This window comes from Talpa europaea (assembly GCF_964194135.1).
Source record: "Talpa europaea genome assembly, chromosome: 2".
Classification (NCBI taxonomy): domain Eukaryota; kingdom Metazoa; phylum Chordata; class Mammalia; order Eulipotyphla; family Talpidae; genus Talpa; species Talpa europaea.
In genome coordinates this window covers 25,076,642-25,220,820 of record NC_140068.1, presented here as the reverse complement: position 1 = coordinate 25,220,820, position 144,179 = coordinate 25,076,642, and the positions used below count along the sequence as shown (strand labels likewise).

The 144,179-nt window shown below is 37.9% G+C and overlaps 1 protein-coding gene across 1 annotated transcript; it reads right to left on the bottom strand.

Moving 5' to 3' along the window:
- Positions 1–56,885: 56,885 nt before the first annotated feature.
- MOXD1 (monooxygenase DBH like 1) lies at positions 56,886–128,677 on the bottom strand (the record flags this gene model as incomplete). Its single annotated transcript, XM_084258086.1, has 12 exons — positions 56,886–57,050; positions 57,546–57,714; positions 66,882–67,024; positions 69,904–69,963; positions 72,014–72,205; positions 73,610–73,776; positions 74,661–74,763; positions 75,052–75,231; positions 104,647–104,730; positions 104,860–105,027; positions 106,908–107,054; positions 128,414–128,677. 12 exons carry the CDS (start codon positions 128,675–128,677, stop codon positions 56,886–56,888), a joined length of 1,842 nt encoding a protein of 613 aa, XP_084114212.1.
- Positions 128,678–144,179: the final 15,502 nt, after the last annotated feature.

Below are 144,179 nucleotides of genomic sequence, written 5' to 3'. Positions count from 1 at the left end.
GAAGCCATAACTCACTTATGAAAACATACTTCTTGCTAATTTTAAAACAAAAAGGTCTTTTATGTGTTTGTCAGTACTTACATTTCAGGAAAATGTGTGCTTGTATATGTGTGTACACACCATAAATACACTTATATGTTATTATAGATGCATGTGTATATGTGTACATATTATATAAGTACATATTGTATATTACAAGTACATATTATATATTATATATAAACACTTGTAATATAATATGTACACATATACACATGCATATATATATATATATATATATATAAATTAGCCCTGGTTTCAAAAAAATTACATGTCTTTTTATTTCATAAGCTCAAACCCATTAGGTTTCACTAAATATTCTTAGGATGAAAGCATAATTCTGATTAAAAAGCATAATTCTCATTACCCCTCTGATTTCTATTTTACCTAGTATTGACATCTAATTATCCTTTCCTTTATTGGAAATTTTTTGATGCATTTATTATGCCTTATATTATTTAGCATTTTAGTTGCTTTTCATAGGAAGTTGGTTAGGAAATCAAGTCTACCATACCACCATATTAATAATTGTGGTCCATCTTTGTTTTTAAATAAAAACACTAAATATGACATCACATAGATGTATAATTAGTTGACTATTTTTGTGCTTATGTGTAAATTATCTAATATACTATTCACTTTGTTGTCACATCTAAAATGAAGATAATCCTAATGCCTGTTCTATGGGTTTGTAATGCAGTTTAAATGAGTTAATGCACATAAAATAGTATATATACTGCTTCACATGATATTAAGTGCTAATAAAAAGCTAGCTGCTATGATCTTTAGCCTATTTGCTACTTAGAAAAAAAAAGAAAATTGTGTTTCTAGAATAGCTCTCTATGAATGTCTAGAAAATTCTTAGACAAAGAAATACCATCTCACTAGTTTGAAACTAATAGAAGTCTAGAATTTGAAAGAGATTTTTTTTGTTAACCAAATTCCAGAAATTTCCATCAATGGTTTAAGTAAAACATTGACTATATATATAATGTGCATTCAAAATTACATAGCAATAGTAATAATAAAGAAAAATCAGAGTATGCTAAGAAATGAAAAGTAGATATACCAATTTTGAATACAGGGTATTTAATGCATTATTCCAGAATAATTGTTGCATGAGCTATGGTGCTTGTGTTTTATAGGAGGCTGTACATTTTGCATAAAAGACCTTTAAGCTTAATGAAAGACTCTTAAATATAGAGGTCCTTAACATCTATTGCTTCATGTCCTTTCTGGATTTAAACTGTTATGAATACTTTCTAATCCGAGACCCCAGGTATTTGAGCCAGGGATTTGTGAAGAATTATAAACCATGAGATTTATGTCAACAAAGCATGAAGTTATATTTATTGCTGGGTAGAGAACTAATTTTGAGAACAAGTTTATGAAACTCAAGGACAGCGATAAACTGATATTTTGAGTTTGCAAGAAACTTAGTAAAGAGATTGAGTTTCTCTCTCTGAATGCTAATGCCCACTGCCACTTCTTCTCTTGTGAATGTTGACAATAATAATGATGAGGAAAGTGTTTCCTTAATAACCTCTATCATCGTTAGGAAAAAAAATCAGATCAAGTCAGCATTTTATTTCCTTTATTTGAAAAAAAAAAACCTTAAGGGATGAAAGGTGATTTAGGGTAGGTATCTCTGGAATCAAGGATTGTTTGTTCACAGGTTAGTGACAGGTTTGTGGAGCTTGCATTTGCAGCTTCCCCCAATGTTATGGAAACACAAGTTAGCCTTGGCCTGGAAAAATGGTTTTCTGTCATTCTCTGGATGTGTGCATCTCCAGAGTGCACGCTGCCAAAACAAACAGGCACCATCAGATTCCTTTCCACCTCCCACATAAGAGTGGCCTTATTGAGAATGACCTCTAGGACAGTGAGAAAGGATTCATTCACCCATCACTGCTTTTGCCCTCCCCAAATTCTTCCACCCCCTACTTGCACCCTGCAGGGGATGCAGACAATCAGCAAAGGAATGTTTTCACAAACACAGCTTTTCAGACAGTCCTTCACCAGTGAGAAATAAGGACATACTGAGCCTTCCTCTGCCTGTGCTGTTGTGGACTGCTTCAGGATATTTGGGAAGGTTAGCATTTAAAATGCTGCCTTGCTGTTAAGCATGTATTGTAGAGACATGCACATAGATGCAAATATATCGATTCTATTGGAACTCACTGACAGGATGTGAGGTTTGCACTTGCTTTTCAATATGAGAAGGTGTCAGAATGTTGAGACCTGGGTGAGAACTCCCAAGCCTCTCTTCATATAGAACAAGTCTTGCTTGTGGCCCAATGATTCATAACCACTCAACAAAATGCTTAAAATGTGAAATTTCTCTGATATTTTCAAAAATTTGTCTACGCTCTCAAATCCTTCTGAAAACATTTCTTTTAAAGGGCAAGGGACCCAAATAACCTGTTAATAACTACAGTGTAAAATTCATCCTGGTGCATGCCTTCTGTGAGGTGACACTTTGAATTTGGGAGAAGAAAATGCAGTATAAAAAATTGTCATTATAGGTATCATTATCATAATCATCTAATTCTAAGAACATGTTTGGAGGGATGATGTTTTCATACAAATAAAACGAAAGTAAATGATTCTCATGGCCTGATAAGTTCTAAACCCTAAGCGTGGTACCTTAAAGAACATGAAATAAGTGAAAGGCAGTTCTTGCTCAGAGAGCTGGCAGGGGTGAAAGCACTGCAAACCCTTGTAAGTCAGAAACAGAGTGATATTTAATAGAGTACTAAATTGCAGAGCACCTATCCACGGGGAATCTAAGTAAAAAGGGAAATCAAGGATCATCAGGGAAGACCTTGTCTTTGACTATGATTGCAAAGGAAATGTTTTATCTTTACTTCCTTTGCCATGGCCTACCTTACATACACCTGAACTGGCATTAAAGAGTTCAGGTTCCTGAGCCTGAAATGGCATTAAAGAGCTATTTCTGACCATTTCACTGAATGAAAAAGCCAGCAAAGGAAAAATATGGGCCTGACCGGTACACACAAATAATAATTAGATCTTGTTGTCACGAAGTTATAGTATTTTACTTACCAGTTCTGCTTTTCTAAGTTGCAATGCAGTACCAGGGAGAAAAAAAAGTTGGTTTAGAAACACTGGCGTAACAGTGGGGTAAAAATCGTATCACTTCTACACCATGTTCTAGTGATTTAGGCCTCATATCCTGAAGTGTGCTGCTCAGTTTGGTTTTCCCATATATAGTTTATCATCAGTAGCTAGATCATTGAAAAAAAAAAAAGGTTTGCAACTTATTGATGATGTCACAACAAAAACATTGAAAGCAACTTCACAGACCATAAGGTCTTGACTGAAGTTTGTTTAGCAGCAAAGCAGAGTTACACATGGGAAAGCACTGGCTGCCCCTTTACAGGAAAAAGCATGTATGAAATTACACTGCACGTGGACAAGTCAGCACTCAGCCCAACAAATTTCCAAACATGTTTCAGCTCTATCCCGTTAGTGCTTTAGTCAAAGGCAGATTGGAATCATCACTTTCTCTGAAAAGAAAGATGAATAATTCACAGAAACCAAGGCTAATTTTATATAATACATATGAAATATATGTGTATGTATATATTTATAATACCCATGTATATATACATAAACTTAAAACAGCACATAAATCTATTTATAGTATACACACACCATGCACTTTTTCCTGAAATATCAGGATTGACTTAAACACATGAAAGACCTTTTTGTTATAGAATTAGCCTTTGAAGCAAACATGTTTGCATAAGTGAACAAAGGTTCCACGGTTCAGAAGAAGTCTCCAATTTATCTTGCAAATGAGTTGACCAGATCTAAAACTCTACGTGCACCCTCTCAGGATCTATATGACCTAGGGACCAAATCTAAGGGGATACAGTGAATGGGTGCTTAATTTATCTATTGCTGCATGACAAACTAGCCCAAAACACATGAATTAAAATAATAATCATTTATTATGTCTCACAGCTTCTGTGAGTCATTAGTTTGTACAGGGAAAGCAGGGACAGCTTGTGTTCATTGTACCATGTTAGGAGACTTAGTAGGAAGAGTGAAGGTTGTAAGTAGAATTATTTGGAACCCCTTTCACTCACATTTTTGGTATTCACCAGGAACTCAGTGGATATTGTCAACCAAAACATTTACACATGATCTCCCACAGTGGCCTGGCTTTTCATGAATGGAAATAAGGTTTCTAGCAAAGCACCCCAAAAGAAAAAAGCCAAAAAGCCTTCCTTTTTATGACCTAACAATCTCTGTAGTCACATAGCATCACCTCCATATACTACATTGATTGGGGTCTTCACACATCCCTCCGCATGTAAGTAACAGCAAACATCAATATGGGCCATAATTACTTCTGGTTCAGGAAGAAAGAACCCTCAGAGGTCTTCTAAGGTAATAAGTAATGTTCTATTTTTGAACTGGGGTGGGTGGGGAGGTGTGGAATCTTGTGAGTGTTCTCCCTTATATCCCTTCTCAAAACCCTAAAATCATATCATATCCAGCCCAAGGAATCACCATTGGTGAAAGTTCAAAGTTTAACCATTATAGTATGTCATAACATGCTATCCTCCTGCCCTGATTATCCCAGCAGCTCTAACTTTCACTTTCTATCCTGCACCTGATTTTATTACATAACAAATTTTTAATTTTAGAAAGAAAGTAGGCCCATACCAACTATAAATTAGTGGTTGGTGACTCAAAACCATTCCATTTTGGACTGCTTGACATAAACCCTTCCTTTACTATCTGGCTTTTGTTATTGTTATCATTGGCCTTACTGGCACCTCTTTGTTTAATCCTTGAGAATAAAGCCATGAAAACAACCCCTGAAATGAGGCCGATTCTTCAGTTCTGTCTTGGAAACTTACCAGAAAAAATATGTTTTGCACATTTAAAAAACTAGAAATAGCTTTTCACACTCTAGGTTAGTTCAAACCACTGGCATTGGACATAGAAGATCCCACTAAAACTTCTCTGAATTATGTATGTGTTTTTGGCCATTTCCTTGAAGGGCACTTCTAGTTAGCAGTACTTGTACCAGACATCCCCCTAGCTAAAGACATATCTCCGAACTGATTTTTTTTTTTTTTTTTTGTCAAAACAAAGTCCTGAGGTTCTATTCTGTCAACAAATATTTATTGTATGACCCTTGCTTGCTGGCCACTGTGCTAGGTCCTTGATATTCTGTGGGAAACAAGATTTCCATTGTTCCTGCCAATATTAAGTCATAGCCTATTGATTATACAGGAAGCCTTGGATTTTTGTATTTAAATCCAAAAAATAAGACTATTTTGGTGTTGTTTTGAAAACTTACAAAAAGATTTATTCCTTGGCAACTTCCTGTTTATACTTCAACTTTCTTTTTTTTTTAAGATTTATTTATTTATACAAGAACTGGGGCACAGGTCAGAGGCGCGGGATGGTGAAAGAATACACCAGAGATAGAGTGGGAAGCAGAATAGGCAGACCGACCGAAGACACTGCTGAGGGAAGCAGTGGGTGAGGCAGGAGAGGTCTGTCACGTCATGTGAGTATCTCTGCAGGCTGGCAGTGGTCAAACCAGCACTGTAGAGGCTATGTGCAGCTTCACAGTGCTGCACTCAACCCACTGCACCACCCGGGAGGCCCTATACTTCGACTTTCTACTTACACTTTCTTAGTGATATTGTTTCATGTTCTGATCTGTTTTACAATGCAGAAATTAGCTCAAAAGAAAGTACAGAAAATAAAGAAAAATAATACTAAGAATATATTAATAAATCAAGCTAAGTGATTATGGGTAATCTGCTTGGCAGCCATTTCTTCCATTTCAAAAAAATTTCAGTTTGGGAAATTATAGGGGTCCAATGGTAGAGTCACATACATCACATTTTTTGTATGATGTACATATCATACTGTATATTTTGGCTTCTTTCATTTCTGAAAAGCTATTTCTTATTTACATAGAGTAAGTGGAACTTTGATTAAGAATTTTTAATCAATCATAGTTGATTAAGTATTGACCCTTTTGATGCCACATGACTGTAGATATTTATAGCCACAAAGATGAAAAAAATCCATGCTATATAGGATTTTCATATTTGCAAGAGATGCCTAAAGTCTGTGCATCAATTTTTATAAACAAGTTAAATAGTTTATGATCTTTTCCCAGTCACAAACATTGCCACTTCTTTTCGTGTCAATGCTCTTCCAAACACAGGAGAGAAACAACGATAATAAGACTTAGTAATCCTACAATTATCCACTTTTTATTTCTTTTCTGGAATTACTGCGAAATAAGTGAAATCTATTAAGCTTTGGAAATTTGAATGGTTCACAGAAATATTCCCTCAGGTAAAAACAACAGTAAAAGAGAATGAAAATCTTATAATTCACTAGCTGACAGGTTGTCCTTTCCTTTAAAAACAAAACTCATAGAAAATTGACCTGAATTCAGTATTTCAGTCATTTCTCATATAGAAATAACTTTCCATGTAACCTTGAAGCAATTTGGAAGCTATTTCTCCCTTAATTAATTTTCCTAAGAGTTTTATGGAAATGTTAACCTCTTAAACTGGGGTCCACGCTACAGTTTTTTTTCTAATTATCTATTTATATACAATGTGTGCGTGTGTTTGCATATCTATATATAGGCATGTGTGTGTATACACACATATAATTTATTTATAAAATAGCAAATTGAAGAAAGGAAAATGGACAGTTTATTTTGCTGTCTACTCCTAAATACTATCAAAACATCCTCCTTTGCAACCTATTCAAACATTGGCAAATTACCTAGCAACAAAAGCATATATTTGGGGGGTATTTTTTTAGTTACCACATCAATGTCAGGGATAAGAAATATTATCAGGTAGGTACCTTCCAAAAATACCACATTATCAAAAAAAATATGTTGCACCAAGTAGGTCAATCATTCATTACAGTCTGGGGTAACAGCAGTCACAGACTAATGTCAAGAGAAAGTAGGTCTGGCACAGCATAGAGAAAAGCGCTTTGTCTGCAGTAGACCAAACACTAAAGGTTGGAATAGGAAGAGGAAATTACTTCCTCTTCAAGGCTTTTTAAAAAATCTTTAAGCATTTATTCATTCAACAAATATTTATTATGTGTCTACTATGTTAAAGACAGCAGGGACAGGGGGTGGGGGAAATAGGAAGTAGTTCAGTAGTTATAAAGTTTCTATTGTGTTAGATGAATAAGTTCTAGAGATGTGCAATATGGCATAGTGCCTGTTGTTGACAGTATGAAATTGTCACTTCAAAATTTATTAAGACAATTGGTCTCATTTTAAGTGTTTGTACCACAAGTGCACACGCACACACACACACTTACACACATACATACATGCAAGGGACCACAAGGAACCTTTAGGATGTGGTGGGCATATGTATCACCTTGATTGTAATGATGGTATCCTGGATATTTGCATAGATTCAAACTTAACAAATTGTATACATTAAATATATGTAGTTATTTCAATATTATTTATACCTCAATAAAGCTGCTAAATAATTTTAAAAAGAAAAAAGACACTGTTCTTTTGGGATATAAGAGCATTTGGGATATAAGAGAAACAGAAGCCTCTGCTCACGTGAATCTTACTTTCTACCTGGGTAGAAAAGATAAACATAATGGCATATCAGTTATTTCTATGCTACAATTACACTATTACCTGCATTGCAATTGCCATTTTTTTGATAAGAGAAAAAGGCATATAGAAGCTTATTAATAATAAACCTACCTCCTGTGTATCTGGGAGAGACCCAGCAGAACAGAGTAACTCACCTAATGGCTTTAGATGCCATCTTAAGTACCTTAGCTAGAACTGGAGATTTAGGGTAAAAAAAGAGAAACCAGAAATGTTAGTTAGGAAAGGAAAGGTACTTCTGTATTCTCCAGGGAAAACACATAAGGGGATTAGGTCTTCCTGAAATAGGCCCTACAGAGAGAAGTTAGATATGAATATTATCAAAAACAACCTATACCCAGCCTTCGGAGCTGAGGCAGTGTCCTTTGGAGTTCATATCGTTGTAGCTAAAAGTTCTGAGTGAGGAAGATGCTTGGGGTGATGTCATGAGCTGGAAATGAAATTTTAAAAATTGTGAGTCTCCATATTAAATAGAAACATGTCACCTGGAATTGACCACAAAAATAACCCATGAAATTATCAGATGATTTAACTGTCCCACAACACATCACAGGATCAGGGTCTCAAGGTGACAAAAAAGAGAGCAGGTAAAGTTGGATGGATGGAAAATAAAAGAGAGAAGGGGACAATCAAGTTATACAATCCAAAGAGGGTATGTGTGGATGGTATGTGAATGAGTGATCCTTGGGTACTTAAAGATGTCTTCATAAGACTGGGTACCCTTAGGAGGAGGAGACACTTGCTATATTGGCATCAAAGTGGGTGGATTAAAAAAAGGGGTGGGCACATTTACCTCTTTCTTAATGTCATTAGATACCAGACCTCTCTGTGTGACATGAACTTGAAAAATGTCAGTTTTCATCTGCATGCTTAACAACATAGATACAGCCTCGATGCTGCTGAACAAACAAGCAAGGCAAAAGATGAAAGCATAAAATGCAGAAGCCAGCAGAATCCTGAGACAGAAGGAGGAGCAAACAAATATTAAAAGGAATGAGCTGAACCCATCTCCCCAAGCCACATAGTCCTTTCTGGACATACTCAAAGACTCAACTCCTTGTCTTCCACAGGAAGGGGTCATGGCGCCTGCCAGTAAAACTATTTACCATGCCCTCTACGAGACCCCTATTCCATCCCAGAGGGTCCAGTTCTGTGCTCAAAAGCACAAGGAAAAGCAAATGGTTTGGAAAGATAAGTTGTTGATGTCTCTTTTCCCCAAAGGTACTTCAAGCAGTAAATGAACACACAATCTGTGTTTATTTTCTTTTAAATATATTTTTGAAAATATTATGTGATCCAAAATATGTGTTTTCAATTTTGCTTGCCATTCCCTGGCTGTGAGTGATGTATTTTATCCATATTCATAACCACGCACAAACTTTCTATTCATAGCTCACTCTGCTGTATAAATTCTGGTGGCAAAAGGAGGAATTTCCTGGTGTGGCCCACATATGGTGATCCTTTACCAGAAGTCTGGCTCCAGGTCAATGTTTGCATTCCTCTGATGGCTCAGGTTAAATGTAAAGGAATGAGGTATTTGGGTCTTCCTTCAAAAATTTAACCGCATTTACATGCCCAGGGAGGATAGGACAGTGTGTTCATAAGCTCCTGCTAGCTTCAGGAATGTCTAACCTGATTTCCTGTCATAAATATTTCATTTAAAAGAAAGACTTTATAAATATGCCAGTTCAAATTCGGTACAGACTCTTCCAGACCAGCTCGCTGCAGCAGCAGCAAGCCAGCACCTTCTGTGCCCAGCGAAGGAGGTCATGGCCATCCCCTCTGTTCCTCTTCATCCTCAGTGTGAGGGAAAATCATTCTCCCTTGGGGTTTCTTCTGGGTGGCACAGGTAGAATGGTGGGTGGTAACCCAGTATGTGTGCACAGCTTGGAGAAGAGGCCTGTTTACTAAGGGATGACTTCAAAAGCAGTCTCATGGAGAAAGTATCTGTCCCCACATCCACCCCTGTTCCAGAGAACAGGCTTTTGGTTCAAGGTAGGAATCGTGGCTGGATAGCCCTCCTTTGAGTGCTGACTGCCAGATCCTTTACTTTGCACTTTAGTGAGAGACACTGACGAATCACAGGCTCCTCCTGCCTCCCTGCTTGGAAGGATACCTTGCAATGCGTGCCTGTGGGCTGATACCCGAGATGGTCTGACATTTGGAATTGAGTGAAGGTGCCTCCTAGGTTAAAACAGTGAGCTTAAGGCATTTCACCTTTGAGAGTCCTTCCTCTAGTCACAGCTTCCCATTTGACATTGTTCCTAGGGCTCCAGGGAACTGAAATTCAGAGGCTATGAAAATATGCACAGGCCAGAGGTAATGGATGGGCATGGATTGTTCCCCTGGAATTTAGAATCATAACTTGCTCGAGTTTCTTGTTCTTGCCTTTCCTTACTAGGCAGTCCCATTCCAAATAAGGCATCCTCTTACTTCTTTGATTTGCCTTTATTGGAAATATACAGTTAACTTTGGTGAGGAAACAGATGTGTGGATGGAGCAGGGATATGTTTAAGTTCACCAGAAGCAGTCACAGAGTGCTCCTTCTTTTTTGATGGGTGGCATTTCTCTGGGGTGAAACAGGAGCAGAATTTCAGTGTTTCAATCATATATTTCCCAGATGCAGTACTCAGGTTTCCTGCAATGCAGCTCAGAAAGATCCTGTTTTTACTATTAAACTTGGATTCATTCATATCAAGTTGTTGCAATCACTGTTTTTGACAGTTTTCAAACTCACTGGCATAAAGTTAATAACATAGACCAAAGCCAGCTGTGTCAACAGAGGCCAAGAAATTATTGAATGGCCAATTCATTGATGATGATGTTTTATAACTTTTTATAGACGATGTGTTGGTAATTATCATAAACAACAAGTAGTGACGGTTGGTCTACATTCTGTGTGTAACAAAGACAAATTCATCAAGAACCTACATATTAAAAGGCTGGGTACATGTCTCTTTCCAGAACAAGTCTCCATTCTGCTTCACTTATCAATTATATACTCAATCATGTATCTAGGAAAGGATTAAGGAGCACCTACATTTTTCTGGGAATTGTGTGATACAGAGGACATAGAAAGACAGTTTTCTTCCTTAGCAGAATATATACATAATTGAGCCAACAATTATAGTACAATGCTATAAATATAATTTTGGAGATCTGTCTGAGGACAAATTTCTCTGTAGAAGATAAATTTCTCTGTAGAAGATTCATTGATTCCTTACGGATGAATAAGACTTAGCAGGCCTTGAAGAGCTTGGGGGCATAGGAAGTATGTTTGAATGTTTCAGCAAGTGCAAAGGCCTGAATATGAAAAGTATTAGAAATGTGAGTAGCCACTGTTTGCTAAGATTGTAATATAGTATGAATTTGGGGGATACCAAGAGTTGATGTGGAAGAATTACATAGAGAAGACTTTCATAAAAACTTAAATGCCACTCAAAGGAATTTGCAAGTATTCTCACATCATCACTTTCCTGGGGAAGCCAATGCAAGATTTTATTAGGAGAATTATCTACAGTTTTTATTTTAAAAAGATCATTCTCCATGTATTAAGGACTGATTAAGAAGGATAAGACTATACTTGGAGAAGCAAAGTAGTTCAGCAAAGTAGTTCAGCAAAGTAGTTCAGCAATTTCCCCGTTTTGTTTTCTTTTAATTATTATTAAATACATTTACTTATATGTATATACATATATATATATTACATTGTTAGGTTTCAAAGAAAAAGTAGAACTCTGAAGGGCAAATATGTTGTAAAGTTTTGTAGCCTATTTGGGGAAAGAATGGGTCAAGAATTATAAAATGTAGGAGATAATATCCTACTTGCAAGCTAACATTTACCCTCCAGAGTTTCGTGGATGTTCATGAATCTCCTGAGTTGGAGGAAAAGGAGGCTATATTATACATGGCAATACCAGAAGCAGAGCATCTGTGTTTTTGTGCCATTTCCTAAGCCTCTGAGTCCACAGGGTGGCACAAACAAGGATCAAATTATGGGAACTAGGTTGCACACAGAGTAGGCTGCATTATGGGAAAAGAACCTCAAAATTTCTGTGATGAGCATTAAGCATACCTGTCCTTTTCTCTGGAAGAAAACATTGTCTCTGTCTTCCAAGACTATATGCAAATTTGCTCTTTGCTCCATAAGGAAATACTATCTCTATCTCCCAAGACACTTTACCACAATCCTTCTGAAGACAATCTGCAGTGATGGACATTGGGTGCCTTGTTTGCCAAATTTTGAGAAGTACAAGACACCCCATGAAGAATTGTCTTACATCAGGGAACACCTACATCAAAGAAGAAAGTGGTGTGATGTCCATTTCTATGGGATGAAAAACCTGGTGGAGGAACTACAGTAGGAAGAGGAAGAGAGGATTCAGTTTTATGCTTGCATCCAAGAAAGTGACACAAATGAATCTTCAGTATCACTAGGCAGAAATATCAAATCATAAAGGACAACAGTTAACCCCTACTTTTGTAGAGTTTAGAGTTCTCTTCTCAGTGTTTTAGTGATGAATCTCCTTGACCAACATAATCCTTTCTGGAAGAAATTCAGAGCTGCTGCCAAGTTTGAACTAATAACCAACTTGGATATATTGATAGGATACCTGTCTTTCTAGTCTTTTAGGAGAAGCAGTGAAACTAAAGGAAACCATTTGTACAAGCAGAGTTGTAAGTCTGTGGTTACAATTTACTTCTCTTCCAATAAACCATAAGTTTCTTAAAACTAGGGAATGTCTTTTGTATTTTAAAAGGTCTTTTGTTCCCCATACCATATATCTTGGGTACTATTTCAAATGTTATCTTCAGAATTTAAATACAATGGTTCGAGCAGTTTTTATACGCAATGCTTAATAATATTATTTATGTGCCATTAATAGTTTAGTCTTGTATGAACATAATCCCTCCATACCTTTGTACCCAAAAAAAAAAAAAAGAATCAGTATAATCCATATTTTCCTTCTCAAAGTGATTATGACTTTAGGTACTTTGATGAAATAATAAGTTGCTTTGTAAATAAAATGGTGACATCACTATATTAACCTACAGATTAAGTATAAATTTTAGTTGCTCTGAATTTTAATAGCTCAATTAGCATTTGTTTTTGCTATTAGCCTTTTTAAAGATACAATCTATTTACATGTGTTAATGTTTTACAGTTGCTATAGTTTGCCTAGGCCCCAAGGCTTATTCACTAAAACCATTACAGCATTATAAAGTGATTTTGGTGTTATGCAGAGAACAATCATTGGCTTTGTATACCTCTGTTGATAAACATTTGAAAATCAAAGGTCTAGAGTTTTACTGAAATGTGGGATGGTAATAACAAAATTGGAATGGAAAGGAAGAGAGTTTTTTAGATACAATACCCATTAGGATGATTTGGGGCAAGGTTATAGAGACTTATCGGGAATTTTTAATCAAATGTTTCTTCCCTAAAGAGTTAAATTATTGAATTAGTTTCAAAATTTGCTGCAATAAAGTACCACAAACTGAATGGCTTAAACAATAGAAATTTATAGTCTCAACGTTCTAGGGCTGGCAGTCCAAGATCAAGGTATCAGCTGGGTTTGTTCCTTCTCAGGGCTATGAGGAAGAATCTGTCCCCCTCCGCCCCACCCTCTCTTCTGGGTTTGTTGAAAATCTTGGATGTTTCTTCTTGGATAGACACATTACCATAATCTGTACCTTGACATGCACATAAAGTTCTCCCTGTGTCTCTCTCTCTAGATTTCCTCTTCTTGTGAAACACTAGTCATATTGGATTGGACCGACCCCAGTTACCTCATTTTATCTTATCTCTGTAAAGACCCTAGCTCCAAATTAGGTCACATTCTAAAGTACTAGAAATAAGAACTTCAGCATGTAAATTTAGGGGATACATAACAACTCATAACAGCTCCTAAGACTCAAATATCCACTTTAACAGTCAATCCTTTTTTAATATGTTTGGGTTTTTTTTCTATGAAACTTATATACTTTTCAATGGCACAGATTAACCTGTGAGGAACAGGTAACTTTCAAATGAACTTGGTTGATTGGGAAATCATTTGTTTCTCAATTTTTATAATTAAGGATTTCATTTAAGGACAAAATCATTTGTTTCTCAATTTTTATAATTAAGGACTTTTAATTATATTAACTTTTATTGAAATAACAGTGGTTTATAACACTTCGTATATGATTTAGGCTCAACTTTTAAGCATAAGCAAGAAGTAAAATTCCAGTTGAAGTATAACTGTAGTTTGGTGCATTACCACAACTAATTTTCTTCCTTCAAATATGAAAAAAAGGGTACAGAATTATGTGCTTAAGTAGGTATCAGAATGCCTAGGATTATTCTGAGCACATACCAGATCCTTAATTGATATCAATTTATTTTCTTTACAGATAGCTTTACATATCTTAGACTATCCATTGGGTCAGACATCCTTTTGATAGGTTTCTAATGTTTTAGCACAGACACATCTTGCCGAGCAATCCCAATCTCATCTGTCAGGAACAGCTCTTTTTATTTCAAAAGGAAATTTCCCCTCACCTCACTCTTCTCAAATTTGTTAGTGTATGATTTAGGGGTACTCATAGACCCCAAACTCTAAGGTGCGTGTTCTAAAAAAGATTTGACTGTTCATGTGCCCAGAGGCAAAAGAACTATACTTTTATTATGATTAATTTTTAAGAGAATTGGTATTCATTTAGAGAGAAGCAAGGCTATTCCTAGTAAAACCCCCAAATTACCCATCCCATCATGTGAAAATGAGTGGTCCAACAGACTTTGCCTGCAGCAGGGCTACTAAAATCCAGAAGCTTATCACAAGTCTAAGGCACCCTCTGTCAAATATCCACAAGAAAGGAGTTAGGTAGTTCACAGAGAGCTCCCAGAGAACAGAAGAGACTCAACATTCAAAACATACCGCATAATCCAACATTCAGTCAAGATAATAGCTACCACTGTCTATGCCGAGAACCAGGAGCAGACTCCCCATGTGTCTTTCACTCATGAATCTCTTGCAAGTATTTCTTCCAAGTGTCTCTCTGTGTCTCTTCTTCACATGTATTATCTAAGCAATCAATACCAGGGTGCAAGTCAAAGCCAGGAAAGCAAGATATCAAGAACATGTGTTCAGTTATAAGCCAAGTATGGCTGCTGGACTCTGCCCCCAAACTTCCAGTGGTCCCCTATTCAGGAAGTCAGGTTCATGGCAAGATGTGAATTGTAATCCTTAGTTCCTGAGATCTCTTGCATGAAGATGAAGTGGAGAGGGAAGTCTGCAAAGTCATCAGGGATGAAGTTCACTCAGGACATCATGCGCTTCCTGAATTTGCTCCTGACTCTTCTTCTAAGGAAACCACTCCCTGACCTCAAATATTATTTAAGCAATAGATTTCATTCCATGGTATACTCAGAGTCTGACCCACTAACAATTAGGAAACTTGTTTTTTCCTTTAGAACAAAAGATCAAATATTCCCAAAAAATTTAAAAATATTTATAATATAGTCTTCTAGTAAATTAAATAGAAGGAAATAGACAAGTGAAATATACTGGTATGATTAAATTCACATCCAGTGCAGACTAGATTATAACTCTCCTAAGACAGGGAGTCAGACCTGTTGAACCTACCTCTCTCAACACAGTGAGTTGCTGAATGAATGAATAAAGGTAGTTTTTTATTGACATCAATGTGAGGAAAGCCCTCAAATATCATGAGGGAAAGGTTAAGGGGCTATGCAGTGTATTTCAGTTTGAAATGCATATTTTGGAGTAAGAAAACCAACCAATGTTCAAATTCCAACCCTTGCTGTTTAAACCACTTTAAACCTTAATTTCTGCAACTGTAAAATGAAGATAAAATCTTCTAAGATTCTTGTGAAATTCAGAGATGGTTCATCTCAACTATTTGACACATAAAAGTACCTCACATATTGGCAGCTGTGGTGTTCATTGTTATTGTTTTTGCTATTGTTTAACATTCCCAACATATCATAGATAGCTTGGCACATAGTTGCTGCTCATTGAAAGTTTTGACTCTGGGAAGCTGAAGCTTCCTCATGGTTTCTATCAATGTAGTATTGGCCTACATAATCCTAACCAGAAGTGCTTCATCAAAGACACTGTGGTTGATGGCATAATGCCCTCCAGAGATGACCATGTCACAATTCCCAGGACTGGTGAATATATTACCTTTTAAGGCAAAAAAGGACTATCTGTACATGAATGTTAAGGAATTTGATATGAAAGATTATGCTGGTAGACCCAATGTAATCACAAGCATCCTTTTAAAAGGGAGGCAAAAGGGTGAAAGTCATAGAGTAAGGAGAGAGGCAGAAGCAGAGGTTGGAATGATATGCTTGGAAAATGAATAATAGAATACCACAGGCTGGGTCATCTAGACAACAAAAATTTACCAAGCAACTTCATATACTTCATTGGCCTCAGGATCCTCTAATCTTTTGTTTTATTAACTTACATCTTCTACAAGTTGGCTGGGCATTATAGAAGACTGAAGGTGATGTTGAAAGAAATGATATTTCAGTTTATAGAGGGGAAATAAAGTAGGAAAGTCAGACAACTAGTGGATGGCAGCAGAGACAGAGTAGCCAATGGGACAGGAGAGAGCTGTGTGTAGACTCTATCCCGTGTATAGAGGATTTAATTGAGAGTGGTGATAGTTCTGATAAGATGCAGCCTGAGAGATATAACTGCCATATTTCAATAAAGTTAATTGGTATCTAATATAAGCATCTTTTTAATGTCCAGACACTGCTAGGTACTCAGGCATATAATCAGGCACATTTAAGTGTTTTACTTGGCATTCCCCCTTATTGTGAACAGGGATGGCAATGTGTCAATATTTACTTTCACTTGTAGTATTAACTCACCCCTCCTCTACTACCCTTTGCCTCATGCATCCTATCCTTCAGTTGTTACACACCCTTGAGTTTTCCCTGAACAATTCCACCCATGTGATTTTCTATATCACTTTCTTCTATCAGAAATATTTCCATCCTAGTCCAACCTCTGCTAAAACTCAAGTGCCTTTTCATCTATAAGAGTAGCCCCTTGTGTTTTTTCTTTGTTTTGTTTTTTTAACTAACATTTATTAAGGGAAATGGTGTGCTGCCGTGAGCTGACATTTTCCACACGTTTGTATTTAATTCTCAAAACAATCCAAGGTGGAAGGAAGAGTCCTTTATTATTCTCACTTTCCAGAAAAGGCACAAAGAAGAGAAATACATTGGCCAATGTTCACTAAATATTAAGCATTTGAGCTTGGTTTGCAATCTAGGTCTGTTGGCTGATTCCAGAACTGGAGATCTCTCCTTCCATAACACTCTCCTGTACCAATGCCCCTTTCCCCACCTGCCCACATCCTGCCTTCCCCTTCGAGCACCTGCTCTCCTCCTTCCTGGCACTTGTGTATGTGTAACTGTTTGCACATATTGTGTTTTAGGCAGACTTACAGATGCCTGTTCCCAATTTGAGTCTGAGTTCTTTGAGAAGCTACAGCTGTTCTCTTTTCCTCAATAGTATATTGTCATGCATGGTATGGGGGAGATTTCCTGTAGGATCCATAGTAGGTGCTTAGTGTCTGCTGACATTTTTTCTTCTCCAGAAATAAAAGACATCCTAAGCATTTTAACATTAATATAATATTAAATAATGAATATTCCATTGACCAGCAACACTTTCTGTCTGTCATATAAAAAAACATATTAATAAGACATTTCCTTCTAGTTCCAATTTTATAATGTAAGTCCCAAGGGTGACATCATTTACTGCTGTGCTTTTTTTAAGCTGGAGAGTTATGAAGGAAAAAAGGCAAAGGAAAACAAAACAGATTTTTGACTAATATTTTGATGCAATAGATGTAATTTGTAAAGAAATACTCATTTCAGTATGTGATATAAGGCAAAATGCTGAAGGGATGTTTGTCATATCTTAGTTTCCTATGCAACAGTAGATTAAAACTGTTTGTTCTACACTGACAGGTTTTTTCAAAGCTATGAAGGAAAAACTCTAACCCATTATTAAAATAACATTTTAGTGAAAACTTCATCAGGTTTTGGCAAGACAGACCTAGACCGTAAGCCCTTAATTAGAAAAAAAATCATCCATCTTTGTTTGTTCATATGAGAATCATATTTTTTCTATCTATGATGGTAAAAATAGGATACTTTGAAGTTCTGCAGACAGAAACACCAATTCCCATTGGCCCTCCCTTCTCCATAAGGTCTCCTCCCCCTGAAGTGTTCCTTCCTTCTGGCAGCCTCACCCTGTGCCTTAGCACTGCATGCCCAGTGGCATCAACTCAACCGACAAAGTCATGGTGCTCAGGACAAAGGCAGAAAACACAGCCATGCTCAACCACCTGGCCCACCAGCCAGTGTTTCTCTGGATAGATGACTTGGGAGTCTAATATTTTGTTGATGCCCTTAATTAGTGTCATTTGTCTGTTTCAAAAGTAATTAATTTGAACAGAAGTTCATCCAAATAGCATTTTATATTTTCTTGTTAAACAATAGTCAAATATTATTTGACATCTTTATCACTTAGTAGTATTGGTAGGAACATTACCTAGTGAGCACTGTTGCAAAGTTGATTAAATTTGCATTCAATGACCCTAAACAAACACTTTCAATGTGGTATTTTTTTTTTCCTTTAGTGTTTTCCCATCACTTCTTGTGTACTCACTACTACAACTACTACTACTACTGCTGCTGCTGCTGCCCCCGCTACTTAGTACTACTGCTACTTAGTATTACTGCTGCTTAATACTACTGCTACTTAGTACTACCATGGATATAAATGCCAATGACTGCAAATCTGCAATGCTTTGAATTTGGAAACCATTTACACCTACAGTAACAATAAGTTGTGTGAAGCAATAACTGATATATGAAATGTATGTCAGTGACAGTAAGCACAGTTAAAGTGAAGACCAAATATGGTCGCCCAAGAATACTGTATCTGTGCCTTGGTGCCTTGAATTGGTGTGGAGTTTCCTTTATTCTTTATTTTTTATTCCTTGTGTGTAATAATACTCCAAATACATCATAAGGTTGCCAAGTAGATGAGTTCCTAGTATAGGTGCTGAAGTAATGTGCTCACTTATTTTATGCCTATGTGATTATGTTCCTCTGCAGCATTGAAAGAACTGGTCCACTGTAGTGGTAACTGACTGCTTGCAAATCCATTCTCACCCACTTTGCAACTGTGTGGCTTTAGGTAAGTTGCTTGACCTTTCTGGGCCATATTACCTATATTATGTATTACCTATAAAATAGAAGTATTACCTATAAAATAGGTATTACCTATAAAATAGAAGTAACTCTGGTACCTGACTCATGGGGCCATTACACAGGTTAAATATAGAGCTCAAGTCTAGCAATATTAAGCACTCAGTGAATATTTACTTTGATTTTTTATCACCACTGCAGACCTGGAGTTGTGGATCCTCAGCATTAAATTGAGTCACTAGAGGTGCCAGTATCCATCGGCCATCTGCAATTCCATTTCATGCAAAGACCCTTTCCACATGCAGTGGTCCTTCTCTTTGAAATGACAGAGAATCTTTTTTTCTACTGTTCTTTGCATGCTTGTCATGTTGTACCTCCCAGGGTTGTCAGAGAAGAAAGCCCTGTGGAACAAGAACTACAGTATTGACCATGACAACCCAAAGCATCAGCACTGAAGATGAATAACTAGTCACCAATGAATAACTATCTTCCAACTGAATGTAGCTACATCTGTTAAGCAGGTCTTCTTCTCAAAAGGTATATTTAAAATTACTGCTTGAGGAGCATCCCTCATTAATGATAACTTTACAGAGGAAAATTTGCCCTGAGAGTGAGTCATGTTTACCAGGAAAATTAAGTTTTCTAAGTGCTTTTTGGGGTTGCTAAATCTCTGCTCTACCTATCAGCAGAGAAAGAAAAACCAACTATCCCGAAGAATGTGATTCTCAGTAACAACAGCAGGATGTTCTTCTCATGCCCAGACCTTTCTCTGGGAAAAGGAAAATTAATCCCCTGCAGGGGATTTTCCAGATTGATTCCCTCCCCTGTTGGCCAGCTCCGGCAGCACGCGCTGACAGCTCAGATGGAAAATGTGGAAATACTTACATGGATGCTCTTCCAACTTCAAGCTGAAGCTTGTGGAATATCTTTTCAATAAAACTACTTTTTTCAGACACTTACAATTCTCTAGTTAAGAAAGGCAGCAAGTGAATTCAATGTGCTCACTTCTCAGTGATAGCTGGCATGTGCGGTGGTTTAGCCATCCGAGTCCTTGAGAAGTTTAGACCGTGCAAATATTCACGGGCTTTTAACTCTGTTAGGGCTGAGGAAGAAAAGCTTCATGAGGTGGGTTGTAGTATTGTGTGGTTATTGTTAAGTGCAAAAATCATCTCTCTGGAGGTTTTGGAAAGCAAAGGAGGATTCATGTAGCTAAGTAGGAGATGTGGGAGATGCTGTCACAAGAGGAGGGACAACTCAATGTCTGAAGAAAACTACAGGTTTATACCACGTTTCTTGATGCACAGACTTTCCACTTCTGCTCTTGCATTGGCTTGGCCTCCTCTGATGCGGTCCCTTCCACTTCTCACCTTCCCTCAACCTCTCCTTGCTTAGGAGACAACCAAGCTAGATTGGACTCTTCATGCCACCTGGTGGCAAAGTCTAAAATCCTTTTGAAAGAGGTTTTTGATTCTTTTACCCACAAATATTCCCAAAGACTTCATGTGTCTCTTTTTCTTTTTTTTTTTTTTTTTTTTTAGAAGTTTGAAAATTCTTTATCATTGAAGTACTGACAGCTTTTATGACTAAAACATGTCTCTCATTTTTTTTTTCTTCAGAATTGGAGATCTAATTTCTATACCTTTATTGAGTATCACATTGCCTGAGTTAAAAACCCTAACATTCAGAAAGTCATTTTTTAAATTTTTTTTATAATAAATTTTATTTTTATATTTCCCATACAATTTCAACCCCCCCCATTTTGACCCCAATCCCTCCCCTCCTTCCACCCCCCCCCAAAAGTGTCTCTGGTTCATAGATTTTTGTTGATTTTGATTTTCACTTTCTTATATTCATTTTCCTGGTCCCTTATTTAAGTTTTCTAGATTCCTGCTATGAGTGAGACCATCCGGTATTTTTCTTTTTCATTCTGGCTTATTTCGCTGAGCATGATCCCTTCCAGCACCATCCATGTTGCTGCAAATTGCATGTGTTTATCTTTTTTGAATGCTGAGTAATATTCCATGGTATATATGTACCACATCTTCTTGATCCAGTCATCTATTTTTGGGCATTTGGGCTGTTTCCAAAGCTTAGCTATTGTAAACAGTGCTGCTATAAACATAGGGGTGCAGGTGTTCTTTGGAATTGATGTTTCTGTGTCCTTTGGGTAAATACCTAGGGGTGGAATTGCTGGATCATATGGAAGCTCTACGTTTAGTAGGTCCAGAAATCTCCACACAGCTCTCCACAGTGGTTGGACCAGTTTGCACTCCCACCAACAGTGCAGAAGAGTTCCTTTTTCTCCACACCCTCGCCAACATTTGTTGTTGCTAGTTTTTTTAATATGTGCCATTCTCACTGGTGTAAGATGGTATCTCATGGTAGTTTTGATTTGCATTTTCCTGATTACAAGTGATGTTGAACATTTTTTCATATGCCTGTTGGCCATTTGCATTTCCTCTTCAGAGAAGTTTCTTTTTAGCTCTTCTGCCCATTTTTTAACTGGATTATTTTCTTTGTTGTTGTTGAGTCTCATCAGCTCTTTGCAGATTTTTGTGATCAATCCTTTATCATTAGTGTTGTGTGCAAAAATGTTCTCCCAGTTGGTGGGGTTTCTCTTTGTTTTTGTTATTGTCTCTTTTGCTGTGCAGAAGCTCTTTAATTTGATGTAGTCCCAGCTGTTTATCTTTGCCTTCACTATCACTGCTTTGAGTGATGTGTCTGTAAAGATGTCTTTGATGTGCAAATCACGTAGTGTTTCGCCTATATTTCCTTCTATGTATTTTATGGTTTCAGGTTTTATGTCTAGTCCTTTAATCCATTTTGAGTTGGTTTTTGTGTATGGTGTGAGGTAGTAGTCAAGCTTCATTCTTTTGCATGTAGCGACCCAGTTTTCCCAGCACCATTTATTGAACAGACTTTCTTTGCTCCAATGCATATTCTTTGCTCCTTTGTCAAATATTAGTTGACCATAAATCTGTGGGTTTATTTCTGGATTTTCTATTCGATTCCATTGGTCTGTGTGTCTGTTCTTGTTCCAATACCATGCAGTTTTGATGATTATGGCTTTGTAGTATAGCCTGAAATCTGGGAGTTTGATGCCTCCATTCCCTTCTTTTTTTTTCAGGAGAGCTTTGGCTATTCGGGGTTTTTGGTGATTCCATATGAATTTCATCAATAATTGTTCTATTTCTTTGAAGAATAACATTGAAATTTTGATTGGAATAGCATTGAATCGGTATATTGCTTTTGGTAGGATGGCCATTTTAATAATGTTTATTCTTCCAATCATGAGCAGGGGATGTCTTTCCATTTCTTTGTATCTTCTTCTATTTCTTTTAACAGTGTTTTATAGTTTTCTTTGTAAAGGTCCTTTACCTCTTTTGTTAGATTTATTCCCAAATATTTGATTTTTTTGTTTCGATAATAAAGGGGATGGTTTTTTTCATTTCTTCTTCTTCAGATTTATTGTTATTGCATGTTGATTTTGAATCCTGCCACTTTGCTGAACTGATTGATGAGTTCAATTAGTTTTTCTATGGAGTTTTTGGGGTTCTCTATGTATATTATCATATCATCTGCAAATAGTGATAGTTTGACTTCTTCTTTTCCTATTTGGATTCTTTGTATGTCTTTCTCTTGTCTTATTGCTCTGGCTACGACTTCCAGTATTATATTGAAAAGCAGTGGTGAGAGTGGACATCCTTGTCTTGTTCCAGATCTTAATGGAAATGCTTTCAGCTTTTCACCATTGAGAATGATACTGGCTGTTGGCTTGTCGTATACGGCCTTTATGATGTTGAGGTATGTTCCTTGTATTCCAAGAATTTCAAGGGCTTTTATTATGAATGGGTGTTGCACTTTGTCGAAAGCTTTCTCAGCATCTATTGATATTATCATATGGTTTTTATATTTCTTTTTGTTGATGTGTTGGATAACGTTGATTGATTTTCGGATGTTGAACCATCCTTGTGTCCCTGGAATGAATCCTACTTGGTCGTGGTGAATTACCTTATGGATACACTGTTGGATTCTGATAGCTAAAATTTTATTGAGGATTTTTGCATCAGTGCTCATTAGGGAGATTGGCCTATAGTTTTCTTTTTTTGTGTTGTCCTTGTTCGGTTTTGGTATTAGTGTAATGTTGGCTTCATAGAACGTGTTAGGTATTATACCTTCCTTCTCAATTTTTTGGAAGAGTTTGTGAAGGATAGACACCAATTCGTCTCTGAATGTTTGGTAGAATTCATTTGTAAATCCATCAGGTCCTGGGCTTTTGTTTTTGGGGAGGTTTTTTATTACCATTTCAATTTTGCTAATTGTAATTGGTCTGTTTAGGTGTTCTATTTCTTCTTTATCTAGCTTTGGGTGATTGTAGAGTTGTAGGAATTTGTCCATCTCCTCTAGATTGTTGAACTTGTTTCCATATAACTGTTCATTGTAGTTATTAATTATTCTTTTGATTTCTGCTGTGTCCGTTGTGATTTCTCCTCTTTCATTTATTATCCTATTTATTTGTGCTTTCTCCCTTTTTGCCCTTGTGAGCCTGGCTAGGGGTTCATCTATTTTATTTATTTTTTTGAAGAACCAGCTCTTGGTTTCATTGATCTTTTGGATTGTTTTTTTAGTTTCGACTTCATTTATTTCTGCTTTGGTTTTTATTATTTCTTTTCTTCTACTGGTTTTGGGGTTTTTTTGTTGTTCTTTTTCTAGATCTTTGAGCTTCGAGATTAGGTTGTTTCTTTGAGTTCTTTCTTGTTTCTTGATGTGAGCATCTATTGCTATATATTTTCCTCTTATCACTGCTTTTGCTGCATCCCATACATTTAGGAAATTGGTGTCCTCCTTGTCATTCAATTCAAAGAATTTTTTAATTTCTTCTTTTATCTCCTCGTTAGTCCAGTGGACTTCCAGTAGTGTGGGTTTCAATCTCCACGAGGTAGGAGAGTACCTTGCCTTCTTTTTATGGTTTATTTCTAGTTTGATGCCTTCATGGTCAGAAAAGATGGTTGGTATGATTTCAATCTTGGTGTATCTGTTGATGTTTGTCTTGTGCCCCAGTATATGATCGATCCTAAAGAATGATCCGTGTGCACTTGAGAAAAATGTATACTCAGATTTTTTTGGGTTTAGTGTTCTATATATATCTGTTAAGCCCAAGCACTCTAGATCCTTATTTAGAGCTTTAGTGTCTTTACTTATTTGTTGTCTTGTTGATCTATCCATTGTTGATAGTGGTGTGTTGAAGTCTCCACTATGTATGTGTTTTCTCTGATGTCTGTTTTCAGAGATGCCAATAGTTGTCTGATATATTTTGGTGCTCCTTCGTTTGGTGAATATATGTTAATGAGTGTTATTTCTTCTTGAAGTATTGTCCCCTTGATCATAATGTAATGACCACTGGGATCTCTTTTTATCTTTTTAAGTTTGAAATCTGTTTTATCTGATGTGAGTATAGCTGTTCCTGCCTTCTTTTTTGGTCCATTTGCTTGTAGAATTGTTTTCCATCCTTTAACTTTGAGTCTATTTTAGCTAAATGTGTTTCCTGGAGACAGCAAAATGTTGGGTTTTGTTTCTTAATCCAGCCTTCAACTCTGTGTCTTTTTATTGAAGAGTTTAGTCCATTTACATTTAGAGTTAGTATTGATATGTTAGCATCTGTATTTGCCATTGTGTTTGTCTTTCCTTTGATTTTATTTATTTATTCTTTTAATAACTTTCTTTGGCCTTCTTTTGTTGTTATTTGTCCCTCTGAGGTTCTGGCTTTAGGACTTCTTGTAGTATTTTTTGGAGTGGGGGTTTAGTCGTAATGAAATTCCAGAGTTTCTGTTTGTCTGGGAAGGTCCTTATTCTTTCTTCAAAGAGGAAGGAGAGCTTTGCGGGATAGAGTACTCTTGGTTGGCATCTGTTTTCTTGGAGTCTGTTGACTATGTCCCTCCACTCTCTCCTTGCCCGTAGTGTTTCTTCAGAGAAGTCTGATGTCAGTCTGATTGGTTTCCCTTTGAATGTTATCTGTTTCTTCCCTCTTGTTAGTTTCATTATTTTTTCCTTGTCTTGGATTCTTGGGAGCTTTACTATTATGTGTCTTGCTGTATTTTTCCTTTCGTCATGGAAGTTTGGTGTTCTTCTTTCTTCTTGTATATCAATTTTCAGCTCCTTCTTTGCGTTTGGGAAGTTCTCTTCAATTATCTCTTTGAATATTTTCTCTGTTCCTACATCTCTCTCCTCTCCTTCTGGGATTCCTATAACTCTTATATTTCCTTTCCTCATGGAGACAGATAGTACCCGAAGTCTTTCTTCGGTCTTTTTCCTTCGTACTTCTCCTTCCTTTTCTGTTTTAGTTCTTTTTATTTCTGTGTCTTCAAGGGTACTTATTCGTTCTTCCATTTCATCTATTCTGCTTTCATTGCTTTTCCCAGAGTTCTTTAGCGTTTCCATTAATTCTTTGATCTCCTGCATTTCTTTTACTTCCCTCTTTAGGGACTCAATTTCATTCTTCTGGTCATTATTTTCCCCTTATCATTGTTTTCCTTTATGACTTCTGTCAGTTTTTTAATCACAGCAATTTTAAATTCTCTATCTGGAAGGCTCAGAAGGTCTTCCAAGTTACTGTCATTGCAATCTGGTAGATGGTTTTCTTTTTGCGGTGTGCTTTTTTGCTGAGGAGTTGCTGGGTTGCATGTGGTTTTTCTACTCCCTACTGCCTGTTTTCTAATTTGCCGTATTCCTTGTGACACTGTGTTGCTGGTACTGGCCGGCATCTTGGGCGACCTTCCCAGCTCACCACTGGCTCCTCTGGGGAACTTCTGCTGGGTTCACAAGTCTCCAGCAAAGAAAGGTCCCTGCTGCAAAATGGCGATGCGGGAACATGCTCCCCTGCACGCCCGGTCTGCCCCAGTGGTGGGTGCTGCTCCCCTCTGGGCTGGAACTGCAGGCTAGAAGGCGCCCGGCATGGGCAAGCCTCCCAGCTTACCTCTGTCTCCTCGGTGAACCTTCTGCTGGGTTCACACAGTCTCCAGCAAGAAAGGTCCCTGCTGCAAAATGGCGATGCCGGAACGTGCTCCCCTGCACACCCGGTCTGCCATGTGTCTCTTTTTCTAATGAAACAAACATTTTTCTTTTTTTTAAGATTTATTTATTCATACATACAAGAACAGGGATACAGGTCAGACACGCGGGAGGGTGAGAGGATTCACCAGAGAGAGTGAGGAGCAGAACAGGCAGATGAACTGAAATACACTGCTGAGGGGAGCAGCGGGTGAGACAGGAGAGGTGTCTGGTCAGCCAGGATCAAACCAGCGCTGCAGAGGCTGCACACAGCTTCACAGCAGGGCGCTCAACCGCCTGTGGCCACCAGGGGAGGCCCTGAAACAAACGCTTTTAAAGAACCATTTAGGTAACTAAATATTTGTTTCACACTATCTAATAGTGTGACACTCTACTTTGTCTTCCAGAACTGTAGGTTGTCTTCAGTGTGCCTTATCATCCTTTGTATATGTGAATTTTTAGTTTTGAGTTACTGATTAATAATGAATTTTTATAACATAACTTGGTCAGTTGGAATAAAGAATCATCACTGAGACCATAAAATATGAAATTATCATATGAAATGTATCAAAAAAAGTGTAAAATATTAATATCAGGAAAAATGTTGGGATAGAATCTCATACAGTATTTGCTGATCTCTGCTTAAGGTTTCCATTTTCATAGGTTCCCTCATTCTCATAGGATCCCCAGGAAGCACAGGGAAAATGAATTTCTGCTTCTCTAAGCAAAGTCTGCCTCAAATAGCTACAACAGTCATTCTCCTCCCTTCAATAAAAACTCTACAAGTAATTGATATCCCCCAAACCTCCTTTGTTTCCAAAGATTCAATAACTTGGAAAATATATGATATGTCTTTGCTGAAGAATAAAGTCTTCATACAAGAGAATGGTTGATTTGAAAGAAGACTTATTACAGTGTTTGGATTGAGTTCAAGAGATAAAAGTTGTGAGCAAATAGCTAAAGGCAAGGAAGTATCTGTGGAAGTAAAGTAACATCAATTTCAAAGAAAACAGAGACATTTAGATTTAGAAGGAAACTTCAAAACTCTCATTCATTAACTGAGGAACTAAAGAGACATAACCAAGGTCACAGATGCCTTATGTATAACAGTATGGGGCAACAGTGAAGAATCTGTGATTTACAGTTCTTTGGACATTTCTACAACAAGGGAAGCATTTCACTACATGCTGAAAGCATGTTGAGAAAGCAGAATAAGACAGTGACAGTCATGTTCCCCTTCCAAATCTAAACCTACCTGGATGCGTTGTTCTGGCTGTGTGGAGAACATGGATTGAATGTACATATATACTAAATGCAATGCATGGAATATATGAGGCAAGGAACTCTGTGTAGAAAATAAGGAAGATCTGATCATAAGAGTAGGAATGCCAAACCACCTCATCCAGCATTTCTACATGGATTACTTTTGGGTTTCTTACCAATTACATGAGCAGATCTCAGGAGATTGTTAAACTAAGTATAATTAGGTGAATTCTGAACCCACTTCACTTTGTAGTGGGCTTGTAACAAGTACAGACCTGGTCCTCCAGTTTGCACAACCAACCCCTGGAGCAGGCGTACAATGAGATACTTGGTGGGCAGCATTCCTCTTAATATGTCCTGGTTGTAGCAAAGTCAGACTTCTATGTGACTGTCATCTGTCCTAACCTCAGTCATAGATTTCAATAAAACCCTACTGTCATAAATAAAAAACATCATCTTTGATTTTTTCACATTGAGTTAGGAATAATTTCCCTCTTGGAGTGGTTCTCTCATTTGAACTAGGACTCTTTGCTATTTTTTAAAGGACAGTTGCATCTGCACTTGTGGAATAAGTGATGAGGAAGACCCATGCCACTTGGAATCCCAAAATATGTTGCATCATGCTCCACATCATGCTTGGTGAGCACACCAGAGGCAGACGAGTCGGGACAACTGCAGTCATGTGTTGTCAAAGTATTCGCCGCAGGCTTTGGCTTGACGTGCTTTGAAACATTTCCCAGCTTTGGGGAGGTATTACTGTATTTTCTAAGTATAATGGATCTATTTTTCCATGCTGCCAAAGTGTGGTAAATGAGAAAAACAACATGGAAAGTTGCTTGTGCCTACAGGATTCTTGTTCCTGTGTTGTTTAGTGATTTATACACACAAGTTAGGGCCTGGGCTCAATCAGGAGAGTAATTACCACTAACACATCACATGACTGAGCTACTGATGTTTATATAACATGGAACTTGTTGGCATTCATAGAAAGTTGAGATAGGACAAAGTAGTTGTTGAGTGTGTTCTCAGAAATATTGTCACCAGTCTATATAATAAGAATATTTCTCCCTTAGATTTGTTGCAAGTGTTGCATTGATAACGCAGTAATTGCTCTTTACTGGACAGATTGAGTGCTCTAAAAATGTTACTTAAAATTATCATTACTTGATGCCAATACATTGTATCAAAAGTAGAAACAAGACTAATTCAGACTTTGTTCCTGTTAAAATAATTGTAATCATCTGCTTAATAGAGACTTTTAATCTGGATTAACACAGATTTATCCCTAAATTGTCTTCCCTAAAGAACTCAGTTCACATGTGGTATCTAGCACAATGCATGTAGTTTTGGTATGATAAATGTTTGTAAAAATAAGTGAATAAAAAATGAATAGGTAAGTGCATTGTTATTCATCACACATTATATGATTTATTCTTTCAAACCCTATGCAAGCATGGCATAGGAATTTATCTCTAGCCTCCACTTGCTTGATTACATATGTGACCTGGTCGAAGATCTGAAAACACATCAATGAATATACTTATTTTTTGACCCTCATTTATCTGAATATGTTCATCCCTAGTATAATGACATTATCATATTAATATCTTATTACTGTAGAGGACCTCACAATTTTCAAAGCACCTACACATAAAATATTTCACTTAGACTTCATGGAGAAAGGAAAAATGTTCAAGCAAATTTAACTTGCCTAACGTGATACAATTAGTAAATGAAAGAGAGGAATGTCTGCATATGACTGGTGCTCAATGTATATTTCACAAGTGAATGAGTGAATGAAGTTATACATATTCTGAGTCTACTGCTTTTTCTACTACACCAAAACAAAAGAATAAAGAACTGTATCTTAATGCTTGTAGTTAGTCCAAGTTTTTCTACCCTTTTCTGTATGTGTATGACAAAACTACTTGCCATGCTTGAGAAGCATGTTAATCTGTATTGAAATAATTATTTCTACCTACTAGGTATTAGGCATTGTCAATATAGTTGTGAGAGAAAAATAACCTTCTCAATGAGTTCATATTCTGTCTCAGGGTTAGTGAGCACAGACAAGAAACACTACACAGAAAAATAAATGATTTTACTGAAAAGATAAAATGAAACAATATGATAGATAGAGACTAGAAAATAGGACATGGAGGTGGGGAGGTTAATGTCTTTGCAGGCCTCACTGGGGAGACTTTTCTGTAGAGGTATTTGGAGAGAAGGTGGTTGTGAAGATATTGAGAGAGCTTTATTTTTCTTTCAATAGATCTTGCTTGGAAGTGTCTTTAACATACTTTATTTAACTCCACCTCTATTTTTTCAAAATTATTAATTATAAACAATCTATCAATTAATAAAATCTTCATATCTTTTTGCTATTGCATATAAGTATTTGATATTAATCTTTAAAAATGGTTGCTAATTCTCAGTACTTTCAAAGTTACTTATATTTTACAGCGAGATGTCCTGTGCTACTATATTTAAATCTTTCTTCCAATATGTTGATCCAATTGAGCCGAGTCAAATTTTAGAAACTGAAATTTTCCTTTTATTCTTTTAAGAAATTCTATTTGCATCAAAACAGTCTGATGGAAATATTTGTACCTAATGATTTAAGAAAGCCGTAGCAAGACAGAAAGACAAGAAATAAATGAATGTGCACTTTCCCCACAACTTTTGACACCAGTTATTGGTTTTTCCACAAGAAATGTTGGAAAGGAATTTCATGATTCAAGCAAAATACAACCAGAGACCTGGAATCTCTCATCATAACAAGACTAGTTATATAGTAAGTCTGAAATAGAAGCACAAGGAGGGTCTTGCAAAGAGGCCTGTAACACTGTTAAGTATTGGAGATTACTGCAAGGAAACTGTATAAAACAAAACAAACTTCAGCACGATATCAGGACCTTCTGCTCACCAGCTGTTTCCTGTGAGAGATAGTGATGTCAGGTTGGGGACAGAATCCATGAACCAATGTCTATGAATTTCAGGCAGAAGAACAGCCTGCAAGCAAGGGAGCCCAGACTTTGCCCTGTGAGTCTATGGAGAACAAAGAATGGAATTTGCAATTTTCAAATACCATGCACTATAATACCCAAATAGTAAAACAAAGATTTGAACCACAAATCTTTCTATATTCAGAAGTATACAAAGTAAATAAATGAATATAGAAAATATACAACAAAGGATAATAAGAAAGTGATAAACATATGGCAGGGAAGTTTTGAAGATACAGGCATTTATTCCTATGTAACTTAAAAATTTTTAGATACCAGACTGACACTTCTCAAAGATATTTAATACAATTTAAATTCAACATATATTGAGTACTTATTATGTGCCAGACATTAGATCTAGATCCAATTTATCAGTATTTTAAAAATAAGCCTAATACTGAGTATGCAGTGTATTACTATAAATATAATGCTTTCTGGATAAAGAATAGAATGAATGAATGCATGACTCACTCAAGAACCTGATTCACCTCCTTTAAAGCCCAGGTTTTAAAGTATGTTATTTTCCTTATCCCCAAATGTTTCTCACTTGGTTCTTTATCAGTAGCAATCTTGTCTGATGACATTTATCAACTTTGAAACTCATCCAAAATGTAAACGTAGTTTGAAAAAAAAAAAATAGTATAGCCCATGTTAGTGGGCAGGTGTTATGGAGAAGGTCTAAGAGAATGAATAAAGACCTGAATGACTGAGCTGAATAACTGAACAGTACCTCTGTCAGTGATATAGATAAAAAGTTCATACACAAAACATTATTTTGAACTACTGGGTAGCCTTTCATTCTTCATTTCCTTCCACCCTAAGAATCTATTTGTTTGCAGAGCAAAGAAAACGCATCTTTGAGCTCAGAGGTGATTCAAAAGAGAAAGTTAAGAGTATGGTTTTGGGGGCCTCCCTGGTGGCGCAAGGGGTTAAAATGCAACCTATGAAGCTATCCACAGCCACTGCAGCACAAGTTCGATCCCCAGACAGGGAGCTACCCATATGGCGCAGCAGACCTCTCCTGACTCACCCGCTGCTCCCCTCAGCAGTGTATTTCAGTAGATCTGCCTGTTCTGTTCCCCACTTTGTCTCTGGTGAATCCTCTCACCCCCCACAACTCTGGTCTGTACCCCAATTCTTGTATGTATAAATAAGTAAATCTTTTTTTAAAAAAAAAAAAAGTACTATTTTGACATCCATTTTTGGGTGTCAGATGGCATCCATTTTGGATTAGCCTGAATATACATTTGGACATTAGGAGCTAGAGTGATGTCAGTGTAAGTTATGGTGAAAATTAAAGGATAAAGGCATAGATAAAACTTTTTCTTAATCACTTCATTTTATCACTAGAACATCTATGGATGCACAGGTGTTTCCCTGCCATTCTTTCTTTTATTTCCTCACAGTAAGTTCCAAAGGGGAGCAGCACTAGATGTTGATGGGTCATCAGTTATTTTCAGTTGGCAATTCTCACTTCCCCTTTTGAAACCTGAAATGCATTATGAAGAGGCCATTTACAAACTGAAAGGAAACCTGGCCTCCTTAAAACTGGGAGGAAAGTTCATCTATAATTTGTGGTGGAATGTTCTGATATTTTAATTTTATGATTACGAAACTAAATTTAGTTATCCAGTTAATAATGTCTAGGATCTTAAGCCAATGGAATTGATACTGAATTCTCAGAAAAATAAATGAAATGTAATGAGCTATTTTAAGGAAGGTAAACCTTACACCATAAAAGACAGCTGTTTTTCAAATATCAATTGGATTTTTAATATCACCTATTAGAATTTTGTTTTCTTCCTTTTTTGGAGACGTTTAAAGTCAAATATAGTAACAAAAATCTACAGTTTGGCTCTCTTCCCTCCGGGCATTCTTATATTCAATTCCCACTATTTTTAGCTTTATGTGGCTGTTCCAACAACATACCTTTTCTCAGAAAGCAATATTTTCCTCAACCTAAAGAGAAAACTTAGGGAAAGATCAGAAAATGGCATCTCCCTAAAAATGTTTTTGGCTTGCTTTGTTTCAGGTCTTAAAAAAACAACGGGAAGAAGCGGAGCAACATGGCGGCGAGGAGACGCTGCGAGTAAGATCTCCCATTAAAAAAAGTTAATAGGGAGGAAAAGCGGCAGGTCCCAGTGAGAACTGGGACGCGGAAGATAAACGGACGACTCCAGCAAACTGCCCAAAGAAGAAAGTTGCCATAAAAGAGGACGAGAAGGGAGGGAAGCGCAGAACCCTGCTCCCCTCCCCCGCCCACAGAGGCGGCACTCTCCGACCGGCAGAGAGGAGGAAAACAACAAACCAAAACGCCCAACAAGAAAAACGGACGCAGCAAGTGGGACTGTGAGTGGAAAGGAACTATTTCAGCCACCACACCCCGTGAACGGGAGCTGAGGCGAACCCTGCAGGATCCGCCGTGGAGGTGAGCTCCAGGCGCCATTAAAGAGAGCCCCGCCCCCCAGGAGGAGACCAGCACCAGCACACAGCCCCGGCCGCCCGTAAAGGCTGCTTGAAACTGACAGATGACTCCTGGAAGAACCAGAGGGGAACAGAGAAGCCCACCCAAGATGCCGGCCAGTCCCAACAACACAGTGTCCCAACGCATACGGCAAATTAGAAAACAGACAGTAGGGAGGAGAAGAACCACACGCAACCTAGCAACTCTCCAGAGAAAAAGCACACCACAAAAAGAAAGCCAGCCCCCAGATTGCAACGACAATAACTTGGAAGAATTTCTGAGCCTTCCGGAAAGAGAATTTAAAATTGCCGTGATTAAAAAACTGACAGAAGTGATAAAGGAAAACAATGATAAGGGAAAAATAATCAACGATCAGAAGAATGCAATTGAGTCCCTAGAGAGGGAAAACAATGGTCAGAAGAAAGAAATTGAGTCCCTAAAGAGGGAAGTAAAAGAAATGCAGGAGATCAAAGAATTAATGGAAGAACTAAAGAATTCTGGGAAAAGCAATGAAAGCAGAATAGATGAAATGGAAGAACGAATAAGTAATCTTGAAGACACAGAAATAAAAAGAACCAAAACAGAAAAGGAAAGAGAAGTACGAAGGAAAAAGAACGAAGAAAGACTTCGGGAACTATCTGACTCCATGAGGAAAGGAAATATAAGAGTTATAGGAATACCAGAAGGAGAGGAGAGAGATGTAGGAACAGAGAAAATATTCAAAGAGATAATTGAAGAGAACTTCCCAAATGTGAAGAAGGAGCTGAAAATTGATATACAAGAAGCAAGAAGAACACCAAACTTCCACGACGAAAGGAAAAATACAGCAAGACACATAATAGTAAAGCTCCCAAGAATCCAGGACAAGGAAAAAATAATGAAGCTGGCAAGAGGGAAGAAACAGATAACATTCAAAGGAAAACCAATCAGGCTGACATCAGACTTCTCCGAAGAAACACTACGGGCAAGGAGAGAGTGGAGGGACATAGTCAACAGACTCCAAGAAAACAGATGCCAACCAAGAATACTCTATCCCGCAAAGCTCTCCTTCCTCTTTGAAGAAAGAATATGGACCTTCCCAGACAAACAGAAACTCCGGAATTTCATTGCAACTAAACCCCCACTCCAAAAAATACTACAAGGAGTCCTAAAGCCAGAACCTCAGAGGGACGAATAACAATGAAAGAAGGCCAAAAAAAAAAAAAAAGTTATTAACATATCAATATTAACTCTAAATGTAAATGGACTAAACTCTTCAATAAAAAGACACAGAGTTGCAGCCTGGATTAAGAAACAAAACCCAACCTTTTGCTGTCTCCAGGAAACACATTTAGCTACAAAAGATAAAAATAGGCTCAAAGTTAAAGGATGGAAAACAATCCTACAAGCAAATGGACCAAAAAAGAAAGCAGGAACAGCTATACTTATATCAGATAAAACAGATTTCAAACTCAAAAAGATAAAAAGAGACCCCAATGGTCACTACATTATGATCAAGGGGACAATACTTCAAGAAGAAATAACACTCATTAACATATACTCACCAAACGAAGGAGCACCAAAATATATCAGACAACTGTTGTCCTCTCTGAAAACAGACATCAGAGAAAACACATACGTAGTGGGAGACTTCAACACACCACTATCAACAATGGATAGATCAACAAGACAAAAAATAAGTAAAGAAACCAAAGCTCTAAATAAGGACCTAGAGCAATTGGGCTTAACAGACATCTATAGAACACTAAACCCCAAAAAAACGGAGTACACATTTTTCTCAAGCGCACACGGATCATTCTCCAGGATCGATCACATACTGGGGCACAAGACAAACATCAACAGATACACCAAGATTGAAATCATTATCAACCATCTTTTCTGACCATGAAGGCATCAAACTAGAAATAAACCATAAAAAGAAGGCAAGGAACTTTCCTACCTCATGGAGATTAAAAACCACACTACTGGAAGACCATTGGACTAATGAGGAGATCAAAGAAGAAATTAAAAAATTTTTTGAATTGAACGACAAGGAGGACACCAATATCCTAAATGTATGGGATGCAGCAAAAGCAGTAATAAGAGGAAAATATATAGCAATAGAAGCTCACATCAAGAAACAAGAAAGAACGCAAAGAAACAACCTAATCTCGAAGCTCAAAGATCTAGAAAAAGAACAACAAAAAAACCCCAAAACCAGTAGAAGAAAAGAAATAATAAAAACCAAAGCAGAAATAAATGAAATTGAAACTAAAAAAACAATCCAAAAGATCAATGAAACCAAGAGCTGGTTCTTTGAAAAAATCAATAAAATAGACAAACCCCTAGCCAGGCTCACAAAGGAAAAAAGGGAGAAAGCACAAATAAACAGGATCATCAATGAAAGAGGAGAAATCACAACGGACACAGCAGAAATCAAAAGAATAATCAGTAACTACTATGAACAGTTATATGGAAACAAGTTTAACAATCTAGAGGAGATGGACAAATTCCTACAACTCCACAATCACCCAAAGCTAGATAAAGAAGAAATAGAACACCTAAACAGACCAATTACAATTAGCAAAATTGAAATGGTAATAAAAAACCTCCCCAAAAACAAAAGCCCAGGACCTGATGGATTTACAAATGAATTCTACCAAACATTCAGAGACGAATTAGTGCCTATCCTTCACAAACTCTTCCAAAAAATTGAGAAGGAAGGGACAATACCAAACACGTTTTATGAAGCCAACATTACACTAATACCAAAACCGAACAAGGACAACACAAAAAAGGAAAACTACAGGCCAATCTCCCTAATGAACACTGATGCAAAAATCCTCAATAAAATTTTAGCTATCAGAATCCAACAATGTATCCATAAGATAATTCACCACGACCAAGTTGGATTCATTCCAGGGGCACAAGGATGGTTTAACATCCGAAAATCAATCAACGTTATCCAACACATCAACAAAAAGAAATATAAAAACCATATGATAATATCAATAGATGCTGAGAAAGCTTTCGACAAAGTGCAACACCCATTCATGATAAAAGCCCTTGAAATTCTTGGGATACAAGGAACATACCTCAACATCATAAAGGCCATCTATGACAAGCCAACAGCCAGTATCATTCTCAATGGTGAAAAGCTGAAAGCAATTCCATTAAGATCTGGAACAAGACAAGGATGTCCACTCTCACCATTGCTTTTCAATATAATACTGGAAGTCCTAGCCAGGGCAATAAGACAAGAGAAAGACATCCAAGGAATCCAAATAGGAAAAGAAGAAGTCAAACTATCACTATTTGCAGACGATATGATATTATACATAGAGAACCCCAAAAACTCCACAGAAAAGCTAATTCAACTCATCAATCAGTTCAGTAAAGTGGCAGGATACAAAATCAACACACAAAAGTCAGTAGCCTTCCTATACACAAACAATAAATCTGAAGAAGAAGAAATCAAAAAGACCATCCCTTTTGTAATTGAAACAAAAAAAATCAAATATTTGGGAATAAATCTAACAAAAGAGGTAAAGGACCTATACAAAGAAAACTATAAAACACTGTTAAAAGAAATAGAAGAAGACACAAAGAAATGGAGAGACATCCCCTGCTCATGGATTGGAAGAATAAACATTATTAAAATGGCCATCCTTCCAAAAGCAATATACAGATTCAATGCTATTCCAATCAAAATTTCAATGTCATTCTTCAAAGAAATAGAACAATTATTGATGAAATTCATATGGAATCACAAAAAACCCCGAATAGCCAAAGCTCTCCTGAAAAAAAAAGAAGGGAATGGAGGCATCACACTCCCAGACTTCAAACTATACTACAAAGCCATAATCATCAAAACTGCATGGTATTGGAACAAGAACAGACATACACACCAATGGAATCGAATAGAAAATCCAGAAATAAACCCACAGATTTATGGTCAACTAATCTTTGACAAAGGAGCAAAGAATATGCATTGGAGCAAAGAAAGTTTGTTCAATAAATGGTGCTGGGAAAACTGGGTCGCTACATGCAAAAGAATGAAGCTTGACCACCACCTCACACCATACACAAAAACCAACTCAAAATGGATTAAAGAACTAGACATAAGACCTGAAACCATAAAATATATAGAAGGAAATATAGGCAAAACACTACGTGATTTGCACATCAAAGACATCTTTACAGACACATCACCCAAAGCAGTGATAGTGAAGGCAAAGATAAACAGCTGGGACTACATCAAATTAAAGAGCTTTTGCACAGCAAAAGAGACAATAACAAAAACAAAGAGAAACCCCACCAACTGGGAGAACATTTTTGCACCCAACACTAATGATAAAGGACTGATCACAAAAATCTGCAAAGAGCTGATGAGACTCAACAACAACAAAGAAAATAATCCAGTCAAAAAATGGGCAGAAGAGCTTAAAAGAAACTTCTCTGAAGAGGAAATGCAAATGGCCAACAGGCATATGAAAAAATGTTCAACATCACTTGTCATCAGGGAAATGCAAATCAAAACTACCATGAGATACCATCTTACACCAGTGAGAATGGCACATATTAAAAAAACTAGCAACAACAAATGTTGGCGAGGGTGTGGAGAAAAAGGAACTCTTCTGCACTGTTGGTGGGAGTGCAAACTGGTCCAACCACTGTGGAAAGCTGTGTGGAGATTTCTGGACCTACTAAACATAGAGCTTCCATATGATCCAGCAATTCCACTCCTAGGTATTTACCCAAAGGACACAGAAACATCAATTCCAAAGAACACCTGCACCCCTATGTTTATAGCAGCACTGTTTACAATAGCTAAGCTTTGGAAACAGCCCAAATGCCCAAAAATAGATGACTGGATCAAGAAGATGTGGTACATATATACCATGGAATATTACTCAGCATTCAAAAAAGATAAACACATGCAATTTGCTGCAACATGGATGGCGCTGGAAGGGATCATGCTCAGCGAAATAAGCCAAAAAGAAAAAGAAAAATACCGGATGGTCTCACTCATAGCAGGAATCTAGAAAACTTAAATAAGGGACCAGGAAAATGAATAACTATAAGAAAGTGAAAATCAAAATCAACAAAAAACTATGAACCAGAGACACTTTTAGGGGGGCGGGGGCGGGAGGGGAGGGATTGGGGTCAGAATGGGGGGCTGCAATTGTATGGGGAATATAACAATAAAATTTATAAAAAAAAAAAAAAGAAAACCACGTAGAAGAGGGACACTGAGAACAGAGTGTTTTTCACACTGGCAAGGCTGTACGTTATTTTCAGAGCAATTGGGTCAGGTGAGTTCTGTCACCTCCCATCTATAAATATAGGAGGTGGTGGGGTCTCTCTCCTAGGGCACCATTTAAATTGCTGTTTGCTGTGCCAGCTTAAGCAGGACATACGGAACTTAAGCTTGGGACAGCAAGAAACTAGAGGACACCTACTTCCTCTTCCTTGAACCAAAATGTTGACACTTTCTTCACTGAATCTCGTGGTGTTTGAGAATTTGACTTAAAAACCGGCCCATAGTGTGTGAAAGTAATAATACTTAAATTCAAGTCTAGGATCTATGAGATATGTCTATAATTCATATAATTGATCCATTCACTCCTTTGTTTGAATTGTGATAAAATACACATAACATAAAATTTCCCATTTAAGAGTACAGTTTAGTGGTATTGAGTAATTCGTGTTGTTGTGCAAGCATCATCACCCATCTACAGAATTCTTTTTATCTTCAAAACCAAAATTCTATATCCATTAAACTGTAATTCTCCAACTCTTAAAAAAAAAAAATAAAAAAAATAAAAACCCATCTACTATGACATGAAAAAAAAAAAAAAAACAACGGGTGTCTTTTGATCTGTGTTCTCCTAGCACTTCGTTAGTAACTTCTAGAACTTACCTTCCTGAATTACAGTATTGCTTTGAAAAATTGTCTTAACCATTAGACCTTGAACTATTTGAAATCAAGAGTCTTTCTAGTCATCACTAAAATCCAAAATATTAGCCTGTGCCTGGCTGACACCCAATAAGCATTCAATAAATGTTTAAAATGAATCAATCAAGGCACTCTTCTAAGAACAGATACATTTTTAAAAAGAAAAAAGCTTCAACAACAACTTATTGATGTGACAGATGGAAGAAAGAAGAGAAGGAGGGGCGGAGGGAGGAATAGACAGATACCAAAATTAACTATATTATAACAGCAGTTCATATGGACTACTACTGTTTTACAGATCATTGTCCAGGATACATGGCACTTGGTACCTGAATTCCTTGTGACTTTCACATGGTTGGATTGCAACTTTTTCCATTCAATTCTCCCACTATGTGGTCTGCTAATCCTAAGCAGCCTGTTCAGCCACCATTTTTTGCTTCTTGCAGTTCTGCATTCCTATACAAGGTCCGAACTGCCCCATCAGTCAGTCATAGGGTCCTTTCAAATCAACCAAGAGCAGAAAGCTTGATCACTCTGGGAAGGCTATGAGGTATGACTGGGAACATGGGCCCAAGGACCAATGTATGACAAGGGACCCCAGAAGCTGATCAGTGGAAAGCTTTGCTATTGATAAGATTGAAACCATGGCTGGGGACCTACGGCTTGATCTCAATTGCAATACCAAGTCATCAAGCAGGTGAGAAGTGCCTGGAGGGCAGACTCACAACCCCTGATAATATAGATGACAGGGCACATTTTTCTGGTTTCACCCCTCCCTTTTCTCTTTGTCCTCCTTCCCCTCACGGCTGATGCTGTATGATAATTCCATCAATAACAAGGCCAGATCTTGCTCTTCAGGAGCATCCTGAGTCTTACAGCTTGTTCTACAACTTCTGTTTGTCAGTGGGGTGTCATCAACCCAACACCACTAGACTGTGAACACCCTGATTCCAAGGCTCATTATATTCCTGTGTATATCCCAGCAGTTGCACGGTACCTGACTGTAGGGGCAGGAAGACCACAGAGCAGGTTTTCTGATCCAGCAGACCAGGTAAAGGAGGAGTCAGAGTCCTCAGTGGCTTTTGCAGGTCTTTTACTTAGATTTACCAGGCATATGGCAGGCAGGGGTGCTGGGGGGCCAGGAGGCTGGCAGTCCTCCCAGCCCCCAGCAAATCCTGAGTCTGTCTGGGCTCTCTGGCGTTCTCTCTGCTTCTCTTCTTCTCTCAGCTTCTGTTCGTTCTTGGCTTCCCTCTCAGCTTCTGCTGGCATCCCCATGATGCCACCCTTATAAACTCAGTCTCTCAGCCCAGGTGTACCCACTTCAGGTGCCCGCCGTCGGGCATGCATTCAGGACCACAGGGTTCCCACATCTATCCTAATGGCAGGAGGGCAGAAAAGCCTGATACTTTTTCCTTACCCTACACTGACTCACATGGTAATGACAGCAGCTAGGGAGAGGGAGGAAATAGGGTAAGACACCTTCCATGTTTTTTTATCTTTAAAGATTTATTTTTATTTATGCATACAAGAACTGGGGTACAGGCCAGAGTTGCAGTGGGTGAAGGATTCACCAGAAACAGAGTGGGGAGCAGAAGAGGTGGATCAACTGAAATACACTGCTGAGGGGAGCAGCGGGCGAGACAGGAAAGGTCTGCTGTGCCATGTGGGTTGCTCCCTGGCCGGAGATCGAACTCATGCCACAGTGGCTGCCATAGCTTCATAGTACTGAGACTTAACCCCTTGCACCACCAGGGAGGCCCCACCTTCCATGATTTTTTAAGAAATCTCCACACACACATTGTTTATTGCCTGTCTACTCCGAGTTAACTTTCTAGCCGAAGGACATAGCTGGAGGAGTATGGGGAGCCAGTGGTATCTGAAGACCAGACTCAGCACCCTGGGGAGCAGGACCAGGGGTCCAGGAGAGCGATAAGGAGCTTCCTGGGCTGGTCATCACAATCTCCTGGCAGCAGTGAAGGCCTGCTTACTGCAGAACAGCTGCCTTTGTTCAACTCACTATAAAAAGCCAGCTGAAAATGACATGTTAAGGCAGTTTCTTTTTTTTTTTTAACTATTTACAGATATTTTACATCATTTTTTAAAATTATTTTTATTATTTTTTAATTTTATATATTTTTACATCATTTTTCTTTTTTGCACAATGCGGTTTCTTTAGGGTGTTAGCCCCCATCTTCCAGATTGCTGACTGTCTGATTAAAGAGCAACTTGAAGATTAAATTTCTGTCTCTGTCCACATTTGGTAGTGACAAGTGGCCTGAACTCTGGTCTTCTGGTTACAGGAAGGCTCTAGGAAAATTTGGAAAAGAAAGGAAGTGGGAAAGTTTTAAAAGAACAAAAAAGACAAAGGGTAAAATCCTAAGATTATGGTATAAAAATATTACAAAAGATTTTTTGCAGGGTTGGGGGTTGTCTAGGCCAAATACGGCATTCAGACATATGAGAGTTTCCAAGTTGACAGTGACTGAGCCAAAAGAGAATCTGATTCCTCCTGGCTTCCTTGTTACTCAGGTGCCACATGGGTATCTGACTAACGTCAAAATGGAAAGCTGGACTCCTCGCACAAAAATGTGCTGGCGAGCCATCCCGTGACCTTTAAGAATCAATCACTGCAAATGGGCTTTGGAACAAGAGGAAATGGTCTTCAGCTGCGCTGGTTCTCTTCTGCACACGCTGGCTGGTGAAGAGGCAGGCATATAATTACCAGGAAGCACAATTTTTGTTTTCAAACTGCCTGTCCAAACCTTCCAGTATTTTCCATAGTTTTACCACAAAAACTAACACTAACCTCAAGCTTAACAGAATGTGAAAACCCCTGTGTCTTGAGACAATTCCCCTCCCGGGCTGCTACTCAGCCTAGTGGCCTCTCCTTATCCGAATACCTAGTGTGATCTGCGTAAATGTTTTAACAGTCAGATACCAAGACCAAATATTGGTTTTTCTTCTTCCGTGTCCCTGCATTTTTCCTTTATCCAAGTGAACCTGGCAACTCCCAAAGGCAAGAGGTATTGCATAGGTCATATTTATTAGCTCAGTGTGGGTAAACACAGCTGATCACTAGCCACAGCATGCCTTCCACACTCAGCCCTTTTCTGCCGCTCTTCATGTACTGTCTGCATTCAGTATTGGGGAGCAGGGGTCTGCTTCTGCTTCAACCAACCGCAGATGGAAAATACATACTGTAAACTAGATTTTTTCTTGTCATTATTCCCGAAACAATCCAGTATAACAATTACTTACATAGCATTTTTATCGCATTAGGTGTTCCAGGTAATCTAGAGATGATTTAAAGTATATGTGGGCCTCCCTGATGGTGCAGGGGTTAAAGTCTCAGTGCTATCAAGCTATTGCCAGCCACTGCAGTTCCATCCCTGGCCAGGGAGCTAACCCACATGGTGCAGCAGACCTCTCCTGTCTCACCCACTGCTCCCCTCAGCAGCGTATTTCAGTAGATCCACCTGTTCTGCTCCTCACTCTGTCTCTGGTGAATCCTCTCACCTCCCCGCCCCTAGCACCTCTGGCCTGGACCTCAGTTCTTGTACATAAATAAATAAAGCTTTAAAAAATAAAGTATATGGGACAATGTGGGTAGGACATATGCAAATACTATGCCATTTCATGAAAGGAACTTGGATATCCATCTTTTTTTTTTTTTTTTTTTTTTTTTTTTTGGTATGGGGCAGGAGGAATGCATGCAGCTCCCAGACCTAACCCCTGTGATATGGATGGAAACCACCTGATGTCCAGCTGCCTACTCATGGCTCTTTTTAGAAGACTTTACAGAGAGGGAAGGAAGGACACAGAGCAGGTTTTCTGATCCAGCAGACTGCGTAAAAGAGGAGAGAGTCCTGGAGCCCTCAGTGGCTTTTCAGGTTTTTATTGGGATTTATCAGGCACACAGCAGGCAGGGGTGCTGGGGTGCCAGGAGGCTGGCAGGCCTCCCAGCACCCAGCAAGTCTTCACTCTATCTGGCCTCTCCAGCCTTCTCTGATCTCTCGGTTTCTGCTGGCATCCCCGTGACGCCGCCCTTAAAAGCCCAGACTTAGTCCAGGTGAATCCCATCTACCTATGCCCACACCCTACTCCAGGTGCCCGCCATCAGGCATGCATTCAGGACCACAGGGTTCCATCATCTATCCCAAAGGTGGGAGGGCAGAAAAGCCTGACACTTTTTCCTTACCCTACAGTCCACCCCCTCAGGGTTTTCTGCCATACAATCTACATATATCCAATTTTGTTTCTTTGCAAACAAACAATGCAGCCATGGCCCACAAAAGCAAATACATCACAATATCACAACATAACAAAATACAACAGAACAAAATAAGTCCAGGCAGGACACCAACCTAGTAGCAAAAGACAATTATTGGTACCAGAAGATCATCCACCACTTCTGCTGCTGAAGGCACTGCTCATGCAAGAGAGGGGAACCACTCACGGCATCTACTGTCACATACCAGGAGCCGTCAGTCTTCCTGACCTTTTCTAGCTGTGGTCTCAGCCACAAGCCACACACAGCATCCACCCCCAGGATGCACTCGCTCTGGGATTGGCGATTCTATACTGTTGGGGATCATTACCAACCCTCAGGGTTTCTGTCTGCAGTCGCTCCAACACTGGGCTTTCATAGCCACCAATGCAACACACAGACCCCTGCACTCAGGCCAATCCACTGCACAAGCACATGGGTTGCGGATCCACACTCCACATGTGGCCTCTCTTGGGTCCCCTCTACTGCTTGGGCTCCACCCCAAGCCATGTTCCCCACCCGTCCTCCAAGGACAGCTTCCTCAGCTCCTCACCCTCACTCGACAACAAGCAGGGCATCACCCACAGGTGATTTTACGAGACTCACTGGCTTTCCTCAGATTACTTAGTGCTTAACAGCCCCTCAGGGCTTCCCAAACTTAGCATCAGCACCAGCTTTTGCCTTCTCAATTGGCTTTTCTCCTCTGCCTAGCTGCCGGGCATACACAGTCTGCTTTTGGCCATCAAGGGCCACTGGCCACCCCCAGATTCCCATCTCCTGGAGTGTACAAACAACCCTTCCCCAGGGGCCCAAAACAACATTAACTTGCCAAAGTTCCTCTGCCTTCTGGTGGGATTGTCAGTGCAAGTTCATCAGTCCATTAGTCCAAGTCCATCAGGGGTTGTTGGCTGGTCCTCTCGGGCCCTCTCCTTCACGCGAGGTCTCGTCCAGTAGCTCTCAGACCTTGTCCATCTCCTGTGCCACCATGACGCCTCCAGTGTTGTCACGGGCTTTTGGTCTGCTACTCCTCAGTCCCTCCAGGTCTTCGGAGGGCTCCATACCCATCTGCATGGATCATCCTGCCAACTATACCAATTGTAGGGGAAGGAAGGACACAGAGCAGGTTTTCTGATCCAACAGACCGGGTAAAGGAGGAGAGAGTCCTGGAGCCCTCAGAGGCTTTTCAGGTTTTTATTAGGATTTATCAGGTACACAGCAGGCAGGGGTGCTGGGGTGCCAGGAGGCTGGCAGGCCTCCCAGCCCCCAGCAAGTCTTTACTCTATCTGGGCACTCCCGCATTCTCTGCTTCTCTCTCGGCTTCTGTTGGTGTCCCCGTGATGCTGCCCTTAAAAGCCCAGTCTTAGCCCAGGTGAATCCCATCTTCCTATGCCTACACCCTACTCCAGGTGCCCGCCATCAGGCATGCATTCAGGACCATAGGGTTCCGTCACCTATCCTGATGGTGGGAGGGCAGAAAAGCCTGACACTTTTTCCTTAGCCTACAGAGGGATATAGGATAGCAAATACAATAGTTGCCCAGACCTTTAAAAACAGAAATGCGGGGCCTCCCCTGGTGGCGCAGCGGCTGAGCTGCGTGGCTGCCCGCAACCTCTGCAGCGCCGATTCGTTCCCCAGCCGCTGGCGAGGGTCCCACAAAAAAAAAAAAAAAATAGAAATTTGGTTTTTAGAACAATGTCATACCTTTGGCATTTCTCAGAGTTTCTGCTCACAGCTTGGACATTTTTGGCTATTGAATAGTTAATGAATTTGACAGTTCCTGCTATTCTGAAGACTCAGACCCACTTGCACTCAGTGTATCAGCTTCCAAAAAGTGATACTTACCAAAAATTTGAATATAAGTAATTTCTTTTCTGAAAGATGGATATTTACTACAAATAAAGCAGTTCAAACAGTAATGAACTTAAGCTGCTCTCTAACCCGCCTTGGGTTATAACATTTTGTGTCCTAATGATGATGATAAGCAGCTGCCTCACTGAAGAAGTTTGCGTTATGTTCAGAAGTGAATCTAATAAGGAAGCTGAAAGAACACTGATACTATTTTTCAACTTTGAATAAATTGTGAATTATAATACATGTAACAGACACTATATCCAGCTGTGAGTAACATGTGTAGCTATAAATGCTTTTGAATAAAAATCATCCTATATCACCTTTGAAAAAACGTTACTCTCAATGTCTTTCTTTTCCATATATGGGAATGAATTTAAATCTCACTTCAACTTTGTCCACTCCTGCTCATATTTCTTCTGAGAAATTTGCTGTAAAAGCTTTGTCAGAACCTGGAGATGGGAACCCACCCTGGCCTGAGTGGTACACATTATGAACCAAATAAGCCAGCATGGGGGTACCCCAAGGCAAGGGGATGAGCTGGCACAGAGGAGTTTGTGTTATAACCCCACCCTAGCTCAAGTGCATTCCCCCCAAAACGTGGACCCTGTGGGCCTCCCTGGTAGTGCAACGGGTTAAGTGCCGCGCTGTGAAGCTGTCCGCAGCCTCTGCAGTACCGGTTCGATCCCCGCCGGCTGGCGAGAATCCCACATGGCACAGCAGACCTCTCCTGTTTTGCCCTCTGCTCCCCTCAGCAGTGTATTTCGTCAGTCTGCCTGTTCTGTTCTCCACTTTGTTTCTCGTGAATCCTCTCACCCCCACCCCCCGGCCCTCTGGTCTGTACCCCAGCTCTTGTATAAAAATAAATCAAGTAATGAAACTGCCCTAGCTCAAGTGGGGTCCCCTACCTAGTCAAGGGGACCCAAGTTGGCCCCAGTGGAGGTTCATTGTGCTATATGAACTCACTAAGGTTGACTGGAGTTCCCCTATTCTCCTCATCTACCTAAGCAGTAGGGAGTTTTCTTTTCGGGGTGTTGGTGACTGCTAGTCTCGCCATACAGCAGCTGACCTCACTCCCAGGCTCTAACACCACAAGAGCTGTCACTGATAAGGAAGCTACATCCTCCTGTAGAGTACAGATTAGATGGACCCTGCCAAGCTGGGAGCCGCAAACAGCTAGAGAAACCTATCTCCTGGGCTCGCTACAGAGTTGAGGAAGTGCATGCAGTCCCCTGATGTCTCAATGTCTTATCACATGGTCTCTGATCCATCACCATCACTCCAGGGCTTCTCATGGCAAATTTGAGAAGCATGGCCATGGCACCATTAGCTCCTGCTTTTCTACAGTTCTGTAAGAGAGAAAAAGGGTTTTGACCTGTCCGGTTGTATGAGCCAGAGAACTTTCCAGAATATTAATAGTACTGGACAAGCCCCTGGTCCTGGAACAGTTGGGGCCACCCCTGGAGGATTGTACAGCTGCAGAGGAGGCACATTCTGTTCAGCCAGAAAAAGTATGATGAGGGCTCCCCTCATCTCTGCTGCCACATTCCAGCCTGGACTGGAGAGGTGCCCCTGACACATTTCCTACTGGGAAATGTGCTAAAATTAACCCAAATTTCCTCAAGTCCTGGCTGGGGAGATATCACACAGTCAGCAGAGCTCATTTTCCTCCATTAGCACACTGTTTCCCTGGCTATCACTAGAGCAAGTTATCTTTGGCATTTTGGAGGATTTATAATTGTTGTGTCTCAAACTCAGAACTCTCTAGTAATGACCAAATAGTGGAAATTTCAGTGAACAGAGCTTTTTACTCTACCAAATCCAGACATGAGCTACAAATAGAAAGTCATTCTGTGGCTTTTCCTTCCACAAGCCTCATCTGGCATTTGTAGTCAGGTCCAAGAAATCCTAAAGCAGAAATGAAGCCTCCAGGTGCTGGAGCCTGTGTCTGTATCCACGGGGCCTCCATTCATCATGGCCTCTCTTGGATAATAATACATCCAGGGGGCAGGGGTGAGTTCAGGAGCCTGATTCTCTGAGACCAGTTCAGAGCAGTGCTCTCTAGATGCCTCCTGCAGTGTGGTCCGCAGGCGCCAAGCTGGCTCAGGTGAGGATTTTATGGTTCTGTGGTTCCCATACCCACTGAGAGACTGTCACTTCATCTCTCAGAGCCTGCCAGAGCCCAGGGAGATGGCCAAGGCCTTCCTCTCCCTGCCCTAGGCTGACTCTAAGACCCTCCACAAACGTCTGACTGGGGGTCTGCTCACACCTCATGCCAACCTTGGGCCTGAGGTAAATTGCACTCACCACTCAGTCCAGCCCGGGATCTTTGCCTGCCATTACCAAGCTCTCTCCTCTGTCCCACACAGACCTACCATCCTGCTTCCTGCTACCCAAATTCCCTGTGTGCTAGGATCCTCTCATCCAGGTCTCTAGTGTCTGCATCCCCTGAAATTGAGATTCTGTTTGCTAAAAACAGGAAGGCGACAGCACTGAAAGAAAAAAACTCCAGCAGTGCCACGTGACCAGATGAGGGAAAAGCAAGTCCTCACTGGTTTCCCCACCTTGTGTGGCTTTCTCCCCTGCTCTGAGGCTTGGTCTTTTCATTCTAAGAAGACTAATTTAACATTCTATTCAGAGCATTTAGTACCAGATTGGCACATGATGCTGCTCTATTATTTTTTATTACTGCAGTGGCGTTTATCAACACATCTCCTGAAGAAATGAAGCTCACCATCTACTACGTCAAAAAATGTTCAGAGTTTGATTATGCCTGGGAAATGCTATAAACCAAAGCTGACTCATGGTCACGTGGAGAACGGTAATGTTCAGAAGTAGCTCGTGCACACAGAATGTGAACAAAATCCTTAATGGCTCTATCCCATGTTCTCATGCATAAAATGGGGTCAATAATAATTCCTTCCTCCTGTTCCTTTTGAGTATTTCAGTGCCACATGTGGAGCATTTAACAACATACCTGGCTTATATAAAGTCAACCCAGTGAACAAGGAGCATTACTTACTACTTCTACAACTATTTAATGATGCCAAGAATTCTTTCTTTGAAAAACAACTTTTAAATGTTGTTCAGTGGGGGGTCAGGGGGAGAGGTGGTCTCCCTCATGGCCTAGAGTTAAGTCTCAGTACTGTCACCACTATGGCCAGACATCAATCCCTGGCCAGGGAGCAGTTCTTCTCTCTCACCCACTGCTCCCCTCAGTAGTGTATTTCAGTACATCCACCTGTTCTGCTCCTGACTCTGTCTCTGGTGAATCCTCTCACTCCCTGCACCTCTGGCCTACATCCTAGCTCTTCTACACAAAAATTAATAAATACTTAAAATAAAAAATAGAGAAATAGATAAATAAATAAATGTTGTTTAATCACATATTTCCTAAACGTATTTGACCACAGATCTGCTTTCTGATGACTGTGGCAAACACAAGCTAAAGAACTTGTGTTTTTCAATAAGAAACTCCTGGAGATGCTATATCTTAGCTAAAGGAACTTTTCAGGCTGTGAGAATAGTTCCTGAACTCTCCTTGTCATGGATGGCTCATGTGGAGAAGAAACACTATAGTAGGCACGGTATTGACAAAATTACGGGCTGCACGGTCCAGACCGAGCTTTCTAGAGAGAGTGGAGCCAGGTCTATTACTCAGACAGAAGTGAGTCTAAATCTGAAGCATTTTTTTTATAATTCTAACTAGGGGCAAAGCAGGTAAATTAGCTTATCTCCCTAAATTTCAATTTTCTCATTTGTAAAATAAATATGATTGTATCTGTTTCATAGGATTGTTGTCTCATATCATAGATGACATAAAATTGCACCTCAAGAAATGACATTTGAGTCTGGATGTCTGTATTCTTATTACCTTTGTTGTAGTATCCCAGATTCTCTGCCTACCTATTGTATGACCTTCAGTGCAATACCTTTATATGTCTGGAAATTCCTCACAGACTTTTGAAAGATAAATGAGAAAACGCCCATGAAGAGGGATACACCACCAAATTGCTCACTGATGTGTCCACCCTTCCCCTGCCTGACGACCCCTAAGCTGTGAGTCATATGCCATTTTCTGTCAGTTCTCATTTCTTATATTGAGACCTTTTTTTCACTGCAATCACAAAATGTAGATTGCAAACTCTTTTGCAATCATTTCCAAGTACCTAGAATGTGCTAAGCATCTAGGAGAGTGTGTGTGATTTGCATGTGAAAGGACTAGTAGAATGTCAGTCATTAAAGCAAACTAAAGTGAGAGGAATATTCAGCCCAGCTCTGTCTGGTACGCTTCAAATAGAGAGCTAAGGGATAGACCTTTTCTAGCTTTGTGTCCCAAAGTGGACAGGCTCCGCCTCTCCTGTGGAAAAGAACAAAAATAGCTATAGGCCTGCCTTCTTTTTCCTGAATTAAAATATTATTATATTAAATATGTACATTATGTAAATTGAAACCCAAAGTCCCTAAATTGAGGAAACAAAAGTCTAGGGTCATTCTGTTGGTATTTATTCTGCAGAATCCTATCTTCCCAGAATCAGTCTGCTAATTTCCAGGCCTTCAGTGGCTTCCAGAAAGCTGCAGAATGGTTAACCACAGCCCTTAGGGTATAAGTCAATGTTACTGACTTTGATCTGAATATTTCAAGCTAAGACAATTATATGTAAAAGGTAGCCTTGTATATCTAAATGTCTTGTGATCTCAAGTTTCTAACTTCTGTAACTATTCTGAAGCCAAGAATCGATCTCGTGATGGCTCGTTACTGGGCAACATGACTGGGCAACATGAACCCAGATAGCTGATAAAACATTAGTTCTGGAGGTGTGTCTGAGGCTGGCTAGGGAAGAGATGAGTATTTGAATTGGCGAACTGATTAAAACAAATAGTCCTAGGCATCATCTGATCTTTCTATTCCAGACCTGGATAGAACAAAAACACAGAAGAAAGGTGACTTCATTCTCTCCCCGGCCCCGAGCTAAGACCTTCATCTTCTCTTGGCCCTCCAGATTCACACAGGATTTATACCTTTGGACTCAGACTGAATTACACCATCAAATTTCCTGATTCTCCAGTCTTTTCAACCTTCATAGTGAGTCAATCCTATAATAAATTACCTATCTCTATCTATTATCTATCTATCTATCTATCTATCTATCTATCTATCTATCTATCTATCTATCTATCATCTCTATCCATCTATCTTCTCCTTTTGGTTCTGATGTTTTGGAGAGAACCTTGAAAATACAGACCTCATAGAATGACAGTATTTTACAGTTTCATAGTAAGTTAAAACTTCATTTAAACTCAACCTTAGAAAGTTGAGAAAATAGGAAACCTAGTCAGAAAAGCATCTTTCCTTTTGGGAAAAAGTTTAGTCTATGTTTAGACAAATCTACTTTCTGAACAACCAGACCTCATTTTTTAAAACTTGAAACACTGGGGCCTCCCCTGGTGGTGCAGGTGGTTGAGCACCCTGCTGTGAAGCTGCCCGAAGCCTCTGCAGTGCTGGTTTGATCACAGCCCGCCTGCAGGTGAGGGTCCCACATGGCATGGGAGATCTCTCCTGTCACGCCTGCTGCTCCCCTCAGCAGTGTATTTCGTCAGTCTGCCTGTTCTGTTCCCCGCTCTGTCTCTGGTGAATTCTCTCACCCTCCCGGGCATCTGGCCTGTACCCTGCTTCTTGTACAAATAAATAAATCTTTAAAAAAAATAAAAAAAAAACCAAAAACTTGAAACACTGTAGGTAGTTATTTACTCACAATTCACTGAAACCAATAATTTTTAATCCCAGGCATCTGCTAAATATGCAGGTTTCTGAGATAGAAAACTTAAATTTAGCAGCATTTCTTACAAATGGATATTGACAATAACTTGGTGTTTTTATTGTTTGTTTAAATGTTTTAATTTAAAGTGGCCAGGAAATAGTCGACCATGTGAATATTTTCAATAGATTCTACTAATGTACACTGGACAAGAGATTGAAGGAAACACTTTTTGCTCAATACTTTATAAAAAACATCCTTTAGGGCCTCCATTGGTGGCGCGGTGGTTGAGGCTGCCTGCAGCCTCTGCAGCGCCAGTTCGATCCCCAGCCACCGACGAGGGTCCCACAAAAAAAAAAAAAAATCCTTTAAACGTAAATTTTCTTGGGCCTCCCTGGTGATGCCAGGGGTTAAGTCTCAGCACTATGAAGCTATTGGCAGCCACTGCAGCAAGAGTGCCATGCCTGGCCAGGGAGGTGACCCACATGGCCCAGCAGACCTCTCCTGTCTCACCCACTGCTCCCCACAGCAGTGTATTTCATTCAATCTGCCTGTTCTGCAACCCACTCTGTCTCTGATGAATCCTATAGCCCCCATACCCCTACCCCTGCACCTGTGGCTTGCACCCCAGCTCTTATATGCATAAAGAAATAAATCTTTAAATTAATTAATTAATTAATTAATTAAGGTAAATTTTCTTGTCCTTACATATGGTAATAGAAAATATAAAATTTTTATTAGGATTGTATTCAAGATTTCTATGCTGATCCTCAAATGCCTGCTCACTCAACTTTTTGGCGATATTCAAATCCAATTTAAATTCTTATTTTGGATTCCTCTACGGAAATTTACCACTCTCTTTGCAATATAACAGTTCCACCACAAGAGGGCACTGTGCTCCCAATGCACTTCAAAACAGCTAAAATCCAAAAAGGTTCTTATTCCTGGCTTACCCCAGAAGATTCCTGATGTTTTAAAAGGAACATTTGCATGTCTGTATTGTATTTGGACGGAGATAAAGCAGAGAAGCCATTAGCACTCAATAGTTCCAAAAAAAATGGCTTTATATTTTTGTGGAAAAAACTCAAAAGAATAATATTTCATGACATGTAAAAACTATGTTAAATTTGAATGTTGGTGTGCATAATTAAAGTTTTATTGAGGCCTCCCTGGTGGCACAAGGGGTTAAGCACAGCACTGTGAAGCTATCCACAGCCTCTACAGCATTAGTTTGATCCCCAACCAGCCAGAGAGGCGCAGCAGACCTCTCCTGTCTCGCCCACTGCTCCCCTCAGCAGTGTATTTCAGTCAGTCTGCCTGTTCTGTTCCTCTCACCTGCCCCCCACATCTGACCTGTACCCCAGTTTTCTAGTATGCATAAATAAATAAATCTTTTAAAAACAAGTTTTACTGGGCCTCCCTGGTGGACAAAAAATAATAATAATAAAAAAAATAAAAGGAACATTTGCATGTCTGTATTGTATTTGGACGGAGATAAAGCAGAGAAGCCATTAGCACTCAATCGTTCCAAAAGCAAGAAAACAAACGTAATGAGAATTGTCAACCGTTTAAGTTATTTTTCATTCCTGCCACCAGGTAGCGCGTCTTCCTCACGAGCCTGCTTCTTTTTTCAAACTTCGGGTTGACAATCATCACTGTGATTTTGAAAAATATGTATTTATTATAAGTTGAAGCTTTATTAAGAAATTTTGTTAATTTTCAGTTTAATTTTTTAACTTATCTACTTACAAAAATTTGCTCTTTCTAGGGATTGTGTTTCTGTAAAGATCAAATACTAGAACGCTAAAATGGGGAGCTGTTTTTACTGCAGGTGAGAGGTTTTCACCAATCCCTGGGCAGAGGTTCATTTAATTTAGGTAGTGTTGATTTTATATTGTCTCTAGTTTCCAGTGTTAGGTTAAAAAACTCAATAAAACTGACGGAAGTCTTTTAAACAATAGCAATTCATCCATTAAAGCCATGAAAAAGATGAATTATTTTGCAAGGAATGTGATTTCATTCCTTGCAAAATAATTCATCTTAGCAATGCACAGTGAACCCCCACATGAGATTATTAAAAGTCTTGCTTGCAACCTGGTTTTCTCCTTAGATTTGGGTTTCAGTTTTCTTGTTCGCCAGTTTATTTCAAGTCTATAGTAATGTCTGGCTCAAGAGTGAATAATTGGTGGGCCTCCTCTGGTGGCGCAGCGGTTAAGCGCAGGGCTGCGAAGCTTCCCATTAGCCTCTGCAGCGCTGGTTCGAACCCCGATCACCAGCGAGGGTTCCACATGGCGCGCAGACCTCTCCTGCCGCGTCCTTCTGCCTGTTCTGTTCCCCGCTCTGGCTCTGGTGAATTCTCTCACCCTCCCGCGCTTCTGACTGTACCCAGTGCTTGTATGTATGTATAAATAAATAAATAAATAAATAAATAAATAAATAAATAAATAAATAAAAAAGAATGTAAGTTCCACAATGGCAAGAATTTAAAAAAAAAGTGAATAATTGGGGACAAATGAATTGCTTACATGCTTCATGCAGACTTCCTATAGGGGCTGGTCAACCACAGCTCACTTTAGTAAGGACAGATTGCAGGACGTATCTGTTGATCACCTAACAGGACTTTAAAAGAAAGAAAGAAAAGCCTCTCCCGCTAAGTAGCAATCACAGAGTGACAGAAGAAAACTGGACCAACATGCCACATTTGCTCACTTCCCCAAGGGTGCTGCCTTATTGGGCTCCTGGCTACTGGCATAAAATTGTCGTGATTTACTCCAAATCATGTGCTTTTGTAATTTTGAGTCTGTGGGTTTTTTAAATGGTAACATGAGGGGAAATGAACAAAGCAAGTGCAGCAAGTAGAAAACAACCAGATAGTAGATTTAAACACAACCATATCAGTTATCATAGTAAGATTAAATCATCTAAATATCTCAAATTAAAACACAAAAATTATCGGATTGGATAATAAGGATTAAATTGCCTGTGGGAGCAACACCATTCTTGTGCATTCACTACTCTGAGTGATGGGGTCTGACTTCAAATACCGGAAAATTAGTTTCACCTGTTTTGAAAAATCCTTACCAGGGAACTGGTGATACAGAGTTGCAGGGGGGTGGGGGGGAAATCCTCCTCTTTTCCTTATTTACAAAATGCATTCTCACCACTGAGATCCCATTTAAGTGCTTCAAGCTGTTATTAAAGAAATATATATATCTAAAAAAAGAACAAATGGATTTCATAATAACAAGATTGATTTATAATGATTAAGATGATTTAGTCAGAATTAAAAGAGGAAGTTAAGTTAAAAAGCAAAAATTAAATAATGAGAGTTAAGAGAACAGACATTTTAGGAAGCTGAGATACAAAATAAGACAAATTAGAAATTTTTTGAAACGGCTGAGTCATCATTGTAAAATGTTAAGAAATTTAAGGTCAATCCTACAGGTAAGCCCTCACAAAGAAAGTCTAATCTTCGAACAAATGAATTTAGAATTATTACAAATAAACATAACAGGGAAGGAAGAAGATAGAGCCTCATATGTGAGAGTCAGGAATTGTGGTTAGGGGAATCCAGCAAATCCCCTGCTCAGCGTTGGCGGGATTTAGTGTATGCAGTGCGCCCTCTAGTGGCAAATTTGGAGAATCACTTTCTTTGTCTTAAAATCTCTTAGATACCAGCCAGTCCTTTACATTTCGCTTGTTTTTCCTGATTTTCGGTCAACAGAATATCATTATGTTTGGTAGGATTACTTGGAAAAGCTTAATTTTCCAGTAATATCTTAAAAAAGAAAATTGATGAAATAATTCTTCATTATGATATAATTGCTGATTAGGACAAAAACATAATCAGAGGAAGAAAAAATCGTTTCCCTCTTACATCCTTCACTTAGTCTTCAATTGTTATTATTTTACCATATTTGAAATATCATTCTTTCTCTGTAAATCGAAAATATAAATAGAATTCTTTTCTGAATCATTTGAAGTAAATTGAACAGTAACTTGAAGACACCTGATAATAACAAATTTCTCAAGATGATATAATTATTAATACAAACCTCAAAAATTAATAAGTAGTTCTGCTTGCAAAAACATCGAAAGAAATAATGAGATGAGAAAGTTGTAATTATAAATATTTCATCACAACAATGGTTATCATATTGAAAGTCTGGAAATGGCCTATGTGTCTAAGTTTGTTCTTACGTTGTTATATGTTGTTTCCAAATGTTCTTCTGTTATCCCTTAGCATTGGCCCCTAAAAAAAAAATTCAAAGTTCTTCATATTTTGCTTCTGTTGACCGTGTTACTCTTATTGCTACTAAGACTACCTTGTCCTATATGAGAACCCATGAGAGTAAAAGATCGCTCAAGATGCTCTCCACCTGACATGGCCTCCCTGAATACTGGTTTTATCACCTGCCTCCTACTCTCCCTGCACTGTGGGTCAAGACAGTGCAAACACAGTACACGAGACTCCATTTACCCTCTGCCTCAGCTTTCCTTCCTGACAACATAGGAAATTGGTGAAACGACTTGATCCAAGGCAGCAATAAAAAATGCAGGGATGTTCAGGATGTGTGTTCCATGCAAGAGCAAACTGACTTAGCCTCTAACTAGAATCCTGCAAAATGTTCAACAACCTATGCAAATTTCAAATAAAAAATCAATTCCTTAAAACTACGTATGCCCACTAGAATTCCTAGAAGAAGACTGTCAACTGTATTCTTAGTAATACAAAAATGGATTGCCCTGGCTCCCAAAATACATGTTTCCAAAGCTGTGTATCATTTTCTAGAGAGTGTGCTACCTTCCTTACCAAGTTGAAAATAAATATAATGTTTCATGGTTTCCAAAGGAAATTATTTTGCCTTGACATCTCAGATTCAGAAGTTCCAAAGTAAAAATAAACATAAAATTTCAAATAGGGAATGTTTGGGACTATCCTATTTCTATACAAATATTTGGATGGAAAGTCATAGAATCTGATACAGAACTTGTGAAATAAAGGAAGTAAAGTTAACTATAAATTATACCTCATAAATATTACAAACATTTCATTAAATGGACAAATTCTGAGAATCAAGTAGGAAGCACTATGAAATTCAATCCTTACTTAAAAGAGTATAGTTTGTATTAAAGATATTGTGTGCCAGGGAAAAAGAAAGGACTTGAAAATGGAACAGAAAAAATACACCATTCTTAATTGAGTTGACAGCAAGCATCAGTACTGAATCACTTACTTTTTCCAAGGAGTATAAAAGATATCACACAAAATTTCAGTTTTGTTTAGTTTATTGATATGATCCAAACAGGTTGAGCTTAAGAAATGAGGAAAGGTCACAAAACAAGATATGGCTGAACTATATATACCCAACTGGTGACAATTTTATTATGGAAAGTCAGTTTAGGAACTAATAGAAAAATAAATCTACAGTAGCAACTATGACTCAAACTGAGCCAGTATGCAGCATATGTGACATCCAACAACCAGTGAGGTTCTGTGCACAAACCTTGCAACCACCTCTGCAGGCTCGTCTGTCTGACCTTTGACCTGGAAACCCAGAAAGGACCCCTTGCAGCATGGGCTCTGCAGCAAGGCACATGATCTCCTCAGCCTACAATCAGTTTTATTCGATTTTATGTTTCCCACCTCTTTTTCTTTTTCGTTTCCTTCTCTTGGAGAGTAACAGAGCTTACAAAGAAACCTGCCTGGTCAGGGGTGGAAAACAAACACTTTGAGATGAGTTGGGGGTTTGGGGAGAAACAACAGACTCAGATAAGCAAGAATAGAATAGACATCATCAAAAGCGCTGCAGTAAGGGGCCTGTGGATGCTTCACAGAAAAGTACAGAAGGGGAGAACATGGAGAGAAAGGGTGACACTCTGAAACACGTGGGAAATTGTACCCCAAAAAACTGTGAGAAGAAAACTGGAATGGAAAGTAATTTTCTTTACATTTTTAAGGTGAATGCATTTTTAGAAAGACATATAAACACCAAATTTATAAGTAAAATAGCAACAATGAGTATTTAAATAAAGTAGAATATGGAAGGAAATAATGAATTCTTTGACTTCCACTTGACTTTCCCCAATTTTTAAAAAGTGACATAAATCAGGCTACTTCTGTTTTATTGGCCATGGACAATATCAGACATTTCTGAGGGAAAGAGGAGAACCCAAGTGAGGTCTCTCACATAAACTGTGAGGAAGGGGGTGTTTGCAAGGAAGGTCTCCGCGCTCGCAATGCTCACGCTTCGAGACCAGAGAGTCTTTAACCTGCCATTAACTGACAGGTTTGGATCACAGAAACATCGTCACCCAACACCACAGGATCATGATCACAAGTAGACGCTGCCCAGCAAGCCGCTGAGTACCAGGAAGCCCACCAGCAGCTTGAGAGAGAAGCTTCTGTGCAGAGAAGAGGAAAGATTGGTTCCACACACCAATGGCTCTGCTTTGTAGGGTCTTTCTATGTCCGGAGGTGAGGCTGTCATCCCTTGAATCTGAAGATGGAAGAGCAGACAATGTCAATCAGCATTCAGGCTAAGGGCAAGATTTCAGCCAAGGCCAAGGTTGCTCAGCTGCTAGGCCTTCCCCAAGGACAAAGGGTGTGGCAGGGAGAGTCACCAAAGGAGGGAAAGGTCAGGGCAGCAGGAGCTTTTGGGATTCAGAGGGAGTTGGAGCAGAAGGCTACTCAAGCGCCTGCCGCCTGCGAAAAAAGAGATGCACAAAATAGACTTCAGTGCTTTCAGGAGCTCTGAGCTCACCCTACTTTGGCTTCAATCATATTCTAACTTTAGAATATATTTCCCTCTACAAAAAGAGTGGAATCAGTTTTCAGCTAAGCCAAAGTAATTACAAAACATATAAATCATGAGACACATCAAAAGCTCACCAGTAGATTTGAGGATATGTGTCTGTTCCTTAGATTTTCTGTTGTGGATTCAGGTGAAAGTAATATCTGGTTTCCCAGAAGACTAAGACAAAATAGAACTCACCGACCACTCTGCATTGTCCGTCTTGGAGCACCTCACGTTTACTTGCAGGCTAAGCACAAGGTTATTGAAGGAGACACCTTCCTTTTTAGTCCATTTAAATTTATTCATAGCATCCATGAAAGAAAGGTTTTTATACTGCTTGGGGCTTTTGATAATGAAAGGCCAGGTCCTGAATTTAAAATTAATAACCAGAATTAGTCGTATTAAGAGCAAAAGCATTATATACCCATTATTTTTCAATAATATAAAATAGGCCTTCTTTGTTTTTACACACATAGATTAACTAATGTAAAGTGCTGAATTTATTGGCAGCTTTTAGATAAAATACATACTAAGTAATCTTTTAAAAATGAAATTCCTTGTTTTAGTAGCAGATAAACATTACATTCAGACAAATAATTTTGGTTTAGGAAACTTCTCTAAGAGCCTCACAATTTCTCACTTCTTTGTTTTGACTCCAGTTAACAATATAACTGGTAAGTAGTCAGTTCTGAAACGCGTTCTGTTATAACTGAGAAATCTGTAGGTTCTTCAAAGTAACTGTAACAGGGATAGAAATTTCAACCCCATACCTTTGAAAAGACTGACCCCTGCTGGCTGTCCTGTTTTGGCTTGCCTACATGACCAAAAATCCAAAGGATTTAAAATTGTAGTGACGTTTTAAAAATTTTACTGAGAAAAAAGTAATGTGCAGATAATATCCTTTACTTTTATTTGTTACTCTAAAAATCATGTTAAATGTCCAAAAGAAAAATCACAGAATGACATAAACAACCAGAAAAGACACTCTTCAGGGGATGTCTTCATTAAATATAAGTTTTGTATTACTGGGCCTCCCTGGTGGCGCAGGTGGGTGGGACGCAATATATGAGGCTGTCCATAGCCACTGCAGCACAAGTTCAATCCCCAGCCAGGGAGATTTCCACATAGCACAGCAGACCTCTCCTGACTCGCCTGCTGCTCCCCTCAGCACTGTATTTCAGTCAATCTGCCTGTTCTGTTCCCCACTCTATCTCTGGTGAGTCCTCTAACCCCTCCATACCTCTGGCCTGTACCCCAGTTCTTGTATGCATAAATAAATAAATATTTTTTAAAAGGCTTGTATTACTGACACTTGAAAAAAGAAAAGTGTAAGAGTTAGCACATCACAAAAATTCACATTAATTCAAATAGCTTCCTGGAAATGATCATGGGAAACCGGGAGGTATTTGCCTCCTGTGACACCCCAAGAAAACCTTCCTGTGTTTTCCCAAATACCCACAAATTACCCTCCAGCTAAAGACTATACATTTCTAGTATCTGATCTTTAAAATTTCTTCATTTATTTATGCCATTACTCACCTCTCATATACTCAGACATATTGAATATTAACTGTTTCTTTAAGATTTATTTATGTATGCATATAAGAGCTAGGGTGTAGGCCAGAGGTGCAGGGCGGTGAGAGGATTCACCAGAGACAGATTGGGGAGCAGAACAGGCAGATCTACTGAAATGCACTGCTGAGGGGAGCAGCAGATGAGACAGGAGAGGTCTGCTGCACCATGTGGGTTGCTCCCTGGCCAGGGATCGAACTCATGCTGTAGTGGCTGCGGATAGCTTTGTAGGATGTGTCTTAACCCCTGTGCCACCAGGGAGCCCCATGTTAACTTTTAAATAGTGTTCTTTATAAATTTCTCAGAGTCGTAACGAGCAGTGTTTAATGTCTACACTATAATCATTTCCTTCATTCTAAATTTCCTTTATCCTTTATCCATTAAAGTCACTATATCGGGGGCCTCCCCGGTGGCGCAGCGGTTGAGCGCTGGGTTGCGAACCTGCCCGCAGCCTCTACGGCGCTGGTTCGATCCCCGGCTGCTCCCCGGCCACCAGAGGAGGGTCCCACATGGCGCGCAGACCTCTCCTGCCGCCCGCTGCTCCCCTCAGCAGTGTACTTCGGTCCTTCTGCCTGCTCTGCTCCCCGCTCTGGCTCTGGTGAATTCTCTCACCCTCCCGTGCTTCTGGCTGTACCCAGTGCATGTGTAAACAAAACAAACAAACAAAATAAATAAATAAATAAATAAACATGCCTCTATAAAAAAAAAAAAATTAAAAAAAAAAAGATTCTAAAGTCACTATATCTTTGTTAAAACTTAAATGCATTGCTTTGTACAGACCTTAAACACCATAAAGAGCAATCGGCATCCCACTGCATTAAACTTACTACCATTAAACATGACATGAAACTTACAGTAGTTAGATGAAAGAGATGAAAAGAAATCTAAATAGATCACTAAAGAAACCAAACCTCAAGGAAAGAGATAAAAAGGAGGGGGGAAGGAAACACCAAACTAGTCAGAGAACAATTAACAAAATGGCAACAAATATCATATGTTGCCACACAAAAATAAACCTCAATACATGCACGATGAAGAAGATGTGGTATGCATATATAATGAAATACTACTCAGGTGTATTATTTAAAAAGATCAAGTTTTACCATTTGCAACCTGGGTAGATCTTGAGGGGTTTTGTTAAGTGAAATAAGGCAGACTGAGAAAGGCAAAATATGGTATGATTATACTTATAAATGGAAGATAAAGAAATAAATGTACTGAATAAACAAAACAAAACAAACCCTTAGACTCTGATCACAAAATGGTGATGATTAGAGAGAAAGGCGAAGAAGAGATGGATAAAATGAGTAAAGTAGTCAACTTTATGGAGCTGGATGGAAAACAGACTTTCAGTGGTGATCTTAATGCAGCACACACAATTGTCAAAGCATAAAGCTGGACACTTAAAACTTAGAAAGGAAAAAAGAAACAAAACAAATGAACAAACAAAACAAAAACAAACTCTGAGATTATGAGAACAAAATGGCGGTCACCAGACGGGATGGCGGCTGGGAGGTGGGCAAGTTAGGTGAGGGGTGAGCTGAATGGTGGTGGATAAAAAGTAGACTTGGGAGGTGACCCATGATGTAGAATACAAAGATATAGAATTACAATGCTGCACACCTAAATCTCATAATCTTATAAACCCACGTTATGTCAATAATTTTTTTTAAATTAAACATGTTGTGAAGACTTGTAGAGACAAAATTTAGAATTAGTGCAAAACAAAAACTTGAATGGAGCCTATTTTGTTTACATACAATGACTTTTTAAATACACTAAAAGCTAACTTATGTTTTATTAAATAGAAAATAAAAATTTATAAATCAAGTACTGAAAATAAAATTTACTTTTCCAAAAGATATCTGTCTTAAAAAAAGAAAATCAATTTTCTAAGCAGGGACATTCAGAGGGGACAGCATCGGTCTGTAATCACCTAAAACACCACGAGATGGCAGCAGAATCTCTACTGAGGCGTGAGATGGACCAAATCCTCTGAATTTTCTGCAGGTTTGCTGGAAGGGGTGAATAGTGTGATATTCTTGTACATAGATAAAATCTTATTTTTTTTTTACATTTTAAAAGGACAGGATTATTACAAAATGGAGAAAGAAAAAGAGGTCTGTGCATAGCCACAGGCAGGCAGGAGAGCTGCCCATAAATAAATCATAAAAAACTTTATTGCTAAAATAAGTCAGTAAATAAGTATTTACTGAAATTCACAACATAAAGTGGAAGAGGTATAAAGACACTTACTAACTCACTAGAAATATGTTGGGAAACCATGTAAAGAAGGGAAACCTCGTGTTCATGGGTTGGATCCAGGGTAAGTGAGCTAGCGGGGCTCTCTGAGACAATATCTTTTGTCTCATTTTTATGGTCTTCTTTGCCTAACCACTAACTTTGTTTGGGCCCCTGCTCCACAATAACAACACATCAACAGATTTCCCACTTGTCATCTCTAAGCTCTCCAGACTGTCCTACGCCACACTTTCAGATTACAGCCTGGAGAAAGAGAAAGAAAAAACATAAAGAGGAGAAATTCTGGAAACATGAGTTTATGTAATAAGAGCATGAATTCAATTAAACAAGAGCTCAAGTACAAGACAATCAACAGAATCAGATGAAAAGAACATAGCAGACTAAAGAAAACAAATTTTAAACACATCACAGTAGACACACAAGAAGTGAGAAAAAGCAAGATGCAGAAGAGTACTTCTGAAAAACAAAAAAAGAAAATGTTTGAGGAAAATCTCTAAAAGATTGGAAAGAAGTTTATAGATGTAAGAAAATTCCCCCAAATTTAAAAAAAAAAACCAAAACATACACCAGAAATGAATATATGTGCTAAAGGAACACTGTATTTCAGGAAAATTTAATTCAAATGCTGGACATTGAAATATGTTCAATTTATCGAAGAACATCCTATTCATTGAAAGAGATCTCCCAAGGGGGAAAAAAGTATGACCCCAAAATGTTATATCTGGTCAACTGCTGTCCAAATATAAATGCAAAAATTCTCAAACAAAAGAACCAGGCCATGAAACACCTGGAAGCCCTTCTTGACTAAACAACTTGAGGATAAAATTCCAAAGAATCTAATTAAGGAGTTCAGAAATGTAATGACCTTGAGGGTAAAATAAGTCAGGTGGAGAAAGAAAAATACTGTGTCTCATATGTGAAAGATAAACAAATCAAAAAACAAAACAAAACAAAAACATACTTTTAGGCCATAAGAACAAAATTGTGGTTATCAGAAAGGAAAGGGATGAGGCAGTGGGGAAGGAGGGGGTAGATTTGTAAATTGGGTAAAAGGAGTCAACAGCATAGTAGGGATGAAAACTAGACTTTTGGTCTAGTTGCATGGTTAATGGAGTGTATACAGATTATAATGCTGTGCACCTGAAATCTATATAATGATATAAATAAATATTACTTCAATAAAACTTTTAAATAACAAAATTATCTTTTGATACTATTGAATATATTTAAATATAAAGTTTGTGTTAAATTTTATGAGACTCAGGTTTCACTGTCAAATGTTAAAGGCAGAAATCTTGAAAATAGAAAACTATAATATAAATTATCAGTATTTGGAAGTACAGAAGATTGAGGTAGTAGCAAATGTAAGAGTATGTATGCCCAGGGCCTCCCCTGGTGGCCCAGCGGTTGAGCGCTGGGCTGCCAGGCTGCCCGCAGTCTCTGCAGCGCCGGTTCATTCCCTGGCCACCGGCGAGGGTCCCACAAAAAAAAAAAAAGCGTATGAATGCCCATATATTTTATGATCTAAGATTAAAACATCATTTAAAAAAGTGAGAGCAATACCTAATTGTCTTTTGTGACCTCTTCTCTCAACATTTGATAGTCTCTTTATAAAGTACTACCTTGAAGTTAAAAAAACAGCAACATTTATCTAATGTTTAACAATTATTCAGTATTTACTTCTGACAAAACAAAATTAAAATTAATGTTTTTATTTAAAGCAGCGTACAAATTAGAATCTTTTTAACAATGTAATCATCTTTACATCAATTCCTACCCAGAAAAAGGTCTGTAATAGCATTCAATTAATGTTAGTATTGCTTCTATCTAACAGAATTTGAGTTGATTGCTTTTGTCTTCGTTTTAAAGCTTTTTTTCCTGCAATAACTAAACTTGTTATAATAAGCACATGAGGCTTTTACACACTATACATACATAACGTGATCTTTCTCAAAAAAAAAAATACATCTCTTGATATTTCTTTAGAAATATAACAAATAACAAGGGAATTTTGCATCACATAAATCTCAGTGTTGCTGTGTGGTGTAGCAGAGAATACAGAATTTATCTAAACTGTTACCCGATATTTGTGAGGTTTTTGCTTTTCCTTAAGCGATGTCACAGCTGTGGGAGGCAGAGAAAAATACTGCATCCCCAGAGCAGACAAACTCTGAGACAGGATGTAGTTGTCTCTATTTTCCTACCCACTCATTCTCTAAAACTAGGATTGCTACAGAATTCTTAAAATAAAATAGGACGCCTAACTAATCATGATATTAAAAACACAGAAAAGAAGACTTGGGGTCATATGATCTTCCTTTTTAGTAAATTGTACCCTGAAACCAAATTAGCAATAGTCTTTAAAGCAAAACAGTAAAAAGCATGCAAACTATTTCTTACTTTCTGATATTTTAGCCAGTACCTTTTGGTTTGGCCTGCAATAACATTTATGTCACTGTGATGATGAACTAGACTTGAAAGTCTAGTTTAAAGTCTAACCATGTATTTTACAACAGAGGCTCTTTTTCACTCATGTTTTCGAAGAATAAATAAATTTAACCATGTAGTTAAATGGTTTTATGTGGGCGATGACATCTCAAAACTGGCCTTGTTCTATAAAGCAAATTCTCCCTGTCTTTTCCATGTGATGGAAAACCCAACTTCAGTATTTCCTGGGAATGACCAGGACATTACCAGAGCCTGAGGACACAGGAGCTAAGCATTTTTAGAAGCTTAACTTAAGTTGATCACAAACGTCATTGGGTCATTGAATGTATTTCATTCAATATAATTTTTTTCATTCAATGTAAATTGAATTAAATTTACATAAACATATAGTTGTGAATGCCCATTTGTTTTCATCATTCTCTAACATTAACCCCTAAGTAGGAAAAGTTTCTAGTCAATATGTAAAAAATACTCTGAAGGCAAAAAAGGACAACCTAAGAACTAGGAAGGAGCAATATAATATTGATATTTTATAAACAAAACTATATTCTAGTGTGCCTTTTTTAATTTTTAATATGTAATTACTTATTTTAAATAAAAAAGCAGATTCTGTGTAGATGGAGGTATAAATATATATCTTAGAGACTAATATATAAATCCTAGCTGCTCCATTTATAATGTATTATGTGATGTTGGGCAGTTTCTTAATCTTTCAGTTTCTATTTCCTGTCTATCAAACTGGAGTCACAAGTCTCCCTCTACCTATTAGTTTTGTGCAAAAATAAATTAAATCATGTATTTGAAAATACTTTATAAGCTACAAACTAACTTATGCAAGCATTTTGATATTTGTATTTTAGTTCTGTTCTGGTGGTCACTGAGTTGGCTGGATAGGACCCAGATTGGCCTTCACCACTCTGTTGACAATGATCTCACACTTCCTTCACTCTATTATTTTCATAACACTTACTAACATATGAAACGTTTTCCAGAGAACATATCTATAAAGAGTAAGCTTAATATAAAAATATTCTTAGTTCATAATTTATAACCCTTACAATATTTAGGAACAATAAATAGGTCATTTTGTATTTTCCCTTGGTATCTGCATTTTACCACATCCTCAGTGCTTTTCTTTTTAACCCTCTCCTTGAATAGACTTCCTCAAAAAGCTACATGTCATTTCTTTAATTATAAATTAAACAAATTTCCATTTTCAAGAGGTCTAATCATTAGAAATTTTTTCCTTACATTAAAACAAAATCTACATTCCAGAGTTCTACCAGTCACCCTAATTCTTCTCTCTGGTTACTATGAATAGATATAAATCTTTTTTTCCTAGAGCAACCTTAACATATCTAAAATAGAATTTTCAATTTCTTTTTGTTTTTTAATACAAGAGCTGGGGTACAGACCAGAGGCGTGGGAGGGTGAGAGGATTCACCAGAGACCAAGCAGGGAGCAGAACAGGCAGATGACCGAAATGAACTGCTGAAGGGAGCAGCAGGCGCGACAGGAGAGGTCTGCCATGCCATGTGGGAATCTCCCTGGCCACCAGGGAATCGAACCCATGCTACAGAGGCTGCAGACAGCTTCACAGCACTGCACTCAACCCACTGCGCCACAGGGGAGGCCCAAATTTTCAATTTCTTCTTCAAATATGTTTCCCTAACACCGCTCATATAATATCACTTTCCTTACTCTTCCTTTTCCCTCACCATATCCCTGAGATGCAACCAACCAACACATCCTGTGAGTACTGCCTCCGGAAGGTAACCTGAAAGCAACCAATTCTCATCAACTCTATTTCTACCATTCTGGTGATAAGGAACCCTCACCTCTGAACTGGATAATCATAAGAGTCTCGTGGTTCATATTATTCTTCCTTTCTTACCTCCTAGAGTCCTTTCTCAACACAGAAGCCACTGATTTTGTGGGATTACACTGAGAAGTGGAAGCTGTGACTGAGAAGTGGGGTCATCATGCTCTTGACTTCCCAGTCTCCAGAATTTCAGAAATAAATGTCTGCTGTTTATAAGTCACCGAGTCTATTGTATTTTTGTTTAGGCATCCAGGATGGACTAAGACACCTCCCCAGATAGGCCTTCACCACCCTGTTGACAACAACCTCACACTTTCTTCACTCTATTATTTTCATAACAATTACTAACATATGAAATATTACATTTATATTATTTATTACTTCACCAGTCTAAAAGGTAATTTCAGGAAGGCAGGAATAATAGTGATTTTGTGTAATATTTTACTTTAAGTAGATTCTACGGAATATAACTGGGCAGAAAGAGTTAACAAAGCAGTCTGAGATTGCCCTGCTTGTAAGGCTGACCTTTGGCTGCCACGAGGGAACTTAATGAACAAACAACTTCCTATACTGATATAAAAATTTCTCTAAATGATAAGAATGGGGCCTCCCTGGTGGCACAGCAGTTGAGCGCTGGGTTGCGAAGCTGCCCGCAGCCTCTGCAGCGCCGGTTCGATCCCCGGCTCCTCCCCAGCCACCGGAGGAGGGTCCCACATGGCGCGCAGACCTCTCCTGCTGCCCACTGCTCTGCTCCCTGCTCTGGCTCTGGTGAATTCTCTCACCCTCCCGCACTTCTGACTGTACCCAGTGCTTGTATAAATAAACAAATAAATAAATAAATAAATAAATCTTTTAAAAAATAAATAAATGATAAGAATGACTCATGCGGCTTAGATTGTACAAAAAAGCGCAGTCACTCTGAACATCCGCTTATGTTTGGCAAAAACGACTTATGTGACCAGCTCCAGTAAAAACTGTGGGAATTGTCTCTAGTGATTTCCCCAGTTGATAACATTTCATGTTATCAATATGTTGATATGGTGTCACAATCTGATGCAGGTAGAATTAAGTGCATTCTGTGTGACTTCATTGAGAAAGATCTCTTGGAAGTTTGCAGCTGGTTTCCAAAACTTTGCCCTATATGCCTTTCTTTTGTTTACTTCTCTATGATAAATATTAGTCATGAATGCAACTATAGCTGAATCCTTTAGGTACTCCAAGCAAATCAATGAACCTGGGAGGGGGAAGTATAGTCTTAGAGATCCTGGACATAGTAACCAAGAAGCTCAATCAGTCTCCCCAGTTGAAAACATCCAAATAGAACAGTACAAAAATGAATTTCATAACTTGGTGATGAATCAACAGTGAAAATAAAACCCATCCTTCTCCAAAGTATATTATCCCTGCTAAGAATTCATTTTACAACTTACGTGACTGGCCTATAAATCTCCTTAACACCAATGAACTGAAGTTGTTCCATAATATCTGGAATACTGGCACATCGAGTAAGATTAATTCTTGGATAATAAAGAAGATATGAGAGACACATTTCATTTCTGGTGCTAAGTCCTCCCTGAAAAATGGAGATGATATTTTATTTAGAAAGACATGTTCTACAACTCTGACACTTATAATGTACAAACTACAATGAAATACATTCTTTCCAGTATTGAATATTAATAAATCTTAAAACTGAAAAGCATCCTAAATCGCAATTAAGTCTCTAAAAAGGTAGTGATACATTTGAAAATTAATAGAATTATTTTCATCTCTTTAAAAGTTGCCTTTCTTAAATAACCTAATTATCTCCTTTAAGTTCTGATTACATGATATAAACTTCTTACTACTGTGAATATTTCAGAGTATTGTGGGGATGTTTTGTTAACTTATCAGTGAGTTTGAGGGACTCTTTGCCTGACCGAACTAAATTTTCTATAATCTTGTCATCATGTGTATTAAACACCAGCAGCTGCAAACCACAGGGGAGGAAAAAATATAGAGATTTCATGCTTTGAATCTAGGTAATAAATTATCTACTAAAATTTTAAAAGATCAAAATCCTCAGAAGAATAGAATCTGGATTGCTACAACATATTATCTGCAATGTCCAATTTTCAACCAATAATTTTTAAGCATGAGAAAAACAGGAAACTATGATCTTCACACAGAGAAAAACTGATGGTTAAAACTGATGCCAGATTTAACATATTTAAATATGTTCGAAGAGTTAAATAAAAAACATGAAGAAGTAATTAAAGAAAATGTGTTAAAATGAGTAAGAAGGAAGGAATGATATCAGAGAAAGGAAAACATAAAAAAGAATCAATAAAAAAATCTAAAGCTGAGCAGTAATATAACTGATTAAAAAATTCACAGGATGAACTCAAGAGAAGATTTAAAGTAGGAGATGAAAGCATCAGTGAGCTTGAAGATAGACCAATAGAAATTCTCCCTGATGCTCAGGGACAGCTGTGAGTTCTTATCATCTAATATTTTCACTGGTTGGCATTTAGTTCTGTTGGTCTAGAATAGGGAGTGTGTCCACAATATACATTCAAATAATTATTTATTATGTCTTCAGTAAAATATATTATAAAAGCAAAATTATATATAAGGCATTAGAAAAACAAAGCCAACATCAGTGCTTTGACTATTCTCTATGAACCCATTTTCAACTCTTTCTCACCCCAGCCAAAGACGATTACCTTAATATTTTATTTTTAATTCTATAGCTTTTCATTCCAGATAAGACAGTTTGTTGATATATTATCCTTAAACTATATACTGTTTGTACTGAAAACACAGGATATCTTACTACATAGATTCTGATGCAATTGTGCTCATTTCAGTCAATATTTTCTACAGATATATTCATGTTAATATACAGGATTAGTTCAATAATTTTCATAATTATGTGCTTTTTTATATGCATATATTGTAACTTATTTGTTCTCCTTTTGATAAACTGCTATGCTGTTTCCAGTTTTTTGTTCCTGTGTTGTTATACGTTACTATGAATATTTTATATATTTCTCTCCCAGAGGAGGGCCTGCAAAAGTAACCTCGAAGTTAAATGTACATAGGAAAGGAACTGGGTAGAGCATATATAAATCTCTAATTTTACCAAATAGTCATGTTTCTTCTCAAAGTGGTTTTATAAATTTACATTCCAACTAACAATGTATGAGCATTCCAGGTTAGCACATTGGAAATAAAAGTTTAAATATTGCCAAACTGGTCATTATAAAATATCTCATCTGATTTGTATCTGCATGACCCTGGTTTCAAATAAAACTGAACTTACTTCATTTTGTTTATTACCAATGTGAGCTTTTATTTCTGTGAAATGTTTTTGTTTGTTACCGTGTTTTCTATTGAATATCTTATGTTACAGATTTATAAAATTCCTTTTATTAATTGGACACTAATACTTTATTAATCTGTGTTTTGCAAATTATTTTTTCTGTTTAAAACTTATTTATTCATTTTCCCCTGAACAATGTTAAAAATATAATAGTGACAATAAATATCCTGATTTTTCTTCATGCTCTAAGAAACTATTGCTAGGGTTTTATTTAATCTGCTATTTTCTATAGATTTTTCATAACTAATCTTAATCTGATCAAGGCAAGTCTCTCCTAGTCCAGTTTGCTAACCATACTCGGTTATTCCCTATAACTGACATATTTTAAGAATGTTTTTTCTACCCATATTGAGGTGATCATATGCCCTCTCCATTCAATCTCTTAATGTAGATGATGTTAATCTATTTTTTAATGTATACCATATTTATGTTCCTTGGGTAAATCCAAATTGGTCCTAACATTATATTTTTACAAAATGCAGGATTTGGTTTGTCAGTACTTTGTCAAAGATATTTTTTACCAGATACATTTTGTTGATCTCTCTCATACTATCCTTATCAAGTTTTACTAAGACTATATAAACTTCATAAAATTAGCTGGTGAGAGGTGTTCCTAATTTTTGTGTTCCTTGGAAGAGAGTGGATGATCTGTTTATTGAACGACTGGCAGAAGTCCCCCAGTAAATCTGTTGGGTCTAGAATTCTCTTTGGGTCAGAAGCCCTAGGGTCATGTAATTCATTCTTCCTTTTGAAGTGTTGATTCATCTAAATCCAGATTCAAATAGACAAAACGGATGGTTACTAGTAATAACAGGCTTTTTTATTAAATAATATTTGGTGGATAAAAATTAGAAGGCTAAGGATAGTTTCTCATGAAAGTTAGTAAATTATACTACAAATATTACCATGATTATCACTTGTTCAGTCTGATAAATGAAAATGCTTTTATTTCATTTTTACAATGTTGTGTGCTTAAGGTGTTCAGGAATGTTTCTTACATATGAAACATTTACTTTTAATCTTCCAAAACCAAAATGTATTCCTCCTTCTCCACAAATTAATTTTAATAATAGTAAAAATTTTCTTACCCAAGTCATCCGGGTTCTATCTTTTGTGTTGTAGCGACACTCAGTAATTAGATTATCTCCCTAAAACATAAAAGTAAAAGCTTTCAGATTGGAATTTATTTATTAATACATTTGTAAAGCAATGGCTCAATTTGTTTTATGAACAGATGCATTAATTAATTTGACTCAGGTGAAGACATTTGCTCTATATAATTCTAGTAGTGCTAGTACAATAACTTAGCAAGCAGACAAAAGGCCAGACTCTCTGTGTCTAGGCTAGCATCCAGCCTGGTCCAGCTGAATGACCTTAGGTAAGGAAATGAATTCACTGGGCATACTTTGCTCATATAAAACATAATGATAAAAATAGCACTAATTTGGCACTGATACTGTAAAGAGATTAAAGATATGTTTAGTCTTTAGCATAGATTAAACATATTCTAAACATTAGCCATAGATACTAGTTACCGTGCCTACTTCTTCATTTCCATTATATATATTTTTAAAGATTCATTTATTTATACAAGCACTGGGTACAGTCAGAAGTGTGGGAGGGTGAGAGAATTCAACAGAACCAGAGGGGAGAGCAGAGCAGGCAGACTGATGAAGTACACTGCTGAGGGGAGTAGCGGGCGGCAGGAGTGGTCTGCGCGCCATGTGGGACCCTCGCTCAGTGGCCGGGGATCGAACCAGCGCTGCAGAGGCTGTGGGCAGCTTCACAACCAGCGCTCAACCACTGCGCCACCGGGGAGGCCCTCCATTATATTTTTAAAGGACTTCAGCCATGTCTTTTTGCTAACAAAAGCATTATAAGGTAAATTGATACTAATTTATCGTTTCAGTGTTTTTTAACTTTATGAACAATCAAACACACATAGAAAATTGTAATTTTTTATGACTCCCCACTCAGGTAAAATGGACAAGGCTACTCATGGATCAAAGCAGCTAAATCTAGGCGCCAGCTTCCAGATTTTCCCTCCCTGCCTCACTACATTAGGGTACAGATGTTGTATCACAACACATTTATACCCTGCTCACAACATACAATTGAGGGGCTAGGAGATAACACAATGAAACTGGTTGGAAAGTTCCCAAGATATGATAATACAATGAAAGAGAGTGTATTCCTTACAAATCTAGACAAGATCACTGTCGAACTTCATCTTTCTACTCTGAGGTCTATCAAGGATCTTCTGCTTATAGAAGAGATAATGTTATTACTAGTATTTCATAAATAGTACAGGACCATGACATTAAAGAATGGAGCAAAGTTTAGAAACTGTATGACCATTGAGCTTGATAGTCATGGAATAAAATGTCTGACAATATGAAGCATCATAACTTTTAAAGCCCTCATTATTGTAAGGGGTAAGATTTCCTTCTGTATGTTTCTATCACTACCACAAGTATTGTAGCCCCAAGTTGAAAGCTAGATAACACAACACAGTATCATCAGCCATGTCCAAAAACCTCTTTCAAATGAAAAAATTATCATTACATTCAAATGAAACTTCCAAAAGTTTTCTATGGTAAAACTGATGGTAATTTACCACTACAGAATTACAACCCAAAGAATTGTAAATTGGGGACTCAAGCAAAGAGTAATATTAAATTCCCAGAGCTCAAATATTTATTTTCTTTTCAAATCAATAACTTGAGGGCTTCCCTGGTGGCACAAGGGGTTAAGACACAGCACTATGAAGCTATCCTCAGCCACTGCAGAACAAGTTCGATCCCCGGCCAGGGAGATACCCACATGGCGCATCAGACCTCTCCTATCGTGCCTGCTGCTCCCCTCAGCAGTGTATTTCAGTAGTTCTGCCTGTTCCACTCCCCACTCTGTCTCTGGTGAATACTCTCACCTCCCCCCTCAAACCTCTGGCCTGTACCCCAGTTCTTGCATGCATCAATAAATAAATCTTTAAAAAATAACTTGAATTTCCCTGGGAATAATAAGAAGAAATTAGTTTTGATCTTGGAAGAAAGATCAAACACAATCCACCTGGGTTGTGCAACCCATGGTGGGTAAGAATATGGATGCAGAGAACAATTCACTTAGCTATGAATCTCAGCAGACAGATGTTTCATGCCTTTTCTCATATTCAGTGGGGAAAAATCCAAACATTCTTACTGGTAAGATTGTTTGTTCCTCCTTTAGATACTGAAACTCCTGGAAATTGAAGTCAAAATCATCATCGTAAGCAAGTAGTCTCATTTCCTCTCCTTTGCGAAAGTGACGGAGCCTGATGCCTCTGCCAGCCAGGTGAGCGTGGAGGAGAACAGCAAACACGTGGATTCCACTTGGCTTTTCCGCTTTCAGAGCCTAGGGGAACAGGGGGGAGGATGCAATTAGCCCCAACAAATGCGTGTTCAGACAGTTCATGTTAAAACAGACTTGGAGGGACAACTGAGAAGAAAAGTCAAAGCACTTGAAGTGAATCTCACGCTGCCAAACATTTTTAATTTGTACTTTTCATGACTTATTCTTACAATGTTTTTTGTGAAGCAACATTTGTCAGGAAAAAGAAAACTAATGCATACGGAAGACCTCTCAAGCCAGTCTCAAATGCTATCTCTCATTTCCCTTCTTTTAGGCCTTAAAGAGGTATCCAAGCTCCTAGCAAAAAGAGGTGAGTACTAGCATAACCTGTAAAGTTAAACTCTTGAAAGGAGAAATCACTTTTTCAGAAAAGAAAACCCAAGTGGGAGATTGGAATTAAAATGAATTACCTGGGGCCTCCCTAGTGGTGCAAGGGGTTAAGCACCACACTATGAAGCAATCCGCAGCCTCTACAGCATGAGTTTGATCTCCAGCCGGCCAGGGAGCTACCCACATGGCAAGGCAGACCTCACCTATCTCACCCACTGCTCCCCTCAGCAGTGTATTTCAGTCAGTCTGACTGTTCTGTTCCCCACTCTGTCTCTGGTGAATCCTCTCACCCCTGCATCTCTGGCCTGTGCCCAGCTCTTGTATGCATAAATAAATAAATCTTTAAAATAATAATAATCAATCAATCAATCAATCAATAATTAAATAAAATGAATTGCCCAAGGTCCTGCAGCTGGGAAATAGCATTGTGGCCATTTCACCTACGGTCTGAGTAATTCATTCCAGCACAAGCTTTCCGCCTCCCCTATGTGCTACCTTGTCCACAGCCACAATATCTTATGGTTCATAAAGAATATCGCCTATGCTGAACAACTTTCATTCAAGGAAAAAAACCTATACATGGAAGCAGCCATTATCAAATACTTAGATATGGTTTTATTTTATATAATATATACTTTTATATCAATTATCCTTGTTTTTTTGTTAGAGAAGAAAAATATAAAGCAGAAAAGCTGAGTATAGATAATGAAATAAAACAACTATGGAAAAGAGGTAAATTAGGGGAACAGGAGAGACTACAAAAACAAAAATAAAAATTGTGAAGATTAAGAGCACAGCATGAAAAATCAAATGTAGGAGCAGGAAGGAAAACACTCTGGAAGTTATTCTCATCTTCAGAATTCTACTCTTGTAGTCTTCGAGATTTAAAAAAGCAACCAAAGATCTTGGTAAAATCACAAATAATGTTCTTGCAACAGGACAAGAAAAATGAAACTTAAAATGAGTGGAAAGAGCAAAAAACTTCTTGCTAATTAAAAAAATTATTTTTTTTCACAACATTTCTAAGAGCATTGACTGATCTGGAAATACCAGCCTGCAGGTTCAGAGCCAACATACCTCTTCCAGGCATTCCCAAGTGCAGTGACCCTCAGACCGGAATTCAGGCATCCCTGGAGGGATGGTATGGAAGAGGCTTACCCAAAGACCAGCCTCAATCACCCCAGCATCATATTTCCTTATATCCATTGTATGAAATAGTCTCAGCCCAGAGTTATCTATTAAACCTGGAACAAGAACATATAATTTTAAAAGTGAGTTTGAGTACTTAAAAAATATTTCTCCATATTTAGTTGAAAGCAATTCATTAATTTTTCTCAAAATCTCATAAGGCAAAGGTATGTGAGCAAAGATTAATGAAAAACAAAATTCAGCTTCACCAACAGGAATAAAAGATGGCTGCCATATTATCTGCAGTCACTTTTGACCCACATAGTATATTAGGAATAAATGTCTGATTTATCTAGCTGGTGTATTTCATGTCTAAAACATGAAAGCAGAATGAAAATTCTAAATTCATTCATTAGAATGTTGAAAAGTTTTATTTTATATTGCTTTGAGGTGAAGTGTAGTAAATTCTATACAGAGGTTTAAAAAAAACTCTTTGGTGGATGTCCCTGGTGATTCAGGGGTTAAGTCTCTGCACTATGATGCTATAACCAGGGCAGCCTTAGTTCAATCCCAGCCAGGGCGCTAACTCACATATGGTACAGCAGACCTCTCCTTTCTCTCCTGCTACTCCCCTCAGCAGTGTATTTCAGTATATCCACCTGTTCTACTACCCACTCTGTCTCTTGTGAATCCTCTCACCCATGCACCTCTGGCCTATACCCCAGTTCTTGTGTACATAAATAAATAAAAATTAATTTAAAAAACTAAAAAACAACTCCTTGGTCTAAAAATCATTGCTGATGGAGAAAACTACTAAATGTTAAATTATTTTGGAGTCACCATCCTTTTAATCAGTCAAAAAATAGCCATTCAAAAAATAAACAATTATTAAGTATCTATTATATGAATATACTGTACTAGTCATTGTGGAGATAAAGGATGGATAAGACACTCTCCTTGCTGTGAAGTCACAAGTAGATGATATGAAAAATAAACTCACCTTCCATATTGGTTGGATTGTCATAATGGACTTCCAGGAGCACATAATGAGGGTCTAATGGAGTGCCAAGAGATAATCCAACATGAGGTGGATAGGAAAAACCCTAAATAAAGAAAACTCCATGAAATGATGGCCTGTGAATGTCCCTGAGAACTCTACATCACTCAAAACCAACCATGCTCAAAAGATCTTTGGAACTCCATTCATCTAAAATCGATAGAGTCAGGTGGATTAAAGAGAGTGTTACTTCTATGGAAACAAAACTAAGCAACACTCATATTAAAAATAGCACATAGAGCTTTATAGTATAAATTTCATAGTATCAGAATCATAGGGAAAAGTATGATCAACTGATTCTGACAGTAATAATCTCAGTAATCAGCAGGCATACCTCTCCACCGATGGCCCAGGCAAAAATAACGGTCTCGCATGTGAGGAACGCATCCGGCATATTAGGGTGATAGCACTCATGGCCGTAGTCCAGGACGCTGTCGTTAAAGCTGCTGCTGCACTGATAGAGCAGGATGTGGTGGACAAGACTCTCGTGGCCACTCTGTATCACTGGCTCAACCTAAACACGTACAGATGAGAGGGAGAGTGTGATAACAGAATACCTGCAACACCCTGCACTAAGCACCAAAATAGCATAAATGACTGTCAGTATTTAAAAAAAATAGTCTTCTCAATTATGCAAAGCTTTTATGGTTGAAGTTGTTTTGGAGATGATGATGACAACGATGATGATGATATTGATGAAAACAATGGCAACAACAAAGATGAGATTACCACTTTCTCCAAGTGTCAGAAGTCTTTACTAACTTGTTTGTATTAAATCACCTTTGTATCCCCTACTATTCAGATTAGCAGCTGTTTCAAGACTTGCTTGTGCTCTTCCAGACTTAACCTTGCCCTTGCTCACCTTCCTTCTAAGTATTTTTCACATAGAAAAAAAAAATCAGGATTATAGCCATAAACTGCTTCAGTGTCCTCCTTCACCTCAAAATGTGATCTTTACCCATCCACACTGGAGGTGCTAGACAATGTCTCACTCATCTTCATGTATATGTGTATATATGTGTACACACATAATATACAAATTATATATATTACAAATATGGTGTTGAGCATAGAAGTGGGCACAAAATAGGGCTCAATAATAGATATTTTTAATTTAGCAATAAGAATTTTACTATTAGAAATTTGGAGATAAAAAGACTATCATAGTCATGTGCTCCTAAGACACCACTCAAGTTAGGAGTGGGAAACTAGAAACATGAAGTAGAATGGAATGATGGTGGGCTGACATTGAAATCACAATCCATGAGAGGAAGCTTCTTCCCTCTGGCAGTTCCCTTCATAATGCTAGCCCAAAACTTAAGAATCAGACTCAGAAAGAGCTGGGTGTATCTTAACATCCCAGAGAGCCTTACATCCAAAAGAAATGTGAGTCCCATTCTTAGCCTGGCTGGGCTGTAGGTGAAGCTACCAGAGGATTCTTTGACTTTCCATTCATGGAAAAAAGAAGTGTATCCCTAAAATTTCAATAGTTTATCTTAGAATTAATCAACCCTCATGCTTTTAGCCCTAACTGCTCAAATGCAGGTAATGTATTTGAAACCCTTGCTTCTTGAAATTCTTTGAAGAATATACACCAATAGAAGCAGTCACCATTAAATATTAATACTTATATAAGCTTTCCTTTATCCAATATGTACTTTTCGATTAGGTATTCTTGCTCTTTGATTAAAAAAGAAAAGGAAACTATAAAGGAGGGGAAAGGAGAAATACCAGAAAATAGAGAAATTAAATATGTACAAAAGTTAGAGAGACAGGAAAAAGAAACTGCACAGAGTAGAAATTGTGAGAGCTAAAATAAAGTGTTGTACGAAACAAAGGAAGGAGGTAGAAGTAGTAAGAGAAACACCCTGGAAGCCCCCCATGGCCACCCCTCTACTTACCACTATCCAGGACTGAGCTCCCTCTAAGGCTCTCTTTCTGACCCTTTGCTGCTTTTAATTCTCTCATAACTTTCCAGTCACTGAGGTCATTAGAACTACTTACTCACTAGTCACTCACAACTGACTCGGTTGCTCACAAACTGTGACTCAATCTGGTAATCTGCTTTCTCTGATCCTCCACTTGTGTCTGAAGTTATTTTCACAACCATTCACCTTGCCCCAAACATCAATCTTCATTTTGCTCTACACCCTGTTCCTTGACTATGGATGGGCATAACCTGTTCAGTGCAGGATACAAATTCCAGGGAATGGCTCCCATCAATCCTTTAAGAATTTATGCACATCCCCAATCAGCTCTCAGTAAATGACTCAATTATTTCTGTAACAGACAATGGGGTGGGGGGAATCTCTAGCCATTCTAAAGCTGATGGGGGCAGAGTTGGGGGTGGAAATTTGATGTAAAGGACCCAATATGGTTGAAAAATCTTAAATGTCACCAGCCTCTTTTACATATTGAATTAAAAAAAAGCATAAAGGGCCTCCCTGGTGGCGTAGCGGTTGAGCGCTGGGTTGCGAAGCTGCCTGCAGCCTCTGCAGCGCCGGTTCGATCCCCGGCTGCTCCCCGACCACTGGAGGAGGGTCCCACATGGCGCGCAGACCTCTCCTGCCGCCCGCTGCTCCCCTCAGCAGTGTACTTCGGTCCTTCTGCCTGCTCTGCTCCCCACTCTGGCTCTGGTGAATTCTCTCACCCTCCCGCGCTTCTGACTGTACCCAGTGCTTATATAAATAAAATATAAATAAATAAATAAATCTTTAAAAAAAAATAAAAATAAAAAAAAGCATAAAAGTTACATTTTTTAATAAAAGTAATGAAGTATATTTGGTGTCATCTTATTCTAGTAAGGATAAAATGCAATAAGAAAAAACTAAGTTTTCTCAAGAATCCTTAGACCTAGAACAAAGTAACTATTTCAGAACAGGAAGTAGAGGAACCTTAGAGGAATCTGTGTTGTTTCTTCCTGTCATTGAAGGTAGGGGGTCCTTGAAAAAACTTTGCTTGCCTGCTGGTCTCCTTTCACCAACAACCACTGTGAAAACAGATTCAGTCAAAAGGACTTCTCATTAAAGCCACTGAGCATTGGCAGACTTAAGAGTTCCCATGATTTTGCAACTTTCAAATACCAAGTACTTAAATAATAACACTTACTGGCAGAAATATATTTTGCTTAATTCCCTGGTGCTGGGTTGAAGTGTCCCTCCAAAATTCATGACCTCCTGGCACCTCGGCATGTGGTTCCTGATTTTAAATAGGGTCTTTGCAGATGTAATTAGTTCTGAAGAGGCTTAGGGTGGGTCCTTAAATTCCATGACAAGTATACTTTATAAAAGAGAAAGATTCAGGCTCAGATAAACAAGAGCAAAGACAGACCTATGAAGACAGAGGCAGAGATTGGAACCCAGCTGCCAATAGCGAAAGCAAGCCAGAAACCACTAAGAACTGGAAAAACCAAAGAAGGATTCTCCCCTAGGGCCCTGGGAGGGAAAATGTCCCTGCCAACACTTTGATTTTGGATTTCTGGCCCCAGAGCTGTGAAAGAAAGAATACATTTGTGCTGGTTCAAGATACTAATACAAGCAGCACGTTCATATTTTTTTTATCATAAACTAAACATTTGCAAATTTGTGTAGTACATGAATAGGCACATGATATGACTGTCCCTTCATTTATGACTCAAATTTGTTACAAATATACATGTTTCTCTTACATGACTGATATTAAATAAGTTTCACCATCTGTAGGTAAATATATCTTGCTTTAGATTTTAATTTGGGGGGCTGAAGAAGAGAAGTGCCCTTGTTGGCTTGTGCAGTATCCTGAGCTAGCTCAGTATGAGAAAAACAGGAGGTTATTAGCACTCTTAGGAGCAATTTTCCTATACTTATTCTTCTAAGTCTACCCATTTAGGATGCTACTTGTTGTGACACGAGTAGAACATAGCTCTCCAAAAAACAACTTGCAACTCAATAAATTAAAAATTAAAACAAAAGAGGAGGCGATGGTAGAATCTGTAATGAGTGGGAAATTTTGTAAATCCCCGTCACTTTCTTCCTGCCCATTCTTGTTCCTGGCACCTGCTCTATATACACACCTGAGGCACAGGTTGTTGTCCACCAATAAGCCAGCTCTGACAAAGGTTATCCAAAGGGCAGCTGGCTCGTAAAGGATGTTGCCTATGAGAACGTTTCAGCTAGAACGAGCAGTATAGATGCATCACTGTCCTGCTGATGAGTTCCCATGACTATGGTAGATCAAGGGTTCTAGTTTCTCTCCCTCCTTAACCTTCATACTTAATGGGGAGAATTTTTTTATCATAAATATCCAATTTATAAGAGGCTACTCAATTGAACAAGAGAACCAATTCTTTGTCCCGCCGGTAATCCACTCTGTAAAAGGTCAGGTCAAAGCAAAACCTGACTTGTTGATGTAAAGTCAAGAGGCCACAACTTTAATGAGCTTGGCACCTAAAGCCTAGGGAGTGATGGTAAAGTGGGACAGAGATGAACAAAAGGAATGAAGGAAAAAAAAAGAAGTTGAGGGAGAGGAGACTCTGGGAAATAATTAACCCTCCCCTCACTGAAACCTTGGATGGCTTGGGAAATACCATCTTCAAGTATGTCCAAGCCCTCCCTACCTACCACAATTGACCATTTCAGGGACAAGTGCCCCAGCCATCAATCTTTTCTTGAAATTTTCCAACTATGAAAAATAGCCATCACCCTCTAGAAGCTGGAGATTGTGGGAGAAGCCAGTGCGCAATGAGTGACAATAGAGTATTGCAAAGCACATGGGGTTCCAAGACACCACCACAAAGGCTTGGCAGGGTCTGAATGTCTAACGTAAGTTGTTGCTGAAAACAGCTGCATTTCTGTTATTCTGTGGCTTATTTATTCAATCTCTTTTCTTATGTAATGAGTCAGTACATTCCTTTCTATTTTCTAAGCTAGTACAAGTTGGGTCTCTGTTATTTGCAACCAAGAGTCCTGATTAAAAGTCCAAAACAAGTAACTATATATCATCAACTCATCAATATGTATGTGCATTTATGTATGTGCTACCTGAAACTGTCTTTTTTTTTCCCTTCAGGAACTTTGCCAGATGATACTACTTTGCCTTTGTTTTATGCTATTTATTCTCACTCTCAACTGGATCTGAGTAAGTTAATCACAAAGTTACATAAATAAATGTCCTTGAAAAGATATATGGGGAAAATATAAATAAATTTTCAGCTAACTATGATATCCAATAAACTAGAAATCATCACCACCTATGCTAAGAAAATTTCAATGAATACCTACATAGTCAGCAAGGATTAGTGCAAAGACATGGATGTCAAGAGATGAATTCACTCTGGGCTGGACCATTAACCACCTGTGTGACAGGACCATGAGCAAGTCACATCACTCTGACTCGTGCTTCCCATCATTCTAGGGCTCCGGGGTATGTATACACTAAACTAAGGAACTTAGGTAAGAGAATTATAACATATTTTATAGATGCAGAAAATAAACCCATACAAGCTAATTAATTTGCCCAGGTTTCAGAGCCCAGATTAGACCTCTGGGGGCATGGATCAGGAGTCATTATTCCTAACTACCACACTTGTATTTTTTTAATTAATTAATTCATTTCTTTTCTTATATCATTGTTAACTTTTGTACAATATTTGATTTCTCCCCTCAGGCATTGTACCTGTAGTTCTCCCACAACCACAGACCCCTGAACTGTCACCATAGTCCCTACACTCTGTCCCCCCCTGTTCTGAGCCCTCTCTTTTCCCCTCTTGCACCGGATGCTTCAGATTTATGGTCAGCTTGCAAGATTTGTCTTTTTCCTAACCCTTTGTTCCATTTCTCTGTATTCCACATTTAAGTGAAACCATCTGATATTTATATTTTTTCCCTCTGACTTATTTTGCTTAGCATAACCCTTCCAGCTCCATCTGTGTTGTTGCAAATGGCATGATTTTGTCTGTTATGATGGCTGAGTAGTATTCCATTGTGTATATATACTACATCTTCTTGATCCATTCATCTGTTTAGAGCCATTTAGGTTGTTTTCATATCTTACCTATTGTAAATAGTGCTGCAATAAGCATAGGAGTGCAGGTTTCCTTTCGAATTAGTGTTTTGATATCTTTGGGTAAATTCCTAGGAGTGGAATTGCTGGGTCACATGGTAGATCCATTTTTAGTAATTTGAGGGTCCACCACACAGCCTTCCTGAGTGGCAGGACCAGCAGCGTAAGAGGGCTCCTTTTGCACCACATCCTTGCCAGCATTTGTTGTTTCTAGTTTATTTCATGTGAACCATTCCTACAGATGTGAGGTGGTATCTCACCGTGGATTTCATTTGCATGTCCCTGATAATACACAATTGTACTTTGGGGCAGGGTAGTAGAGAGAGCAGTGTCAGTGTTCTACCAACATCATTTCATGTCCCTTTGCCCTTTGCTGTGTACCCCTCACTTAGGCTCTGGATGCCTTATTTCTACATACTTGCACCTGTAGCTTTTCTCAAAAGTCTGATCTTGAACTCACGATGCAGAGAACAAGAACAGCCACTAAATCTGCTGGCACCTTGATCTTACACTTCTTAGCCTCCAGAACTTTGAGAAATAAATTTCTGGTTTTTTATAAGCCACCCTGTCTATAGCATTTTGTTTTATCAGTTCAAAACCTAAAACAAGGGGCCTCCCCGGTGGCGCAGCGGTTGAGCGCTGGGTTGCGAAACTGCGCGCGGCCTCTGCGGCGCCGGTTCGATCCCCGGCTGCTCCCCGGCCACCAGAGGAGGGTCCCACATGGCGTGCAGACCTCTCCTGCCGCCCGCTGCTCCCCTCAGCAGTGTACTTCGGTCCTTCTGCCTGCTCTGCTCCCCGCTCTGGCTCTGGTGAATTCTCTCACCCTCCCGCGCTTCTGACTGTACCCAGTGCATGTGTAAACAAAACAAACAAACAAACCAGCAAACAAATAAATAAAGCATGCCTCTATAAAAAAAAAAAAAAAAAAAAAAAAACCTAAAACAAGGGGTTAGACTGAACTAGAATATAGCACAATCACACTCTTACTTCGCTTCTTCCCTTTCCTGGTCTTAGTCTCCTCTCTGGCGTTTTCTCCTGGTACTTACTTAATCAATCATTAGCACATAAATTCTTGTCCTGATGGATGACATCTAGGAATCCAACCTAATACAAATAACATCATGAAAAAGTACTTCGGGGCTACATTTTCTTAGACTAAAATCATGTTACCTCACTTTCTGTCTCTGTTTCTTATTTCCCCAATTTTTCTCTATTTCAGATTACACATCAGAAAATAAGTGACAATGGGGTATACTTACAAAATAACTTGAGAATGAAATGGCTGGCACACATAAAATACAGACAATTTGTTAAATGCTGAAGTCTGGGTTCTTTTTTTTTTTTTTTTAATAGAGGCATGTTTTGTTTGTTTGTTTGTTTATACATGCACTGGGTACAGTCAGAAGCGCGGGAGGGTGAGAGAATTCACCAGAGCCAGAGCGGGGAGCAGAGCAGGCAGAAGGACCGAAGTACACTGCTGAGGGGAGCAGCAGGCGGCAGGAGAGGTCTGCGCGCCATGTGGGACCCTCCTCCGGTGGCCGGGGAGCAGCGGGGGATGGAACCGGCGCCGCAGAGGCCGCAGAGGCCGCGAGCAGCTTCACAACCCAGCGTTCAACCACTGCGCCAACGGTGAGGCCCTGAAGTCTGGGTTCTTAAATATATTTTTAACAATGTACCCACATAGATAACAAGCAAAACTGTCACAAGTAATCCCTTCATAGATACCACTATTTCAAAATCTAATTTTAAGGCATGTATGTTACAATATTTAGGCCAAAGAATATTGCCCTGGTCCAATGTTTCATTGCAAAATATATAACCATATGAAATACATATTTGAGTGTGGCTGGTCAATTTATTTAGGATTTGATTCTCAAATTTTCTATTTTAACTATGGCCTCCCTCCTTTCTCCAAAAGAAACTTAACTACATTGACATTTATTGTGTGTGTTTATATAAGTTTTAAATATAAGCTGTTTACCACTTTGATGCAAAAGTGTTTTCTCTCCTTTCCTTCCGTCATGCATGTGTATATTCATTCAACTAACCAATCCTCTGTCCCTCCCCCCAAATAAAAACCAATCCTGGCTACTCTGTGCTCTTTGTTAGGTGCCAAGGGAGGAAGTACCAGTACATCAAATATTAATCAGACAATCATATAGTTCATATCCAGAACAGTAGAGAAGTTAAGGCCATAAAAAGATAATTTCTAGTTGCCTTCGAGCACTGAATTCCCACAGTAACATTTTCTACCAAAATCCTGAAAATCTTAGCTACACAGTTGCCTTGTAATGGTTCCCACTTCCCTTGACTGGTCTGAGCCCATCAGTGTAAGCTCTTTGCTGACTTGAAAATAAATCAATTAGATCACATGGCATTCTAGAACTTTTACATGGTAACTAACAAAAAATTTGTTCACTCTCTTCCCCTGGATGTGAAAGAGGGAGGGTGATACTTCAGGGGTTTGAGCCACCATTTCTTTACCATTAGAGAAAACAGCTTTTGGGTGAAGACAACACAATATTAAGGATAAAGCTCAAACTGAAGCTACAGCTTTTGAAACCTCATAAGCCTCTAGAGTAAGTGATGCGCTAAAATAAATCCAAGCAACACCCAGTTGAAATAAAAATGGGGTTGATAGTGATGGTAATTATTGTCAGTGCAAATTTTTTCCTTCAGTCACACTTTGTTTCTTTCCCTGCTTTAGACAAAGAAAACTGGAGATGACTACCCAAATCTGGGTGAAGTTAGAACCTTTGCTAAATCAGATTTATGAATAAAAACCAAAAAAAAAGATTTCCCAAAATAGTTTGTGATTGAGTTCTCAAATGTATTTCCATAACATGTTTTAAAAACATTCAGTGTTCATAAGAACACTGAATGTTTAATAATTAGAACATACTGAAACAATGACTCATGCTATTTCATATTTCTCACTCTCAAAATGTTCTTCAAGTTACATTCCCATCACAGTAGTCATCCTAGTCCCTACGTTCTAACCATCCTACCTGAGTTAAAATAATTCCACCCACCCATCTTCTTGAATATCTACCCCAGCACTCTGTAGTACAAAAAGATAATCTTCTTGAAATGGCTCTTTCATACCTCATTAATTGGACCAATAATATTCAATGACTCCTTACAACCCCTCATACAGCTGATCAAGTCCATATTTCTTTTTCTGACATTCAGGATCTTTTGTTGAATTCAGCCAGTCATATACTTCGTGTTCCTTCTACCTCCAAGAGTTCATTCATACTGTTTTGCTATTCAATATAACCCCTTTAGGGCCCCCCTGGAGGCACAAGGGGTTAAGCACAGCACTATGAAGCTATCTGCAGTCTCTGCAGCACAAGTTCAATCCCCAGTGGGCCATGGAGCTACCCACATGGTGCAGCAGACCTCTCCTGTCTCATCCACTGCTCCCCCAGTAGTGTATTGCAGTAGATCTGCCTATTCTGCTCCCTACTATGTCTCTGGCAAATCCTCTCACCCCCGACACCTCTGACCTGTACCCCAGTTCTTCTATGCATAAATAAATCTTTAAAAAATATATATGACCCCTTTACTCAACTTAGCTTGAAAGACCTACTCTCTCTTAAAAGACTGGGTTTTGTTTACTCTGGATGTCTTCTCTGATTATTTTGGCTCATATTAGCCTTGTTTCTCTGAACTCCTTTCAGGAGGCAATACTATGTGGTAGCTTGAAGGCAAATACTTGGTCTGGAATCCAAGGTCTGGCACTTCCTAGCTGTGTGACCCAAGGCAAATACTTAACTTAGCTGAAACTCAGTTTTCTTATTTATAGGATGGAAATACAAATTAACTTTTCATGCATTAAAAAAGTAAAGGAGGGCCTCCCCGGTGGCACAGCAGTTGAGCACTGGGTTGTGAAGCTGCCCGCAGCCTCTGCAGCGCTGGTTCAATCCCCGGCTGCTCACTGGCCACCAGAGGAGGGTCCCACATGGCGCGCAGACCTCTCCTGCCGCTCGCTGCTCCCCTCAGCAGTGTACTTCGGTCCTTCTGCCTGCTCTGCTCCCCGTTCTAGCTCTGGTGAATTCTCTCACCCTCCTGCGCTTCTGACTGTACCCAGTGCTTGTATAAACAAATAAATAAATCTTCAAAAAAAAAAAAAAAGTAAAGGAGAAAATTTATCTAATGCTTAATAGTTTATAATTTATAATAGTTTATACTAAGCAGATGAAAACTATATTTAGTTCTGTCAACTTAACAAATTTATAATTTTTATCGAATGCAATTTTTTTATACATAATTTTTTTACCACTTGTTGACAATTCATTACAGGGAATAGCCCTCTTCAAAGTCTTTATAATTTTTGTGTGTTGTAATTAAGAAAATATGACATCAAGATGAGACCATGCTAGGTATTCTTTGATATGTGCTTGCTCATATCTTTATATAAGTGTGAGGTGTTTTTAAGCAACAAGTTGATTTTTTAAGGTTAACCTGCATTTCCAATTCTGGCAATTCACAGAATTAAAAGTGCATACAGTTCATATAAAATAGAATTTTACTATTTCATTCTGCAGGAAAATGGCTTAGAAAACTTTTGCAACAGTTTTATTGGTTAATACATGAATATAGTATTTTTAGTATCAACTAGACACAATTTAATGTTGTTAATTAAATCACATTAAATTCAGATAATGAACTACCACACAATCATAAATGGTAGATCTACACCAGCTGAAATGGAATATAATGTACTTCCATTGGAGTAAAATAAAAGCAAGAAAAAACATACACAAAGAGAGAAGGATGAAATATAAACACAAATAGACAAAGATATGTGATTACATACAGGACAGTTCAGAAAAATATGAGAAAATATTATTGATGGTTTCAGAAAGTAGAAATTGAGTGGTAGAAGTCAGAGCTTTTTGCTTTTCAGTTTATGGCTTTTTGTATTTGAATTTACAGCACACAGATGTTAATTTTATGACATGTTTTTAAATTGCAGTTATATTACTTACCATCACCCCTATCAAGTTAACTAGCTGTATGAGTTTTTATTTTCTACCTCACAAAGAGATCCTGAGAATTACCTGAGGTAGAAAACTCCACACAATGCCTGGTAATATCAAAGCATTCATCCAATATTTCTTCTCATATTTCCCATCCATAATCTCTCTCTGATATTCCTTAATATAATATTCCTTAATATAATGTTCCTTAAGCATTACATAGTATTTATGCTGTGCTTTTTTTTTTTTTTTAAATACACTGCTGAGGGGAGCAGCGGGCGGCAGGAGAGGTCTGCGCGCCATGTGGGACCCTTGCCAGCGGCTGGGGACCAAACCAGCACTGCAGAGGCTGCGGGCAGCCTTGCAGCCCAGTGCTCAACCACCGTGCCACCAGGGGAGGCCCTATGCTATGCTTATTTTATAGATTCATATGCATACATGCATATCATACATGCTGAATTTTGTAATACAGAATAATCCAAAATGTTTATTTCCCACATCTGTGTCAGTACAACACAATCTATCTCCTCTCATAATTTTTAATTGAAAATTTATTACTTAGAACAATTGACCAGGGTGGATTTGTGGCTAGATTTCTAAGACAGTGTTTCTCTGAAAACACAGTTATGTCCTCTTGAGTTTTTAGGCCCTTAAAATAACTAAAAGAGCTTTCTTCTCCAAATTTTCTGTTAAGATTTCACAGCCCACTAGCAGATGTCACCATGTGTGGCCTCACCCCTGAGCAGTCACAGCTTCTGCTGGGAGAGTCCCAGCATAGGCATCAAGACCTTTCCTTGGTTCTGCATCAAACATTTTCTGACTCTGGGTTGTTTTCTTGCTTTTTGGTGTCCTTTGAAGTTACAGTTACTAGTCTGAGTTTTTGGTTTTATTTTTATTTTTTTTGTTATTGTTGTGTGTGGTTTTTTCATTTTTATTTATTTATTTACAGTTTAAAGGCCTAATAATTCCATCCATGAAAGGATGGAACTCAATTACTAACAGATGATCCTCATGATAAAATGGCACAGTGCCAAATTAGAGGGAAGAAAAAACAGTTTTCACTTAGTCTAATGCAACTTACACATAAAAATAACCAAATACAATCTACATTTAAAAAAAAAAAACTTGTTTTTTCACATCTTGAAACTTTCAGTGTTTGTGTTTACAAATAATTTATCATAATAATTTTAGCAACTTTAAAGTAGATTATTTTAGAACTTAGTCATCATAATTTAAGGATTTTATTTCCTGGAAAAAATTAATAAATGGATCACCTTTTTTTTCCCCTTTCCTTCTAGAAGTAAAAGTAGGGAAACAATCATTGCATGACTTTTTTTTTTTTTTTAATTCCTTCAAGTGTAGTTTAAAGATTAGATCTAACAACATCACCTCATGCAGAGTTCTATGCTTTTATCTAGAGGTCTAGAATTCATTTCTCTTTAAATTAAATTTAAATATAAGGTATATTCTGCTTTATACTGCAATAAAAGGAGAAACTTATATTAAGTGCTTTGAAATACGGTCAAAAATAAATTTTTATTTTAATATTATAACACTGTTTCAAAGAGCCATTTGATTTATTTTACAGAATTTTGTCTTCTGATTAGAAAAAGAATGATCTAAAAAATGAAAGACTGTTTGACTTGTCCCATAATTTGTAACTCACCATTACTACCACTAAGACATACAGTTTTTTAGATATAAACCTGCAACTATAAAAATACATCAAAATAAAACAGTGAGCATATGTTTGATGTATCAATGATAAAGATGTTTTTAGAGACTTGACCCTCATGGTAAGGAAAATAATAACAAAAAGAAGCAATTGGGATTACTAATTAAAGTTTTTTTACAGAAAAAGAAAATCTTTTTCTACTTTTTAAGTAGTTTATAAAGTCCTCTTCTGAATGGGAAGATGTGTGTATATATACATCACATAATCGACAAGGGGTTAGTATCTAGGATATATTAACACTTATACAATTCACAAAGAAAAAAACAATTAATAAATGTGCAACAAACCTGAACAGACAATTCATCAGTTGTTGGGAAGGTAAAAATGAAGCCATTATGGAAAGCAACCTAGACTTAATTTCAAAAACTAAAATGGAAATACCATATGACCCATCCATCCCATTCTTGGTTATCTATCCAAAATACATAAAACCATCAACTCAAAAAACTACATGCTCTACAATGTTTATTACAACTTTGTGTTCAACAGTGAAGACATGGAAACTACCTTAGTGCCCTCTGAGAGAGGACTGGATGAAGATATGATAGAATCACCCAGTGGTACTCTTTCTTCTCTGCTTTCCTTATTCTCCCTGTGTTAAAACATAAGGCCTCTTAAAAAAAAGAAGTTCTCATTTATAGAGAAATTCCATGGAAAAAAGGGAACTACAAACTGAAGTGTGTCTCAGGCTATGAACTGTTGGTCTTCTATGGATGAATCTCTGCACTAGATGAACCATCTACTCTACCAAGGTTTTGCTTCACTCTTAAACAGGTTCACAGTGAATTCGCCATTTCAAAGCTCTTGTCTCCTTTTGCCTTTCAGCTATTGGAATAAATAAGTCATCTTTTCTAGATGCAGGTTTTTGGAGCACAAAGAAAATGTTTTACTAATCTTTGGGGTTAACTATTTGCTTTTGATTTAATTTGAAATATTTATGTATAGATGATAACTAATTATCAAATATAAAATAAACATTAGTTATTTTAAATATCACTCTAAAAATAATAAAATATCATTAATATATATTAATGATATATAATACATATATATATATATATATATATACACACACAACCATCAGAATCAGTTAACATCATTGCCCCTTACTTAACGCATACATTTCTTTGTTCCCACTAGAACTTATACATCAAGGTGGATGTCGAGGACAAACCCAGAGATCATTACCTTTAACAAGTCTGAGCTGTTTTTTTCTAAATATGTCAGCCATTTCCTTTAATTTAAAACTAAAATAACATTTGCAATCCACACGTTTTATCAGAGTTTAAATATTGCAAGTTTGTAGTCATAAAATTATATTAGAAACAGATCTACTTATGAAGGAAACATATAAAGAGTGATATACCCCACATTTTACTCAATCAGATAAAATCTAAACTTCATAATTTAAAAGCTGCATAGATATTCAAAGAGAATTTGCAGCTTCATATATGTAGCCAATCTCCTTTCTTGGCAGTTGAAAGGAACCTAAAAACAATCTAATAAATCAAATTATGATAATGGTTCCAAAAGAGAACGCATCATCTTCTCTCCCCCATGGACCATTATTTCTTCAGGATTTTATTAAAGGTCTAAACTCTAAATCAAAAGATTTGCCAGGGGTTTCAACTTCTACCTCCACAACACTTGTGTTCTTTCTCTCCTTATTTCTAAGGTCACTCTTACATACATGTCCAAGCTAACTAAACTCCTGTCACTAATATTCTGTGTCCTAAAATCTCTATAACAAATCATGCCATTCTATGAGGGGAGGTACCGTGTTCCCCACACCCCCTAGCATATAGTCACTTTGGATCTCAAGTCCCAGTGTGCTACTAGGAACTGGGGCAGCGCTGAGTAGCTAGGTGATGCTAAATATAACACAGAAGGCAGGTGGGCTCAGAAAGAAAAAGAGCACTTTTGCTTTTGTTGCCAGACTTGCCACCTGGCACTGCTAAGAAGGAGACAAGGAAGGAGACACATTTACAGACACCTAAGAGAGAAACCTTGGTAAGATATGTGGAGAGACTGACAATGGCAGCTTTAATCTTATCTTGACGTGTATTTTGTTTTTGTTTTTTGTTTTAAAGATTTATTTATTTATACAAGCACTGGGTACAGTCAGAGGCACGGGAGGGTGAGAGAATTCACCAGAGCCAGGGGGAGAGCAGAGCAAGAAGTACACTGCTGAGGGGAGCAGCAGGCGCGGCAGGAGAGGTCTGCGTGCCATGTGGGACCCTCGGTGGCCGGGGATCGAACCGGCGCTGCAGAGGCTGCGGGCAGCTTCACAAGCCAGCGCTCAACTGCTGTGTCACCGGGGAGGCCCTCTTGACTTGTATTTTGATTTTGTTCTTTTCCTTCCAGACTTGCCTGGACCCTCCTGACCCTTTTCTATGGTTACCTCAGACTTGTGGTGAGCCTCAGCAACCCCACTTTGGACTGACCATGTTTGGCTGGGTGTTTGTCCACAATGATATGGGCAATTTTGGGTGATATACAGGAAAATTCTTATTAGGTATTTTCTTCTGTCTCGTGCTATGCTCACTAATTCTATTAAAGATCTATCACACTCGTAGTAAGCTTCCTTTGTCTTTATGCAGTGGATGGCAGGACCTCGTGTTAGAGGACGCAAGTTTGGGGATCTCTGGGTGCCACTTGGTTGCATGCTAGCATTTCCTCCTGTCAAAACCCAACATTTGAGGCTGGTCTGCCTCAAGAGAAACCCATTTCTTGGCCTATTATCCATGCCCTCTGTGATCCTGTCGCAAGACTCAAATATTACCAGAACATCTTTCTCTGTGCCTTTGTTCATGATAGTCTAGTTTTCTCAATTCTGAAGCTGGCAAACTGAATGGTAACCATCAGAACTAGCTCTTTTCATAGGATAGCTAGATGTTCTGAATACCTCATTCTTGGAAAACATATAGATACTCAAAAGTTAAAACAAATACACCTAAAAAGTATTAATAAGACCAGTAAAAAATTAGAGAAAATTTCATAAAATTAAAAGGAAACAAATTTGAAATCAAAGTGATAAATGAAATCAGAAACTAAGGTTCTATGTCCACACTATGTTCTCTAGGAACAATGGGCACAGAATAGATTAATAGAATGATGAGGGAAAGAATGAACTGAAATACATTGTTTCCCTTGCACCTTCAGTAGTCACAGAAGCTGGTCCCTCCAGCAGAAACAACTCCCTTAAAATGGTGAACTAGAACAACTATCTAACTGCTAGCAAAGGCATCCAATGGGAAAACCTGTCTCTACTATCATTCTGGGTTATTATGGAGTAAATATTTATGTCCCTGCCCTCAAATTCATGTGCTGAAGCCCTAAGCTCCAGAAATCATGCAAATCAAAGTAGCAGATACATACATTACAATGCATATTATATAACAATAATTGGAAAACTGACTTCAAAATAAATAGCATCAAAATTATTAAATACTTAAGAATAAACTCGAAAAAAGTCATGAAAGATCTCTACACTAACTAAAAACATTGCTTAGAGGAATTAAATAAGAAAATATTCATGCCCTTGGGTTTGCAAAAATTTCTTAGTTACAACACCAAAAGCACAATCCAGAAAAGATAAAAACAAGACTTCCTCAAAATTAAGAACTTCTCTTCAGAACCACTTTTACTGAATGAAAAGAAACCACAGATAAAGACAAAATATTTGCAAACCACATATGTGATAAATGATTTGAATCCAGGATATTATAAAATATTCAAGCTCTATAATAAGAAAACAAAGATCCAGTGTTAAAAATGGACAAAGCTTTGAAGGAGCAATTTACAAAAGATGATATGAGTGGAAAATAAATACATGCAGAGATATTAAAAATCCTTGGCTGGTAGGGTAAAGCATTAAAACCATAATAACTAAACTTATATTTTTATTTTGTTTCTTAAAGGCTCACACAATTTTCTTTTTCCTTTTTTTTTAATTGAAGTAACATTGGTTACAACAATGTATATGATTTAGAGGTGTAAGATCACAACATTCAGGTGTGTGTGGCAATACCAACTCTACCTCAAAGGCACCAAGAGACCTCTACCATAGCCCATTGGGGCCCCCTTCCCACTTTCCTCTCCCCTCCTCCCATAACTCTCTGGCAGCCTCAATTGTACAGATTTCTAGGGTTTTCTATTTGTTTGATTTTATCTGGCCCTTCGTTTTGTTTCTCTATATTTAACATATAAATTATACCATCAAGTATTCTCTTTCTCCTTCTTACTTATTTTACTTAGCATCACGAGCATCAGTATCATGGATAGTCTGCGAAAAGCAAGTCAAAGCAATAATAAAAGTTAGATTTCATCTATCAGTAGGCAGTACATTTAAAAAACTGAAATATCCAGTACTTGTGAAGGAATGAGAAAATAGGCACATTTTGCTATGCTATTTGTATGAATTTCAGAGAGTAATCTGAAGAATTTATTAAAATTTGGAGCGCACATAACCTTTATTTGGTGCACTAAAGAAATGAAACCATGAATACATAAGCATATACTTAAAAGAATAAGTGTCAAAGCATTTTCTATAACAGCAAAGTATTGAATCATCTTGGCTATGTATTCACAGTGGATGGCTGCAAACATTGTGGTTTATACATTAAAGGGGATATAACTCTGTAAGTATAAAAATAAATGTATTATTATATTTTGATTTGTAATAAGGGTGGTAACTTGAAAAATCAAATTTAAAAATAATATATATATATATATATATCTCCCAATTTTGTTTCAAATTTTAAAATAAGGGAAGATTAACTGGAACAAACCCTTCATAATTTTGTAAATGGTTCTTGAGCATAAAGTTACAGAAGAATAAAAGTAAATGTGTTAACACTGGTTATTTAGGGGGAAGTGAAATCTGAAGGAACTGAGACACTGCTGTTAGTTTTTTTTTAATATGCTTTTTGCTTTTTTCTTGTAACAAGCACATGTTACATTGAAAGCAAATCAAGTACACGTTAGAAAATACTTTTTTAAATTTTCAACATTTAAGTTAAAATAAAAATGAGAACATCAAGTCACTTAATTAAATGTTGCTTCTAAATTTTAAGCTAAATCAGCACAGACACAGATATCATACAATATAGAAAAAAATGAAATGCTCTTTGGACAAAGTGTGCAGAACTCCTAAATCTTTCAAACATTGAGGAATAAAATAAAACAGTTGTGATTTCTGTTCAAGAACATTAAAAGCCAGTTCAGGAGTACAATGTATCACATATGAATTTCAAGCTGAAGAAGAAATAAAATCTATAAATAAAATCTATAATAAAATCTATAAAATTCTATAAAATCTTTTAGCACTTGGAATAAATGTACTTTAAAATAATGTGACTAAATCAGCAAGCTGCTGGAAAATTTTATTTCCTATATGAGTGGAAAATATTACTCAGCATGCTAACATTTCCTGTTTATCATTAAAAAAGTACTTAGTTCTCTAACCTTGTAAATTTAATTCAATTGTAAACCTTACAAATTCTTGCAATGAGATCTTGCCTTACATAACAAAAAAAAAAAGGCTATATTTGGCAGTCTAGTTCTTAAAAGAATTAAGTTTTATATTAAAAGTGAATATAGAAATAAAAAGCAAAGATAATAGAAACAGTTAATTCCAAGTTCTAAAGGAATTTAATATATCATGTAAAATCCAGTTGGATATAAGCAATGCATTTCAATGTTTTTCCTCTTTTTAATGTCTCAGGAAAGTCAATGAAAGCAAAGTGAGTTTCACAACTGCTCTAAATTACTAGATAATTACATTCAGGTAATTTAGGACTTTCAAAAGCTCTATAAATTCTTTCATAATAGATTATTAAAAGATGACAGACTAGAAAGAGATAAATTTTAAGTATATTTTTACCTTGATATTGATGTATATTTCATATGTTGAAAGATACAGATAATTAACACAATTTAAGATTTATTACCTAAATGTGAACCTCGTTGTCAATTTATTAACTGAATGAGAAAGGCAGTTTTTTCACCAGACTTTTTTGTAAGAAATAAGGTGTGGACAACAGCAAATAGAAAGTTTAGAGTGTCAGAGTAAAAAATTTAAGTTGCTATAAAATGACAGCATTTAATCTCTCTCTTCAACAGGTATATAAACATTCAAAACTAATTTTATAGTAATTTTGTAGCTAAATATCTCCATATTTTGCTGATGTAATTTTGAGATTCAGAGAAGTGGTATAAATTACCCAAGATCATATAAGTAGCAAACAGAACCAGGATTTGAAGTGAACAGACAGAGCCCTCCAAACTTAGACTAGTAAGTTAGATACATTGTGAAAGTTCTCACTGCTAGACTAAGTGAATGATGCTTTATAATATTTAATTCTCTGTAATTTAGGAAAGAACTCTCATTTTTCTGAGCCTCAGTCTCTTCATCTATGAAATGGCTTGAAGTAGTAAGTAAAGCACAATTGTCAATAATGTGCAATCAACAAGTATTTGTTTTCTGAAATTCAAAAATTTTAAAGCACTTCGGTAGAAACTGTCATTTCTATTTTTTACATGGATATATATTAATGCCAAAATCATAAAAGTCAGGAGGAAAATAAATGACACACATTCAATAACAGGTCATTATATCGATTGTTGTGATGAAAACCTTAACTTCATGAAGTTTTCATCCAAAAGGTCTAATTTCTCCTTGAAGCCATGAAGCTAAAATCCATTACTATCTTTAAAATCTTCATAAATACAGAAGAAAGCCTATGGAAATTTTTAATATTTAGGAGAAACATACATTTTTGAAGGATGATTTTTAAATCTTGGGTAATAAATAGTCAACATTGTTATTAGGTTATAATTCAATAAAATGAAAAGTTAAATGATACAAACCTCTTATATAAAGAAGTCTACATGTATTACATACATTTAAACTATTAGGAAAACATGACTGACATTGACAGTGGAAGTGAACATCCAATCAACAGTCAAGTCACACTGGTGACCACTGATCTAGGGAACACCATTCCATGTCCAAAAGAAACTGAAAGGCCATCACTCTCTTCTGGGGAAGTGCTGTAGCTTTTTTAAAGAACTAAATGGCTAGATGATTATGTGTGCAATTAAGAGGTAGCCTTCATTGCTATTTTGGAGAGTATGACACAACTTGACAGAGTTTTAACATTAAGTGAAACTGGTAAGTTCATGTCTGGGGATAAAGCTACACAATGTTACCATTCAAGACAAAATCATTGACCCCATTTAGGTCCTGAAGGCTGCAATCTCTTTCAATATTTCACACTAGGGGCTTTGGTAGAGTTAAGGCTTTTTCTGATCAAAAATGCAGTCACCCTGACAACAAGCAATGGCAGGGATTCTGCATCAAAAATTGACATAACTAGGCTATGGATTTAAAGCTTAGGCAACAGCTGCTAGTGGCTCTAGGAAGGGCAGATGTTGGTTGAAGCATCTTGGCCATATGTGAGGCCAGATGGAGCTTTTGCACAGACTAACATGTAACTTCAGAACTTTAATGCTGTGACAAGAGTGTTATTTTTCAGTCAATGAATGCTGTTTTCCACAGACCTGAAAGTCATGTTTACAGGCTAACCCAGCAAAAGTACTTATACACATTTATTCTTAAAATACGCTATCATAAACTGATGCCATTTGCAGCAACATGGATGGAGCTGGAAGGATTATGCTCAATGAAATATGTCAGAAGGAAAAAGAAAATAATCGGATGGTTTCACTTATAGGAGGAATATAGGAGAATGGCTAGGCGGGACACTCTCTGTTCATGGGCTTAAGCACCAAAATAATAATAAAACTTAGAATTTATTTGAAACCCTCCAAAGTAGGAATTATAACTGTGCTCATTTTACAGATAAAATAATTGAAGCCCAGAGAGGTTGAGTAACTTACTCCTTTCTAATGATTTTCCTGTTTGTATACTTTTCCCTGAGAATGAGAGTGTATTTTATATATATTGAAAATCCCTGAATTTTATATATATTGAAATATCCCTGAATTGCTCTATAAAATAAATAAATAAATAAATTTCACATAGAGTAATTCAGGGATATTTCAATGGTGAAAAGATCTCTCTTTGCTTATAATATTGACAGACTGCTGACTTTATATATTTTTTAAAGATTTATTTATTTATGCATAAAGAGCTGGGGTACAGGCCAGAGATGCAGGGTGTGAGAAGATTCACCAGAGACAGAGTGGGGAACAGAACAGATGGATTGACTGAAATAAACCACAGAGGGGCACAGCAGGCAAGATAGGAGAGGTCTGCTGCGCCATGTGGGTAGCTCCCTGGCCAGCCAGGGATCGAACTTGTGCTGCAGAGGCTGTGGATTGCTTCATAGTGTGGTGCTTAACCCCTTGCGCCACCAGGGAGGCCCGTGACTTTAAAAGTTAGCAAGGTGCAGCTTTTTTCCCAAGACTGCCCACTTGTGTCCTTGCTGGTGTCTCTTTTCACAAATCTGTCCCTTTCAGAGGCAGCTCTTTCTGCCCATTTGTGTTTGTGCAAGCATCCTTTCTTTCCTTGCCTTTTTTTTTTAATGTACTAAACCTGCCCTTTTGGACATTAAAAAAAATAATAATAAAGGTAGGCAAGGTGTCCAATCTAGTTTCTAAAGCGGGTTCATTATATAATAAATATTAATGTAAAGGTTAACTTCAACATCTATATTTCACTAGATCATAAATCTTTTTCCCTTGATAGAAGAAAGTATTCCTTATATCTGAATTAGTTCATGATCAGATTTTATAATGAAAGTCAGCTGTGGTTCCAGGAAACAGCTGGTGTTTTTGCCTCTCCACTTCCACAAAGAAATATGCAATACATCAAGGAATATACTATCCTTGAGCCATAGATTATTTAAATCTTCTTCATGTAAAGAAAACTAACAGAAAACTAACAGTGCCTGATAGTCAGCCTTTGATGTATATTGAATTTTCACAATATTTGAGTAATAAAAACAGCATGTTACTATAAAATATGTGTTTAGGCTACTTAAAATTAAGGGTTTTTTTGTTTTTTTAAAGATTTATTTATTTATGCATACAAGAGCTGGGGTACAGGCCAGAGGTGCGGGGGGTGAAAGGATTCACCAGAGACAGAGTGGGGAGCAGAACAGGCAGACTGACAGAAGTACACTGCTGAGGGGAGCAGCAGGGAGATAGGAGAGGTCTGCTGCACCATGTGGGTTGCTCCCTGCGCGGCCAGGGATTAAACTTGTGCTGCAGTGGCTGCGGATTGCTTCATAGGTTGCATCTTAACCCCTTGCGCCACCAGGGAGTCCCATAATGAAGGGCATTTTATGAAATATAACTTAAATGCTAACTCCTGGGAAATTTTAATAAATATGAAACAGTGATTCTCTGCCAAGAGGTTTGCATCAGGAACATTTGGGGAATTTTTCCAAATGATAGCAACAACCACCACCGACTTAAGAGCCTAGACTCCATCCTGAAAGATTTTATTTGGATTATCCTAAGTATCTTAATAATCAGGTTATTAACCAAAAAAAAAATTTCCTTCACTCAGTGAAGGAAAAGTCAACCATAGCACTTTGATGTGAGTGTAATAATTATTAAATTAGGTATATTATTAAATTCTTATACATAAGAATTTAAAAGATACATTCATATCAAATGTACTTAGAGACTTGTTATTTTAAGCAATGTAACTGTCAGACCTTCATAATTTGTTTAATATTGTATAAAAGTTTTTTTTTTCATTTATGGGCTTTAGAAATTTGAATAGCAAGTATCTCATTTATTAAAAGTGAGTTTCCATTAGCTATGTGATTTATTTTCTCTAATTATGAAACCACTCATAAAAGCTATAAAAAGTTTAATTGTTGCATCAAAAAAGGAAATAATGAACATCATCTTTTGATAAGTTTATACTTTTTTACATTGAAAATATTTCAAAATAAAATCACAAAAATCATCTCACTTTAGAACCCCTTGGGACAATCTTTTATCACAGTTTGTTTTATAGATCTTACAAATTCAATTCAAAATTTAATTAAAGTCATACAATTTTAAGAGTTAGAACAATCTCTCTAAATTATGTTACTAACATGAATTCTTTCTCCTGAGAAGCAAATTTTTTTTTGGTTAATAACCTGATAATGAGGTTCAGCCTCATTAATGCTCAGCTAATCATGAGAGCAAGATTAAAGCCCACCCTTTCGGTCTTGTTCTTAGGCCATTTTGAGATGCCAATATTTCCAGTTTTCTCTCCAACAACATAGCACTTCTTGTTTTGGGATATGCTTTTTCTAGACATTGTGCTATAAATTTAACTTCCAAACAAAAAAGCTAGTATTTCTTCTAACAATTTCCTTTTTATAGACTGTTATAGTGAAAAGGAATAAAATAAGTCATTACCATCATTTTCACATGACTCCAAAGAGAATTCTGTCTCAGTTTAAACAGAAGGCTATGGGTTTGTTTTCAATAATCCTTGTCCTACAACACATGTCCAATAAGATTAGCAGGCTACCTCCTTTCCTCTGAAGGTATTTCCAATTCCCTTCTTCCTTATGTCATCTCTGACATTTAACATTCTGGGCTTTTTTATGGCTATATGCATAATCATCTTAAGTCTAATCTTACATTTTTTTTATTTTATATAATTCTTAAATCATTTTTCATTTTTTGCACAATGTATACATTTTCATTTTGGTTATATTCCCCATACAATTCCCACCCCCCTTATTCTGACCCTAATCCCTCTTCTCCTCCCCCCCACTCCCCACTGTAGTGTGTCTCTGGTCTATAGTTGCTTATTGATTTTGATTTTTACTTTATTGCAATTAGTCTTTTTCCTGGTCCTGTATTTAGGTTTTCTAAATTCCTGCTATGAGTGGGACCATCCAGTATTTTTCTTTTTCTTTTTGGCTTATTTCGCTGAGCATGATCCCTTCCAGCTCCATCCATGTTGCTGCAAATTGCATAAGTTTATCTTTTTTGATTGCTGAGTAATATTCCATTGTGTATATATACCACATCTTCTTGATCCAATCATCCATTCTTGGGCATTTGGGTTGTTTCCATAGCTTAGCTATTGTAAATAGCGCTGCTATAAACATAGGGGTGCAGGTGCCCTTTTGAATTAATGTTTCTCTGTCCTTTGGGTAAATACCTAGGAGTGGAGTTGCTGGATCATATGAAAGCTCTGTCTTTAGTAGGTTAAGAAATCTTCACACAGCTTTCCATAGTGGTTGGACCATTTTTCACTGCCACCAGCAGTGCAGGAGAGTTCCTTTTTCTCCACATCCTCGCCAACATTTGTTGCTGCTAGTTCTTTAAATATGTGCCACTCTCACTGGTATAAGATGGTATCTCATTATAGTTTTCTTTACAAACACATCACCCAAAGCAGTGATAGTGAAGGCAAAGATAAACAGCTGGGACTACATCAAATTAAATAGCTTCTGTACAGCAAAAGAGACAATAACCAAAACAAAGAGAAACCACGCCTACTGGGAGAACATTTTTGCACACAACACTAATGATAAAGGACTGATCACAAAAATCTACAAAGAGCTGATGAGACTCAACAAAAACAAAGTAAATAATCTAGTCAAAAAATGGGCAGAAGAGCTAAAAAGAAACTTCTCCAAAGAGGATATGAAAATGGCCAACAAGCATATGAAAAAATGTTCACCATCACTTGTAATCAGGGAAATGCAAGTCTAATCTTATTTAGATGACTCCCTAATTGCAAACGAACCTTTTTTATCTGCATCTCTGTTGATGTTCATTTCCATCCCTCAAGGTGAAAACAGGAGGCCTCTGGATATGCAAATGCTATCCTACTAGGTCTCAAGGAGTTCACAGGATCTTTCAACTCTTATCTCTAGAAGGTTCTGTTAGGATTTGCTCAGGTATCCCTGATTAAAAAGAAAAAAAAATGATAGTTTGAAGAAAAGAAAATAGGTTGGGCTCTGAAAAAATGACTCGAAGACCTAGTAGATAATCTATGTCTCTCTCACAAATTATTTTTCATTGCAGCATATATCATCTAGAAAAATCAGAAGGCTAAAAGAATTGTGTAGAGAGACTCCACTAGTTTTACTGAGATCTGTATTCAATCGTGGCTCTACTTCACAGAATTGGGGTAACAATAAGCAAGTTACTAATGCATGCCATTCCTCAATATGTCCAAGTGTGAAAATCTAAAATATAATATATTTATAATGCATTTAAAGTAGGAAAACTAGGCAAGCATTTTGCCTATATACTATCCTGTATAACAAATCACTCATAGCTCATTATTATACTCTGCCATTAATCTAGAATCCAACATAACTATCTCAGTACTCTTTCAATAAAAGTGCAATTATTAATAATTTTTAGGGCCTTCCCGGTGGTGCAGCGGTTGAGCGCTGGGTTGCGAGGGTGCCCACAGCCTATGCAGCGCCAGTTTGGTCCCCGGCCTCCGGGCAAGGGTCCCACGTGGTGGGCAGACCTCTCCTGCTGAGCCCGCTGCTCCCCTCAGCAGTGTATTTTGTCGGTCTGCCTGTTCTGTTCCCCGCTCTGGCTCTTGTGAATTCTCTCACCCTCCCGCGCTTCTGACTATACCCAGCGCTTGTATAAATAAATAATTAAATCTTTAAAAAAATAAATAAAATAATTTTTAGAGTCAATAATGACCAACCTTTTGGAGTACTAACAAAAGATGTACTAGATTGGGGGTAGAGTTGGTTTTAAAGGAACAACAAAGATATGGTGGAGAATTATCAGGGCAATGGTGGTGGGCATGGTGTGAAACTATACATTTGTAGATGACTAAACCTATAACCCTTAAAACAGATATAATGATGTAAAGCACTTTACTCAATGAACATAATTTAGAAAAAAATATTAACACCAAAAATGGAACAACAAAGAAAAAATGTATTTTCATTTCTGTTGAAAATGGCATTATTTAAGGACATCAACTGAAAGCATAATGGGTGACCTAAGACTATGAAAGAATATTTCCCAGAGGATATCACCAGCTGGGTTTTATCCTTACTTAGACAAGAACAGGAGGAAATTAGCTTAAATTTCATTTGGTTTAGAATAGTGGAAGCAAGCTATGAAATCTAATTCCTAGAGAATCTTTTCTTCAAAATGAAATAGAGACTTACTGCCTACTGTAGTTTCAGTGAAGCTCTGACTCTATGAGAAAATACTGATTTAAGTTTTAGTCATCCATCTCTATAATCCCCATCAAGAGAAGAAAACAGCAATTATGAGCCTGTTATGCAACAGGTGTCTTCGTTTGTATTCATTTCATCTTCGCTGGAATTTTTTTTCCCTACTTCATAAGTGAAGTTGTAAACTCCAAGAGTTTAGTTTACCCAGGTCATTGAGCTAAGGAAGCAGAGTTAGACTATAGTCCTAACCTTTTCCAGACCCCACCCTGTACACTGTGCCAATCAATAACCCTTGCTATTCTAGCACTATTAATTCTATCCTTATTTTAAAATTACATAATTTCCAAAATTTAGAGTTATTTATTTATTTAGATAATTTCCAGGCTTTACAGGTGCCTGAAAGCAATTGCCTGAACATTGGGAAGAATCTAGTACTTATCAAACTATCTAACATATGCCCAATACATACGAAATCTGCACATATTATCAAATTTGATACTGTCAGCTACCATTTGAGACAAGTACTATTATTATCCCCATTTACAGATTGAAAATTTAGGCCTTGGGAGATATGCTAAGAGCCATGCCACAGCACTTACGGGGCCTTTTAACTTAGGACTCCTAAGAATTTTCATCTTGGCACAGCAAGGGATAACTGAGAAGCAAAGTTGTCAGGAACTCAGCTCACAGGGCATCCAAACCTCAGCACAACTTCCCCTTTTAGTTTTTAGCCAGTCATAGATACTTAGAAGTAAAAAGAGCCAATTGAAATCATCTAATCCAATCCCTTTATTTTATAGACAAGGAATTTGAGGACAGGGTGAGGTTAAGTGCTTTCTCTGGGGTCAGAAAGCTAATTAGTGACAGAGTTAGCAATAAATCACTTCCATGAAAAGACATGCTTTCAAAGTGAATTCAATTACCTTGTACCCTCAAGTAGCAATTAAGAACACCCATGTAGCTAAAAAATCTCCAGTGTTTCTGTGAAGTAAATGCAATCCAAGAGGATCTAGAAAAAACTTTGCAACATGGAGCACTCAAAGTCAGCAATCTTTATTTTCCTCAGAGTAAATTAATCTTTATTTTATTATTACCATATTAACTTTAATGAAAGGGAATTTATCTATGATTATATCTTGACTCAGATGAACTAAGTTACGATAAATGCAAAGTGATCTTTTTTCCTTGTTTCAAGTGAAGAAATAAAATTTGGTAAAAGTGTTCATTTTAATCAAATTTAAGAGGGGTCTTATCTTTGACAACTTAATGCAGGCTCTCTCTATTCTTTCTCTTTTCTATATCTTCCATCCCCACATTCTTTAAAGAAATTTAAAATCCTAGTTTCCTATCAAACATACCCACAACAAGGAAATCAGCCACCAGTCTTTAAAACGTGCTCATTTAACTAAGTCTATATGTTATTGTTTCCTATCAACTGTTTTTTCTGTCTAAAGATATAGTTTCAGCCACAGCAAATGCCCAATATTTTCATCTCTTTTCTAGCAAATAAAAGAAGTGTAAAATTACAGATATACCTGGATATATAAGTAAAATTATTTGGCTATTTATAAACCTAGGATTAATAAATTCCTAAAGAAGAGGAGTCTAATGATTTCACAGCAAAACTTGTTTCTAGAAGATCAAGAATCATCTATTTTGTCAAACAATGACAAAATCCACAGGCACTAGGATAATATATTGGTATTAAGAATTTAATAACCAAATACAGTGTCACCAACTATTTAAAAGGTTGAAAAGTACTGGACCTCGGCCCCGTGGCACAGGGGTTAAAATCTCAGTGCTATCAAGCTCTTCCCAGCCACTGCACCATGGGTTCGATCCCCAGAGAGGGAGCTAACTACATGGTGCAGCAGACCTTTCCTGTGTCACCCACTGCTCCCCTCAGCATTGCTGCTCCCCTCAACAGTGTATTGCAGTAGATCTGCCTGTTCTCCCAACTCTGTTAAATCCTCTCATCACCCACCTTTACCTCTGGCCTACACCCCATTTCTTACATGCATGAATAAAATAAAAAAACAAATGTTAAAAAAGGTTGCAAGTATTTTCATATGATGCATAATTTGAAAGCTAATTTCTTTTTCAACATACTAAATACATCTATTTAAAGACCCCAAAATTTGTCTTTGGGAATTAAGTTTAATTCATGAAAAACTAAAGGGAAAGATCATTAAGCCAAAAAAGTTGTACAAAGTTGAAATGGAAATGGACAAATGCAGAAACCACCATTTAGTCAAAAGTCAGTAGCAAGTACCTACTAGTCTTTTATATGACAAAGGGAAACAAGATATGCATTTTCACAGTGCTGTTTGTGAAAATGCATCCTGATGATAACCACAATGCCATTTCTAATAGTGGGGTGAAAATCTCACTCAGGGTCTCCTGGGTGGCGCAGCATTTGAGCGCTGGGTTGCGAAGCTGCCCGCAGTCTCTGCAGCGCCAGTTTGATCCCCAGCCACCAGGTGAGGGTCCCACATGGCGCGCAGACCTCTCCTGCCACCTGCTGCTCCCCTCAGCAGTGTATTTCGTCGGTCTGCCTGTTCTGTTCCCCACTCTGTCTCTGGCTAATGCTCTCACCCCATGCATCTCTGGTCCACCCTATAGTTCTTCTACACTAATATAAAAAAAATTTTTTTAAAAGGGAAAAAAGGAGAATCACTCAATTGATGAGTTTTCAAACCATAGGCATCTTTGATATTATGATAAGGTATAATGTCTCTTAAATTATGAGTCATCTTCTCTGCTAAGGGAAACAGAATGGAAATTAGATAATTTCTTACAGTAAATTCTAAATCTATGAATTCTTGTTTAGAAATCCATTAAAATTGTATTGTAAACTGGCATAAACTCCAAACTAAACATGTTTTTGAAAGACTATTGCAAAGTGTACACAACTTGAATATTTTGAATTTATTTTCTCAGCGAGCTTTATCTTTTTTATATTATCCAATTTGAGTTCATTTTCTAGTAAAATGTTTCACAATTCTTCACAAACTTCAAAACATTTTAGTTTTGCAAAAGCTTAGGAATCTATTCCATAAGTGGTATTCCCTTAAGTAACAAGAATTCTAAATTTTAACCACCAATCCTGTGCCAGGTCAACAACAGAATTTATATAAACCCTCTCTTCAATCTGTTGCCCCTTGCAAAGGAACTTTTATCTTCTTAGCCCTTCAAACACTGCAAAGTGTTAAGTCACTGAGATCCTTAATACACAGTGAAGATAGCAATATGACCCACAAAGCTCTTAGATTTTTATGTGCACCCTTAAATAAAAGATGGCCATATATCTATTACTATAATATGTTAGTGAAAGGAAAGGTAATTAAGACTTCTTAGATGAGGAAACAAGCAGATTTGTACACAGAGAGAACATATACTGGCCTCCTCTGATGTAGACAATTATGGTCATTTCATTCAATTTAATTGGTACATTAATGATGACAAGAATAAAAATGCACTAAGTGATTATAAGGACTTTACATCCTATCAATTAAGATTTGCTTAAAAATGAATCATGAAGCTATCATGTGGTACATTTGTTTTCATTTCTGAATCTATAGTTATTATCTGAACCTATAGTCATTTTCTTGTTTTCCTATTCTCAAAAAAATACTATTTTTTAGTGACAACACTATTTTCAATGAAATAGATATTCTCAAGCAATATTGGCAGGGAATATATCCTCTACATTTATCAATATGTAAATTTTAAATTGCAATTTCAGTAATGCCAACTGTAAAAGTGTTGCCTAAGAAAAGTATTCAAATTTTTACCCTTAACATGTCACATTAGGAAACAAAAAACAAAATATTACCTACCATCCAAGTGTTCTCACCAAATTCGGTGACTTTAAAGACACTGTGTGGTCAGTGCTTTGTTTTTAGTCTCTAACTTTCATGCAGTTGAAATTCATTTCTGTATTTTTATCACTTTCATTTTCAGAATGATACTTTTCTCTCCACTTGTGTAAATTAAATTTAGCCCGTGAGTGAGTCACATACCTTTATTACATGATGCTTTTCCTGGAATACAGGAATCTTAAACATTTGGCACCAATATGTTGTACCTTTGTTCGGGATCAGGACCTGTCTTAATACAAAGGGGAAACAGACACAAAGTCACATTCTCTTGACATGCTATTAAATAAAACAATGTAAGTATAAGTTCTTCTTTATAAACCCACCCCCACAATCATAAAACTTGAAGAAACTTACGTCCTGATTAACCAGGTCAAAGTATGGTGTGGCTGGAGACAAAGCGTTAGTTTTCTCAGGACTCAGCAAGCGCAGACTCTTGGTGCCTCGGTGGGAGTCATGGTACAGGGGACCAGCTTCCCCCACGTCTTCATGGTGGTAGGCCCAGATCACTCTGACCGTGCTCTCCTGGTGATCAGACAGGGGCATGATTATGTCTCAGGAAAGCACCTTCCTTACCACTGAGTTGAGTTCAAAGAACTCTATTTACAGCAAGATACAGAAGTGGAGAAAAGAGAATAAAGACCTTTGGAGTTCTCAATATGGTCTCTTTCTTTAATAATGTAAATTTGATTAAACCATTAAGTAGCCAAATAGATGATGGCATGTTCCAATATATGTTCCAAGTAAAGGATAATTGACTTGGTAGTTATGTTTTTAGGTATACAACAGTACATTACTGTCATGCTAAAACTCCAAACTAGTAGTTACCAAGCAAATATTCTTAAGTAGCAAGATTTAGAAAAATGAAAACCCGTTATAATGCCATGGAACATCTATGGAAAATAAATAAATAGAATGAAAATTTAAATGACTTCTAGATCGTGATTTCCACTTTCATAGTAGAATTTTCCCAGCACAATTTTCTACAGATTTGTGTATAAATCTACAGAAAGTATATATACAAAAGGAATTTATGATTGAGTTTGTTTATTATCGTAGAATCTCTCCATGGTCATTTTGTGAACACTGGGAATTTCCAAGGTACTGGGGTATCCCAACTAGGGAAAGTACTGTCAGATGAATTGGTTTCCATTGAGCAACCAAGAGAAATTGCCAAAAGGGTGGTGGGGTAGGGCAAAGAGTTTGCTGGGGTAAAAGAAACTGTTCATTCCTCCCACAGATAAAGATGGTTTTGCCAGATCTTTGTAATAAGAACTTTGAAAAAATAAAGCAAAAGCTGTTTATTTTAAATGCTATATTCTTTCTTAATAAGTCAAATGACTATAATTATTATTCCAATTAAAGTATAATTGCTCTATATATTACATAAAAAGTGATCCATGTCTTGGCATGTGTTTTTTTTTTTTAAATTCCTCTTTTACTCTTCATGCTAAATGTTAATCAAAGCTACTTCAGAATTTTACATTCCTTTTTTAAAGCTGTGAGTTACCAAATAAAATAGATAATTTTACTGGTCTGTACAAAATGAAATGATCCAAGAATTTCAGGGAAACTTCCGAAGTACCATATGAATTATATACTATCTAAATATTTAATTTGCATATGTATAAAGATGTTAATTTTCCCATGATATCTCATATAATAAGTCAATAGGCAATTTTCATTAGTCTACTATTCATCTTGATTTTAGAAATTTACAAAGATGAATCAATTACAAGTCAGTTAATTATATCTTAATATTTAGTATAATTCTCTTTTATATAATACATTTGTTTCAACGTTCATTTATTCTCTATTTTCAAATTTTGTACTGAAAAGCTTAAAACATTTTATAAGTAAAATCCTAGACTTTAAATAACTCAAACTTTTACAATCACATACAAATTGCCTTTATTAAAATTTATTGTCTTAGACTTTTTCATAACTTTAAAGAAAATTCAAAATCACTTCAAAAAGCAATACGTGGGGCCTCTCTGATGACCGAGGGGTAAGTCTCAGTGTTACCACAATGATGTCTCTCCACTCCCCAGGGCAAAGCTGCCTGAGTTCCAGTCCCAGCCAGGAAGCTAACCCACAGGGTGCAGCAGACCTTTCCTGTCTCACCAACTGCTCTCCTCAGCAGTGTCTTTGGTCCGTCTGCCTGTTCTGCTCCCCACTCTGTCTGTGGTGAATCCTCTCAACCCCCCAAACACCTCTGACCTACACCCCAGTTCTGCACAAAAATAAATAAAATAAAAATCTTACAATAAAGTAATAATAATAAAATTACTGTGTGACTTTGTTGCCAAAAGTTATTTTAAAATATTTTTTCCTTTTATCCTGCAAAGGATTTTACACATAAACATTTAATTTATCATGTACAAATCCACATACAGATTCCTTACCGTTATACTCTTGTCATTTACATCACATGTATGTAGTTCTCTGGTAAATTCAATTATGGTGTGTGTACTATTTTCCATGGCATATTCTAGATGGTAATCTTGCTGAGCATCTTTTTTCAACTCTCTGTTTTCATTTGTAAAATAGTCCTGTGGAAAATATGGAAAAGAAAAACCAGGATATCCTAAATTCAGAGTGAACTAATTTAGATTAAAAGTATTTATAGCACCTTAGGATGCTGATTCTGTGTTTGGTTGTTATGATTTTGTATTTATAGCCATTTTTTAAGCCCTGGGAATTCCCAAAGGGCTGGAGTATCCCACTAGGGAATCAGTTCCCCTAGAAACTGGTCCATATGTGTACTTTTGGTGCTTTAGGAAAAGGCAGTGTGAAATTAGAAGAGATGGAATGAACGAACATTTGACATCACTGTGTATTTTTCCTTCACTACACACATGAAAAGAGAAACTTCAACACTCCTCCAAATTTGCTTGCTATAAATTTGTTAATTTGTAGCAAAACCAGAATCAGCCCCAAGGTCAGTACTTTTTCCACAAGTACAATGGGTTAAACCTCAAGGCATGCTTCCCTTCAACAATCCTAAAAGCAAGGAGACCCACTGTGAGGTTATAGGTTGTTTTAATACGAACTTAAATGGTTTGTGCTAATGAAAATGAAGTGCAATGGAAAATATGGATAGAAATGAAGATAGATGAACTACAAGATTTTGAAAAACTAGTAGGAGTTTCATTTTTGTGGGTCGGCTATAATTTTTGTCCTAAACTTGTTCAATGGCATACAGGTCACTGCTGGGAGGCAGGCAGATGCAAGGATATGGGAATTGAATCAAATGCCTAGGCTCTGACTCCTAGTTCTTTTTTTTTTTTTTTTAAATGAATTTTTTTTTTTTTTTAAAGATTTTATTTTATTTACTTATACAAGCACTGGGTACAGTCAGAAGTGTGGGAGGGCAAGAGAATTCACCAGAGGCAGAGCAGAGAGCATAGCAGAGCAGGCAGAAGGACCGAAGTACACTGCTGAGGGGAGCAGCGGGTGGCAGGAGAGGTCTGCTCGCCATGTGGGGCCCTCGCCCAGTGGCCGGGGATCGAACCGGCGCTGCAGAAGCTGCGGGCAGCTTCACAACCCAGCGCTCAACCGCTGCGCCACTGGGGAGGCCCTGACTCCTAGTTCTACCCTTAAATAGCCTTGGGAAATTATTGAAGTCAAACTTTGTGAGCGTTAGTTCCAACATTAGTAAAATGGGAATAATACATACCTGTTTTATAGATGTTGAAAGAAAAATATATAAAATAGTTTATGGGAGGATAAACTGCCTACCATGATTAATGCCCCACCAACCCTAATGTTCTGCCATGTTTTGCAAGGTAGTTTTTTTTTTTTTCCCAAAAAAACATTTCCTTATGCTTTTTACCATTATCTTACTACGTTGAGAGTTATGAAACTTATGGTATTCATTTTTCTCACTCATGGAAGATAAAATTTGCTTAATTATACTGTTTTTTTTAGTACATAATGATATTTCATTTTTGAAACTCACCAAGAGTTGATTTATGCTGAAACACAATGCTAATTACTTCTACTAATATTAAAATTACATTTGAAGAAATGATTGCTTGGCATAGAAAATAAAAAATATAACTGAAAACCTTAAATTGTCTATAAATATCACACTCAATGGCCTGGAGTATATGGATTCCATTTTTATTACCACTGCTTTCTTTTATAGATATTTATAAAGACAATGTAACTTTGATATCCAGCTGCACTGAGCCTAACTAATCCTTTTTCACTCCTATTACAACTATAACATAGAGTATATACACTATGCCCAGCCCAGCTGAAGCATGTTGCATGTACTAACTCATTCAATCTTCATCACAAGTCTGTGACACAAAACAATTTTCCTATTTCACAGATAAAGATACTGAAGCACAAAGAGGTTAAGCATCTTGCTCAAGATCACAAAGTTGATAAATAGAAAACATTAAAAGCCAGATAGGCTGATCCATATCTCTACCCTTCTTCACGGTTCTATACAATAGTGGCTGCTGCTAGAAAAATATGGGTTAGTTTACATTTTTGTTTCCACAGAAAATATCTACATCATGGAGAAAAAGGAACTCTCCCACACTGCTAGTGGGAATACAAATTGGTCCAAACACTATGGAAATCTGTGCGAGGTTACTCAACTACTAAAAATGGAGATCCCATATGACCCCAGCAGTTCCACTTCTGGGGATCTACCCAAAGGACACAAAAACATTAATTCAAAAAGATACCTGCACCCACTATGGTTACTGCAGCACTATTTACAATAGGTAAGATATGGAAACAACCCAAATGCCGAAAAATAGATCAATGAATCAAGAAGATGTGGTGTATATACACAATGAAATTCTATTCAGCAATCAAAAAAGATAAACTCATGCTATTCACAGCAACATGGATGGAGTGAAAAGGGTTCATGCTCAGTGAAATAAGCCAGAAGGAAAAAGAAAAATATCAAATGGTTTCACTTCTAGGAGGAATACAGAGGAACTGAATAGGGGATCAGGAAAAAAATAATAATAATATATCAACAAAACTAGTGGGCAACCATAAATAAGAGACAATCAGTGAGGGAGAGAGAGGAAAAGGGATCAAAACAGGGGAGAGAAGAGCACAAGGGAATACAGTGATGGTTCACGGGTGAATTGGTGGTAGGAATTTTACAGATGTAAAATGTACACAATGATGTAAAAGATATAAATAATATATATATAAATTAAAAAAAGAAAATATCTACATCAATTTTATTCACTAAATAATGAAACCAATTATAATTGTTAAAAGCAATCCAAATGCATCATTTTGATGATTTTGTGATTTTCCCACTTTTGATCACATAGATTTTCAATATGTAAATGAAGGAACAATGCTTATGGACAATGAGGGAGTTAGATTAACTCTACCTTTTACACTGAGGTCATATTTCATTACATGATTTGAACAATCATATAATACAAAATGTAATCAGTTCAAAGAGTAGAATAATTATCCTAGCAAATATGTTCCAAAACTATTAGTCCCACAAACTAACCAGCTGGCTTGCCAATTTTCCATTTGTTCTATATCCGCTCCCCAACATCAATTCCTTCTAGTCATTTCAACTTTTTTTTTTTTGACTTTTCAGGCAACTTTTTTTCTGAGAAAATGGGAGAAACTTCCCCCAGATTTTGATGAAAATCCCTGCAACTCAACTGTTCTGAGTATTAAATATTAGAAAAGATGGCTGCCAATTATGTCAAAGTTCTAAAACTCAAAGAAAAATGTGATTGTCGAGAAGCTGATATCTTCACGTTGTTGAAGGAAAACGAGTGATTCAATTAAAACTAGAGTTGACATGTGAAATACACTAACCACCACAGAAATTCCATTACAATTTTTTTCACCTTTTCCAATTTGGGGGCTATTTTGAAATACCTTCAGACTTGATCATAGAATGCCTTAGCTTTCCAAATAGTATTATTAATTACATTTTTACTTCAGCTGGCCCTTACTGATATTTGTAGATTCATGTTTATCTCTTGATGTTTTCACAGGCAACCTCCCAAGACAAATATTCTAAATCTTCTTTATACAAGAAACCAATATTTCTCCAACTTCAGCTTATGATCAGACATCTCATTTTGCGAGAATTTCAGTTATAATACATGAGAGCGCACATATTGCTTCTTTCTATGCTAAATAATATGTACTTTATGGATTCATGAAAAATACTCTAAAGGAAAGCAAGAAAAGAAAAAAAAATAAAACAGAGCAGAGAGAACAAGTTGAAAATAGATGTAAATAAAATGAATCTTGTGAATACTCTCACCCCCCTGCACCTCTGACATATCAAGAGTTAAAAAAAAAAAAAATCAGTCATCTCAACAAGTGCAGAAAAAGCATTTAAAACTGTCATTCAAGGTAAAATTTCTACACAAAGTAGCAAAAGAAAATTACTTCTTTACCTTTATTAAGGGCATCTATAAAAAAAAACCTATAGTTTACATCATATTTATTGATAAAAGACTGAACGCTTTCTCCCTAAGTTTGAAAACAGTTGAGCCCTGGGAACAAGGAAAGGATGTCCATACCCCCAGCTTACAGAAGGACCCACCACTGATTGTCCACCTATGGCAGTTTGCTATTACCATTTCCTAAATGTGGACATCAAAGTTCTGTCCTTGACATTTTAATCCTCTGTTCATAATTCATCCTTGGGAATCTCACCTATCCAAGAGTTGCCTTTATTCAGTTTCACATATTTAAAGTCTATTGGATATCTTCATTTGCAAGTGTTATATATCTTCATTTGCAAGTGTTACTGTCATGCAATATATTCAAAATTGTATTCACCCATTATCTGCAAGACAATTTTTCCTGATTTTCTGTAATTACATTGTTAATCATCGAGCCACTGAAATTCAAAACCAGTCTTCTTCAACTTCTTCCCCTATTACTCTACACCTCCACAGAAACTTCTGCTCTTATCAGTTCTTCCTGTGAAAAAATAATACACCTTTTACATCTTCTCCATTACAACTTCTCCTATCTTAGTGCAAATTCCATCACCTGTATATTTCTGTCATTGCCTTCCTTGAAAATCACTCTCAACATGTCATTACATTTTTTCCAACAGTATATAGTACAAAGTTCTACCATTTAGATTTGTTTCTCTTAAGTTCAGCCTAATCTGCTCTTCCATATTCTCTATCATTAATTATGCCATATGATCTCTATTATCTATTTACTATTCCCCCCAAATACCTTGCCTTTTTTTGAGCTCCTTGCTTTTGTTCACATTCTTCCTATCTTTCTTCATTGCACTGAGATATCCTCTTTGAAATGCTTCCTTCTCTTTAAGACTCTTGATTCTATCGTCTCTACAAAGTTTTCTTTGATCATCCCAATTGGAAGTGAATTCTCTCTTTGAATCCTCATTCCTCTACTTGCATTCCCACGGAGCATGCAAGATATTCTAGATGCTGCATTATCTTCTCACCCATGTAGTAGTTACCTAGAAATAGACACCTTGCTAATCCAGTTATACATTTATATATTTAGAATAGTTGTTTACATAGTAAATGGAAAAAACAGAAGGGACACAATACATCGTTTTCCCACATGCTCTCAATTATATTTGCATGTGGTTAAGATCTTGTGTGGAATGTGTTTAACTGGATTCTAGAATGAGTCTGGGTCTGCAAGATCTGCCAGGCTGACACATCTGGCACTGAAATCTGGGAACACTGCTATGACCTTTTAGCCCCTAAATGTACATGAATCTTATGAAACTGACATCAGTATTTGGAAAAAAGAGTTTTGCATATAACAGCTCTTTGAAATCCTTTTTACACTAGGAGGGCATTCCCTTCCTATTTTTAAAAACCAAAAAAAAAAAAAAATCATAGATAAACCATGCTTTAGAATGTTAATTTATATCTTCCTGAAAGAATGAATTGTATATTGCAGAGCTCAATAAATATGTGTGCTTTTAAAAGGGGCACCCTACCTTTCTTTTTGCTATATCTCAATGAGCACATAATTTTGAAAATAACAGAACACAAGCACCATCATCCAAAATTCACATCTTTTGATATAGAGTTTTAACTTGGTGGGAACAAAATGTTCCCCAGCATTGCTTTTTTTTCTTCCTTCAGTCTTTGTCAAGAAAATATGTAGACTTTTGTAAAACTCAAACCTAATAGTGCCAATACTGTACTATAGTGAAAATGGCACAAAGACAATTATGCTTAAGAGTATAATTAAGTGAGGGCCTCCCCTGGTGGTGCAGCAGTTGAGCGCTGGGCTGTGAGGCTGCCCGCAGCCTCTGCAGCACTGGTTCATTCCCCAGGTACCCGGCGAGGGTCCCCCCCCCCCCAAAAAAAAAGCATGATTAAGTGAGATAAGAGGAGAAAAAAAGGCAAAAAAAAAAAATCTGTGTTCCCATATTCCACGCTGTCCAACTACTCTTGCTGGGAGGAAGGAAAAAGGAAATAAGGGGAATAAAAAGGGATGAAACAAAAGCAAAGTCATTCAACTAATACTCAGTCTTGAAAAATTCTTTATGCACATGGCTAAGCCCCCAAAAAAGTATGTCCAGTGAGTTTAAGCATTTCCTGACAGTTTGACAAAGGAATAAATATTATTGCAGTAGAAAATTAGATTGAATAATTACTGCATTATACTGTGTTACTATCATTCTCTAGGGAGAAAAGCTGTTGACAGTAAAACATGGACTCATTAAGAGTTTGAAAACTGATGATACCACCTAGAAAAATATATTCACAAAACCATATTGTATACTATTTACAAGGTACTTCAGGGAATTTCTCACATCATTTTTATTCTCTGAGTCCAACATTGAGAATTAGAACTGGGGCCTCCCTGGTGGCGCAGGCAGTTGAACGCTGCTCTGTGAAGCTGTCTGCAGCCTTTGCAGCACGGGTTCGATCCCGGCCTGCTGGGGAGAAACCCTGAGAAACCCACATGGCTGCTCCACTCAGCAGTGTGTTTCAGTCAGTCTGCCTGTTCTGTTCACTGCTCTGTCTCTGGTAAATCCTCTGACCCTCCCACACATCTGGCCTGTACCCCGGTTCTTGTATGAATAAATAGATCTTTAAAAAAAAAAAAAGAATTAGAACTGAATGACATTCCTGACCACATCCCAATTAACAAATGGAGCCCTCACCCAACCCCAATTAGCAAATGGAGCCAGATGCACCCCCTTTGAATAGCCATGGTGAAAGTGATTCCTCAACCATTTTCCTCTAGAGCTTTCTAAATAAAGCTATTTATTTATTTATTTATTTAGATATTCGAGAGCTTTTTAAATAAAATAGGAATATTGATAACACTGCATGCTCATTATCATGTCTCAGGTCACATAATCATAAAAATGTAATTGTATGACATATGTACACTGGCATATATTATAAGTAGAACATGTTAAACAGATGATACTTAAAAGTAGGATCCAAAATGGGCCTCCCTTGGTGGCGCAGCGGTTGGGCACTGGGCAGCAAAGCTGCCCGCAGCCTCTGCAGTGCCGGTTCAAGCCCCAGCCACCGGCAAGGGTCCCACATGGCGCGACAGACCTCTCCTGCCGCGTCCGCTGCTCCCCTCAGCAGTGTATTTCGTCAGTCTGCCTATTCTGTTCCCCGCTCTGGCTCTTGTGAATTCTCTCACCCTCCCGCACTTCTGACTGTACCCAGTGCTTGTATGTATGTATGTATGTATGTATGTATAAATAAATAAATCTTAAAAAAAAAGTAGGCTCCAATCAAGAATCATTAAACATGGACTTTATGAGAGCAAGAATTTTGAGGATTCAGAAAATCATGATTCTGTAGAGATTTTCTACGAGCTTGGGAATAAAAGTATGTAGCTGTTTTAATAATAAGCTGACATTCAGAAATCAGGTTTCTTGGTACTTACTCATTTTTAATGTTCTGTAAAGTGAATATGAAGTAATGTTACCCTACATAAATGGCTTTGCATGTATTTTAATCATATTCTAACTCAATAACTACATTAAGAAAAACTTCAACATGAATTGCCAATGAGGTGTTATCTTCCTGGCGAAGCAGTATGTCAATCATGTATTTAGCTTGTTTAAACTTTTTAAAAATAACACAGTACCTGTTACCCGTGAAAATCTGAGTTGATCATTAGGCTCCTGCAGTCAAGTTAATCTGCAGTCACGTTATAAAAATATTACTCCTGAAACATGTTCTCACAGGATTTTTTTTTCTTTTGAACACTTACGCTTTGAAAAAATTACAAAATCTATCATTTAGGTTTTCCAAATGTTGTGTGGGCACAGCAAAGGCAGTGAGCACCAGCACAAGCTGGCACTTATCACTGAGCAGGAAAGCGCGAGTACCAACTGCTACTTTCAAACTAAGATAACATACCAAAAAAGCAAGCTTTGATAATCAACGAGATTGCTATGACCTCTTATTTAAAAAGCTGATTACACAGATGTTCAATTGGTACTCACACATTGTCAGTCTTTATTTTTCCTCTCTTGAATAAAATCTCTGCAACAGAAAAGAGCTTTGACTGATTCTGTGTTAAACAGGAAGAAGTGAAAACTCTTATGGGTGTAATAAAAGATATGAATAGACCCCAGCACAGCCTGGAGAATTGAATGTAAGCACAGCTGCAGGGGAAACCTTGAGAAAAATGTTACCATCTGTCATCATTTTCTTCAACAGGTGCTTGCAGTTTTTCTTCTCTTTCTAAATCTCAAAAGCCTGTTACTTCAAACATTTCTGTTTGCAATATCAATTTCTATAATAAGTGTTATGGTATTTTAATAATACTGATAGTAAAATAATAAATAGTTTGTTTTAAAGAGAATCTTTAATCCTAAAAAACTATAAATTGTATATAAGCAAGCTTTATAAACATAATCTCCAGACATTGGTATAAGCTGATTTTAATGCTATTTCTTCTATTTTAATGCTATTTCTCAGCGTCCACCTGAGCAATTTCTCTTTAAGTGCCACCTTCTGCAAACACACATCATGAATTCTCTCCCATGACCACTTCAGTTTTGGGGTAAAATAATTGAATTCTTTCTATAATTATAGACTATCAAAGATAGAGTGTACATTAATTTTTTAATTTTTTAAAGATTTGTTTATTATGCATACAAGAACTGAGGTATAGACCAGAAAGGTATGGTGGGGGGTGGTGAGAGGATTCACCAGACACAGAGTGGGGAACAGAACAGGCAGGCTGACTGAAATACACTGCTGAGGGGAGCAACGGGCACAGGAGAGGTCTGCTGTGCCATGTGGGTAGCTCCCTGGCTGGCCAGAGATCGAACTTGTGCTGTGGTGGCTGTGAATACATGTACAGTGCTGTGCTTAACCCCTGATGTCTCCAGGGAGGCCCACAATTAAATTTTTGATTCTGCATCTCTAAGAATAAGTTTTAGTGGAAAAAAGTTACAGATCTTATCTTTGAAATAAGATATATTTGCCTTCATCTTATCCAATTATCTCAATTTCTGAAATATTTTAAGACTTCTCTTAACAGTCCATGACCAGTTATGCAAGGAATATATTTTCAGAAGAAAGCTGGTTCCTTCCTTCTTTTCTTCTTTCTTTCATCCCTTCCTTCCTCCCTCCCTCCCTCCTATCAACCCTCTCTCCCTCCCTTGCATCCGTCTTTCCCTTCCTCCTTTTTTCCAACACATATTTTAATGAGTGACTACTATTCCTCTATAGGGCCAATTATGTACAATAGTAAACAAAGTTTCTATGATAATGAAACTTATAGTTAAATGGGGGTAGAGGGGAGCAGACTTTTAAAAATTAAATAATACAACTAGATATATTTAGGTAATAGCACTTATAACTAGGGCCTCCCTGATGGTGCAAAGGGTTAAGACGCTGCCTATGAGGCTGTCCGCAGCCACTGCAGCATGAGTTTGATCCCTGTCCAGGGAGCTACCCGCATGGTGCGGCAGACCTCTCCTGACCCGCCTGCTGCTCCCCTCAGCAGTGTGTTTCAGTCAATCTGCCTGTTCTGCTCCCTTCTCTGTCTCTGCTGAATCTTCTCACCCCTTGCATTTTTGGCCTGTACCCCAGTTCTTGTATGCATAAGTAATTAATTTTTTTTTAAATAGTACTTATAACTAGAGAGGAATTAGAAAGCACCTGGGATGATTAATCCAAAAAGCCACCACTCAAGCAATAACATCTACTCTGAGAAATAAACTATAACTAGGGACCAGCCATGAAAAAATGCAGAGGAAGTAGCCTCCAGAAAGTGAGGGCAGCTATCAGAAAGGAGCTAAAAGGGGCAGAGTGGGAGAGATTATCCAGCTTGACAAAGTAAATAAAGCCAGTAGGACTGAACTACCATGCCCAAGAGGGACAAATAAGACCAAAAGGGATCAAATGAAGCCTCAAACATTGTGACACCTTATAGGTCAGTAGAGACAGTTCAAATTTAATACTGATATAAAAGTCATATTACTTTTAATCAGTGACTGACCTATTCTGATTGATATGGAAAAGGGGTGTGTGTGTGTGTGTGTGTGTGTGTGTTGTGTAACTGTGGCTACTATGTAGAGAATGAAGAGAAAAAGGAATGAGTAGTCAGAAGACAATTTTTCAGAGGTTCTAGTGTCTTAAACTTGACTAGAGGTAGTAAAACTAAAGGACACTGGGCAGGTTTTAGATTTGGTTTGGAAGAGTCAACAGAACCCGAGGATGTGTTTTACATGTTGGATGAAGGAAGGAGATGAAACCAAGATGACTTTGGATTTTTGGCGAGAGCTTCCAGGAGGTGCCATGTATAGAGACTAAAGGGCCTGGAAAGAATCAGATTGAGGGTAAATGAGGTTCAGTCTGAGATGCCTATAGATCGAGAAGCAAAGAATTTGTGTACACTATTCTGACATCAAAAAGATACACCAACAGAGATTCAGAAACTCATCTACTTTATATTCAACTTTGCTCTTGAAACACTCCAAAATATTGAGTATATACAAGTCATAAAACATTATTTTTCCTTTGTTTATTTTTTCAGATTTCAAAACCAATATAATATTAATATATCATTCAAATACACCGAAATACACCAAAGGGACAGAGATGAAATACTCTTAGTTAATACTAACCATTATAGCAGTATAGTGCACAGGGAGAATTTCCAGAAGCAGGTTAAAAAACAGTTTTTAATCGTTTAACCTGTGTTTTTTTTAAAAAAAAAAAAAGTTTAATAGTTGCTAAAATCCTCCCTTATAGTCATTTCTTAAATAACCCAAAAGTATGAATACAAAGTAAATCTATTTTTAACATAACACTCAAGACAACATGAATTATGCATAATTCCAGGCACCTCCAAAGAGGATTTCACTCAAAAATATTTTTAAGATATGATCACACAGTATTTAACACATCCAACACATGGCCTTACAATTTCACCAAGCATCTCATTTAATTATAATATTTCTGGTTGTCATAAATCTATTTCTTAACCCAAATTAATATCTATCTTTTAATGACTTTTCAATTGGGTATTTTTTCTTCATTTTGGAACTTAATAGGTAGCAATTAATTCATATTCATGAGAAAGACTGCCTACTATTTCAAAGGCAATGGACATGTTTTTTATAACTGTTCTTTCTTCAGGCAGAACATTGGCAGCTATTTCTTGTTTCTCAGATGCCCTGATTTCCAGGAATCTCAACCATCTTTGCAATCCTCATTTACAATGCTGCAGCTAGGGCCTCCCTGGTGGCACAAGGCGTTAAGACCCAACACTATGAAGCTATCCGCAGCCACTGCAGCAGGAGTTCCATCCCCATCCCGGGAGCTGACCCACAAGGCTCAGCAGACCTCTCCTGTCTCTCTGGCTACTCCCCTCAGCAGTGTATTTCAGTCAATCCACCTGTTCTGCTCCCCACTCTGTCTCTGGTGAATCCTCTCACCCACCCAGCAGGTCTGGCCTGTACCCCAGCTCTTGTATACATAAATAAGTAAATCTTTTTAATAAAGAAATAGAATGTTCCAGCTAATACACATATCCTTAAAAACGTTATTCCTAGAAGAGACCGTCTGCTGTGACTGACCTAGTGCAGAGTGCTATGTCTACATTACTTCCTTTGATGGGAACAGTAGAGCTGATAGGTTATATTACATCTTTGTGTTTAACAAGTGTATTATATTTGGCTTAAAGTGAACTAATACTATCTTTTTCATATTAATCCTGATTAAATTCAACTGTACACATTACTTATATAGATAAGTACTACTAATTCAATTGTATTTGTCTATCTTCTACGAGAATGTCATAAGAAATCCTGCTAATTACCCATCTTTAATATGTATCATTTATTTAATCTCAATCTATAAATCCAGCAAGTCAAATGCAATCTTGTCAGTATAATCTGTGTTTATTGAAACCATACTGGCTTCTAGCCATTAACAACTGCGAAGTGCCCATAAACCAATTGCTTAGTTGTTCTCAAATTTTCTCAAAAATTGCTAACATCTCCCCAATCTATTAATTTCCCCAGTCGAAAATGGAGACATTAGTCTTTATGTAATCTTTCAACAATTCTAACATTTCACTAAGTGATTCATTAAAATATTATTTGAATTTGAGTACTTTCAACTGGCCACATGCTCTAAGAGCTTTCTTTACATGCCTGTTTCATTTAATCTTCACAAAAAAATCCATGTGTTTGATACCAAGAACCCATTCTTCATAAAGGAAACCATCACTTAGTTAAGGAGCTTGTTGAGGGCCAAACAAGGACTAAGCAGCAGGATGGGCTGGGATTCACACCAGGTCTAGAAGACTTCCTGCTTGTAACTGCTCAGCAGTTATTCATCAGGTAATTCTTGAGTATCTGCCAAGCAGTTGGAATTGTTCCTGGTGCCTCAGGAGATGTGGCAGCACTGACAGAGTCATCAACTTGTAAATGTCCCATCCATACCCTAATAAACTACTAATTATCCACCACTCCTGCTACTTTTCCTCTTTCTTCCTTCTGCAACTAGCTCTAGGGTATTTCACTGCTTATTAGTAACCCTAGAGAATGGGGAAGAGAAAGAACATCTATTTACATAACTGGAGAAATGCTTGAAAATGTTTCCAATACAAAGGCAGTCCATTTTGTAACTGTTATTTCTAATTTTAAAAATTTAGAGCAGAACACTTCTCTTGGCTTATATATAGACTAAAAATTATCTAGAAACTTCATTTATTTATATTCTTCTGATATCCTGTGACCCTATGTAACATACAAAGTTTTAGGCTCTTTACGGGAAGATATTCCTACAACACAGTTAACAACACACAAAAGATGTGTAGGAAAGGTAAAGGCTATAAGGAGAGATTTCTGGTTTGGCATATTTTGAAATCTACCTACACCCATAATTCTTCAATTGCTGCTCTTGTTTCAGCATGTAAATTTGAGAAAATATTTAGAATTATCAATACATTTGTTAAGATTCTTCTCAGAAGTGTTTCCATTCCAGGAAAACCCACTTTGCTTTTCTATTTTAAAAATAATCATAGGAGGTCTCCCAGGTGGCACAGGGGTTAAAATCTCAGCGCTATCAAGCTATATCCAGCCACTGCAGCATGAGTTCAATCCCCAGCCAGGGAGCTGACACACATGGTGCAACAGAACTCTCCTGTGTTGCCCGCTGCTCCCCTCAGCAGTGTATTTCAGTAGATCCACCATTTCAGTAGATCCACCTGTTCTGCTCCCCATTCTGACTCTGATGAATCCTCTTACCCCTACACCTCTGGCCTATACCCCAGTTCTTCTATGCATAAATAAATAATCTTTAATAATAATAATAATATTAAATATCCAAGCATAAACAAGCCCTTGTTGCAAACATCCAATGGTCACTCTGAGTTGCTTTGTATGGACTCCTGTTTTGCATTCCCATGCCCTCTGCCTGGCACCTTCCAAGCTCCTGTAAGTGGACCACAAAAGCATCACCTGATTCTTATCAAAGAGCCTGATCACATAAGGTCAGTAATTCTGTACATTAGGATCCCCTAGTCAACTTTAAAATATATATTAATGCCTGTATCCACTCACCTCACCTCCCCCCCCCCAAAGATTATGATTTAAATGGTATCAGGGGGCCTCCCCGGTGGCGCAGCGGTTGAGCGCTGGGTTGCGAAGCTGCCCGCGGCCTCTGCGGCGCCGGTTCGATCCCCGGCTGCTTCCCGGCCACCGGAGGAGGATCCCACATGGTGCGCAGACCTCTCCTGCCACCCGCTGCTCCCCTCAGCAGTGTGCTTCGGTCCTTCTGCCTGCTCTGCTCCCCGCTCTGGCTCTGGTGAATTCTCTCACCCTCCCGCGCTTCTGACTGTACCCAGTGCATGTATAAACAAAAACAAACAAACAAATAAATAAATAAAATATGCCTCAAAAAAAAAAATAAAAATAAAAAAATAAATAAATGGTATCAGGGAAAGGGGTTGCCTGAGTATTAGAACTTTTAAAAGACCCCCCAAATGATTCTTATATGCAGAACAATTTGGGAATTTCTGACATAGGAAGAATCTTTCTAAATTCTCATTTCTCCATTAGATGGAGTTCTACCTGCTCTTCCCTGGGCTACAACGTGCCACAGAATATCCATCATGGTCCTTTCCAAAGGGAACCAGAGGCCAAACACCAGGAGGCCTCGCTTCTTTACTTCCTTTACTATGCAAGTGGGTTTCAGTGTGTGAACTTTGCAGGGGGAAACAAAAGGCAGTAATTTGGCTTTATCTAAGAATCATATTTCAAAGTTTTAGTTTAAAATTGCCTGAAACATGGAAATCTTCCCCCAATCACATGTGGTATTGTTGACCTAGCTTCTCCAAGTCATTTAGCGCCCTAATATTATTGAAAATGAGGTGGGGGGAAACAAAGTATAAGATAAAAACATTCACACCTAGTATTAGAAACTTCTATAAAATCACCAAGTCTCCAGATCAAAGCTCGAAAGACTAGTTGAGCTTACTAAACATCTGTGTAACAATGCCACAGAAATAGAAGAGAGCTCGTGCAGTTCAGACACATTTGAAAAAACATTAATTATATTTCCTCCAGATAAGCAGTTTCCTATATTCAAGGTCTACTAAGTTCTTTGATGCTCATGCCAGATAACCTTCTTCACAGTATATAGTATTTTAAATTATAGACACTATAATCTCAAAAGATGATCCTTAAGAGTAAGAACACTTGTTTCTCATGTCTTGACTATAAGCATCCTTATCTGAAATAGCCCTAGTTGCCCTTTATCAATCAGCCTATTTTAATTGTCCTGAGAGCCCTCATCACTCTTTTATATTGTCTTGCTAATTTGTTCGCTCATCCCCACCACCAAAATGTGAGCTCCATAATACCACTGATTTCATCTCATTCTGTGCTGTTTTTAGCCTCTAGAACAGTTCACAATCCTTCAGTGGTGTTGGCTGAAGGAATGAATGAGCATTCCAACATCCCCTACCTCTAGGTGAGTACTTCCACATGAAGCAGTTCCGTGCAAGTCACAAATGACTCAAGGACCCTCAAGTTTATAAACATACACACCAAGAGAAATCAGATATTGACCTCATGGGGCTGTTGTGCGAATTCCTGAGAAAACAAACCTTAAGGACTTATCATAGTGTATGGCATATATTAGTAACTCAGAAAAATCCTATCATAGAAATGTGTATGTATGACATATATAGTGGAACAAAAGCAGTAAGAGAAACACTATGATTGTATTTTATCAATCTGCTTTAAAATGTATTTTCTTATTCCTTTCACTACTGCAGAAGATATGAATGTTTTTACCACTTGCTTACAGAAGTAAGAACACCAAAAGGGATATTTCAGAGGAAATGAACCCAAGGTACTAATCTACATTGGCCTCCAACAAGGCCTTTACTGTATCTGTAGTTCATTTCTCTCCTGTAAAATTGGAAAGTGAAGGGATTAGGAAATATGAGGAAAATCAACTAAATTCTGAGCTCTCAAGAGCAACCAGTAAATACATGAAACATCAATATTTAACCTACAATAGCAAATACTGTTTAAAGATTTTCTCATAATTTTTGACTGCATTAGATGAATAACAAAGATACCAACAGTACATTAAATTAGGTCTATGCATTATGTGTATAGCACTCAGCTATATAATCCCAACTTTACAGTTAACAAAAATCCCTTTGAAATTATTTTTGTAGGATTCTCTGCTTATGTGCTATAGGTTATCCTTATAGTCAGATTTTTTTTTTTCCTTGTGTCTACTCTAGAATTTAACAAGTTAGAAAGACATAGACTGGGAAGAAGTTCCCTGGATAAACAGTTTTTCTGTTTGGAAATTCTGAATTATATATGTTTAAAAACTACAATAGGGCCTCCCTGGTGGCACAAGGGGTTAAGCATCACACTATGAAGCAATCCACAGCCTCTGCAGCATGAGTTTGATCCCCCGCTGGCCAGGGAGAAACCCACATGGCACAGCAGACCTCTCCTGTCTCACCCACTGCTCCCCTCAGCAGTGTATTTCAGTCAGTCTGCCTGTTCTTTTCCCCACTCTGTCTCTGGTGGATCCTCTCACTCCCCACAATCTCTGGCCTGTACCCCCGTGCTTGTATACATAAATATTAATCAATCTTTAAAAAAATTACAATAAACAGTGTTGTGAGGTATCCACATGCAGGTTTTTCAACATATGCATCAAATATTTTCAGAAACATGATGCTGTATAATGACTTCATTCCTCTTGCCAACAACTTTACTTCAACAGGGCTCTGTTACAAATGATGAATCAATAAACCACCACTCACTTCTTCTGAAGTGGACTCTTGTCTTTCCCTCCAAGAATATGGAAATATGCCTTTTGCCTGAAGACTTGAAATATGTTTGTCAATTCAGGTGCATTGTTCCTGGGTTTTTAGGTCTGGCCCTGTCCTCAGGCTGGCATTATGAAATCATCTGCCTTGCCAGGGAGAACCACACAGCCAAAGAGTACTATCGTGTGTTCGAGCACCACACTGGGGCATGTGTCCTTATTACTAATGCACAAAGCGTGAAGCGTGGAGGGCTCCTGTCCTCATCTGGAAATTGGGGATGGAGCGGGGATGAGGGCATAATCTGAAGATTTATAAATATCTCTTAACAAAGCCCCAGCTGAGCTGTGTCAGGCCAGCACACTCTCTTCATCTTTCCCTTACAGCTCTTCAATTTGCTTTCCAAACATTTCTTTGTTGCTGTTGGCTGGGGTGCACTTAAAAGAAGCACATCGTTAACCACAAAGAATGCTCACTGTTTTCTGTGATTTCAAATCAGTTCCAAGCACTTCCTCAGTGAACAGCCCAGCAGCAATTACCCTGCTGCTGAAGACTTACTTCTCATGACAGAAAGGCTTCGGTTTTAGAGCAGCCAACAAGCGAGGCTGTAACAAATGATGACATATGTTTCAGCCTCCATTCACTGGCGATTTATGCCCCCCAAAGGAAGCGTGAATCAATTTTTGTGCAAATTCAACAGGCACATCCGACAATGCTGCTCTCTTCTCTAACTCTCACAAACTAGGCATTCATCAACCCGGATTACTTGCCTCAAATGGGGACTCACAGTTGCTAAGTGGCTCGGTGGGGGTGGGATTCCTCTGTGTGGAAAAGGGGCAAAGTACAAGGAAAGGACAAGAATCCATCAAGGAAGTGAGAGCTGAGTTCATTCATTGAGACAAAATAGTGAAGTTAAAAAAAAAAAAAAAAAAACTGCAAAAGGACAGACAGCTTCCAGCCCCAGCCCTAGCAATTCTGTGAGAGACTGTAGAAAGTGGCCTCCAAGGATCCCTGGTAACTTCTCAGGTGCAAAACCATCCAGAACAATTCAGCCCATAGATAACACTGAGACAGGTTTCACTTCGAAATCAAATTTCTCTTTTTTCTTTCCCATTCTGTTCATACCTGGTTCAGGCCATTTGCAGAACTATCTCCAGAGGTAGTCAGAGGGCTACAAAATGGGTCCAACAATGCCTACCAAATGGGTCCAACAATTTTCCCCAATGCCTGGGCTCTGGATATAGTTTTAAGATTGGCTACAGCTGTTTTTGAGAGAATGAATTCAAAATCTGACTTTCCACTCTGCTAGCCTACAAACAAATATCACACTGCCCTCTGGAGGCAGTCTCATTGGGTCTAACCCTGAAATAGTGATTGGCAACCCCTGTATAAACGGGTTGTGGAGGTTTAGAACTCTTTTTCTAGAGGGCTGTGACAGAGAAGGTGTGCTGAAGGGAGTATGAATAGGAATACAGTGGAGAAATTACAAACTGTTCACTAATTTCTGTGAGTGGGGTGTGTGTGCGAGAGAGAAAGAGATGGGGAGGGGAGGGAGACAAACTAAAAGAAGGTGAAAAGTTATCCTTGTCTCCCAGTCTCAGCAGTGTCAAGAGCGAGTAGATAGATGCATGTAGCAGAGAAGTACTCAAGGAAGGCGGGATTGTGGTCAGTGTGGATGAGGGTGGTGGAATCTATTTTCCACCAGTACATTCCAGGAGATACACTACATGATCAAAAGCTGAGTTACAAAGGGCTATCCAGGGTCCAACTGGGCTGCTCAGGATGTTCGCCCTGGACACTCAGTCATTCTGCCGTTAGGAAGCAAACAATTTCCTACAGAGGCCAAGTTCTCACCACAGTACCAGCTCAGTCCAGCCAACAGCCAACACCAACCGCCAGTCAGACAAGTGAGGGAATGAGCCTTCCAATGATTCCATCCATTCACCATGAAGTTGACACCAAATGGAGAGGAAAATCTGTCCCTGGTAAGCTCTACTCAAATTGTTGATTTGTGAACAAAATAAGTGTTTTCACTGTATTAACCCCACTGTGTTCTGGGGTGGTTTGTTATATAACAATACATAACCAAAACAATGGACAAAGTCCCCTCTGACACTGGACCCACTTGTGGCACTGACTAAACTTTGCCTAAAGAGAAATGGAACCCGCCTCCCTAACTTTCATAGATTATTACACTTTGGGTTAATTCTTAACCTTATCTTTTCCTCTTGGCCCCGGATTACATTGTCCAAGGAATATCTCTCAAGTGAAATTGCATGTATATGTATATACATGTTGTGTATACTACCTGGTGCTTTGTGAAAATTTGAATTATGGCCACTATTTAGTAATCAGAAGATTTTATACACAAAGATGCACATGCATTCACACACCTCTAAATTTCTCTTTCCTCAAAAAACAAAACTACTAAAAGATGGGCAAAATTTGATTTGCAAGTCCACTGGACAGTAATTTGCTCACAAAAACTCTGGATTCTTCAGTCCCCTCTACTCAGTTGCATCACATCCTGCCCTTTCCACTCAAGTCCCATTACTCTTTTTTGCTGCCTGGTCTCTATAGATATTTAGGTTTGTGACATCTATTTAGACGTAATTCTCTACCTGATTGGTTGGGATTCATTATTATATTATTGCCCAGGATTTACTATCCTACCAAAAGAAGACTTTAATTAGAAAAAGGAAAGTCATAATGAAAGAAGAAGAAATATCTAAAAGTCAAGTTTTTAATTAAATAAAAAAGGATGAAATAAACAAAGGGGGAAAAGTCAGGAGAATAGGTGGCTGCGATATCAACTTAAGGTGTGGCATATGGTTTTATGCCATCTCCCACTGTCAAGTTTATTGATACTCCAGAAACCAATGCTTTTTGTTTCATTGTTTCATATAAAGTTTGTTCTCACTGAGAGTATGTTATAAGAAATCCAAAGTCTAGTAGCAGAATCACATACACTGTGATAAGGACCCCTACTTAACTTTTGGTTTAGTTGCTGAGAATACCCTTGACATTCCTCTGTATGAAGAATCTCAGATAGTTTCTAGAGGCATGATTCAATTCCAAGTGTGGGGAAATGGAGCCACACAGCTTAGGTGACCCTGCTGCAACTCATACATTACTTTTTATTAGTAGTCTCTGCTGTTTTCATTTTATTAAGGGGATTTTCAAAAAATTCTCTTTCTAATTAGTTGATTTGAATAATTTCATGGTATTTTACAGGTCCTAAAATGTGTAGGATATTTAAGGAAACATAGTACTAAAAGATGTCAGCCAACTAAGAAAATTATTATCCTTCATAAGTGAAAATCTGGATTCCACTTCTTCAGGAATAAAAATGAAAGAAGAAATCCTATTTCTTGCTTATAAAATATATTGAAAATCCCTCCATTGCCAGGCTTATCTGCTAGTGGTATATATTCACTAATGAAGAAAAAGTCTATGGATTAAAATCAATGTGAAGAGCACTTAATTAATTCTTATGCAATCTTTATGAAGAACTACCAGCAATGTGAAAACACTGAAGTTTAACAAAGTCTGTTTGTGGTGGGTCCGGTATGGCATGTTGAAACAGGAGTCTACTCTTGGTTTTTCATTTGATATCAAATTAGTTCAGCTTTCTAGAAACTCTACTCATTTGAAAAACACAATAGTGAGTTATTTTGTAAAGTATGCCTTGTTTTATGACATTACCATAGTAAGATTTTCCAGGCCCCCTTCAACAAAACATGCAAAATAAAAGTACATATTACCTTCCCAATCCTAAAACAAACAAAATGAGTCAAATAGGTATTTAAAAAAGGTATTTTCTAACTCATATCACAGGAGAGTTAAGTTATTCAGCAGGTGAGGCCTGTGTTTGGGGTCAGTTTTTTGGTTTACACATTTAATGTCTGAGATGCTGCAGCAGGAGAAAATTTATACATCAATGGCTTCAGCAGTGTAATCCTCATAAAACTTTATTTTATTGGAGTTGTAGAGTACTTATTTTGGGAGGAAAGGATTTATTTATGAAGAAATAGACAACAGGGTTTTGAACTTTTTATTGTTGTCATTTTCTTTCTAGCCATGTTAAGAGCTCAGTGCCAGAATTAGATTTAAATTTGATAGCATCTCAGTCACAGTGATGTGGAAATTGAACTCAGAAGTCAGGAATAAGATAACTGAGAAATGCACTCTGAAATCCATCCAATACATTGGTTTTAATGTCATCAGAGCCTTAACACAATGCCAGAACAACTAGGAGTTTTCATCTGGATGAACTTTCATTTGGGTAAATTTGCTAAGTTACAAAGAGAGTATATTCACCATGAAGCTATGTCATGTGAAAAGTGTCCAATAGAAAGGTCACGTAAAAGAGATGTCCAGAAAATCTGAACTAATTATTCAGGTCATTTTATATTTTTTTCCTATGCATTAAGGCATATATGAAGAGGCAACATCTCTAATCCAGGCTCCTTCAAAGTGAAGCGACAGCAGTCAAAATAGTTTGTTAGCCATGAAAGTAAGTGACAAGTTTTGCCACATTTAATAGGGGGTTTGCCTAGGAACTCTAGGTTTTGCAGATTTCTAACTGTGGCCTCCTAATGGGCTTCTTGGGGAATTTTCATTCATCTCGCAGAGGCGGTAGCTGACACCTGCCCCACGCCTGAGGCTGCAAAATGCCCAGGATTGGGGAAGTTCTGAGATGTTCGACTCTACACAGCAGACAGAAAAGTGCTAAAGCTGGACCGACACTAACAGCAGCCCTGCTAGGTCCCCAATGCCGGGAGGTCGCTCTCCCGCCCCACCAAGGGATGAAGGGTGAAGAGAATGCGTGTCAAACTTGTACCTGGGGATCCACTAAGTGGGGCGCTGGAGACTGCAAAGTTCAGAGACAGAAAAGTGCCTGGGGCCACCAGCGCTCAGCTCCCCGAGGGCAAAAGTCCCAGCGGGGCATCGGATGCGAGGAGCCGAATGAAGGGCGCCTTAGGCTCTGGGGGGTGCAGAAGGTGATCGCAAAGGGGAGCGCGTGAAGAGCCGGTGTGGCGGGGCCGCGGGTGGCCGGCGTCCAGCAGCAGCGGCCGAGCGCCCGGGGGTCCGGACCGGACGGGGCTCATCAGGCCGACTCCGGGAGGGAAGCGCTTACCTGCAGGTAGGGCCGCCCGTGGGCCACCCCGCCCACGACGATGTCCGCGGAGGCCATGGCCCCGGTGGGCGAGAAGCCGAAGCCCACGTAGCCGGCCGTGCGCACCTCCAGGCGGAAAGCGAGCCCGCCGCCGCGCGGACCCCAGCTCAGCCAGTACCGGCCGTCGGCGTCCAGGAGGGCGCGATGCGGGTAGGTCGGGTCCGCGCCCCCCACCGTCGCGCCGGGGAGCAGCCCCCCCAGCAGGAGCAGCGACCACCAGCGCATCCTCGAGCGCCTCCTGCCCGCCGGCACCTGGGCTCCCGCCGACTGGCGAGGCGGAGACGCTCGAGGGGCGGGAGGACCAGGACCGCCTTCTCGGTCCGCCGCGCGCCCCGCCCGCCCGCCGGGAGGGGCGGCACCAGCCCTCGCTCCCCGCCCCCGGCCACCCGCCCAGCCCGTCGGGCCCGGGTCCTGCCGGCTCTCGCCCGGTCCCGCCCTGCCGGCCCATCCACCTGCCGCCGCGCGCCCGGCGTGGGTCTCTGCGGCCCGGGCTCGGTGGGGAAGGAAGCGAACGGCAGCCCTGGATGGAGTGAGAGGAGCAGGCAGAAGGGGAGAAAAGAGGGCCAGGACAGAGCAGAGGGAGAAGGGAGAGGCTAGCGTCTGGGGCCCCTGTTGGAGAAGTAGTGGTGGGGAGGGGAGGGTTCCCTGGATAATGAGAAACTGGTGAAAGGGGGCAAGAGTAACCCAGCGTAGAAAGGAGGACTTGAGTCCGCAGACAGTCCTGGGAGTGGCAGAGGAAAAGTGAGCTAAACGCCTATCCAGAGCAAGTTTATACATCTTTCTGTTGGCCCTTGAGTGCCAGGAGCTAGTGTGCCCAGGGATGGTAGGACTCACCTTCACTTCTGTCACCCTTTCTCCCTGAGGGGGACCCCCAAATCTGGGAAAGTCTAGTTGCTGGCAGCAAGAGTCAGCACCCTGATGCTTGCCCTCTGCCTGGTTGTTTCTTGATTTGGTTTGGAGAGGACCAGACTACTTTGCCATCAACTGAGTAGGTCAGGCGTGGAGGATCATTGGAGGGTTAGCTTTATCTTGAAATCCACTCTTCCTGATATTTCAAGTTCTGATCACAGTCATGTTTATCAAAAAATGTTTTTGCCTCTACCTTTGACCATATCTTTGTTTTTATTTTTCATGTAAGGTATTTTTTAAATATCACTTGCCATTGATTTATAAAGCTGTATAAATTTCAAGGGTACATATTCACCTCTAAGTGTTTATAAATTCGCCCAATACCAAATCCTTGCCACACTTCAGTCAGATGACATCAACCCCTTCATGGGTGGTGCTTTGGAATCTTTCCCCCAGACCACCCAATGGGAACCCTAACACTTAAGTGTCTGTCTACGTGCTAGTTTTCCTCCAGTAGCCCCTTTAGGTCCAGAACGGCTTCCAGTTTCTCCCAATATCTGAAATATGGACCAGCATGCAATAGGTGCTTAATGAATACTTGTAGGAAAAGTAAATAGATGCATTTCAATATCCTCCTGGAAGAATCTTCTTAACAAAGTTGGACTTTGAGGGGAAAGATTGGCCCCCCAAATGATTAAATGTTCTATGTATTGGAGTTACATTGGGATTGAGGCAAAAATAGAAAAGGCCATATATATATATATATATATATATATATATATACAAAAAACAAAGTTTTAAATGGTTTTTATTATTTCATTAAGTATGATCACTGAGTATTAATTTATTGCCTTTTATTTGCCTGTTTCCAGTATTCCATCTAAAACAGAGTACTCAAGAAATAGCAAAACTAATAAAATAATATTGAGATTTACTTCATAAACAGATCACTACTAGTATAATTCATACTCAAGAGACCCATTTCGCTTTGACTTGAATTACCCCTGTTAATGAAGACAAAAGAGAAAATTTCATTTAAGTGTGTGCTTCATAAGCTGCCTGAGATACCTAGATCAAAACCAACTCCCTACTCTTTTGCAATGAGAACTCAGTTTCCCAATTTAGGTATTAATTACTGTCTAAGTGCTTGTTTTAAATCTGTAAGGGAAACAGGCAGAAGTCACAGTCCATTAAAAACTTGGGATATTAGGAAGAGAGGAATGAAATCAGTGGTAATCATTCTTTAGCGAACTATTGTTTTTATAAAAATGATATTTGATCCTATTTAAAGGCAAATGCAGAAGAATATGACTAGACAAGAGAACTAAAGAAAAATCACTTGAAATTCCTACATTTAAAAATAACTGTTGTATGCATTATGATAGCTTCATTCCAAAACCTTAGAGAACAGCTTTTTGGGGGGTAGGAATTTGCAAAGAAACAGGTAAATTAATTTTGTAAGACTCCACTTGAAATAGAGTGACGCTCAACATGTCAGTTACAGTCACTTTTTAGGTTTCTTCCCTCCACATGTCCTCAAAAGAAACAGAACAGACAAAACTAGAGTTTCAGAGAGATTTTACTTTAGTTCAGAGCACTCAACCAAATTATTCATTCTGAAGATGAATCATTTCCTCACACTTTCCAATCTTTTAAATGTAATGTTTATTTTGCATCTTGACCCACTCTGATACACAGCTTGCAATGAGCCAGTGTGATTGCATTCATGCTGAGCTTCCTCACCTTCAAATCCTCTGCTGAGAAGTTTTATTTATATTTCCACATTTGTCTATTGCAAGGAGGGAAGGAGGAAAGAAAAAGAAGGCTCAAGGGACACTAAAAGCCAATGCAAAGTTACTTATATGATCTAAGATTGTCTGAAATAGGTTTTTATTTAAATACGGCAATTTTGTAATTTTTTTTGGCTACTCATATGTAAGGTACAACAATAACACTAAATATTTATAAAGATCCTGTCTTCCAGGGAGCACAAAGAAAAATATTTTTATAAGAGATTCTAGCAGTTCTCCAACATTCAAATGGGGCATAAAATGAAGTACTTTCTCACCTTTGTCTATTAACTAAGCCTCTTGTGTGTCTAGCTAGGAGTCAGCGAAGGTTGGTCACTGGTTAAACTAAATAATGAGTCAGTAGTGGCAAAAAAGCCAAAAATTAACTTTGGTTTCTTTCTTATTTTTAACTACATAATTTCTCTAACTCTCACCTCATCTCAACAAAAAAAAATTTAATAATTTTAAAGCCACTAGCTCATCACTGTGAAATATTCTTTCAGCAGGGCTGATATTTTTCATGTATGCAAGATGTTCTTCATTTAATAATGGATGGTACTAACGATGGTGCAATGTGAGTGAAGATAAGGACATAATGCACTTACTTTTATTACCAGGAAGATGAAATGGGCTTAATTGAGTTCTTAGGTTTACTTTGAAACTGAGTGCCAGCGGCCATTGAAAATCACTCTTAGGTATTTCCATATAAAAATAACAGCAAGCAGACCAATTTCTCTGTACAAAACCTATATTATAGCATTATCTATAAAGTATGCTCTGAAATAACACTATTTCAACTTTAAAAAAAAGTCATGAAAGAAAAAAAATACTTTTTTTAATCACTAATGATCCTCTGTTCAAATTTCCTTTTAAAGAGAATTATTTATATCAATAATATGGTAGGGGAGAAATTACTTAAAGCGCTTGGTCTTGGTCTATATTTTGTAAAGCAATGTTTACAAAGTCGCTTAGATTTTGATGAGAGCAAAAGTTTCCTAAATTACGTTCTTTATCAAAATGATGTTTATTTAGCTACAAAAAATAACTGTATCCTCACATTTTGACAAATTTCTCTTCTATAGGGATGAAGCAATGGAAGTCCGTGAAGATGAGAGGAGAAGTTAATAGTAAAACATGCTTATTTAGTCCTAGGCTTGTTAGCCTTGGAAGCAAACTTGAGTTCCCTCTAGTTCATGCTCTTATCTTGAAGCTAGGGAAAGTACATCTTAGAGAGAAGAGTGTTGTTAAAAGTCACAAATTTTATTTACTTTTTAAAAAAGATTTATTTTTATTTATTTATGCATATAAAAACTGGGGTGTAGGCCAGAGGTGGGGTGAGGAGAGTATGAGAGGATTCACCAGAGACAGAGTGGGGAGCAGAACAGGCAGATCTACTGAAATCACTTCTGAGGGGAGCAGTGGGTGGGACACAGAGGTCTGCTGTGCCATTTGGGTCAGCAACCTGGCCAGGGATCGAACTCCTGCTGCAGTGACTGCCTATAGCTTCTTAGTGCTGAGGTTTAACCACTTGCGCCACCAGGGAGGCTCAGGTTACAATTTTTAAATAGACAGAAGCGTGAAAGTTGGTTGTCTGACAAAATTAACAGCAATGTCTGGCTCTTTCCAGATCCTCCACGTAACAGTTACTCTTTAGATGACTCATGTGCACCATTGGTGTTGGTTTTGCCAAGTTTGTACTTCCCTAAACATGTTGGGAGAATGAGTAGAGAGGAAGAAGTCATTGTGAATACAGCGACATTCCCCCCAAGATACTCCCTTACTGGCTACACCATCAATTTGGCATTTAAATGCATGTGATTCTACGTGCTTATTCTTCTATGGTCATCAGCTTAAAGTCATGAGCAATGAGTGATGAGCAAGCAGCATCAATTCAAAACTGAATATGAATTTAGCTCCACACTGAGAATGATGAGATGATTCAGTATTACTTGATTCTGAAATTCTACATGTGCTTTTGGGAAAAATTTAAAGAAATCTGTACTATAATGAAAAAAAATAAGGAAGAAATACAAATATAAAAATTTAATTATCCAAAAACTTAATTGAAGTCATTACAATCATTTCCACACCTAATAAAAAAAAAGTTTCCTTTAAATGAAAAAAAAAATGTTAGCAATCATTTTACGTATGAAAAATGTAGATATAAGATATAATCAGGTAATGAGTGTTAAGGCTTTGAAGCTCTCTAATCAATACTTAGTTTCATTCTTTTGGAAATTCCCACATTAAAAACCCAAATTAGAAGTTAAATAAATTAAAGATTTTAACTTAAAAATCAAAGATGACTTTAGCCTTGCATAAATGCAATTTGGTCTTCAAAAGTCATTTTTTCCTTTACTTGATAATTAAACAAAAGATTACAAATTTTAAAGGAGCTGATCAGATTGACTATCAACACTATAAATGACCAGATATTTTCTGTCACCTCACTTAACAGCAGAGTTTACCAAAGAGAGCCTTTCAAAACCCCAGGCCATTACAAAATTAGCCTTCAGAGTGAAACTATCAATAATAAGAGGACCCAGAAGGTTGTGACCAGAAGGTGATTTCTAGAAAGCCCTAAACTTGAGAATATCACTATATTCACAATGCCTTCTTCCTCTCCACTCTTTACCTTTCCAACATGTTTATGGAAGCAATATTTGGTAAAACCAATTCCAACAGTGAGATTAAGACACTGAAAAAATAAAGAATGATTGCTAAGGATGTAAAATGAGTCACATATTGTTAGTTTTTAGGAGTAAAAGCCATTATAGTAGCGATAATGAGAAATCACAATAATAATAATACATTTACTGAGTGCTACAGATATGGTACATGAATTGTATCCTTTAATCTTCGTAGTAGCTCTATGAGGTCAGTAGTGTCTTCCCCCACTGTAGGAAAATAAGGAGAAAAGGTTGCTTTTTAATTTATTTAAGGTCAAAGATAATAGAAGCTTCTCTCAATTTTGAAAGAAGAAATTTCTTATAATATTACATGTTTATTAATACTATAAATTTATATATTTTAGAAAGTTTTTATATCTCATGTCGAACAGCTCTATTGGTATTTTTATTGACTGCACATAAAATTAAAAGCCACAGGATCACAATTTGTTACAGATGTTTGGAACTTTCCTTGACACAAGTTTTTAAAACTTCTTGTGGTTACTGAGTTCTCAGAGGGGTGGTTATATTCTGAAATTGATTATACGGCAATGAGACATATAAAATTTAATGTTTAAAAAGGAATTCATGGTGGAAGACATAATATGAAGAGGGGAAATGAGTTTAAGTGAAATCAAATCAAGTGATAAAATGAATTTCTACACACACACACACACACACACACACACACACACACACACACATAATTACAGTCCTTCAATTATTTCTGTTAGGGCAAATAGTAATTATTTTTTTAAAGATGTATTTATTTATGCATACGAGAACTGTGGTATAGGCCAAAAATGCAGGGATGGTAGTGGTGAGAGGATTCACCAGAGACAGAGTGGGGAACAGAACAGGCAGACTGACTGAAATACACTGCTGAGGGGAGCAGTGGGCAAGTCAGGAGAGGTGTGCTCTGCCATGTGGGTAGCTCCCTGGTGGGCCAGGGTTTGAACTCATGCTGCAGAGGCTGCAGATAGCTTTACAGTGCTGTGCTTAATCCCTTGTGCCACCAGGGAGGCCCGCAAATGGTAATTATTATTCTATTTTTCTCCTTTTTCAGATTTTAGCAAAGAGAGAGCTAGATGTGTTGATTTTTTTTTTTAATTTTATGCAACATAAAGCCAGAATGGATGTCTTGTAAGGAGCAACTTAAAGAAAAATAACTTAGCTCTCATTCTTAAGTATAAAATGAGTGCTAAGAAGTCACAGCAACAAAAATTTATGGAGAAAATTGCAATGATGGCATTTTTTTCAAATTGTGGGTTTATTTTGTGATTCCTAATGACATTTGAGAGTGAAGACCTTAGCTAATTCAGACCATAAGGACTAGCATTAACCAGTTAATAAGTAGGAAATATTTTGAAAACCTAATTTTAAAAAAAGAAAATGTTTTCATTTTCTTAAAACTGACCAAAAAAAGTTTGCTTCTGCTGTTACAAGACTATAAACTCAGAAAAAATATAAGGGAGTCAAAAATATCATGATTTGGTTTATACTCCGGAGGAGTTAAAATATTACTTTTTCATTTCCAGTACTGTTCAAAGAAAATTTTTTTTACTAACATAACCAATATTTTGATCATTTTGATTTGAAAATATTTCAAAAATATTTATATTTTTGAGGTGGGCTTGTCCATATACAGGATATTTAGGATGTTTAGGTATTCTAGGAAAGAGCTTGACCTGACCTGTGTGATCCCTTTCTCGGGTCTCCCACAAAGAAAAATCCAAATGATCTTCCAGAACAGGCCTTTCTGCTCTATTCTGAGGTCTTAAGTCAGTCTTTTAGAAATTTCTGGGTTGATATACTTCCCAAGGAAAAAAAAATAAATGACTCCAAGAAAAGAACACTAATTTTACTTCTTTAATTCACTGTGAGCAAGAACAATCACTAAGTGATAAAGTAATGATATTTGAGGGTGGCTTAGTTAGGAAAACTGAAAAATCCTATCATAGGAATAGCCATTTGATATGAAGAAATTACCTGAAAGTGTTTGCTAAAAGCAGCATGAATTCTGTGTGTTGCTTAGGTAGCTGAGAATGGGAGATGGGAAGCAGGAAAAGCAACAGATTGAGCTCAACCGAAAGAGACAGTAGAAAAAGAGATAAATGATAGGGACCTAGGAGATAGCAAAGAGCAGTTCTGCCAACATCAAACACGAGGCCTCACATCTCCATCATCTCTGCCTCCTCTAGAGAGCCTGTTTCAAGGTAATTCTCCCTCAGTGATGCCCACAGTCTTGATGTCTACTTTGTGGTAGTTCACAATTGAGCTTCTAAAGCAGAAAGGCAGAAACTTGGGATATGCCCACAAAAAAAAAAAAAAAAAACTTAACTACGTTTTCCCAGACAGCTCTGCCCAACTCCCATAATATAGATGAGAAGAAAGAAAAGTTGGTGTGAACAGATGATAGTAGGAGTAGAGCTTATTTAAAGGTCCAACATGAAAAGGAAAGTTAAAATTTAAATGGATATAGGAGATATAGTACCAGATTTGAGGAGTCTTCTGTATGCCTCGAATTTTCGGTTGGAAGAAAGATGCCTTCCTATAGGATAAATTTTAAGTTGAAGAGCACCAGAACTACAAAATCAGAAAGTCTGAGAAACGTGTAGCTTTTATAGAAAAAAAAATTTAAAATAAAGAAGTACTACTCAAATATTTAATAGAAGGAAGTGGTCACAGTATATCTTCTACAATCATTGTTTTATTCAGTCTTTTGTGAATAGTTACTAGGATAAATAGCTTCTTATCTTTTACTGATTATTAAAAATTATTACAGCAGCTGATTTTCATAAGAAATTTTAAACAAACAGGCAAAAGATTTTCTACATGAATTGTGAAGCAAAACTTTCTTAACAAACCATTGTCTTTACACAGCCGTACAAAAGAACACGTCCTTAACTCTGGGATTAATCCTTTTAAGTTTTTTTTTTTCTTTTTCCATTTTTCAATGTGTGAGTTTTTCTTTTAGATTGCATTCCAGGAGTTATCTTACTAATTTATTCATGAATACTTCTAAGGTCCTATTGTGTACCTATACTTCTAATAACTAAAAATATCTTCCTGAATAATAAAAAAAGCTCCCTTAAAAAAAAAAATCTGTCTTGGGCCTCCCAGGTGGTTATGTGCCCCGCTGTGAAGCTGTCCCCCAGGCTCTGCAGTGCCAGTTGATTGCCCGCCGGCCAGGGAGAACCCCACATGGCGCGCAGACCTCTCCTGCCACCCGCTGCTCCCCTCAGCAGTGTCTTCGGTCTGTCTGCCTGTTCTGCTCCCCGCTCTGGCTCTGGTGAGTTCTCTCACCCTCCTGTGCTTCTGACATATACCCCACTTCTTGTATAAAGAAATAAATATTTTTAAAAAATCTGTCTTGTCATTTCTCCAAAGAGGAAATGCAAATGGCCAACAGGCATATGAAAAAAAGTTCAACATCCCTTAAAATCAGGGCAATGCAAATCAAAACCACACTGAGATACCACCTTACACCAGTAAGAATGGCTCATATAAAAAAAAAAAAACAAGCAACAACAAATGTTGGCGAGGATGCAGTGAAAAAGGAACTCTCCTACATTGCTGATGGGAGTGCAAACTGGTCCAACCACTGTGGAAAGCTGTTTGGAGGTTCCTCGGTCTACTAAAAATGGAGTTATCATACGATCTGGCAATTCCACTAGTAGGGATCTACCCAAAGGACACAAAAACAGTGATTCAAAAGAGCACCTGTACACCTATGTTTATTGCAGCACAATTTACAATAGGTAAAACCTGGAAACAACCCAAATGCCCAAAAATAGATGATTGGATCAAGAAGGTGTGGTATATATACACAGTGGAATATTATTCGGCAATCAAAAAAGATAAACTCATGCCTACAGCAACGTGGATGGAGCTACAAGGAATTACGCTCAGTGAAATAAGCCAGAAGGAAAAAGAAAAATACCGGATGGTTTCACTTATAACAGGAATATAAGGGAACCAAATAAGACATCAGTGTAAAAAAATAATAATAACAGTACAAAACACAACAAAGCAAAAACACAATTATAAACCAGAGACCTACTGCAGGGGAGGAGGAGGGAGAGGGATCAGAGGGAGGGAGGGAGGAGCACAGGGGATTGTGGTGATGGTGCATGGGTGCCTTGGGGAAGGAAATTCTATGGGGCCTCATTCTGAGGGGGTGGGGGGAAGCAAATATTGTCAAAAAAAATTTAAAAGTGATAAATTATGTTAAAATAAAAAAACTTGGGCAGGTAAATGATCTTCCTTCTATCAAGTGTTTAATTACAGATTTCATTACAAATTCAAAAAAAAATCTGTCTTGTCATGGAGCTTACATTCTAGTGAATGAAGTAATTCAGTAAACATTAGAAGAATCAAACTATAGGTAGTCAAAAACCTGACCGATTTTTCTCCCTTTGAGATAGAGATATATCAGTTTCTTATTCTGAACTCTGTCAAAAGAAAAAAAAAATAAAATAAGGGCCTCCATTCTCCTAAATAAATCAAGGGTTGAAGTGTTTTGTCCCATGTGGTAAGAATTACCAGAACATAGGGAGTAACTAAAACAAAGTAAAAAATGGGAAGAAGAAGAGTATTTATACAAGGGAGAACTCCATCAAGACACTTTCAGTGGTGCCAAGAAACAAAGTTGAAACCACCCTAAAGAAATAAAGCATCCAAGCACTGCAGAAGCAGATGGAGAGGCACTGTGCTAAGCAGGACTGGAGTATGAGACTTGCAGAGGCCTGATGCATTTCCTTATGCAATAGCTCAAAGCATAGATAATCCAGTTTATCAGTTAACTTATCAGGAAGCAAACTGAGTCAACCAAGTGAGTGTCTGAATGATTAGCTTTGGCAAGTAAATATTCTTATTCCCTCCTGTTTTAAATTCACTCAGATAGCTTTACATAAGCTGATCATTCTTTGGGTCCCACTGTTCCAGCTTCACTTCTGCATTCTGACATTATCCTCCAGACTACCACCTCCACAACATGCACACGTACACACACAAGCGTGCACACACACATCCCCCCATGCTGAGAAAGTGGTAAAATTTCTCTAGAATAAAACCATCAAATGTTAGTCAAGCCACTTATTTCTTCATTGCACATATTCTTCCATGACAAATACATTGTATTTCAGGAAATTGAAATTAACTGTTGCCCTTTGGCGTAAGGGAAAGTTTTAGTTCTTGGGAGAGTTCCAAGATAGCAATTCATTTGTAAGAAAGTTAAATTACCAGTCTATATGGATCTAAGAAATCATTTTGAAATACTTGTTAATTCTGGAAATTTAAAATATGAATGTTTTAATTTTCATTGCTTCTTACTTTTTAAAATTATTTATACATACAAGAAGTGGAGTGTAGTCCAGAGGTTCAGAGGGGTGAGAGGATTCACCAGAGACAGAGTGGGGAGCAGAACAGTCAGATCTACGAAATACACTGCTGAAGGGAGCAATGGGTTAGACAAGAGAGGTCTGCTGCGCTATGTGTGTTGCTCCCTGGCTGAGGATTGAACTCATGCCACAGTGGCTGGCAGTAGTTCTGAGACTTTAACCCCTCTGCCACCAGGGAGGACTTGCTTCTTAATTTTTGATTTACTAAACCATTATCAAATATCTATCCTCAAAAAAAAAAAAAAGAAGAAGAAGGCAAAGGTGTAGTAATAAAAAAGCCCAAGAAGTATTTATGTTTACATTTATCAAGAAAATAGATGCAATTTGCCCTAGGATCAGGAAAGATGTAGTTTCTCTGAGTATAGCCAGATGTTCCATATGACTGTGCGGACGATACACTGTCATTTTGGGGGAGTTTTCTCATCCCCTTATCAATAATCAATTACCAACCATGACCTGAATGATTTTAGTTCTTAGCTTAAAGTCTTCCTAATCAATTAATTTAAATTGTGAAAGCTTTCTGACATACAAAAAAGATATAAAGATGAATACAGCACACATAAATAAAAATGATCTGCTGAACACTGATTTTCATGGTCACCCTCCTGGAACCAACTAACACAAGTTTCTAAAGCTCTAAATTCATGGAACAAAAATAAAAGAAGGGAAGAAAGAACAGCAAACTTTGGAGACCATAAAGCTTATGGATCAATGGTAATCAATTGACTAAAATTGTGAAAAGAAAAATTTAATCTGTCTATTGAGAAAGTCCAGGATAAAGGTGATTTAAATCACAGACTCTCCAAATGACGCTACATTGGGGAACCCTCTGTTTTGGGGATACCTCTATAAGTGAAGGTAATGGAGTGGTGAGGACAATGAAGGAAGGTTGTTTGAAAATTTAGGTGGTAATTGGGCAACCTAATCCCCTCTGTTCTACTCGGTTTTACTCAGGCCAATGCCTCTCATCTATTCCAGTCCCAAACTGAAGATCTATTCTCCAGAAAGAGGAACAAAGCAATTGTATTTGGGAACGAGGAATGGGGATCAGGCAGTACTGAGGGCAGGAGTCCTGCAACAGTAGAGGGAAAGTAAGTGTAGTGTGGAATGTCAGATTACAGTTTGTTCTCCTCTAGCTTCTAGAACACTGAGAGATAACTTAAACCTTCCAAACAGAAGATTCAATGTTGGAGGTCCCTCCAATAAAATTTTTAAGTCAGATCACCATCCATGAAAAACATGACAAGTTGCAGTGGGTTTTAGAACCTCCCACTGACCTCCCCGGTTTTCAGCATGAATGAACTACAGAGAACCAGCAAGCGATCTGAGGAAATCCTCTATTATTCTAAAATGAAAACCAAAGAGAGGAAGCAAACTAACAAATCATCCAAAAAAGGAAATTAGAGGAAATGGAAATGATCCTGAGAAAACAAAAATTTCCAGAGACAAGGGAAAATATTGCATAAAAAATGAGAATCAGATTGGCTCAAACTTTCCAATAGTTGACTGGAAGCCTGAACTCATTACAGCAAAACCATCAAATATTTTAAGGAAAATTATTCCAACGTAAAAATTAAGACCCAGACAAATGACCAATTTAAGATAAGGGTACTGGCAAATAATTTCCAGACTTGCAAAATATCAATGTACTGTATATCAGAAATAATCTGGAGGAAGTAAAGCAAGAAGGAGGAAATGATTATGGAATCAAGAATCATGGGCCTCCCCGGTGGCGCAGCGGTTGAGCGCTTGGTTGCGAAGCTGCCCGCAGCCTCTGCAGCGCAGGTTCAATCCCCGGCTGCTCCACGGCCTCTGGAGGAGGGTCCCGCTCTGGCTCTGGTGAATTCTCTCACCCTCCCGCGCTTCTGACTGTACCCAGGGCTTGTATGTATGTATGTATGTATGTATAAATAAATACTAAACACATAAATGAATAAATAGATAGATAGGTAGATAGATAGATAGATAGATAGATAGATAGATAGATAGATAGATAGATAGATAGATAGATCGATCTTAAAAAAAAAAAGAATCAGGATCTCCGAGAGGGGAGATGAGAGATAGCCGCCACCCCCCCCCCAACACACACACACACAAGAATTAAGCTTAAGAGATCCAAGATTTCTAAGAGATACAAGATGACAACACTGTCATAGAAAGAAATCATTCTGCTAAGCAAAATACTGCAGATTTTCAGAAACATTGAAATAAACAGGGTGCCTAATGTGTTTGGGTTTTAAAAAAGAATTTTTACTTCTTGGAGAGTTTAAGGATAGATATATGCCAAATACCTAGAAACCTAAGCAAACAACACACATAAAGCAAAAATTAAGAATTTTAGCTCTTACATTTAGATCTATCATCCATTTGAATAAATTCTTCTGTATGATGTGAAATAAGTATCTAAATGCTTCCTTTTGCAATCAATAATCCCAGCATTATTTTTTTTAAAGAAGTCTCCTTTCAGCCAAAGGATTGTCTTTAGTATCTTCTTGAATATCAATTGGTCATAAATGTAAGCTTTATTTCCAGACTGTAATTTCTGTTTTTCATTGATCTATGGTTCTATTCCTATGGCAAAAAGCAAGCAAACAAACAAAAAAACCAGTGTCTTGATTATTATAGTTTTATATTACCTTTTAAAATTAGGATTTCTAAGTTTTCCCATTTTTATTTTTCCAATTTGGTTATGCTGTTCTAGTCTTTTGTATTTCCATATATCTTTTAGGATCAGTTTATCATTGTTTGTAATTCTTCTGTTAAGGAGACTTTGGAGGGAATTGCCATCTGAATATGTCTTTCAATAAATAAATATAAAATACATCTCCATTAATTTAGATCTTCAAGAAATTCATTCAGTCAAGTGAGCCCTGTCCTTCATTTTATTAAATTTTAAAAACCAATCTCTTATACATAGCAACATTAGAAAACTCCAGAAAGAAAAATAAGCACAAAGACTTTTAATTTTATTTCTCCTTGCACACTTAGTCAAAATGATCTTTAAATCATTAAATTCCCGCCCATCTGTGTCCTTACAGATGGCTTTTTTCCCTCAATAAACCTGCCCTTTTAAAATGTATCCATTGTCTGTGTCTATGCAAATGTCTTTTTTTTTTTTCAAAAAGGTTGTCTTTCCTATTTTTGTTTTAAAGATTTATTTGTTTATTTATGCAGAAAAGAACTGGGAAGTAAGCCAGAGGTGTGGGGGGTGAGAGGATTCACCAGAGACAGAGTGGGGAACAGAACAGGCAGATTGACCTAAGTACCCTGCTGAGGAAAGCAGTGGGTGAGACAGGAGAGGTCTGTTGCACCAAATGTGGGTTTGCTCCCTGGCTGGAATCAAACTCAGGCTGTAGATAAGATAGTGCTGAGACTTAACCCCTAGGCCACCTGGGAGGCCCAAACATATTTTTTCTTAATTAACTCTAATATGCTTACTACATGCTACTGAACAGGAAACTGCAAATTGTGTCTAGGAAAGAACCCAAGGACCCTAATCACTGAAACTCAACATTGACCTTTACAAAATCCCTAAATTTAAATGAGGAAGATGAACTTGGGACTCTATTTATTTAATGTGTATTTAGTATGTAATATTTATAATGTAATACATAAACAGAGATAGCAGAGTCAGAGGGATGTAGAAATGCACGGGAATGGAAAAAGACTATCAGACAAGATCAGAGACACCCGAGACTGCTAGTCTCTGATATAGGTCTTTCAGTCCCTGCCTCTACCAATCACTAGTCTGAGGGAAGCTCAAGAAGTTTTACCTCAGGGCATCTTTTAAAATACAAAAGAGGGCCTCCCTGGTGGCTCAAAGGTTAAAGTCAGCTATGAAGCTATCACCAGCCACTATGGCATTAGTTTGATTCCCAGCCACGGAGCTAACCCACATGGCGCAGCAGACCTCTCCTGTCTCCCCGTTGCTCCCCTCAGCAGTGTATTTCAGTATATCTGCCTGTTCTGCTTCCCACTCTGTCTACGCTGAATCCTCTCACACCCCTACCCACCTCTGGCCTGTACCCAGTTCTTGTATGCATAAATAAGTATTTTTTAAAATTCTGTTTTTAAAACACAGAATACAAAACTGTTGATTTCTTCACCAAGGGTAGTGGTCATTTACCCATTCAAATTTGCATTCAATAAATCTTGCTCCTACTGCTGTGTTCCTTTCTAAAGTGGAAGTCCTTTAGAAAATGAGTTCCTAGGGCCTCCCTGGTGATGCAGGTGGTTGAGCGCAGTGCTATGAAGCTGTCCGAAGCCTCTGCAGTGTCGGTTCCATCCCTGCCGGCCTCGGAGCAACCCACATGGCAAGCAGACCTCTCCTGTCTCACCTGCTACGCCCCTTAGCAGTGTATTTCGTCGGTCTGCCTGTTCTGTTCCCCGCTCTGTCTCTGGTGAAACTGTTAGGGGGAAAGGATGTTCTGAGCTAATCCCATACAGGCTTTGTGGACTCCACCCCCACTCTAGACCAAAGCCATCAGGACATTGGGAAAGACAAATCCCATCACCACCAAAGGGAAGGTGGCTGGGACCTGAGGGTGGAGTTAAGTAGCCAGGTGTGGTATAAAAACCAAACACGTGTGGGCCTTGGGGGTCGCTCTCTCGCCTCCTGGCTTCGTGGCTCCTGGCTCGCGGCCAGCTCTCAGAGTGCCATTTAGGATTCCAGATTGGCGGATCGGGTAAGACGCATTTAAAACTTTGTCTCCCACTTTTCTCCCTGAGTTGTACATTTCCTCATTTGTAAATAAACCTTTTATTAACCTTTCGCGTGTGCCTGCAGTAGAGTATTGATAAGTCCTTTTAAGCGCTTGGGTGAGGACCCACAGTCAGGCACCCCGTTTTGTATCGGGGCTGCTCTATAACAAATCCTCTCACCCTCCAGCACATCTGGCATGTACCCCGGTTCTTGTATAAATAAATCTTTAAAAAAAAAAAAAAAGAAAATGAGTTCCTAGGACACCTCATTAATTATGCTCCCTTAGTTTTTTCCAAACTGAAAATGATTAATTTG